We start from the raw sequence: 134,293 nt of genomic DNA on the forward strand, positions 1-134,293 counted from the left end.
AACTGTTGACACCATAGGCGGATCCAGGGAAGGGGTCCTGTCCCTCCTTTCGTTGGAAAAATTTGGTTGATTATTTGGGGGGTCACTGAAACATGACTGGAGCGGTCCCTATCCTATCAGTCAGTGGGGCCCCCGAATGAAAAAAATCTGGATCCGCCCCTGGACACAGATATGTCTTGTCCATCGGCATTACATTCTGAAAGAGACCGTCTGATGGACAGCAACATTGCAACAATTCTTGCTTGACCATAACTTAGGGCACAGTGCCTCAATATAGTGATCTAACTGATTTGTACTTTTAGCAATGCAAATTTATAAAAAATATCATTGATCTGACACACGTTGTTCCTATCAAACTAACCATAGCAGAAAACTTAACGTTGAAAATAGCTTATAATAATTGCTAGTCGCTGGATCTAGACCTGGAAGGTTAACTTAAACTGATTTGGATTGATAGTAAGTTAAACAAAATATCATTGCACCTAAATATCACAAGTAGTTCCTATCAAACTGACTTAAGCAGAAAACTTAGCAATTGCCATCGAAAAAGTAATATCTATGGCCCGCTTTCTGCGACTTTTGTTGCAGGCAAGACAAAAACATTAACGCACTAATGCCAGAGTAAAAATCAAACAAAAAAACTTTCAAACGTGAACTTTTGTACGGACTTTAAAAGACGAAGTAAAGGAATAACGACATATTAACAGCGACCAATTATGGAGTCATAAAAATGTGTTTAAACGTTTATACAACTGCATACCAAATATGATTGTACACCATACACAAAACTATTTTTTACACAACATATAGTGGACTACTTACTTATAAAGAAAACTGACCTAACCATGAAAACGAAGATCAAATAACATGTTAGACCGACATGTACACCTGTACCATGAAAATCTAGAAAAATATGCTGATACTTGTCAGATATGCATGTGCATCTTTCAATTATGATATATTTATAATACAAATAAAAGCCAGCCTTCATATTGTATTATCTGCTTGATCATGAAAATTAAGCATTGATCACTGAACCATGGCAATGAGGTCATGACCCGGGCAGTTGTTCATTATGTGGTGGACATCTTATTTATATATATATACTACTAAAGCAATATAGTTTTGAAGATAATAGACAAAAATCGAGACAAAAAGTGGTAAAATTTGTCATTTGAAGGTAATAACTCCTACTGGGAAAAAATTCAAAGTTAATAGACCATGACTGAGGGGGCAGAGCCAAATAATCTCCATGGAAATGTGATTGCCAACGTTTATATAACTGCATACCAAATATGATTGTCCTACTACTTGTGGTTCACTATAAACTGACCTAATCACAAACAAATACATTGTTGATGCTGGTCGCATCCGCCAACCCTTGAAACAGCATACCTATGTCTCTCTTTTTGACCCTGTCTAGGCTAGACAAAAATTGACTATAAAGGGCAATAACTCCTCAAGGGATCAATTGATCATTTTGGTATTACACAATGTATATTCATTTATCTACATCATCAGGCAGTGTTCAACAAAAATTTGTTCAGCTAAATTTCTAATTCTCGACTGACAACTTTTGTATTACAATGAAGTATGATATTCTTTAAGTAAATAGATTTAAGTTCTCAGAGTGGAAGTTTGAATGGTTTTACCACCAACATTTTGCAAAGGAGGGACACATTTTTGCAACATTGATATTTTGCAACAAGAATAATATTGAGGACCAGGAGATTTTTCTGCAAGGACTACCATGGGAAAAAAGATTTGAAGAACTCTGAACATAATGAACTATTTTCAAAAACATTTCCCAACCATGTTTATTTTTTAAAGATATTTTATGATAGCTTTTTAAAATAGGTTCTGGTTTAAATATAATATATACATAGGGTACCTTTATTCAGCAAGCAAAGTTTAAATCAATTTCCTGTCAAAAAATCCAATAATGCAGTATTGTAACTTTAAATGCTGCATAGACACTTCTGAAATTCATCTTGAAATACATGTGCATGTGGGGAAGGTTTAAATTTTCAGAAATTCATGCAGGCATTCTCGTTCGCAGCACCTGAATTGATTAAGACAGGAGCCATTCAATTTTTCATTTGTTGTATCTAGTGTTGATTTTTAAAATGTTTGGTGGGAAGTTAACATCTAGCTGTAAAAGTGTCAAAAGAAAAGTTGGAACATCAAAGTAATGCTTTATTTTTTATTGACACATAAAATAACTAACATCTGCTCCTTAATTTCATGAAATTGCACAAAAGAAGGATATATATATAGCCCAGGTGGTCGTGTGGTCTAGCGGGACGGCTACAGTGCAGACGATTTGGTGTTACGATATCTCAGTAGCGAGGGTTCGAATCCCGGCGAGGGAAGAACAAAAAATTTCCGAAAGCAAACTTACAGATCTAACATTGTTGGGTTGATGTTTAGACGAGTTGTAAATACATAATGTACACAACCATGTATCACCATCACTGCTGGTGACCCAATGGATAAATCTGTTGTAGAGTTGTCACTGGCTCAGACGTACTTATATATATATATATATATATATATATATATATATATATATATATATATATATATATATATACAAAAAAAGTTTCTTTTCAAGCAGTGTACAGAATTATATATTAAAAATTAAATACACAAAAAGAGTTTTAAAAGCAGCATTGTCTAGCGCTTTCATCCATCTTGGGACTTTTCAAGACTATGAACGTCGTTATGGGGAACACATTAGTATTATGACGTAACGTCATTGTTCGTAACATATTAGTAGTATGACGCGACGTTATTCAGTCGGACAACCGGAAGCCTCTGAGTAGGAATATCTTAATCATAAGTGTCCGTCAGACAAGTTGCAATGGCCGCCAATTTTGGTGTTATTTTTGAAAGACCGTTTTCATTAAATTTCAATGATAAATTTCAAATTTATTTAAGTTTTCAGATGGTATTCAATACAAGTTATTGCTATTCTTTAATTTATTTGATAAAAAAGTGCAGATCGATTGAATAATACGACAATAATCAACTTTTTCAGTGTAAATTTTCAAGCTCAAAAATTGTCATTTTTTCCTTTATGTGAAAAATCGAAGCGAGAGTGTTTCCGCTTTAAAATGTGCCCTCATTTGTGAAAATCGGTAAATGAACATTTTTTTGTACCTATTTTGAAAATTGGTTTTTTTGCTCGGAAACCCGGATTTTTACCCTGAAAGCGTTTTTTGCTTACACATAATTCATCGTTTCCTTTATTATGTCCCTTGTTTTTTCACCGGACAATTCAAGTTTACATAGCATCACTAAGTGGTTTCAACTCCTAAATTCGTCACTAGTAGAAAATATTAATGTTGAACGTGTCGGTGATACTGAACAGAGTAGACTAGAGTATCACCCGAACGTGTTACTATTAATTACTCGCATAATTTGATTTGTAATACATGAATAGCGTCTGTCAAACCATGGGCTTCATATCGGTAGTAAACAACTTCAAGGCAAACAATAACAAGCTTAAACCCTGTGGCTGTGGTCAAACAAATATATGCACTAACTTGACAGATTGTTGGCTTAACACTATCACGCTATCAGTAAGGACCAAGTGTTACTGTGTAAGGTCCCTGCATGGTTATAAACTTTGATGATTTTCAATGAAAAAAAATTGACACAAAATGAAACCAGCAGCCAGATAAACTGATATTTATAAGTCATCATAAATTGACCCATGAGCAAGTAAGATGCTAAAAATACTTAGAACATGTAGAACTAACATATTTAGAAAATGCCACCTCTTCTTTGCTGCTTCTTCTTCATTCATATAAGAGTAGTCATGGGTTCCTGACAAAACAAAACTCGCCTACACATAAATAAGAAGATGTGGTATGAGTGTCAATGAGACAAACCCTCCATCCAAATCACATTGTATAAAAAAGTACGGCCTTCAACACTGAGCATTAGCTCACACCGAACAGTAAGCTATAAATGGCCCCAAAATTACCATTGTAAACATACACAATTTAAACAGGAAAACCAACGGTCTAATCTATTTGCTAAACAAGAAAAATCTATGCAAGAAACCAACAAATGACAACCACTGAACAACAGGCTCAGGTGCATGTAATAAATGCAGTTGGTTTGCTGCTTTAACTGGTGCCAACCTTCACCCAAGCCCGAGACATTGGGGTAACAATACAACATTGTAGTATGATAATATAAAAACCGACCACTTTATATGGACCACTCAAATTAAGCTTGTTGAGAGGGATCTTAAACATGTACAGGAAGTGGTACTCTCTGCAACAGGAGGGTTATATGGGTGTAGAATAAGGCCAAATAAAATAATATGTGTTTCCTACATGTATCAAATCTTTTTTCTTTTACCTTTTTTTTTTACATTGAGTCTATGAGAAAGAAATTCTGACTTTAACAGTGCTGATTGAAAAATGACCAAAAAAAAAACACTTTAAGGTCATGAAGGTAGGCTATTTCTAAGCTATAATGAGGGGAATATAAAACACACATATTTTTTCATTTAGCCTAATCTGTTGATTGTTGCCATATAAATCTGTCGGAAGTCTTTTTTAAGTAAAAAGCTCATTTATAACAGACATTTTACATTTTTCATCAACTCCATAATAAATTCAAATTTAAACCAGTCGGTTTAAGAACTTTTATAGCTGGCTATCTGATATGACTATGTTCCATGTTGAAGGCTGTAATGTAACCTATAATTGCTTAAATGGAGAGCATTATAGCTTGGTTGACTCATTGTAACTCATTTCAAAATATGCAACTGAAATAAATTTACCGAAACTTTGCCTTAAGTAGAGTATGGACAAAATTCTTGTTTATAGTTATATAAATAAGAAGATGTAGTATGAGTGCCAATAAAGTCATAATAGTTATGACCATAAACATGAAGTTTCAACCATTAACAATTAAATTGTTATCAAAAATACATTTGCACATGCATGTATAAAAATAATGAAGCCATGTTGATGCCTGCTTACAAATATTATTGATTTGCCCTTTCCAACTCTTCAATCAACACATGATAAATACCAATCTTTCAAGTTTTAACAAATATTCAACAGGTATCCTGACAGGACTGTTATTTCTCAACTTCAATCTATGTTTGTATTATGTACTTATCTCATTTGTTTTGCTAAACTTGTATACATTAACCAGCACATTTTAATAATGCATTTATCTGATACAGCATGCATGTATGCATTTAATATATTTATTTCTTTGCAGCAATAATTAATAAGCTTGCTTTTCCTAAATCTGTATTCAATTTTTGACATATACACAATAGCTTGCTTTCATTAATCTGTATTCCATTTTTGACATACACAATAGCTTGCTTTCCTAAATCTGCATTCTATTTTGACATATACACATTAACTTACTTTCCTTATTCTGCATTTTATTTTGATATTTACACATTAGCTTGCTTTCCTAAATCTGCATTCTATTCTGATATTTACACATTAGCTTGCTTTACTATATAATTCTGCATTCTATTTTGATGTTTACACATTAGCTTGCTTTCCTAAATCTGCATTCTATTCTGATATTTACACATTATTTGCTTTCCTAAATCTGCATTCTATTTTGACATTTACACAATAGCTTGCTTTACTAATTCTGCATTCTATTTTGATGTTTACACATTAGCTTGCTTTCCTAAATCTGCAATATATTTATTATGCTTTTCTTTAGTATATGCACCTTCTGATCCTTAACCACCCCCTGTAGTATGCTAGTTAGTTTATAACATAACTGCATGGTGGATGTTGTACAGTGCTTTATAACATATGGATCTCTAACCAGTCCCTCCAAGCACTATGGACACTGGGGGTTCTAACTAGTACTACACAAATATGTACAAGTATATTTATTCATATATTTCTGAAGATGTAGGACTCAGGACTGAGAACAGACTGAGCTCAGTACAATTAATAAATCTTTATTTTGTCAAGTGTATCAATATCTGTCAATTTAAAAAAAATAATTTTAAGAATTAAACAACTTATTTATAGGCCTTAAAATATAAGATTTTACTTTTTATTTTATCCATTGGAAGATTTTCACAAATTTTATTAATGATAAAAAATTCTGTTGACTAACAAATAAGAGTTGGTGCGGGGCCACTAGGCAATTTACCCACTTTGGCAACCAGCCGCACAATTTTAAGCCTAGGCAGGGAATCGAACCCTGATACACCAACAACTTATTTATAGGCCGTAAAATTTTATATTGATTTTCTGAATCTAAACAATTTAATTTGATTTTAAAATAAAGTTTGTGATCTTCCAAACAGAAGCTTTACTTTGAGAAGAAATTGTTTGAAAATGTACAAGCCAAAAGTTTGTCCTTCTTATGAACTAAAAAGCATTCTGAATATTAAACTCATCTTGAGAAAAATGTTTTTCTGTGTTGATTTAGAGGAAATAATAATATTTTACAATATTTTACATCAATTATTGTTCGGGTGATTTTTTTTCCTGCTTAAAATTTCAATCAATTTTAATACTTTAATCTAAAAAAAATGCCCAAATTTGTGAGAAAAATATATTTAAAGGAAAATAAATTCTACAGTACAGAAGTAAAATGGATTTGTGCACTTTTACATTTTTAGGTCGAAGAAAAATAGTAAATACATCATAATTATGGCTAGATGGTTTCAGTCTTTTACCTCTCCTTTACATCAACTATTCTAATTTATCATTTAAAGGGCAACAACTCCTATAAAGGGTTTATTAGCATTTCAGTAAAACTTTTGTAAATGCTGTCACTAATATTTTTATATTTTGCATTAAACCTCTTTTTGGGATTTTAAATGAAACACGTCCACCGGTTTTATTGGTGAATTCACTGAACATTCATGTACAGCGCCCTCTAGCGACCCACCACGAGCATATAATTTAAAATTTCATGATCAAATATATTCAATTTATCAAAAGCTCTGTTGTAATTATTTTCCATACTCGTAATGACTCTTGAGCAGAACTCGTGTTACCCAGTGTTAGACCCCCCTCCCCCCCCCAATAAAAGAGGAAGAAAACAAGTTTCTCTTCACAAAAATTCTATTTTAGAAATTTAGCTTGGATATTGGGAAGTTTTTTTATTTATTGGTTCTTAAAATATTAAACCAGTACATTTAAATGTTTTGTTTTTACAAAATATATTACTTAATAAAATAAGTAAATCATGCAACAACCTTATGCTATATCCTGATTTGGCAAATACATGTTACTTTTGAATTTTTTCATACATTGCCATGAAATTATTTACATTTTTTCCCCTTTCAAATAAATTTAGGGGTAATTTATCTTATTTTAGTATTTGTTTGTACATGGAGATATACATACACTGTATAAGCATTTTAAATGTGTGCACTGGACTTTCACAGAGTTTTGCCCCTGGCTTAAAAATAAAAATATAAACAAGCTTCAAAAGTACAATCTACCCAAAAAGCCAGACTAGGAAGAGCACTTAAACTTAAGAAACAAAATCATGCACATTACCTATATAAAGTGAAATTTTAGCTCTTAAAAAGGTACATTGTTTGAAATCTTAATTAGTTCAAAGTTCTTTTTTTTTAAGTGTTAAAAAACTAAAAGTTGACAAATTAAAAATATTAAAATCTTCATATGCGGTTAACCTTATAATATATGCAATAAATGTTTTGAAGACATGTACTTGTTCTTAAACATTACTTTAAAAATGTGTTTTGTAGTATTAAAGGAATTAGGAAAAACTCAATTTCATAAAAGATCATATAACTACTTTCAAAAATGACAAAAATAAATTTCAAAACAGATTATCTTTGTAAATTAAGTTTTAAAATTACAAATCTTCCTGGAGACATCAAATATTTAAAAATTAGTACTTTTAATTTATTTTTTTATTGATCTTTCTAATTAACAATTGCCTGAAAATTTGTGTGTTTGAAATAATTAATTACTTGTCTGTTGCTTAAATGATGCTACAGATATCATGAACAGTCAAATGTCCAACCCTATGGACAACATATCAGGATACTGTGTGCAGATTAATACACGTAGTAAAGAATTTTGAATTTGAAAATAAATTAATAAACTACCAATATCATAGTAGATCACATGACCAACCCTATGGACAACCTATCATGATATTGTTTGTTGGATTTCTTTCTAAAATGAGCCATTTCAATTTTCAACAGTATAACAGCACAAGTACAAAATTGCAAAATAAATAAAATATCGGTTATTTGAAATACTTAAAAATAAAATAATATAAAAATGGTTCATTTGATTCAAATAATACAAAAAAAAATTGAAATCAGAAAAATATTTATGCTAATTGTTGATACTGAAAATTAAATATAATATTTTCGAGATCATCATCGTCTACATTTTGCAACTCAAAGAAAACCGAACCATCCATTGTATCATCACCAAAGTCACTCCCATCAGATTCTGAATTGTAAAGCACTTGAGTAGAGGCAACAGCCTCAGCAGTATTTTCTTCTGTTTCCTCTGTATTGCACACCTGTGAATTAACATTCTTATTTTTACAGGAACTACTACACTTACAACCTGGACCACATGCCATATTAATTTTCTTACAACCACATATTTTGCTATTACAGTCTGATTTTAAACAGTTGCAGCCTGCAGTCCAAAGCTTTATATTATTGATTACTTTTTGCAAATTTTCCGGAGAATCCCAAATGACATCCAACTGTCCATCAATTTCTAATTTCCAACCAAAGTCTGTCAATGATGGATACTGAACATTCTCACGGTATGCTTGGATCCATACCCTACTCACCCAATAAGATCTTTTCCAATGAAGAAATAATGCATCAAAAGATGGCAAATAAAATTCTTCTGATGGAACTCTACTATAAAGGGCCTCTCTTATTTTTGAAATCCAAGCAATATGATTCTCTTCAGGTGATAGTCTGATAGGTTAGAACTATAAACTGTTCTATATAACTGCTCTGGGGTCTCTAATTTTTCTCTTAGAAAAGCTGAAGAACACTTCCTCCAGTATTCACATCCAATTAAACGAATAAATGATAGAAAACTAGAAATGTCATCAGAGTTTGTGAGAGATAATTTGCCTATCACATTATTTTCAACTGAACTTATAATAAATTCTGTGTATTTGAAGAATGTTTTAAAAAATGATGTTTTACCATGATCTTTGAAAAATGAAACATAATCGCAACCAGTTAATATAAATAAATTTTGTATGATGAGAGGAAGGTCATCTTTTTCAATGCTGTGAAGATCTGGATCAGATTCAAGGCACCTTATAAATCTGTTCATGCTAAAAAATATTAAGTCATTTTTATAAGACAACTGAACTGCTATGTTTTTGTCACTGCATTTTTGCATAATGGGTAATCCAATGTGGTATGTATCATTATCTAGAGAATAAATTAAAATATTTTTACATTGTCAATTATAAGCATGAAACCATACTCGACTATCACCTTCAGAAATATTTGTCTGCAAGTTTGTGGCAATCTTTTCAGTATTTTCTTCAACAACTTTTGTTATGGAAGCATTTTCAAAGCCACCACCAATTACAAAGCTCTGACCAGAATTCAAAGCTATTTTTGCAAAATGCAAAAATTTTTCACTGACTAATTGGACAAGCTGCTTCTTGTTTTCTCTGTTATGTAAAAATGCTTGCCAATCTGATGGTATTTTTGTGGTCTCTGAAATTAATATTTTAGCTGATGTTTCTGCTTTTTCATCTCTTCGTTTACGCTCAATGTCTTTCGGTGATAACTGAGGTGATTGATCATCAAATACAATGTGTATTTCTTTTGTGTTGAGTTGGATGTAAGGAATTATCCAGCGATTGAATAATGAAACTAAGAAATGAGCAAATAAGCGATTTGAAGAATTTAGGGGTTTAGAGTTCAGAATAAACATGCCATCTATGATGACACAGTCTGGTTTAAAATGTAGTTTGTTTTCGAATGCCTCAGGGTAACGAGAATGGTATATGCCTAAAGTTTTTGATTTATCACCTTTGTATGGTAAGCCGTCATGGTCAACAATTGCACGTGGCAATGAAATAAATTGTTGCAAATCTGATATTGGTGTGTTTTGTTCTTTAGACCATGCTATTTGTTTTCTTAAAAGTGAATTCTCAGTCCTTTGATCTTTCAGTTCTCTTTTTACTTTTGATATGCTATGTGTTTTTGTAGAGAAAGTTGCTATTTTTCTGGTCTTATTATATCTAAAAATACCATCTGACTGACAAATCTTGATATATTTTCCTAGATGTTCCTGAGCAATTTTCTGCAGATTTAATAAGTCTGATCTCTGAATATCTGTCAATACAACTTTGCTGTTGAATGCATGCTTCAGTTGTCCATTTTCATATCTAAAAAATAATCCAGATTCAATGCTTTCTCTATATGATGTAATATTTTGTATTTCAAAAGATGGACGGTTTACAGAATTATTGAAATCTTTTCGCTTACATTCTAATTGATCTTTTATGTTACCCAACACTTTTGCTCGAAATGGAATGTAATGAACTAACTTTGTCAAAGCAGATAAGGTGAAAAAATTAGACATTGCATTTTTAACTTCTCTGTTAATACAACTTTCATGAGCCTCGTCTAAGCCCTGAGAATGCATGTTTCTACCCAAAATATTAACAACCCATCCACCTGCCTCAAAATGTTCAATTGTTGATTTAGGAAAAGATTTTAAATCTGCAATATGAAATGGTAGAAGTCTTGAATAAAATTTACAATCTGTTATTTGAGTGGTTTTTGCAACATGTTTTAAACAGTAGTTCCTTAAATGCCAGTTACCACTTCTAATGGATAAAAAGTAAGAGACATAAATGAATCCGTGGTAGTGAATGAAGTCATGCCAAAATTTCCAATTTTCATTCTGTTCACTCAATCTGCAACATAAATTTTTAAACTGCAATGAAAAATGTGACATTAAAGCAAGATGCTGCTGAATCTTCTCATCCTGACTTAGTTCTTGATTTTGTAAAATGAAAGAAACCTTTTTAATGTAATTTTCTTCTGATTGATCATTTAAGTCATTTTCTTCTGCATATTTAAGAATAGCACTAATTTGTTGTAAATAAAATGCTTCCCACACCTGCATCAAAAAGTGATGAGTTTTGTCAAAGTTTGTTGCCTGCATCACAGAAGCACCAACTGCACCATGATGAAAGAGTTCAATAAGTTCCTTTAGTCCTGCGTCTAAATATAATTTCATTATCATACGTTGATAATTTTTAAGGATATGCCAATCCCCAGGAAAAGGTAAAAGCCAACTTAAATCATCCTTCAACTCAAGCTTCAATTTAACCAAAAGATCATAAGTCTTCCCATCACCCACCACCACCAAATGCTTTAATTCTCTACCAATTTTAAAGTCCTGGTGTAGTGTATCTAAAATAGTTTTCAATGTTTCTTTACTGTCAGCTTGTTCATTAAGTAAAGAGTGATATTTCACATTGGCTGTTTCTACGGGTATGTTACTATTTTTTTCACTTATAAATGTTTGCAAATTGGTCTTGCCTAAATTGTTTGAACCATTCAAGCTGAGTAAATTGTTATAACAGAATTCAAATAATACTGTACTTACAGAATCAGCAGCACTTTTTTCTTGCACTGTGCTTTCAAAATCAATCAAATCAAAAGATACCTTTTCAACATTCTTTGACAAACATGCAGCGCTGTCTTTTATCATGTCATCAACTAAATCTGTACAAATCTTACTGTTGTGTATAGCATAGTGTGGCAATTTTGTTGTCCTTCTACGGTATTTTACAGATGCCTGACCACTGTTTAATGAGCTGTATATATCTACAATGCTAGAAAGCTTTTGGTTGAAGTTATTAACAGATCTCAATGTTATTGTATCCTTTATATCAATTGATTCTTGAAACAAAACACCATCAAAATAATCTTGGCGAGAAATAAGAGGAAAGTAAAGTCCATTTTTATTTAACAGATTTATCGAATGGTTGCTATCAGGATTTGCTCTTAATTGAACAATAGGTTTTATAGAGTTGTCATGTTCCTCAAAAATATTAACTGCACTTCCAGTGACATAAACCAAAGCAGTCATATCTAAATAATTTACTACACGATTTAAATCATATAAGTAAAGCTCATGGTTGACATGTTCATCAATGTTATAGTCTGTCATTTGTGAAAATCTCTTTTCTTCAAGAAACTGTGAGTCATTTAAAACTGCTGTAAAACATTCATGAATTACATTTTGAGTGAAGTCAGTCTCAAGGCCATCTTTGATCTCATCACAGCACTTTCCAAAGGTATCCCTGGGAGCGTTTAGTAAGTGTAAGTTAGAAGAAATTACAAAAGACTGGAAAAAAGATGTAACTTTTTGTGATGTTTTATGGTTTATACATGTATAGTCAGTATTACCATAAGTAAAAGTCTCACCTGGTAGGACAACAAGTCTTTCGTCTAGATTTAAGGAAATACTTTGTGGTTTCGGCTCTACTAGCTGAACTGATGTCCCATCAAATCCACGGTGCACATCAGTAGACTTTACTGCAGCATAACTAGATCTTTTATTGACATTATCAATTGAAGCAATTGTAAGTGTTGATGGTATTTTGTCAACAGGCTTATTTACCTTATTTTCAACTACCATTGTTTGATTGCGTTCCAAAGTTTGTTTTGAAACACAGATACCAAATTTGTTAAGAATATTAATGCAATCACTGGAAGATGTGGTGAACTTATCAATTATATCTGAAATGATTAATTGGAAAGTATTGCATTTTGTATCAAACTTGAACAGTAATGAAAACAATATGTTAATTAGTTTAAAATCAATATTTTCAAAAGTTTTATCTACTTCTGCAGCAGATTTAAATTTATTAGATGATGTTAGAGATGTAATAAATTCCCAAAGATCAGGAGGACAACTATTTTTCACAATGTCAACCAATTTAGCATCATCTACAGTTTTAAAGTCAAAATTCAAATTTTTTATGCAGTCTTTAATCATTTGTTTAAGAATTACACAGGCTTTTTCAAGTGTATTATCATTTCCCTGTTTAGACTGACAACTGACAACTTCTGACTTTGCATTACATAACTTCTCTTTTTGGTGTCCTTGAAGTGCCAAGACTAAGCATCTGCGGTCCTCAACTCCATGCAGTTTCACCATAGTACCAATTTTATCGATTTTGTCTGTGTCAATGTTTGAACTGAAAATTAACTGTAGTTTGTCAAGTATAAATCTGGTCTGGTTTTGTCTCAGATTTGATGAAAAACAACCTCCAAACTCTTGAAACTTGTCAACAATTTCTGAAAGAAGCAAAGCTTTGTCCTGCATTAATTCAGTACACACAAAAAAAAGTTCAGTTAAAGCAAGTTTATTGATAGCTGGTATATCAATATCTAAAGTACCACTTACTGCTTGCTTCAAAATTAATGATACATACTCTCTAGGACTAACACATTCTACCTTTTTATCATGTTGCTGTTGGCCTGTATATCTGTAAAGAATTGAATGACATTTTTTGCATATTACATCACCTCTTGTCAATATTTTGTCAGTTGTGCCTTGTTGATACATATATTGCTGCAAATAAATTTGGTCAAAATTAGCATAATATTTCTTGAATAATGATAAATTGCACATTTTACATTTAGCTTTACAACTTTTATAATAATTGTATGCTTTTAAGTAATGGCCATCACAAAGAAATATGGATTCAATTTGAGCTTCCTGAAGACTGACTGAAAAGCAAGTGTTTAATTCATCAGTATCTAATGGTGAATTTCTTGTTACAGATGTATTTGTACAGGAGTTGCACAGAGCAAGTGCACATTCCAGTTTTGGTTTTTTGGCAGTCTGTAAGCTTTCCTCTGCCAGAGCTTTATGTGAAAAATTCCTATTAAGTTTTAACATACATGACTTGCATATGCAGTCTTTTTCACTTATTTTGTGTTTAGATTTAACAAAGTCAACAAATTCTAATTGATAAGATTTAGAACCTAGGTGTAAGTAACCATAATTACTGTCCTTTTTGCAGAGAGAACATGGTCCACAATAATCACCAGGATGAACTGGGCTTTCTCTTACACCTCCTAGGCCTGGTTGGTACAATTTCAGGATATCATTATCTGTACATTCTATCACATCATTGGTTGACAAACATGTTCCAGCTCTGGTCTGTAAATACTGCATATTCTGTTTAATACCTGAAACCTTTTCAATAAACTGTTTTAGTTCTTTTACTTTAACCAGCATTGTTTTAGAAATAAAAGTAAATGACTTACCAAAAACATGTATATGAACTTTTAGGAGTGGTAAAATCTCATCATTTTTACATTGTTTACTTATGCATTCTTCTTGTAAACCTTTGTTTGATGGCATAGCTGTGTCTTGCTGTTTATTGTGTTTTTCTCTACAAGATGTCTTGTCCAAGTTAGCCAATACTGAAAACATGTTTGTACTGAGGTGTGCCATGTTATTTGAGACTTGTTTGCCTGTATACACTGATTTCTTGCAGGAGATGCTACCATTATGTACCAAGGGGCTTGTAAGAGGTGTGGAATCCTTTTTGTGTGAACTTTTGTCCTTGTATGTTTTACCCAGGGGTCTGCAATGAACAGACACTTGAGAGGCCTCACTGCTCCTCACTTGCTCAGACATGTCAGATGGCTTTTTCAAACCTGAAATTTGTAGATGTTGTTGAAGCGACGGCCTACTCAACAACTGTTTTATTTCAAGGCCCCCCCTTGGGCTTGATAGCAGTGGAAATTCTTCTTCATACTTGAACACTGACATTATGAATTATTTATAAAGAAGCAGTTATATTTTTCTGGAATCTTCTTCGATCAAAATTTAATACCCGGGGAAATAATCGACAAAATAGCCCTAAAAAGTAGAAGATATTGGAAAATGTGACAAGTTATTCAATGTTTATACAATTCTGTACTATTTAAACTTATATTTCCTTCAAATTTTCTTGATTTCACTGCAGAAATGGGATGTACGTCTGTACGCTGAGCCCGCCCCGGAAGAAAAGAACGCAATGGCTGATGGTCATCGTCTTCAGAAAATATGTTTTTTTGTTATATTTTTTCAAAATATTTTCATAAAACTTTATAAAATCCCAATCTGTATATCAAGATTTAATAGGCATTAAAAATTCACAACAAAAAGTTTTCAAATAAGAAAATAACGAAGGAAATAAAATCGGAAAAGATGCGACTCATCTGCGTAAAATGTCAACACATATTTCACCCCCAATAAAAAACAGGTACACTTTTTTGTTCATGCTAGAGACACATAGAAACATATCTTAAATTATCGCCCAGATTCTGTAGTTTCTATATGTGTATTGTCATAGAGTTTCATAAGATAACATTTTTTTGTACCTATTTCGCGCATTGAACATGGAACCACCTATAGTCACATTTTTATTTCATGTCCTCGGCAAAAAAATGCTCTGGAAAATAATTTATTTTATTTTGTTTATGCTTTTGTGCAACGAGGAGATTATTGAGAATATAAATATTGGTCATTTTAATTTTCTCTGCAAATAACGACATGAGTAGCCTCCAGTCGTAACAAAAAGATAACAGGTTACTTTTCGCGGCTACCTTCTTTTCCTTACAAAGTGCACGAAATAGATCTCAAACGGCGGAAGGTCACTGATTAGAGACGGATCACATTTTGCCCTAAAAGGGACTTCCGGTTGTCCGACTGATTGTTCATGTAACTACTAAGCATTAAGCTTAGCGTCAAACACTTTTATGAATTTTCTCTCTAGTTCTTTACGGTATTCTTCTGTTGGTTCCGTACATTTGAAGAACGGGAAAATTTTGAATTTTCCTCCCGCACAAATGTCTAAATGTTCGCTCAACGGAATTTGTCTGTACTCGGGTTGCCGTATTTGCTGTTTATGGATCCTGACCCGTTCACACACACTATTTCCTGTTTGACCTATGTAATTTTCTTTACAGTTGACACATGTTATACAATAGAGTAAATTTTTTGATTTGCAAGTCATGTTTGCGTTTACTGTAAATTTCTTACCGTTTTTGAAATATGTGTTGAATATCATTGCACAAAGATGGAAAAACTGAACAGATGATATAAATTATACAAATTGCAATCTTTGTGCAATGATATTCAACACTTTTTAGTGTTTTGTTTTCCATCTATTTATCGGTATTGTTACACAATCTTTCAGACTCATATAATTTTTCCTGTTTGTGTAGTATTGTCAATTTTGATGATCCAATACCTATTAAGTTTACTGGTTGGTAGATTCTTATAGACTCTATATATATATATATATATATATATATATATATATATATATATATATATATATATATATATATATATATACTGCGGACTAGAATGACTTTACATAGACAGCAAACCAACCATGGAGATTTAACACTCATCAGGGCAAACGACCATTTCCATCGTTGTTCTAATGGACGATTTAAAATATTTCCATTGTATATGGTCAATCGTCAAAATGATTTTCTCCGGAGGAAGAAGGAAGAATTATTCATAAACATTCTCAACCCGGGATTAAATGATAAATGATATTCTAATTTTAACGTAACATTTTAAAGTCTTAAAATGACATTAGTAGTCTCCCTTGTATTTGTTAACGTCATACTATTGTTAACGTCAATCAATTGTTTTATTTATATACAAGTCACATTACCTGAAGATCTGCGGAAGCAGTGAAAGTACTAGTAAAACAAGTGATGCATTGAAACCGTTATTATCTTTTAATAATTTTCTTATATATATATATATATATATATATATATATATATATATATATATGTATGTATATAGCATCGTCATAAGACCATTATCTGTTAATGTCAGATCATCTTACGTACTCAGTTGGAAAACTTGAATACTTCAACTATCATCATTGACCGATAAGACATTTTCCTTAAACAGCATATTGTATCACCATGTACATTCATATATCGTAAACAGATGATATGTGTTATGTAATTGCTAAAGAAGGCTAAACAGTGCCCCACCGACTAGTGACCCGTATAGGAAAGGCTGCATTCCAGGTGCCTTTACAAATCCACCTGGAACTTTTAGGTAGGCTATACCCTGCTTAGAGGTTAAAGCGGATTACATGTGACATAACATTCCAACATCAAAAACGCGGGACCTCGCCATGCAGTCATTTGGGTTGATTTTAAAAACATACATAAGTAGAAGTGCATGTGGTTATTTGATTTTATATTTCCTTTTTTGTACTTCTTTGTTATATATATGTTTGTTTTGTTCTGATTGAGATTGCGACACCGTATTGATGGCTGTATCCCTATTTTGACAATTTTACATATTATGTCTGTTTTGTTCACGCATCGTTAAAAATATAATGGAATGTGATGCGACTGTCATACAAGTGAGAGATTTAGCGCTATAAAACCAGATTCAATACACCATTTTCTATATGTGAGAATGTCAAGAATATGACAGTTGTTGTCCATTCGTTTGAATTTTTTCATCATTTTGATTTTGCCATTTTATTAGGGACTTTACGTCTTGAATTATTCTCGGAGTGCAGTATTTTTCTTATTTTACGTTTTACATAAACACTAAACAAAAATTTCCGATCCTTGGGTGAAAAAAAACAGAAGACCTTTACATAGACGCAGAATGACGTTGGAAGGCCAAAACCGAAAGGGAGCTACACAACACAGACTTCCTAACTCTAAATCCGTAGCAAAGATTAGATAGATATAGGAAGATGTGGTATGAGTGCCAATGAGACAACTCTCAATCTAAGTAACAATTTATAAAAGTAAACCATTATAGATCAAGGTACGGTCTTCAACACGAAGCCTAGGCTCACACCGAACAGCAAGCTATAAAAGGCCCAAAATAACAAGTGTAAAACTTTTCCAACGAGAAAACCAACGGTCTAATCTGTATAGAAACGAGAAAAGAGAAACATGTATGAACTACATAAACAGACGATAACTACTGTACATTAGATTCCTGCAAAGGCAAATATTTGCAGCGGGATTAAACATTTTTATGGTACCAAACCTTCTCCATGGAAAGTGAGATCTATCATGTATAAAACAAGAAAAGCGCAAATGAAATGAAAGTACATAAAAAAAGGTAAACTAAAAATAGCATCAAGATGAAATGATGCAGGAATTTTCAAACCCAAACAGAAAAATAAATGAACAAATTGCTTTCAAATCGTATTCAAATCTCTTTCAAATCGTGATTCTGCGATTTGTTAGTACCATTTACTTGCGATTCATTAAATAAATCAGAAACAAATTAGAATTTTCCAATTTCCCTAAAACTGCGATTTCTTTCTATTGTATGACTTGTAAGCAATTTGTTTCTGTTTCGGTGTGATTTCTTTGTGATTTGTTTACTTAGAATATCGTATGAAATGATTTGAAAGAGATTTGTTAACTTTGTAAGCTAGAATGGTGTGATTTCGTTATGATTTGTTACTTAGAATATCATATGAAATGATTTGAAAATGATTTGTTTCCTTTATAAGCTATCATGCAGGGTGTGATTCATTGATGTATTTGCTACCTTGAATAAAATGTTAATGTATTCCAATTTTCTTTGTTTATCTATCTCTATAACTTCCGGTTGAGGTCAAATTCAAATTTCAAATACTGTTCTATATTGACTGAACAAAGAAGGTTGCGAAATGAGGAGTTTTATTCAGTCTATGAAAGATGACGGTGGTAAGGAATGTCTATATTTATAATTTCACACTTTCAACTAAAACTATTCAAACGTTAACCTTTAAAATTTAGAAACTGTGCATTTCAGTATCTCATTATAATCATGATAATTTTGTAATGTAAGGTCTGTAAGGATTAATTTTCAAAATAAAAATGTGTAAAAGATGTGTAAACAGATCGAAACATTCATTTAAAGACTGGCTTCCAGAGCCAGCAGACATAATACACCGGCAAGTTTAATTTTTTAATTGTGCATGATGTTTACTGACCAGGTCCCGGGCATAAATGGGCAAAGCTATATTACAATGTAGCAGATTTGGACCAAGACTATAAGAGCCATCACCTATTCGCCATCAGTCTACTAAGTACACGTGGTTGCCCATGTTTTTTTTCAAATTTCGTTATAGTATAATTCGGGAGAGAAGTAAAAGAAACTTACAAAGAGTGAACAATTCGTCCCTCACCGCAACCAAAGATAGTATTCTTTTTTACAATTAGAGGAGTAGCTATTTCAGGTAAAATGAAGACAATTGCGCTTCAAAGTTTAGTGGTTTCAGGGGCAGAACATTTTTTTGATCTGGATGTAAATGATTTAATCTGTGAATTGTTGATTGATGCCAATTTATTTACGATTTGCTTATGATTTGCTTGAGGTAGGAATATATGATTTACTTCTGATTTTGTTAAAGATTTGATAACAATTTGTTTATAATTTCTTAATAATTTGAAAACAATTTGTTTATGATTTGCTTGCGGTAGAAATATGATTTACTTCTGATTTGTTAAAGATTTGATAACAATTTCTTTACAATTTCTTTACGATTTGAAAACAATTTGTTTGTGATTTGCTTGAAGTAGGAAAGCAATTACCTCTGATTTGTTAATGATTTCAAAACAATTTCTTGAGAATTTGTTTATGATTTACTTCTGAATTGTAAGCAATTTGTTCGTGATTTGTTATTGTGATTTGTTAGCTCATTTGCATGTGAAATTTTATCACTTTCAAATCACAGAAAAAAGTTAATTGGATGGGAGCTAATAAGTGCCAGAATCATCATGGTAAAATATAAGACCACACATAAAATGATACCATTAAACATCATCCAATGATATGCTTCTACCAATGGCGCAGAGGACGACACCAATGAAGGATTATATTGAATTCTAGACAAAACCACCAGTAAAAGTAGCTCTAGAGACATTAACATCTTATAGGAAGACTCAAATGCTAAGATTAGCAAGTGATCGGAAGACATAGACAATGAGAAAAAAACAGAGCTCGTTGCCAATCACTGGGCAAATGCCAATCTGATCATTGGTGGAACAGTCTTACAATATAAAAAATGTCATATAGCAACATAGGGATCTCCAGACATCAACACCGAAAATTAAAAAGACTATCTCTTCATCTCCAAGAAGTTTAGGAGAAGTTTACAAGAAGTCAGAGTTAAAAGAGGAGCCGATGCTGCCACTGATCACCACCTTATTGTGGCAAAAGTCAGACTGAAGCTAAAGAAACACCAAAACATTGAATTAACAGGTAAACAAGATAACATATCAGTGATGCCAAACAAAACCAAGTAATCCAAATAGGGTTTACAAAACCGCTTCTCAATATTTCAGAAAGCATCAGAAGAAACAGTTAAAATATAATATCATGGTAAAAATGCCTGTACCAAGTCAGGAATATGACAGTTGTTGTCCATTCGTTTGATGTGTTTGAGATTTGAATTTGGCTATTTGATGAAAGACTTTCCGTTTTTAATTTTCCTCGGAGTTCAGTATTTTTGTGATTTAACTTTTCACTGGCAAGATATTAAAAAGCTTTCACGACAGCTTGCGAAACATCAGTAGGTTTAAAGAATAGGAGAATCAGGAATAAATATCGCCTTTAACACCGTGGAAAATAATTATCCTAAAAAAAAACAGCAAAACTGTTTCAGTGGACTGTAAAAAAACATCTATACGAGAAATAAAAAAGCCATAATGATTCTGAAGAATACAAAGCATATAGCAGAAACAATCAGAGCAGGCATTGCAATATCAACTCAAATGCTATATGAACTGTTAAATCGACATGAAAATGCATAATGAAAAGCTACGTAAGCTGGAATTAGACAAAACAGATCATGTGCAGACCAATTAGTCTAATAGTTACATTATGCATCATCCTTGAACAATCACAAGAGTTCTATTCATCACTCTATTCTGTTTTTGTCGACTTTACCAAAGCCTTTGACAGCTTAGATAGAGATGTGATGTGGCAGTTGATGAGCCACTATCGCATTCATGAAAAATGTATTACCATTATCTGAAAAAGCTATACAGTAATGCAGAGCAAGATTATACATAAATTAATCGAAAGGTCAACTAACAGAGGCCTTCGATACAACAACTGGGATAAAACAAGGGTGTCTCCTTTCATCTATGATATTTCTCCTTGCAGTTGACTGTTTCATGAAACAAACTTAAGACGGCAGACGAACGATATTTAATGGACCATTTTCACCCAGCTGGGTGACCTAGACTTTGCCGATGAACTGGCACACAACAATCAATAAATGCAGGACAAACTAGCACTGGTTGAAAAGAAAGCAGCGAAAACAGGCCTTTCAATCAATCACAAAAAGACCAAAGTTTTAAAGTCAAACACAAGCCCCCTAGCAAGTCTGATGGTTACCGACCAAGCTTTATAAGAAGTGAATTTCTTTACATACATTAGAAGCGTATCGGATAATCTTAGCCGCTGAAATAAAGATGTAAAAATCAGAAATGGCAAAGCTAGAACTGCATTCAATATGATGGGACCAATTTGTAAAGCAAGAAACATCACTCTCAAAACAAAAATACGGTTGTTCAACTCTAATGTAACAAACATTCTCTTATACGAAGATATGACTTGGAAAACAACAAAAACCCCTGCTTCAAAAACGTCAAGTCTTCTTAAACAAATGTCTCAAGAGCATCCTTATCATCAGATGGAGAAAATATTAAACCAAGATCAACCAAGCCCAAGTTGATAGGGTTGAAAAAGCGAAATAACGATGAAAATGGCACACACTGAGGAAGTCAAAGACAAACATTACAGTGAAATCCACAAGAAAAGCGTGGTAGTGGCAGATAAAGTAACATATGGAGAAGGATCGTTGCAGTCGAGATGTAGAAAGAAGGATACAAGTGGCATGATCTGGAGAGGCTAGCAAAATACAGAACAAGGTGGAGAAATATCAATAGTGGAATATGCTCCACCACCAAGAGGCAACAGAATCAAGGAGTGCTAAAGAAGGAGGAAATTAACAATGAGAAAGTTCCACTTGTCCCTTATATAATGGAAGTGATATTAACAGTCCTAAATTGTCAAATTTGAGGATAAAGTTAAAAAAAAATAAGTGCTGCGTAAAGTGTAGTGACCAAATAAACAAAGGGAGCGTTTAGAACACTATTGACAATAAGACAAGAAGATCTAAGGGTTTTCAAGTATCATAGATCCCTGAGTTTTACGTATAAGAGTTCCCGATGAACAGTAGAGTGCTTCGGACTCACGCAATGTATAAAATGTTATTTCTATTTTGCACCGTACAAAAACTACAATATGAAAGTAAGTAAAAGGACAGAATAATGTTTTATTTGAACAAATCTGTCATAGATTGAGTTTCTTTGTATATATATGTAATAGATTATGTTTTTAATTATCATAGTCACGATTCCTATCTTCTTTTATTGTTGAATGTTTGACGTCAAACACTTTAAGTTATGAACTTTCTTTCTAGTTTTTATGGTATTCTTCTAGATCTGTTGGTTCCGTACATTTGAAGAAATTTTCCTTCCGCACAAATGTCTAACTGTTCATTCAACGGATTTCGTCTGTACTCGGGTTGCCGTATTCGCTGTTTATGGGTCCAGACCCGTTCGCACTCATTATTTTTTTCTTGCCCTATGTAATTTTCGGAAAATTCGAGATTATAAACTTGAAGACATTAGGCAATGAGGGATCACGAGTAGTCACAAACGGGAGGACATCACCATCGGTTGTCTGTTCCTTCGGTGTTCAAAGTTGATTTGTAAACATTTCATTTATTCTCTCGATACTGTCATTTATAAGTTTGTATGAATTTTGCTGTTTTAAGAGATGCATCATCAACTCTTTTTACATTCTTTTGTGAAGAGTTTTATGAAACACAATTGCACATACTCGTCTTGACATACAATATGTAATGTTTCGTTTTGTATGTGATGGGTTGTATGTTTCAAAATTTTCATACTGGATGTGTATATGTCGTCTTGTAATAAATATTTGTAATGAGTTTATTGTTGGAGAGTTTAATTAAATTATGTTACGAACAATGATATTGCGTCATAATACTAATGTGTTCCCAATAATGAAGTCCATAGCCGTGAAAAGTCTTAAACTGGATGAAAGTGCTAGAAAATGCTGCTCTTTTTGTGTATTATACTTTTTATATTATATATATACTTACGCAAGTCTTAAATGAAAATAACGTCCAAACCTATGATTGCGTTGTATTAAACCAGCAATTTCCATATGTGTGCAGACATTTTCCAAAATACCCCAAAAGTGAAAAAGTATATTTTAACAAAACACAATTGACTAACAGGTCAAACAATGGATATTCTTAAATCCTTCTGACTGTGATTGCCAAATAAAGGGATCACCAGAGCAATGATAAAATTGATTTAATACCAAATAGAAAACAATGAAATTGCGGAAAAGAGCTCGAGGGTACATGATAACATGACGTGCAAAACTTACCATATCTGGATTTCGACAATTAATGGGTCTTCAGTGATGTTAGGAATTTTTCCTTGCTTGTTTGATTTTGCTTATCTTCTATATTTTGTGTTATGCTAAGTTGTTTTCTAATTCATAATTATCAAATTTGTGTTAGAAAGGCACAGCAATATATGGGAGAGTAGAACAAAATAAAATTTGGCGATTTTTGAATCTATTTATAAGGAAATTTTAACGTATTTTAAATGTTCGTTATGGAAGCAATCTATTATTTTATTGGAGTTCAGTACTTTTGGGATTTTACTTTTTATGTCAATTTAAACTTAACATTTTGTTTGTCAATATTATAAAAGTGCTTATTGTTTTTAATGATTAACTCCATTGCACTATAAATTTTCCTTATTTGCAATTTCCATAGGCTTCTTTTTGCACGTATTAGGACAAACTGTTGATTGTATGGTTTCCACTGCAACAATAATCTAACGGAATTTTATTATAAAACTTAGTTGCATACCATCCCTTCTTTAAAAACAAAATATGAAGAAATTTAAAGAGGTGTCATGAATTGTGAATCAACAGTAACAGTTGATTCTTACAAAAACAGGTTCTTAAGGTGGTACACAACACTTCAGGGAAATAATTCCGTAAAATCAGCTGTACGTTTTAATCTCATTCTACTGTTAGGAAAATATTCAGCTTCTCAATGATCAAAATTAATATTTGTCACACTACTACATATTTAAATATCCTATGAATGTTTTCAATAAAGTGTGTGGTTCAAGTTTTTTTCTCAAAAGGTCAAAATAAATATTTTGTCAACATTTTTATGAAAATTAAACGAGTCAAATTAATTTTAGTCTAGGTGTTTGGTACCACCTTAACTTTGACAGAAACATTAGAACAGATATATAAAGTAATACTTTACCGGTAGGTACAAGCATATTGAAAGAAATACTCAATACAAAGTCGGTTATGTGGGACGTTTTTTTAACCCAGGGTTTCTGACGGACATCCTGTTATTGATTAGCACTCATTCTCAGGAAATCAGGTCCAATACTTAGGAAGCTTACAAAAAATGTTCTTATGTTGCCTTTTTCGATCTATCACCATTTAGCCAAGACATATTATGACATTTTAAGTATTTGTTCGTAAAATAAAACGAACACAGTTTTGAGAATATGTGTCACTATTTCTTTGACAAGATACTTTATCAACTTTTAATTAGACTCTACATTTATCTAAAGGTCAATCGTATAAATAATAATGTTGCATTTGAAGTCCATAGTTATAACCAAATCAAAGTTATTTAATGTGTATTTATAATGGATCTTAAAATTGATAAGCTACTAAACTAGGAATTTTTTTTTACGTTAACATTAAACGGCTACGTTACTATGGAATCATTTGCATAAATATTAACCACTTGCTCGGGATCTATTTAACTGCATTAAAATGTTTTCACATATTTGATCTTCCTTTTCAACAATGAAAAATTCCCTGTTATTGGAAACATATTTGAAATAATAAACCAAAAATAATTTGTTAAACAGATACTCTACCAACGGTGCATTACAATGTTTCGATTAACGATAAAATATTGATATAATTTCGGAATTCAAACATATGAGCTATCTGCCTTAGGTTGTACTTTGTAAACACAGCTGTTTTTCTCAAACTATGCCTCTTTTGGGGAGATATATAATATTCACAGATAATTTGTTTTGTTGACATACTGGTTTCCCAGATATGATCTTTATCTTTCATCTCATAGAGACATTACTTGGGACTGTTATCAGTATAAAAAGATACTATTGCTTTGAAAAATGAATTCGGAAGAAGGTAAACAGTTACGGTTGGAGTAGTACACACTTTTAAGTATACGTTTAAACTCTAACAAGTTCAGGGCATATGCATGTTGAAAATATGCCACACAGCCCTATGTTTTGAACTTTGAATAAAATAGAAGAGCATATCAACTTTTTATTTTAGGATAAAAAAAAATCACGAAACTTCTTAGTAAAAGTGACACAGTTTTAGCCCCAAAGGGAGTTCCTCTGGGAAATTGCATTATCTATGTTTACAGAAATGCAACTGATAATACCTTTATGTTTTGTTTAATGATCAATGAATAATATCATCAGTGCAAGAAGTTATCAGCTGTAATTTGTAAAGTCATATATAAAAGACAACGTCAATTTTAGTAATTGTACTAATTTTAACTTGATATTTCAAAATATTTTTCGCTATTTATCAATTAAGATACTTTAACACAAAAATTAGAATTAGACCTTTAAATTTTGAACCTACAAAATAAATACAATATTTTCAAAGTTCTATTTTGATTCATGAATAAGATTCATTGTATATTCTCATCTTGGATTGAACAATCCGGGTACAAAATCGGTCTAGTTATTTGCCCAAATCTGCAAATTTGGAGACATATTTGCAAGTTATTGATTAGACTGTTATTTTTATAAAGTAAACTCGGTGATTTTTTGTATAACCCAAAATATTTAAACAAATGTCACATTATGTGTTTTTAGAATCATTTTTTTTTCAAATATAGAGGCAATTTCGGGGAGATAACTCTTTCAGTAAATAAATATACTGGTCTGTTAGGATTTATTTTATTTTTACTTGAAGCAAGGAAACAAGTTCGGTAACATCATTTTTTATTTTTATTTTCTTAAAACATATTTTAAACCCATCTTCCCACAATTTATTTCAAATGCTTTTTACATTTTAATAGGTTGTAACTATTGAGCAAATTATTGCCAAATATGATATTTGGGATTAGCACTTGCCTCCAGGACATGCTTGATTGAAAATGACACTTTAAGTTGTGCAATAACATTTGAACCGTTGTTTGTCAATTCTCTGTAGACTTTAATATGCTGATAGGGGACGACAAAAAACGAAAGTCATATTCGACATTGACCTGTTCGGATGTAGAGATTCTTGACTGATTTGGATAATCACATCTCAGGTAATTTCCATGCAATAGATGAAAAACTATTAACCAAATATTTTGTTTTGATTTTTTAATTTTTTCATGTTTTTAATTTTACTTATTTTTTCATATTAAATGCACAATGGTGACACAAATGAAAGTTTCAAAATAACACAGTACATAATTCATCACCAGAATATAAAAGTTCAAACATACACAAGTCTATATCATGTAGTTGTCTAGTTCACGCTTTTCGGTGGCTTTGTCCTGTTTATGATTGCAGCATCCTACTGTATAACTAATGGACATCTAAGACATACAATCATTTTTTTCAAATTAAAGTAAGCTATGTTTATCCTCATACAGAAATAGGTATTTTTAATTTCCTGTACAAGTTTGTATCTCAAGTTTTCATTTTTTGAACATTAAAAATAAAGAAATGTCCTTTGTCGTCTACATTACTTAAAGAATAAGTTCTCTTCTATATTAATTAAAGAATAAGTTCTCCTCTTTCCGTATTTATGTACCACCATTTTCAGTTTCTAAAATAATGTCGCTTATCTTAATTTAGTTTACCTTTTTTTCTGGTTTCAAAGTTACATTTTTTATATAAATATGGCTCAGTTTTATGTTATACTGATGATCAAATTGAGATAAAATTAGATATAAACGAATTTCACTTTTCACAATTCCACTAAATAAGTAATCTAATAACTACATGGTTTGTTGTAATTTTGATATACATGTATACATATATATACTTAGATACATAATAGATAAATTATGATGGGTATGTTTATCTATGCACTATGGTTTTATCTATTTAAGTAAGTACGGTCATATATCCATATATCTTATAATGTATATTTTAACGAAATGTGGTACTAACACCAAACATAGATTTTACAATGTCGGAAAGATTACCTTAGCATACACACAAACAACTGACACAATAAAAACAAATCAAACAAAATATGATTTGTATAGTTGGATTAAAAAACAATTAGATAACGAGGAAAGTATACACTTTGACACTATTTGTACCTTTTCGGATAAGTTGAAAAATACAAAAACTTTGTTAACTAGTTGAAACTATCTGGGACCTTTTTCAAACAATATATTGTACATAAAACTGTTCAAAGAGACATGTTTAAACCTTCATTAACACATCAAACAAGCATTTTCAATTAGTTACTTTGATAACCTATAGATATTTGTTTTGTTCCGGTTGACATCAAAAGGAAGTTGTCTAAGTAATTGTTTTCTGAGATTAAACTAAATAGCAATAAGGTGTGGACTATTATTATTAAAATATCAAATGTGAACAGTGGATGATTTCGACGTAAGCAGTCCTAGTGAAATGATCTATTACAAAAATGATGGGAAGCTTTATATCTGGATTGAATGTTTATGCATTAATTATAGATTCTCGTTTATCATCTCAACGGGATTGGTTTATCTCGCTAGAGCCGGTACGGCGAAAGCGAGAAAAGCAATCAAGTTGAGATTATCTTTGATAATCTGTTTATCGCTATTTTACACATATGACGACGTTGTCAATTTCATGTCAATTTCATTGGCAACGCCACGTGCCTTCTTAGTTTCTAGCGATAATTTTACATCTCCATGATATGAAAATGATCACAAAAAAGATCAAAGGAAAAATGCATAAAATAGCGATAATCCGATATACCATCCTTTACCCAGGGCTCCTGTCCATAAAACATTTCTCAGTACTCGGAGTACATCATTTGTGCTCGAAAAACCATATCCAGTACTTTGATTTGTTGATTTCTGATTCTGATTCTGAGTGAGACAATTGTAATCAGACATTTGATGACCACTCTGCATTGTAGTTTCTAGAATAACGTAGCATTTATTGTGAGGAATATTTCAAACTTGTCACATATGTTTTCTTTCCACACCAACACATGTATCTAAATGAAATGTACCTGCAATTATAAAATTAGGTGCTGCGTAAAGTAAAGTAACCATTTAAAACATTTATTACCACAAAAAGAGCGTTTGAAACATTATTGACAATAAGACAAGAATATTTTTGGATTTTCAAATATTCATACATTCCTGAGTTTCAAGTTTAAGAGTTCCTGGTAAAAACTTAAGCGCTTCGGACTCACGAAATGTATAAAATGATATTTCAAATTTGAACCGTCAACAGCTAAAATATGAAAGTAAGTAAAAGGACAGAATAATATTTTATTTGAACAAATCTGTAATAGATTAAGTTTCTTTATATATATCTGTTTCATTATCATCATCACGATTCCTATCTTCTTTCATTGTTAAGTGCAAGGATTGACATGCATTTTAAGTTTCAAAAAAAAGCAGTTCAAAGGTTGCCACTGGTAAGTAGGAACCGCTTATCCCACTGAAGTACTTTTGGTTATTTCTATTTCTTTAAAGAGGATTGTGCTAGATCCGTTTTTTACGTTTTTCAATATATTTGCTGTTGTTTATGTGACGAACCTGACAAAACATTGTCTATTTTCATTAAAAAATAAAAACATTTATCTAATTCTATTTTTTTATACTGTTGTTGGTTTGTTTTTTGGCATGGCGTATTATGTTTTTTTTCGACTCATAATTTTGAATATTCATTTGAAATCGTTCGCTTCTTTTTTATAAGAGCCAAGGAATTTATATATCTGATGTTCCTCAAAAAGGATGTTCGATCGACACCTTCATAAATGAATTGATACTTGCTTTTGGGGTTTGGCGTGTTGTTTAGTTTTTGGGTAATTGTAAAGTTTTGTGTAGGCTATTGTTGTCTGTTCTGCATTTTATTTTGCTTATCATGAAGTTGTTCCCATTCCTTCTACTTACACTTTGTGGTTGTCAATTTGTTATAATTACTATTTTCAATATGAAAAATATAATCAGCATTAGGTTTTGTGCACATATAGCCTTTGCGAAATTGTAGCAAATATACCTCATCGACCGAGACGCGCTGATAATAAATACTTTGGCAGATAAAGAGGCCAAATAAATTTCTAGGTGTGACAACTATTTCGTGAATATTTTTTAGTACAATATATACATTTCAATTTGCAATGTTTATCTGATTGTCGCTAAATAATGAGTACTCACCATGAGTTCACAATTGTCAACTAATTGAGTTCTCTTCGTTTTCTTCTTCAAAATTCACAGAGGTTTCTATCATTTTCGTACTGCTTTCACTACTTGTAGTTTCTAAAGATAAATGGTATAAGTGTCCAAAGGCCCTGACTCATTCAAAATCAATCGATTACATAACTACACAAATGCAACATCTATAAAGCGTGTATTTTTTTGTCTTGTACAATCCCAGTATATTTTGTGTAATTATAAATGACTGAATCAATCAAAGTTGAAGTGTTTCGTAATTAATTGCCCCATGAATCTAAAGTTTGTAGGTTGTTTAGGTCTTTGACAATATAAGACATTAGAAGGTCTTTAAATTAAACTAAAACAGATGCAAATATTGTTATTTATAGATTTAGGAGTAATCGCTGGATGTAAAAACGATCCACAGGGTCCATTTGACGTGAATATAAGAACTTAAAAGCCACCGTTCTACATCTCGTTCGTAAATTTACACTTGCTTATGATGCAGGTACAGAAAACAGCTCAAATACTTATAAAAGGTACCATGCTTATAATTTAATACGCCAGACGCGCGTTTCGACTACAAAAGACTCATCAGGGACGCTCAGATCAAAATAGTTATAAAACCAAACAAGTCCAAAGTTGAACAGCATTGAGGACCCACAATTCCAATAAAGTTGTGCCAAATACATTGTACGGCTTAGGTAATCTATTCGTGTGATAAACAAATCCTTAATATTTCGAATAATTCATATTTTTGTAAACAGGAAATTTATAAAAATGACCATATAATTGATATCCATGAAGCATGTGAAGTGCTGACTACTGAATTAAAGGTCTTTAACGCAGCGATAAAATCTCGCATCCGGTTTTAATTAACTGACAACATCCTCATATAATTACGACAACTAGATGGTAAAAGGAGCATCCCAAAAGACATAAAAAAAACCATGAAACTGAAATATGATCCACACAGCCGCAGCATGAGCATTTCAATATCTTAAACGTTTATCTATATTTTCAGAACAATATTGCGTAGTTAATAGGCATCTTTTAAATACTAAGTTTAAATATATCATCTCCAAATGAATAAAACATAACTTTCCACGGAAAAAGTTTGTACCAAGAAAATATATGGCAGTTGTATTTTTTACTTGTTCCGTTGTGATTGTAGGGTTTGATTTGGTCAGTTTTGTAGAATTCCCCTTTTTGAATATTTCTTGGAGTTCGTATTTTGATTAACCTTTTTACTATTCGTACATAGGTTGAATACATCAAATGAATAGACATAGACCTGATAATGAAAAAATGGTCAAATGGAATTTTCCCCTTCGATAGTAAAACAAACATCGTATGGTCGGATTGGAGACATAAGTCATAAATCCTGACTTTATGTCTTTATATGGCATGTTGCCTGTTTAAAAAAAAATCCCATTTAGCTCTTTATCATCGTTTTCAGTGCCAGTGTACAATGTCCGGCTCTAAAACGACAAATTTTGCGGAACCTATGGGTAATGTGCTAATATATGTTTGTTACTGTTAAAAGACAATTTATCAATTAATTAGTTTGATGGAAGAGCAGTCGATTCATTTGATAGGATGTTAGAATGGACTATCTAATATTTTAGGAAAGAGTAGCCTAAACTTGTACCAAACCTTTGTGGTTGTTATAATCGTAAGCAGCCGTATATATGAAATGTTGACGACCTCCGCGGTCTGAATTCACGCCATATTTTTGTTTGCTTAGATGTTAGTCATCGTAGTACAATGACAATAAAAATGTTAATTACCATGATGTAATTTTTCATATTTCTTTTTTTTTCATAAAAGTATCTGTTTCTGACTGATAATATACCTGCTATAATTTCTCTATTGAATAATTGTGCCTCGGGTTCATTTGCAGCTATCAAATCTTTTGAAATACCTTTCGTTGATATGATGAAATTATAAGAAAATCAATTAAGAATACACACAATTCAATTAACACATTTAAAAGCAACACGAACTTTATAAACTAATGTTGACATCTCATATTTTTAACAGAAATTGGATCAGTGCGTCGGGCGTAAATATATAATTTAATTCTGGTCTCTATGATAAGTTTATTTACTTATTGTATTCAAAGAGTAATCATATCTATTCAATTGCACACATAGTTGTGTACCAATTGATCGTATGGCAAAAGTGTGGTAAAAATCGCTTATTTCATATAATACTGAAGGCAAAAAAGTTTAACCGAATATTTTTTTTTTTTTTAAAACACACATTTATCTCTGTTGTAAAAAATTGTTAAGGCGACAATAACGTACACATGTTTAAATCTCACTTATCTTTTTCAATTTTTTGACATGGCGTTCTCAGTTTATTTTTGACTTATGAGATTAAATGTCCATTCTGGTATTTTCGCCTTTTTTCTCCAAAAGTAGTAATAATGTGCTTAACTACGGTGAAAATGAAAATGTATGAAAAACAAATTACCTATAAAAAGTAGTCGAATAAAACTGCTAGTAATTCCCATTACTGAACCAAAAGCTATAAACAAACAATAACCTACAAATAAAACAACACGTACAACTTGCGAATCTTTTAAAAATTTTAATAATGTCCAGAGTATTGAAATTTTATCTCTTCGTGGATAGGTTATCCAAAGTTTCATTTCGAATATAATAAGACAATATTTCATGGATGGAGTGTTATAAAAGTTTGTCGTATGAAATGAAGGATATGAAAATTTCTTTTTTGGACAAGGATACTGTTATATTGTTTTATTCTATTGATAACAACACACATATTTCATAAGTTATTATCTGTACTTAACTTATATTTGGAATTTTTTTTTATCTTATCTTATCTTATCTTATAAATTTAAAAGTATAATATGTTACAATAAACATTAAATCAATGATAAATGCAAATTTGAAATCAAATTATGATAAATCATCGGTTTGTTTGGTTTATGAAATACTAGCCTTACAAAATATTTTTAAAGAGAAATATAAAAATGTGAATGCTTCATGAATGTTTTCGAAGGATATGAATTTTTCTATACAGCATTTCACTGTTATACAATACTTTTCAAAACCAATATTCCTCAGAAATCTTTAGAATCGCTCTCTAGGTGATTATGATTCCTAAGGGAAAACAAACCTGGATTAGGAAATATTGTCTTGGAAAGGATTTCAGTTTGCATTATTTTCAGGGACAGATATTATCAGTGAAATATTGTCCGGGTCTGTATTTAACAGTAACATTTTGTGGCAAAAATTCGACAAATGACATAAAAAGGGATAATATTTCATCGTGGAATTGTATCCTGGAGCGTATTTCATTATAAACAAGAAGTTATTACAACGGGATGAGAAGAGTGTGAACTCGGAAGACAGATTTTTGCTTAAGATTTGTTATTTTAAAAAAGTTCTGTCTGTAACTAATGTTGATAAACAAATAGTTCAAGACATTAGTGATTTGGTCATTTTGTGAAAAAAAATCTAAAATGTAAATCAGTCAAAAATGAAATAATCATTCACTGTTCAACGTTAACAAAACAATCATGGAAAAATTAATTTACAAAAATATTTCTTTGACAATATTAAAAAAATTGTTTTGTCTGATGCTTGGTCCGTTTCTGTGTGTGTTACGTTTCGGTGTTATGTCGTTGTTCTCCTCTTATATTTAATGCGTTTCCCTCGGTTTTAGTTTGTTACCTCGATTTTGTTTTTTGTCCCTGGATTTATGAGTTTTGAACAGCGGTATACTACTGTTGCCTTTATTTACCTTTGCATGGCTTTTTTTCGGCTAATCCAACAATAGCAGGAAGTATTACTACTAATATTGCTAGCAAAATTGATATTGTAAACTTGTATGCTGTAAGAAAAGAAAAATAATATCATGACTTGAACAGCTAATGAAAGATATTACAATTATTAAAGAGGGAAATATATAAACAGCTAAATATGAAACTAAGTTTAATTTTGGACCCGTTGGACCTTAATGCAGACCAATTTGAAAACAGGACCAAAAATTAAGAATCTAAATACACGGTTAGATTTGGCATATCAAAGAACCCCAATAATTCATTTTCTGATGAAATCAAACAAAGTTTAATTGTGGACCCTTTTGGACCATAATTCCTAAACTGTTTAGACAAAAACTCCCAAAATCAATCCCAACCTTCCCTTTGTGGTCAAAAACCTAGTGTTAAAATTTCATAAATTTCTGTTCACTCATACTAAAGTTATTGTGTAAAAACTAAGAAAAAAGCTTATTTGGTACCATTTTGGCCCCTAATTCCTAAACTGTTGGGACCAAAACTCCCAACATCAATCCCAACCTTCTTTTTATGGTCATACGACGACGATGACGACGCCAACGTCATACCAATATGCGACCAAAATGTTTTCAATGTTTGCGGTCGTATAAAAAGTTAACGAAATCAAGCAGTGTAGCAACCCTTCGTTGTGGCACCTTATTTGTGGTTCTGGCGTTTAGTTGAATATGTTCAGATTCTTTTTTTATATTGTTATGAAAAATGTTATGTTTTGCGTTTTGTCTTACTGTACTGCCAGCATCCACAAAACAGTTTCCACTATTGTTTTTCTGAGCAGACATGTAAAAGAAAATCGAAAACCTTAACAATGACTATGTATTTTTATTTAATGAGACCACGGGAGCATAATAACATCATCAGTTGTAAATCGACAGACAAAGTTAATGCACAAAAATGACATATCAAAAGAAATAGTCAATACAGCATTCGTGCTCAACCTTCAATGATGATTTAAAATTATCAATGTAACCAAATACTTTCAAATTCTTTATCAAAACTTAATATTCAACCATGTGGTGTATAAAAAAGTTGTGAATCTATGGGATAGTGAATGCTAACCAATGCAAATTCACCGTAGAGTATATTGCTTTGTAATTTTTAAGATATACTCTAAAAAATACTCGGTATACATGTAGGTCATACATTAGCGTGTTTACACAGTAAAATACCATAGTCGGTAAAATTTATTTGCCTCTAATAGTATAAGACACAATACATCAACTAACCCAAATACAGATGTAATGAACATTCTAACATTGGTTATTTTTTTTTTATCGGTGTCAGTTTTTTAATATTATCACAACTTCGTCTTAAGATCCGAGTTGATACCCATATTACGATATCGTCGGGTAAAAACGCTACATCGCGAACTATTTTAGATCGTTTTCGATGCGGGGAGTTTTTTTATTTTGAATAGATCAAGGATAATAAATTTTACATGAGGTACATTGATGGTTTGGGCCTGAATAGTTTTTATTGATATTTTAAAACTGAGAATGATTGCTCTTTGATACCTGTATATCATATTCATAATGCTAAAGATATACCACATAACAATTGACAAAAAACAATCGTCATTTTGGGACATTATATCCGGTGAAATCTCAAATGATAGTTTCAGTCATTTTAACACTTAATGAGTTAATATTGCTTATCATTTTCAGATCATCTAGTCCAATTGGCCCACCTAACATTTGTATAAGATATGCATTTCGTTCGATTGGAAGAAACACCAAATACATGTATAATACATTGTCATGGACAGAGTTTACTGCTTTTTGCACTTGGAAGCACCCTTCAATTACTCTTCAGTGTAGGGACTTCGTCGTTGGTTGCCTTCTTTTGCAAGAGGAAATTTACAAATAAATACAGATTCTTACATTGATACCAGTGGATTATATTATCGGATTTATCCAATCGAGATAGTTAAATTATCAATTAAATTTATGATTTAACTATCGAGATTGGATAAATCCGATAATCCACGAGTAACTATGTAAGAATCTGTTTCTCTAATGATTAAAAAATTAATTTTCTATTTTTGTTAAACGAAAATCCCCTTCGAGTGTCTTTCACATTCCACGAAGTTGTCAAATTCATTAACACCTGTTAGCATATTCTGATTCATTCAGTCAGCTAAACAGGTGATGACCCTTAAAATCATCCAATCATCTTTTGAGATCATCGTCAACCACACGTTGATTAAATTTTTTTATACAATGGGTTCGGAAAGGGATGAATTAACATAGAATAAGAGAAACAGTAATTAACTTTATAATTTCGTGCTGACTATGTAAAAAGCATTTGCCACTTTCAAACGCCCTACTCAAAACAATCGTTGGATGGTGGACTGATTTGTAGATAATAAGATTTTTCAGTACATACAATTTATATACCGCATTGATACGTATCTCCACTCATGAACATCTAAGTTATTACTCCTTGCTAACTTCAGTTTTATAAATTGTCGAAATCCATGTAAACAATGTTGTGCTGAAATAAATTTGAAATATTATTTGAGCCATACTATTCTAGAATGATATAACATTTTTTTAAAGTTTTTGGCAGTCTGTTTTTAACGTCATTTCATTCTTTTGAAACTAAATAATAATAAAAATAAAGCTAAATGATATCAAATCAAACATTATACATGAAGCCTAAAAAATGTTCTAGCTGTTTGTGTTACACACAATTGAAGTAAGCATGATTTGATAAGCCTCTCTTTAACCCGACTAGGGCGGTATAATGATCCAATATGTATATCCTCATATATAATTCTGCAATCATCGGTAGAAATCTTATAAAGGCAACAGAAGTATACCGCTGTTCAATATTCATAAATCAGTTTAGCAAAACCAAATCCGGACCAAAAAACATAACCGAGGGAAACACACAAAATGTAGGAAGAAAAAAAACAGAATAACAGAAACACTGACCATCTTCCCTTATCTGTTTCCGTATCTATAGGTTTCGGGATACATTAATATTCTTAATCTGAATCAAAACAGTCTAAGGAGGGACAATTAAACGTTGCAATTTTAATATATTCTCGGAACTGCAGTCGTTTATAGAATAGAGAAGAGTGATATTCTTTCTTTACCAGTAGCTTAGTACTTTGGTATTTATATAATAAAAACAGATAATTTTATTTAAAGTTGCATGATAAAACTTAAGAACCCATTTACATTATGCATTACTCGATTGTTTGTCAGGGTTTGGTATTTCTTTTGACCCTTGCCGGTTAAATAATCTAAGTGTGTACATTTAAAATTTCAACAATTTTTTGGCTCTATTTTTCTAGGAAAAACACAATATACAAAATTACGAATCAAACAACAAAACGGTTTTATTTCTTTATAAAATTTGGTGTCAATGGTAGAAATTGTAGTCTTTGTTTCACTTATGAACAATTTGAGTTGCATCATATGGATTTAGAGCTTGACATTATGCAGAAACACTTGTTCAAACTGTGAAGTTTGAGGAACCAAGCAAACAGTGATCTATTAATTTGGATGTACAAATTGTTCCCTGATGTTTCCTCAGTAAACCCGAATTTCAAATGTGTAGATTAATCAGTAATCAGTTTCTAAATTCGTTGCTCTCATTATTCAATTGTGATGATAAGTCTCGGTTTTAGTTTTATTTGAAGTCTCTCATAGATTGTCGCTTTTTTATTTTTGAATGTTTTCAACCATGAGTTTGATGGTCTCTCATCGACTTTTTTCTGCTTTTGGATCTTTTTTTTTACCATGTTTTACACGAAAAATTAAGAATATTGTGATTTTATATACCAATTTATAACAATACTGCAAATCATTCAAAACAAAAAAAGTATTACCTGTGTCATCTGTTGAAAAGTATGGAATCAAAAGATAAATCCAGTAAATTATCATAAATGATGTAAAAAATGATAATAAAGTCCAGTGTGACAGAAGGAACCAACACTCTTTCGTTAGATGTGTATTACTTGTATCTGAAAATATAAAATAAAACCCTAAGATATTACGTTGTGATATATCAGACTTGCGTTTAGTCAATGGCGCTAGAATCAAACCATATTATATTTTTATTAGATTTGAATTAAATACTACGGTTATTCTATATTGAATTATGTAAAAGTATCTTCCTGCACCTGTTATATGCATGCGTAGACAATTGTTTTAAAATTTCATTGTTATCAATTAGACGGTAACAAATGCACATTAAAATGAACATAAACAGAAATTGATTTAACGCTACCTTTTATCAGATGATATACTTACTCTCGTTTGTCCAAGTGTTTACAAAATAAATGACTAAAAAGTTGTTGTTTATATTTCATTTTTTGCAGAAATTTCGATTGTTCAAAATAATCATACCACCAACGGATGCATTTATCGATGATACCCTATGATACGAAACATAATCAATGTGCACGTGTAAACTCTGAAAACCAATATATAAAGATGGAATTCAAAACGTATGTATTTAATCCTCTTGCAATCTGCTTGAAATAATGTTTTCTGCTTAACTTTGATTATGAAACTTTGTCGGTAATTCAAGAAAGAAGCTATGTAGAATCAATTATTAAACTGCATCATCCATGTAGCTCAACTGTTAGTTATTAAACTATTATATGTAGCTTAAACTTGAAAATTCATCGACAATCTAATGAAGAAAAAGTATCAAATTTAATATGCATCGTGAAATTTTTTATAATTATCTAAATACGACATGTTTTTTTTTACTATTGTAATGGTTAACCAATGCTGCGTTTATTTCGTTTGATCTGAACAACCAAAGTAAAGTGTTGAATAATATTTTTTTTTCAAATCTGCTTTAACTCATGTAGTTAACTTTATGTACCTTTATATTTAGTTGTTAGTGGCATGACATGGAATTGTTGGTCTTTGGAGACGAACAGAAATAAAATTTAGCGATTTAAAAAAAATTTTATTATCGAATTTTAACATATTTTGAAATGGTTGTTTTGGAAACAAACGGTTAAGCAAATTAAAGAGTATAAGGTTTTTGAATAGTTATGGGTTATGTTTGTCAAAAATGTCAAAACTCTTATTGTGTGGATTTGTCAACTTTATTTCAGTGGTACTTTAAATTTCTTATTTTTCATTTTTTAAAGGCTACTGTTCTCACCTATTCAGACAAAACGTTGTTTTCACTGTTACCATTACAACGCACAGTGAAAATGAAGACATGATTGTACCCATCTACCCGTGTTCTTATGACAAAGGGGGAAACAGTGTTGTTACATGTAATGAATCACCCTCTGCATAATTCTTCCAAAGTTATATACTTAAAAATCAACACAAAGATGACAACAATTATTTGAAAAAAACATTAATTCGATAATGAACGACCATATCTTGATGAAGTCCTCCGCATTGAAGATTTTCAGCACTTTTGAACCCTCTACCAAGGACGTCACAATTTGTACGCTGAAAGCAAGTCTTTTGTCGTAATGTTTTTTTTTTCTCAACCAACTCTCTCTCATTGTCAATTTCGAGACGCAAGTCAATATTTGTTCAGACAGACTTAAGTTTATCAATTATACCCTTCATTTCAAGTTCGATGAAATGGGTGCGTTTAACCAAGTCACGAGAGGACATCATCTATATAGATGCACGTATTGTTAAAGGAAGTTAAAACGACAATTCAGTTTTTTCTATTTGAAAGATGTCGACATTGGACGGACTACTACAACCATTGTGAAGAGTACGACATTGCCCTTGTATTTAAGAATTTTGTTTAGAAGAAAAGTACCACTCTCGAATAGAATGCAAACATTTATCTAATATCTGTGTCACAGTTAACACAGTATGTTCAACATGTAATTGTAGTTCCTTTGACTTTTAGCTTTTTTTTACTTATCGATAACAACAATATCGGACATTATGTAGTTTTCTACGCGAATTGTTGAATTTTAACATTTATATTTTATTTATAACAATATTTGATATGTCATGTTCGTATTACGCAGTGTCATATATATGCATGCTCCATATTATCTACCTGCAAGTACTACAATTGGGTCAGACTGTCAACAATGATTTGAATGTCTAATACGTTTCTAATTTGGATTCAGTGTAAGCTGCAAAGAAAACAGAAAAAAACCTTATCAAATTGATATAAACGATTTGAAATACAGTTAAATCAATAGATTAATCATTATATATTTACCACACTGTGGTTCTGGAATCGTTACTTCGACACTTGCATTCTTGACGAATCTTCCGTGAAAACATGTCCAAAAGCCATTCACACGCTTATCTAACTTTCCGGTTATTTTCAGTACTGTTTCCTTTGAGTTTATATTTTGAGTCAGTGAACCATTTGAAAACATAGCATGACATGATGGGTGTGGATGTGGTAAAAAGCAGTATCCCTGTTCAACACCTTGTGGATCTGTCATCTTTACTCCGAAATTCAGATCGGATATTTTACATGTGATAACTAAAGTGTTGTTGCTTATTTTCCAATTGATACAAATATCGGCACATGCTTTACAACCTACAAATGATATAACATGGTAATCATAATTTTTTTCCCCTTCCAATGAAATAAACTAATGACGAAATTGAACAACTATATTGCTTGGCTCATTGACAGACTGAAACGACAGGAACAATGTTAATTTTATCTTTATTATTAAATAGAAAAATATAAATGGATTGTGTTCTGGGTTCGATGTTTTTGAAAGATGAGAAAAATTATAGATGACTTTTATCTCATACACAATGTGAAATAACCTTACTGTCCGATTACTTTCTATCAATGATCTAATTCTTGTCAACCATGTATATTTCTACACGATCTTAACGCAAGTCAGCCTGTGCAAGCTTACAATTATTTATTTATTGCTACTAGTCGACAATCTGCATCAGTTATACTCATAATTTGTGAAGAATACAGCACCGTTTGTGTTTTTTGCGTACTAAATAAATCAAAGTCGTCTTTTACAGTTTGGTAAACATACAATTAGTATTGATGTGCTACTATAAAACCGGCATATTCATCCTCTTAGAGGCGTTATTTGAAAACTCAAATGGCTTCAAACGTCGCTAACTGGTCTAGATGTATAAACTACTAGAATGGTAATAACTTTGTTGCTTTTAAGAAATCATATGCATTATGCTTGGAATGCGACTTTAAGGCATCCACATCTATGGAATCATGGTCACTATGTGTTTCTAATCTGCTGTTAAATTTTAGAATTTGTTTTTAGAGATGGAAACAAAAAATACTTTCTCTCTGATAGATTTGGTCATTCTTTTTTTAACCATTGGTACATGCTATTGCTTCATATGTCTATCTCGATGGGAAATTTTATATTTTTTGTTATCAATATAAGTCCGATAACTTTCAGTGTCTTCCTTTCTAGTATGACTAACAAAGAACTTTCATTTATTTGCTTCCCTGCACTCTAGAAATTCCTACTGGAAGCCGTCAATCAGTCATATTCTTGTTCTTCTTATAGCGCCGGAAATTGTGAAGATGAAAATACGCGAACCCAATATTATAACTGAAATTTCAAAAATGTGTAGAACCATTCTGTGCTAATCTGGACAACTCGATATTTGATTTATAATAATTAGAGCAATACAAACATTAAAAAAAATGAAACCCTGTCTTATCAAGAAAAGATGCACTTAAAGTTTATACAGTAACTTGCAGTATTTTTATTTGCAAATTGCATTCCTTTGGCAGCAGAACTATCCTTAAACATTTTCAGTTTATTTCCTTATCAATCAATAACTCCTTTTTTTTTAGCATTTCCAAACCGTAGGAAAAAGTGTTTCACACAATAGTGATGTGTATTACGATACAATGGGTGTGATAGCGTTACTAGAGTAAAAAAAAGTAGAGTAGAGACTCGTGAAATTACAGAACACATCCATAATGTCTATTTTTGAATCGCATTTCGATTTTCTTTTAAATTCTGTGGACCAAAGAATTATAAAATCAAGATAAAGTAAAAATATCTGACGTTTTTTATGATTTTCCATACATATTCGTTGTATTTCTGGTGTACATGCTGTTAGTTTCAACAGATTGTATCTGAAAAACGAAAACGGTTACCCAATTTTTTTATTTCATATTCTGATGTATTTTTACAAACAGAATCCCCGTTAAATTAAAGAATAAAAATATGTGGAAGTCAATTACGTACACTTCGCTTTAAGGTATTTAATTTGGTCATATTTTTGTTTTTATTTTAAGTAATACGCATTTGTATTGTTAGAAATTGAAACAAAAAGCCTCAAGGTATACCTTTTTAGTTACAATCATGATCAGGACAAAGCCAAGGCCATGGCTTAATGCACCAAAACATGGAGCAAAATCAAAGAGCTCACCTCTCTTAAAGATTTGCCCGAACCCAAATCCATCCAACACCAAAATACGTTCTTTTCTTAAAAAATTTTCTACAAAGTAAACGTGCAGGCTGCAAACAGACTTACACCGAACGAATTCGCTTACTTACTTTACAGAAATATTTACCACGTCCATATTTACAAAAAACAATAAAGCTTCATGACGACTACAAATCAAGTTTAAACGATTTCAAAACAGCAATTAAAAAAAAGCCGGAAGAACATAATCTGACGATAGGTTTTCTTTCATTCATTAAAATTGTAAGTGAAATCAAATTTCCATTAGACAATATTAATTTATTCTTTTCCCATAAGAAAGTACAAAAATAAACGTGTTGGCATCAATCTGTTTCTGTGGCAATTAAAAATGAAATGTAGCTGCATAGTTTTATACTTATATTATCTGTCATAATTATACATTAAAATTTATAGTATTGATATAATAAAGGCAAAATCTCGAGACTTTATAGCATTGTTTAATATAACACTAAAATGACAACATTACATGACAGGATTACAGTACAAATAAATGCAAGAACATTCAGGACAGAGACATACACAAATAAACAATATAATAGTACATTTCGACATGATAATAATTATCAAAAGTACCAGGCTTATAATTTGTTACGCCAGACGCGCGTTTCGTCTGCATTAGACTCACCGGTGAGGTTCAGATCAAAATAGTGAGAAAGCCAAACAAGGACCAAGTTGAAGAGAAATGATGATCCTAAATTCCAAAAAGTATTTAGAATAATTCATACTTAAGCAAACAGTACATTTATAAAAATGACCATATAATTGATATTCATTTTCACACCGAAGTGCTGACTTACCACAGAATAAAAATTAACACGTAAAACAACATAAGACAGCACATAAAAACAGAACAACAGAACCATGCATTGTCTTTCACACGACTGGATCGACACCACAAAAATTTGATATTATATTTATATATATTCAATAAAGTTCAAGAACAGATTTGTAATTATGGTAATAAATGTATTTTATAACAATTACTGTTTTATTAATATATAATTGTGTTACACTAGTAATTGTATAATCTAGCTATGGCGGTATTTCTTCTACATCAAACTGTAAAACAAATAATTATATATATAATTATATCAATTGTGTACGTTTAGTTGTTTTAAACTAGAATCTTATAAATGAACTGGGTATGAACTGGGTGGTTAATTATCTTTTTTTTTTACACATGAATAAAAAGAAAATGAGAATTGCAACTACATCGTTCAGACATTAAACAATATCCGATCAGAATTACAAATACAATATCATAACTTAATACATGAATGTTGTATAAAAAAATACCATGACACCTCTTATAGCAATGCGAATTCACACTCAGAAAAACAGTCATATTCGGGAAAAGAGTCATGTTCGGTACTAAAAAGACCAGATTAGTTAGTTTAGACAAAGACACTTCGTATGGATCAACCAATTCGTGATGGTGTCCCTTATAGTTACGGAGTGTCATTTTTTTCTAAGTGAGGAGTACACACCGGTATATGAAGTGCGTATATTGTGAACATGCACGAGCATAACCTATCAACTGAGATATGTAAAAACCATGCGATGGGACAGAGGGTTTATTACTGCCGAGAAATGGGAAATTTATAATTGGGGAGTGGAAACCGTCCCGTTTGTCATAGAATTTAGTGTTAAGTCGTCCATCTGTGTCAATTTTAAGGACAACATCAAGGTATGAAGCAGTCCTTATAATATCAGTAGTATACTTAATTTCAAGTTCACTGGGATATATGAGATGTACGTATTAGCCTAAATATGGGATATTCAGTGACGGGACAACATCGATATATCTGAAAGCAAAATTAAAGAATTTTGCAAGGTGCTTTTTATTTTTGTCTTTAAGAAGGTTATGAATAACTTCTGCTTTTTATGAGTATAAACTCATCAAAGATACCAGGACTAAATTTTATATATACGCTTGACGCGCGTTTCGTCCACAAAAGACCCATTAGTGACGCTCGACTCCAAAAAAGTTTAAAATGCCAAATAAAGTACGAAGTTGAAGAGCATTAAACAAAAACAAATCGGTCAGTATGTGTTTCACAATTAGTTGGAATACCAACTGTTTGTTGAAATATCAATCCACCAAACTCAACAAATATATTGATAATTATCAAAACTTGAACCAACAATTATAATGTCTTCTCCATCCCATAAATGATTAGATTAAGAAGTGAATGAACAATGAAAAACAATAAGTTTAAAAATAATATTTTGCAGCTGAAGCGATTTTATAGTTTTACCTTCACCAGGAACGTCTTGAGCCAAATATGTGAAAGACGAGAACACATAAAACATAAATAGTTCAGGAGATATATGACAACAATTTATTAGTACATCTATATTTTCTTATTTGTATAGGAGTTCAAATCATCAAAAGCCTCCTGCCAATTTTTGTTCAATTTGTCATGAGTCTATTAAAGATTGGTTCATAAAACAATCACTAAACATTAAGCAGTATCAAATGAACAAAATAAACGAATTAGTGGTCAGTTAGCTAAAGAATATCGAACACACATTATTAGATACAATGTAAGCAGATACTTTAATTGTATTTTTAATTTCAGAAAGAACAGCATACTATATTGTTTTCTGTCTTTCAATTTTTATATAAATGTTTTATTTCTATCAACACCCTAACTCAAAACAGTGTTATTTGATGTAAAAGGAACATTTTTGAAATAACCAATTACTATGGGGTTACTTTCTTGATTTAAGTACATGAAAAGACTGACTATGCCGCTGCTCAATTATATAATCTGACAATTCAATACGAGATCAGATTTGTATACAGGGTAAGTTTATCCTACTTTACATTTAAACTACATTAATTTGGTGAGTGTTCAATATGCGACTCAAGGTTCATTTATAGCAAGAACGCTCCAGAAAAATACAGTGAACACAGAAAAGGATTACTCTACCTCACTGTTTTATTTAATAGTTATGTAATTGAATGTGATTATCTCCCTTGTCATATGTTGGACTAACAGATAACCTTCCTTTACACACATCATCAGATATTGTTCTCTTACTAAATCATGTTTTACAAAAAATCGGCGAAAGATCCCAGAGAGACAGTCAAACTTAAAGACAAAAAATAAACTGACAATGCCATGGCTAAATATTATTTAATAAATATCCTTCCAGTCGTTTATTAAAACTTGTGCGCTGGAGACACTGAAAGTAAGTTTGAAGGATTTCATCCCTTTAACTTGTAGAACCAATTCAATATTCATTTATGCACATCCACTGGCTGTGATTCACAAAAGTGTATATTTTCACCAATATCCACAGAGCCATTTAAAAGACGTTGTGCTAACAGGCACATGAACAGAAGAAAAGTGGGGCATAAACGGACAAAACGAAAGGATGGTTCATATTTAGACCCCCTGAAAAAGAACAATTTAAGTTTGCGGTTGGCTATACAAAAAATCTATTGAAAATACTATTGCAATTACTTAATACTCACTTGAAATCACTGTAGCCGCAAACCATATACACAGAAATGTGACATTCATTCTTTTAATTAGGATTTCCTAAAAATAAAATATAGACAAATTGTTTAAATATATATATAGTCTACTCTGAATTTAAAGGCAAGAGAAAAGAGGTGTATTTTTAATCTTCATGGTGTTTTATGTTCTTTGATATGTAAACTATTTTTTATCAACAATAGAAGCATGAAGCATAACGTCTTGTGTCAGTAATTACATTGACAAAACCACTTTTCTGCACTAGAAATGCATTTTGACAGTACAGTGATGATCGAGGTCAAATTGTTTCAAACTATTTCCGTTATGTAAAATGATGCATGTGATGAAGGCATGAAGATCCATGAACTGTAAGTGAGGCGTCAGATGTAAAAACTATAACCAAATGTGGGTTACAGAGTGATAAAATATTATCAATATATCTAATAGGGAAATTGAAGAATTTGGTTAAATGGTTGTTCTTTAAGAAGAGTTTTGTATTATTTTGCTTCAAATATCATGACCATTTGTATAAAAGATTGTACTTTACTTTTCTTATGTTACCGTAAAAAAAAAAAAAAAAACTTCTGCATAAAAGATGTCGGTTTATATGCTAGCACCATATTACATGTTTGAAGAATATTCTGTCCCTGTATTTGTCGACGAAAACTGAACTAATACATTATTTTTAGTATAGGAATTTAAGTTTGATGGTCAATGCGGAATTACTTAGACTCAAATATGTAAACATTGTTAGTCTATCAATCAATTGGTATATCCAAATAAAATTAACGGTATCAATTTTCTTGCACCAGATGCGCATTTCGACAACACATGTCTCTCCAGTGATGCTCGTGGCCAAAATATTTGAAATCCAAAGCTTATATAAAAGATGAAGAGCTATAATCCAAAAGGTCCAAAAAGTATAGCCAAATCCATGAAAGGAATCAGAGCTTTGCATGAGGGAGATACATTCCTTAATTTATAATAATTTCTAAATGTCAGAAAGAACAGTTTGAATAATCATTTTGTATTTACAATGTAGATAGCGATTTATTGACATGATTGTAAGCTTCTTTTTTTAACTTTACAGAATAAAGTAGGAATGTCTACCAGAGTACAAAAAAATATATAGTAGAGATGCACAATAAGTTCAGGTTTAAATACTGACTGTTTGTTAAAATATTAATTAATAAAACTCGTTGTAAAAAGATCAATATTGTGATATTATTATTTTCAGTCTATTGACAGTTGAAACTATTGTGGTATTTAACAAATTCAAAGATTTCGTGAAAAGAAAAAAGTAATAAAAACATTTTAAAGACAAAACCTACAGTTGATTACCATGTAGCTAATAGTTTGTTATCAGGAAATACATTTAAACGAAAAAAATACATGCCAAAGGAAAATGTTATCTTTATTCCCTCGACCCAAAATGCGATATAGAATATTTCAATAGTAAATGCTCGGATGCAAAAATATTAAATCTGTTATTTTTTTCACGGTTTCACCAAAATGATAGATTCGAAAACAAACAAGTAAAAAGTCAACCTTTTTCAACAAAGTAAATATAAGGCATAGATGCTTTATGGTATTTCTATATCATTATGAAATATCGGAAATTTGTGGTCAGCTCAAAGAAATCTTTGTAGGACTTTAATGACATTTGGATTTCGCAAGTCGTAACAGACATTTCAGTTATGAAGAATGACACTTTAAATTTATCTTTCAATAGAGCTTGTTAGACAAGTGTTATGTAAATTAATTGTCGATTCATTTAATAATATATCTCATCTGTACCTTCGAAGGAAAGTTGATCAAATAAAACAGATTAACTTTATGAACGAAGTTAAAACAAATTAAATGTTGTATGAAAAACATCTTAAATAAAACATGCCAAGTAGGGGAATACAATGTACCTAAATCGCAAACATAATTGGCCTAGCCTTCTTGTACTTTGTTTGGATCGCGAATCGGTAAGTGATATAATTAGCGTCCAGTTCACTACTCTCTTGGTGTTTTCTAAAATTTTCTATTGATTTAAAATACAAGTTGTTCTCTTGCTGTTGTTTATATAAGATTGAGTCATAAAATCAGCATATCAGCATAGTTCTTCATTTTCTGTTTGTTTAAAGTGTGTCTTTATCGCACCTAATGATCTTTTTAGACATTGGTATCTGTGTTTTCCGAAAGCTTTGTTTTCATTATCCGTTTGTACATCAGTTCGGCTAGACTTACACTTGAATCAGGAAGAGGTGTACTACGATATGATTAAAAAAAGATTAAGTAACTCTGATTTCTAGTCTTTCTCTCGTATGAATTTCAAAAATGTCCCGTTTTGTCTTTTGACACCACCATTTTACTGTGACCAATAAGACGTTACTATGCTGTGTTAAATTCCATTTTCAGCTAAGATGTTCTAAAAATTCAGTTGACGTGAATATTTTTACCATTGTTAGAAGTGATCGCCTTAAATCAAATATGTGCCAAAAAATCTGATGATTGTTCTAGAAATCAACGACAACAAGTAATTTTTTCTTCTCCGGGAAAAGGACCACATAACCAACAGGTCTTGCCACAGACCGTTTGAAAGATCAGTTTGTGTCATGTATTTTGATTTATTCGGTTCACCAACCGACTGACATGAATGACATGATCTGCATAAGTCGTCAACGCTTTTGTCCATTGCAAGCCACCATACTTTTTTCCAGAGTCTTTTTTATCATTCGTTGTTGTCATGCATGCGTTAGTCAGTCAAGCAAGATTCTAAGCTTATTGAGTACAATGATTCTCATCGCTCTAACTTTAAAACATTAAAATCCAAAGTTAAAGGGCCCTTATTACTCACTGTTCTTTCTGAAATAAAAGATCACCATAATAGATGTCTTTCCATTGGCTTATATTTATGCGAACAATAGCAACAAACTTGTTTCAAACTAAGGAATAATACTCGTTACAAAATACACTGTATGTCAAGATATGTATAACGTTTTCCTTATTGAGTCATCCTTAAGTATAGAAAGGCCCACACCTACGAGTTTGGTTACCTTTTTACAAATACAAACATTTAACCTTTGTCTTTTATAGGACATTTTCATACTTCTTCCTCTTTCTCATGTACAACCTGCCTATCTTGGAAGATATTGTGAAAATTATTAAGTCATAAACAAAATTATTAAATGAGAAAATATGGTAAAAACTCACCACTCTAATCCTAAAATTGAACAGTCAACACATCAAAATTACACAACCGGATGTATTAATACGTAAGTTCATACGCGCATTTTAAAAATAGATAAGATATTAACCAGGAAGTGATTATTATTCTGTTTTTTGTGTAATGGCGTATTGACATGATTAAGATACTACTGGTTTTTTGTACAATGTATGTAAAGTGATTTGCGAAAGTTTAATTGCAGAAGTGTACTCCTTTGCTTAAATGATATGCTACTCTTCTGATAATTGAAACCCAAATTTGCATTCAACTAAGGTATGTGGATAATATATTTATTCAAAACGTTTTAGTATGCATGAAGTCTGGCTTGAAATGGACATTGTTTCAATTTGTTTGTTGTCGTTGTGCTTTTACGTGTTTCTATTTTGTAAAAGCATTTATACTAAGTGTTTCTTTTTTGTAAAAGCATTATACATCATTTTACTTGCTTTTATCATCAAATTTCAAAAAATAAAAAAACATGTTTTTTATCATCAACATCGACTACATTATTCATTGTAATGTGTTTGATGTTAGCACCATCAGTTCAAAATGCGTGTTTAATACTTTTTTTGCATCACCTCGATTCTATCATTACTCATTTTCATGTACTAAAACAAATATCATTCAATATTTATTTAAATTACGTCGGTTGTCAAGATCAATATTGTCAACACGAATGAAAATCATTTAATACTAGTTTGAACCGGATTGTCAAATTAAATCTGTTTATTTTCCCTAACGCGAAATGCAATACAGGTAATTTCATATGCATAAGCTTATCAGATTCAAAAATATTAGACAAATTTAATTTGTCAAGATTTTAATCCAACCTGGATCACAGGATGGTGTAAAAAGCCAACCTTAGTTTGGAAATGCAAATGTTTGGTAAACATGGTAAAGGGATAAATTGTTATATTGATATGGTTTTAAAAATATCTGAAACTTGTTGGAGAAAAAGAAAAACAGATTTACAAAAAATGCTGTAGTGTTCAAATAATTGTTCGATTTTGAGGCTGTTTATCTGAATATACTAAAATAGAATTGTAGATATACCATAGAAACTAGTTCAGGTATATGTTGATCTTTTTTTTACAAGACAAAAGTTAAAAAAAAAATGGAATTACACACTTAAGTTGAACAATCTAAGAAACATGTATTATCTTAAAAGGAGAAACATACGAACTCGTAATATTTTATTAAAAGATATACAATTAAAATAGTGTGCATCATTAAAAAGATATATTTTGCGTAATTTATGAAAAAAGTTATTCAACATAATTTTGCAAGTAGAAAAACTTATTAATTGCAGTAGTCAACTCCGAAAAAAAGCTAATTAAAAATATCTATTTGTCTCACAGAATTTGTCAATTTTGTAAAAACAGCCACGAAACACTAGTGCCTCTATTTTTTTCGAATTGTTTACATAAAAGTAAGGATATATATCTTTTGAGAAAGAAAAAAACATTAAGCGAAAGGAGTAACAGCCAAATTATATTCAGAAATTATACAACAATCTTTGAAATCTATTATTTAAGGTATTGTAAATGAATCATAAAACTTGATTTTAACTGTAAATATGGTACATTTAGCATGGAACATAATTTCTTTTACAATACATGATATATATATTAAACAGTACCAAAAGACATACACTCCTTGGTTGGAGCTAATTATACATCCATAGTTTTGTATGAATTCATGAGATACTGACTTTAAATATGCACAGTATGATTACTTTTTGCGTTTTAGCGACTTATTGTTTCGGTTCTTATCTTTCTAATGATTGATAAGCTCGTCGCACTTTGATCTTATTATCTACGAACTGAACTTACACTTGTATATGTCTAATCTTTTTAAAACATAATGCTTTTAAGGTGGTACCTGACACTACAGGAGGAGATAACTCTGTAAAATCAGCTAAACGTTTTAATTACGTTGTGTTGTTACGGGAATATTAAGCTTCTCGATGATCAAATTTAGTGTTTGTCAAACTGCTATAAAACCAGTGTAAATTTTCTGAAAATTGGTTGGTTCAATTTTTTGGAAATTTTTATATACTTGTTAAAGGGGCAAGGTAAATACTTTGTCAAAATTCTATGAAAATTAAACGAGCCAAATTAATTTTAGTGAAAGTGTTAGGTACCACCTTGAGTCGCTCGCAGTTAATTTTTCTTGCGATGCATTTTGCTTTATATATCTAAGGATATGTACAGATTTTAAACACCTATAAGTACACGTTATATAGCGGCAGGTTTATATGTTTCGTCCCGAGGGTATCACCAGCCCAGTAGTCAACACTTCGGTGTTGACATGAATATCAATAATGTGGTCATTTTTATAAATTTCCTGTTTAAAAACTAAGGATTTTCTTATTCCAGGCATAGATTACATTAGCCGTATTTGGCACAACTTTTTGGAATTTTGGATCCAAAATGCTCTTCAACTTTGTACTTGTTTGGCTTTATAAATATTTTGATATGAGCGTCACTCGTGAGTCTTATGTAGACGAAACGCGAGTCTGGCGTACTAAATTATAATCCTGGTACCTTTGATAACTAAATATATATGCTAATTTCGATGTAAATGTGAACAGCTTTGGTACTTTTTAACTTATTGTTAATTGAAACTTAATTAAATACCATTAAACCACATTTGTGCAAGCCGCCAAAATTTTCTTATCATGTCCCATACACCTAATATCAAACTTTAATCTAAACACGGTATTTACTGTTGCAGAACTAGTTATACTAGTTCCCATTTACATAAAAGTTATACAAATAGCAAACAATAAAACCCGTTTATAAACGAAATTCAATATATATCATAGTGAATCAAGTTTGAGTTGATGACTATGATAAGCTTAGCATGCGGTATTTAATTGGATAATGAATTTTGTATATATGTCTAAATGCTTTTGAAAAAGGTGAAATATTGGAGTATTGTAACATTTTCATGTCTTGAATGTTGTTTTCATTGAAATATGTAATTTGTTTCTTCGGATAAAAGTATAATGTATTTACATAGGGCTCCCTACGTATACATTTATTGGATGTTGTATACAAGGGTAAATTTGAATTAAAGGATTAATAAATGAAAACAAAAACATTTTTCGTAGATTGTTTTTGGTTACAATAATTCATATTTTGTGAAGAACCACACTGAAGATGATATTATCAAAACGCTGGACTTTTTGATCGACAACATATTTGTTGAGTTCGGAGGATTCATATTTCAACAAACATTCGGTATTCCAATGGGTACTAATTGTGCACCCCTACTAGCCGATTTGTTTTTGTACTCGTATGAAGCAGAATTCATTCAAAACCTACTGAATGACAAACAGAAAAAGCACCTTGCGAAATTCTTTAATTTTTCTTTCCGATATATTGATGATGTCCTATCATTGAACAACACATATTTCAGCCAATACTTGCATCTCATATATCCCAGTGAACTTGAAATTAAAGATACTACTGATACTAGTAGACTGCTTCATACCTTGATCTTTTCCTCAATATTGACACAGATTGACGACTTCACACGAAAATCTATGATAAACGGGACGATTTCAACTTCCCAATTATCAATTTCCCATTTCTCAGCAGTAACATACCCTCTGTCCCTTCGTATGGTGTTTACATAACTCAATTGATACGTTATAATCTTGCATGTTCTCAATATATGGACTTCATATACAGAAGTGTTCTCTAACGCAGAAACTGCTCCAAAAAATGTTATGAGGAGGACAGATTAAAAATGACACTCCGTAAGTTTTACGGACACCATTACGAATTGGTTGATCCATACGATGTATTTTTGTCCAAATTAACTATGGACATTTTATCCACGTGTTAGATTGTGGTTTGTCATTACGTTCTCTTATATTTTTTTACCGAACGTGACTTATTCCCAAATGTGACTGTTTTGATGAGTGTGAATTCGTATTGCTATTATACGTGGCATGGTACTTTTCCATCCCAAATTCATTTATTTAGTTTTGGTGTTATATTTGTTATTGTCATTGGATTTTGTCGAATGTCTTAACGTTTGTAGTTATACATATTTTTTTCTGTTGTATTCGTGTGTTTTGGTAAAGATAATTGATCAACCAGTTCATTTGATAGATTTTAGTCTGGATCAACGAAATTTACACTATATATTTGGTTTACAGTTTGATTCAGAGGAACACTGGCATAGCTAGAAAATACAATTGGTTGTCTAATTGCTACTACAATTTAATTAGTATTGTAATTTTTGTAATTTTCACTGTTAATAATAAGCGTTAGATAAGTCATACAAATCTAATCTTGACCTTCATCTAAATTCTGTCTTTATTTTTGGGAACTCGTTTTTTAATTCAAATGTGACGTCACTTTGAGCGTAACACTGGTTATGGCTAACAAGACAGTGAATTTTTGTATTTTATCCGTTTTTTTGTTATGTAGCTAGTCACCACTTCAGTTTTATCATTTATATCTATTGTATAATAATTTTATAAAATTTACTGTTTGCAAAGGTATGTTTTATTCTAAATTCTAAATAATATTAAAGGATGTTGTTGTCTTAGGTGGATAACCCTGGCCGTGTTGGTCGGGACTTTTTGATACTTTTGGTCCTCGATGCTTTTCAGCTTTACTTGTTTTTCATCTGGGCGTCGCTGGTTAGTCTTGTATGGACGTGGCGCACGTCTGGCGTATTTATGTTTAAACATAGTACCTTTTGTTGGCTATTAATTGTTTGTTTCTCTGACCTATATTTTCTCCCATTTATTTGTATTGTAGTCCTGTCATGTAATGTTGTCATTTTAATGTTATGCATTGTCATTAAAGCGGGAGGTTTGGCATGCCACAAAACCAGGTTAAACCCATCATTTTTATCTTAAAATGCCCAGTACCAAGTCAGGGAAATGGCCATTGTTATATAATAGTTCGTTTCTGTGTGTGTTACATTTTAATGTTGTGGTTCTGTTGTGTCGTAGTTCTCTTATATTTGATGCGTTTCCCCCAGTTTTAGTTTGTAACTCGGATTTATTTTTTCTCTATCGATTTATGAATTTCGAACAGCGGTATACTACTGTTACCTTTATTTGGCTGAAATTTAACAAAATATAGTGATTTATCAAATAACTGAAATATATTTTTACCGGCACGACTTTGTTGAAAAAGTGTATATCTCACAAACTTTTCACTAAAGGATAACTTTTAACCAACCAGTAGTTATTCATCGTGGTTCTCTCCTTCGATAGCTTGAAATTTTGTTATTAAGGTGGACATGATAGTTATGTTCTCATAACACATTATTTTGGATGAAAATGAAAAATCAATTAAATTATATAGTATGAAAAAGTAAAATTAGAAAAATACCGAATTCCGCGAAAAATTCACAAAACGGAAAGTCCGTAACTAGATGGCATAACCAAAATATCAACCACATCCAACGAATGGTTAATATAACTGTCATATTCCTTCCTGACTTATTACAGACATTTTTTGTGTATAAATGGTGGATTACATCTGGTTATATAGCTTGATTAACCTCTCACTTGTAAGACAGTTTAACTAAATTCCATAACATTCACAACTATGTGTGGACAACACAAACAGCAATAATAGGTAAAAATAGGGGTATAGTAGTCAACATTATATTATAATCATAATAACTATAAAAAAGCAAACATGTAACAAAGAAAAACAATAAAGGTATTACCTAATCATATTAGCAAAAATGTAAGACAGTTACAAAAATACAAAATGATTACCATTGTACAGTTAAAAAATGACGGGATGTATAAGTACATAGCCACGCATAATGGTTATCACCAAAAACGGACGTAAAAGTAATAAGCACAAATAAAAGAAATACTATAACACTAACACAGTATCCAGAATGCATACTTCAAGACTATCGTGTACTATTTGTGAAGTTGATACGGGATATTTATCAACGAGGTCTTGGTACCTTCCGATGAATTTTATTTTAAAAAAGGACGAGACATTATTTGACTATTCTAAAAAACAAACATTCTGCACTGAATATATTGTATATTTTGTACATTGCACATAATTGTGCTACCCAGTAATATTTATCACGTTATCGCATCAAATCCTATTTTCCAAATAGCATCATATATAAGAGTTTTAGGATACCATAATTTCGTAAAATTAGATATATTTCTCTGAACCACTTTTCAGAAAGATCGAGAACTCCTTTATTTGCTGTAATACTTTTAAAGTATCCACAACAAAAACAAAAAAAAACCTTTTTATTTCTGCTTATGAAATAAAGATACGTTGTATGACTGCTGATCAGAAAAAGGATTTCGTGTAGGTCAAATACTTCTTTATATTTTACCAACAACGTTAGCGCAGAAACTAACATCAGTAAGTGTTTGACGTGTTTTCGTTCCAAATAAGAATACTATTTTACTGGACATTGATAATTATTCGAAATCATTCCTTTTTATGTTGTCGACTTGGTTTTCATATACTTTATGGATTCTGAAATGAATTGTGGAGTACACATAAAACGGAAAATCCGATGATACAACCTCACCTCCTTTCAAATTTTGATCATCAATAATTTGCATTTCTTTCTACTACAAGGCTATTGCTAGTAACAATGAACTACCTAAAACATTCTAGTAAATTGTTGTGGTGAAATTCAAATATTTATGTATTGTTGTTTTCTAAACCAACGGAAAGAAATATTGCATATATATTCTTGACGATAACATACTGATCAAAATGCTTCGATCAGGATGAAAAACTAATAAACAAGTTAATCAGATAAAAAAAAATCCAAAATAGAGTTACATAAAAATCTTCTAATGGAGTTGTAAAAGTTCTAACATGCAATGAATTTGCCACAATCCAAAACGATTGTGTAGAAAAAATATTCCCTACTGCCAGATTTTGCTGTGTATGTTTATATCCCGCACAGGGATCTCATCGACTGTTTTGTTTGTAGCACGAAATTAAAAGGAATTATTTCATAGTTATGGCGGTTAAAACTTTTAAATTAAAATTGATAAGTGGGTTTTAGAATTTCATTAACAGTAGACTTAGCTTAAAGATGTTGTATTTTTCCAATCTTTTAGCTTATATAGTGAAAGTCTGGATATCTGTTCTCAAACCCCCTTACTTTTCACATATATGATTGTGTCAGTTTCAGAAAGACAGATTGACAAAAGCATGATTTTTATCATAAATTGTGTAAGCTATATTAGTCTTAAGGGGTTAATTCAGTAAAAGAAATCTCCCATTGACTTTCATGTTAATCTATGTATGGAAATAAATTTATACCTGATTTACCTTTAGAAATAAGAAACTTTCATGAAAGTACAAAGGTAGCCCTATCTTTTGCAACAATAAAAACATAGGGTCATTTTTTGGGCATTCACATTGTCTTGTTTACAAACAATGTAGATTTGCACTGAATTCCTATACTGACCCCATTACTTTTCAACCCTGTAGGAAAAAAAGTAAGTACATTCAGCATTTATTTATTATTTTTTTCAACTCTAGTTTTAGTCCATCTACCAAAAAATATTTATCACAAACATTATCTACCAATCAGAAGAGCATATGCCTTCAGTTTTATACAGAAAGCTGTCCCCCAAATGGGCGGTCCCTGATGACGTATATTTATTTACTGAATTTACCCCTTAATACGTCTACTGTTTTGATGTTATTAAACCTTCTGTATATTCTGTTTTAAAATATGTTCGTCTCGAGTGTATCCGATGATGATATTATCTTCGAAACGGAGTGAAATTAACAACTGGACCGTTGCTATTGACTGTAAACATTGAATTGTTGGCCAGTATACCTATCTTTTAGGATTTTATACCATAAATGTTATTTGAAAATAATTATTGATAAATCATCATTAACTGAAGTTGCAACTCTCTTAGTCAAGCTTTAACAGCGGTATACTACTGTTATCATGATTTATCTTAGATAAGTTTAATGTTATGTTCAGATCATGTATTGTTTAGATGCTCACATATGTTAATCATCAACGTCTAATACAGGGCATACCTGATCTAAGTTATAGAAGAACCTTGAAGATGATTATATAAATGCTAATAAAAAATTGATCAAAACATGTGTTTTTCGATAATACAGAAATGTAAAATAGGAAAGCATGGTCTGAATATTGGATTTTAACTAGCCTTCAGAAGCTGCGATTGCTTTTATATCGATACTTTGTAAGGTTTTTGTCATTTATGTACAATGTAGTTATATTTTGCTCTGATGAGCTGGTGTGAGATAAAGAGCAAATTTACCACGCTGAGATGTTTAATGAAAGGTAAATACAAAACGTTAATTTTTCTCAAACACAGGAAAGTTAACACAAAACTGAAGAGTACTACATTATTTGCAAAAGTGTACGTATCAATGAAAGTTTTGTCAAAACAAAATAGGCGACTACTTGGCTTGTGTGGATGTTTGGTTTTCACAAATTTCTTCTTGTGTAGTTGTCATTTATTGTAATTCTCTTTATTGCTATTTTGTTCTCTGGAAACGTGTATTTACATTTTTATTTAGAATAAAGTACCTATATATCTATCTATCTATAGATTTGCAGTTAAAACTAGTTATTAGTTTATTCATAGTTATTCAAATACAAACCAATAGATTAATACAATATTATAAATTTCAGCTGCAAGCTACCATGTTGAAGTTCTGGTATGTCTGCTTGTGTTATTGTTTACAGCAGTTATTAGTATGTCATGGTAAGTAATAAAATATGATCTTGTTTAGCAGTATTCCGTGCGGAGTTTGATGTCTAAAAGAAAAACCGAAATTCTTGAACTTGTATTCAAATATAACTATATAAATCACCAAAGACTACGTATACGCCTCTGAATTTTCTTACAATTTCCTGTACCAAGTCAGGAAAATGGCAATCACTATCTTATATTTCGTTTCTGTGTGTGTTACAATGTCGTTTGGTTTTTTGTTGCTCTTTAGTGATTCTGTTCTTACGTTGTTTTCCTCTTATATTTGATGTGTTTACCTAAGTTTTAGTTTGTAACCCGGATTTGTTTTCTCTCGATCGATTTATGATGTTATAGGTCGTTTGATGTCATAAACAAAGTAACATGTTTAATGTGTCTCTCTGCTATGTATGTCGTGAACACACATGGTCAATGGCCAAGGTGGATGAATGATACCTATCGTTGACATTATGTTGTTGGAATCGGCATATCAAGCTGTTAATACGATCGCAATTTATTTGCATACGTAAAGTCGTTAAAAGGTCTGACCTTGTCATTATCGTCGTCGTCGTCGTCTTAAAGTGTCTTTTTCATCATCGGATCTTGTCTAATGTTTAGTTTGTTTTTGTGTGTGTTACATTTTAATGTTGTGTCGTTGTCCTCCTCTTATATTTAATTTGCTCTCAGTTTGAGTTTGTAACCCGGATTTTTTTTCTATCGATTTATGAGTTTCAGCGGTATACTGTTGCCTTTATTTTTTATCTTGAAATGCATGCAATTTGAGGATTCGCTTAAAGCGTATACTGCACCGAAGTTTACAATTTTTGGGTAATAGGTTTGGAATGTATGTTGCATGATTTGAAGTCTAATGTAGCAAATATAGATTTTAAAACGACAAACATTTTATCATTATTATCATTATTTAAATATATCGAGACACAATTATTAAAAGGTACACAGGTTAAAAGATCAAAGTCATTGATGATATTTAACTTTAATGTTCTAGATAATAACATAATTATTTGATAAGGTCTGATGAATAATCAAGGTAATGAAGTCGACGAGTTGATGCATAAAGACATTAAGGACCCACGTAACAAAAGTAGATAATGACATGCCTTGTTGACCTATTTTGCAATTAGGTATCAGCTTACATTTCGCTCAAAGCTGTTTTTGTTTTATCGGACTTTTCAAATCGGTCTGACTTAATAATATCAATTCTCTGTTATCATTAAAGTTGGTTTTTTTTTTAAAGCGGCTTTGCATGCATTGCCAGGGATTTGCCCCATATTGTTATTATTTGATAAATATCATCCAATATAAAGAAAAATGCAACTTCCTTAGTTGCTATTACTGGTACCATGGTTACAGTGATTTCTACATATCGGAATAAAACTCACAAAAAAATCCTTGAAAATAATTTATTTTCATGAGTAGGCTATATAAAAAATATATACCACTCCTTATGTTTACCTGCATGTTATAAAAGTATTTAAATGTTCCATTTCGATAAAAAAAAATACATTGAAAAAGTTGTGTCTGCTGTTTATATCTTTTGTTTTGTCTCTTTTAAATTTCTTTTTTTTTAGATTTACCAATCTCATAAATTTCTGAAATTAGTTGTTTTGAGATGACCATGAAAACATTGCACATGCATTTGACCAAAATCTTTACTTCTCTTTTAATATTTAGAGTGTAGGGTTAAAATATTGACAAACATAATGTGTGGAAACTTTACTTTTGAATAAGAATACACTACAAAATTATAATAGGTTGTGATTGTTAATATTGAATAGACATTATCTTATAGAACCTGTTCTTGTACAATATCCTGGAATACTTTGTAAAGGTAAAATTTTATTTAGAGGGGTGTTTCGTGCTTATTCGTCAATCAATGTAATTTCTAAATAAAATCAGAAACATATATGTCTATGATGAAACAGACCTTTGTGCATCTTTTGTGTATAGGATAAAAATCATCACATATATAATAATGAAAGCATCAGCTGTTGTCTTTAAAAATGAATTTAATTGTATAAACCAAAGCTGTATATGTCAATTACCTCAATTTATCTGTAAACCTCAGCACCATATTGTTCTACTTATTGGTCACCACCTAATGCAATTTTCAATGGATTAACATTTCCTGTGTGAACATTACTTTTAAATTGATATTTGTTAGTTTACTTTAATTGATTTTTTTTTCCTTTGAAAAGAGAATTTGAGATATTTCAAGTTAATCCTTCAAAACACCAACACATCTCACTGCAATAACAACCCCTCCTTTTTTCCACATTTTCCCCAATAAAGGACAAATAATAGATAAAAACAAAATAAACAAAAAACTGGATTTTGTCTCAACAGAATGAACAATAAGCAAATTTTGAATATTCTTTAATAACGGTGGAACGTATAATATGCATGGAATAAATTGTTTACATCAGCACAACAAAAAACTGATGTTGCAAGGTATCATTGGCACTCTGGGCTTAGATGAAATAAATAGAACCTCAAATCATGATTTTAGCCTTTAGTTTTAGTATGTTACGTGTAGTGATTGAGAAAGACCGGTTAGCATAAATTATGAACCTGCATTGAGCATACATGTACATAAGCGTATCTGGATCTAACAATATTTTAATTTTACATCGATATTTTGAACTATCTTTGTTGCAATCAAAGTAGCTGGACAGGGTCCTAATCTTAAATTAGAGTGTCTACACTTTGCTTTCAAGGATCTTACATTACACACATATTCTACTCTCTGTTACAAATTATGCTAAAGCTTAAACAAATGCAATCTTTCCCATCTTTTGGTTTGAAATATTGTTTACGTTTCTGAGTTTAAGCGTTTACAAAGTGTCAAGTGCTTGGTTGGTAGATCAAAAAGTGTTATCAAGAAAGCTTACCAGAAGAAAAATTGATATCTAATGAGACGTTAAATTATGTTTAAAGAAAATTGCAACAAATACACATAATAATTATAAGTATAAGATTGGTAATAGAGAGGCGAGATATACGAAAGGGGTATTCAAACAATAATTCAGAAAATGGAACTAAATAGGTCATGACAAACATTACCTGAAAAACGATCAAAAGGACCTACAACAGTATATGTATAAAACACAACATAGAAAAACACTCAAATAACTGAGCAACACGAAATTCACCCAAAGCCGGGGCTTATCTCAGGTCCTCTTGAATGGTTATTTAATCCTGTTCCTCTATATTAGTTTGGTAGTCATAAACCTTTCCATTGTCCCTGCTCGAGATGCGTTTTATACTAGTTTAGAACAAAATTTATATACAGACACAAAGTGTTTATGTAGCCGAAACGGACCAAAATGCGGACAACGATTTGATGCTATGTATGCTCAATTTAAAAAAAAAATCCTTTATCCCTTCATGCCAGTACCAAAGTATTGGCTTCTGGGCTAATAAGTCGATGGTGAATAACAGTATATCAGCTGACGAATCTGCCCAATAGTCCAGTCAATCTAGCATAAATTTGACCCTAACCCGAAAGTAATTGCAACAGAAGATTTTTAAGTTTTAATCTTTAGCATTATACCCCAAATAAACAAAGAAAAAAGTCCCATAAAATCTAACTTGAGGAAGACTAAAAAATCACCATTTAAAATTTCTATGGAGATTTGCATTGAAAAGGGAGATAACTCTTGCAAAAAAGTCAGAAATATCAATAAAATTGATACAAAATTATAACTTTACCGCTTCCATTCATCAGAATGTATTGGTTCTTGATTTTTTAGCGGTCTTTAGCGTATAACAAACAATTCTAAAGGTGTTTTCATATCTATATCAAGCTATAATATATATTTCTTAATTCATTAGTTGACCATTCATTGAATTTTTCAACATGTCGAGGTAAAATTTAATCAAAATAATTAAGCATGTAGTCTTCTTTTTTTAAGTTTAAAGTTTCTTTAGATAAGTAAGTTGCTGATTAAATATAATATACAGATATAAACAATACCAAATGTTCACATTATTTTTTTCAAAATGGTCACAAAGCTTCAAATTTGCAATATCTTTAATAGAAAATGCACGAATAAAACTACCCTTAACACTTCGGTTTTGTACATTTCATGAGCAGAAGATTATATAATATAGTCAAATACAATCTTATAACCCCAAAAAAGTATCACACTTAACATAAATTTCAAGAAAACAACCAGAAATTGATTATTTAAAAAGTATTTAAAAATGCTGATTTTGAGTTTTCCTCAAGTTTGATTTCATGGGACTTTTTTCTGTGTATATAAAGGGCATGATGCTATAGATTAGAACTAAACCATTTTCTGTTGCAATTAGTTTGAGGTTAAATCTTAGTTTGACTGGACTACAATGCCAGTTATAGCCTTAGCTGTAACAACTATCAGTCAAGGAATTTCGAGAGTTTTCGATGAATACACATTATTTTCGAAATGAGTATCTGGTGCAATAAAATTGCCGTCCTCAATTATGACTTATATTCCTAATCGGAAGATTTTATGACGAAGTAGTATACTTAACGACAAAAATTTTTTTTTTCATTTACCTGTGTAGAATATGAAACCGGTTTATTTTCAAAAGTGATGATTTTCTAAAAAGTGTTAAATATTTTACAGTGGTATCTTACGATAGCTTTGTTTAACTTGTTTATTTACTTTTGACCTTAAATATTTATCCCTGATAATTTTATTAAATATGTATTTGCATTCAGGTATCGCAGATCAAATTTATTCGTTCATAGTGTGTTAATTTACGTTTTTTGATTGAGTTAAGCCTTCCAATTGATGTTTTATCGTGTGTTTTTCTATGTTGTGATGTTATACTCTTGTTTCAGAAACAAGGAAAATGTTTGGTACCATTTAAACGTTAAATCCCGCTATAAATGTTTGCACCTGTCCTAAGTCAGGAATCTGATGTACGGTAGTTGTCGTTTTTTATGTAATTTATACGTGTTTATCGTTTTTTTTATAAATTAGACCGTTGGTTTTCCCGTTTGAATGGTTTGCCAAGGCTCCGTGTTGAAGGTCGTTCCTTGACCTGTAATGGTTTACTTTTATAAATTGTTATTTGAATGTAGAGTTGTCACATTGGCACTCATACCACATCTTCCTATATCTATTATAACCGATATCAAAATAATTGATTTTGACTTTATAGAAAAAAACTATTTTTTCTATGTCAAAGAGGATCAAGAAAGCAAAACTTGTTTTCACAGAATTTGTATGAACTAGATTGAAAGTTACAGTTATTTGAAGAAAGTGTGAAAAATATACAGACTTATGGAATTCCACAAGCTCTTCCGTCATAGAGATTCAAACATTTTTTTGTTATACAGGTTAACTTCTTTTCTGAATGAATATGTTTACGCTAACGTGACTTTTCATTGTCAATATGACATAATTGATTTATCCTACAATATGCTGATGCAAGTTAATTATCTTATTCAACACTTTTAGGCAGTAGCAGTTCTCCATGTTTGACTACTACGACAAACAACGACTACTTTAATATAACATGTAAAGTAGATGTGATACATTCAAAGATTACCTTTTTGGATCCAAGTGATAATGTTGCGGCATTTTGTACACTGCCAATCAACACACTATCGTGCAAGTCTAATGTACGAGCGGGAAGGATATTCCAGGACCTTGAGAAAAAAACAACAATTTTCAGATTGCCAACAACTAATTTGGAAGGAATAGATGGCGTGTGGAAATGCATTCATGGAAACGACAGAACCGAGCTGCTTATTAAAACATCTGCAGGTAAGCAAATAATGTAATTTTGCTACACTTATCTTTCAATCTCAATAAAGAAATAGGGATTTGTTGTAAACATTTATAAACAGCTCGTGTATAGAGATTTGCAATGATTGAATAAAATATAAATAAACATATACATATATAACCAGTCTATATATAAGGGTAAATATCACCAAAAATAACAATAAAATGAACAAATATTAGATTTTTGGATAACAGATATCCCTCATCAGTATGATCATGATGTAAAATAATATATATATAATTCATCTAAACATCAACCAAACAATGTTAGATCTGTAAATTTTCTTGTTCTTCCCTCGCCATGATTTGAACTCATGCTACTGAGATATCGTGACACCAAGTCGCCTTACACTGTAACCGACAAGCTAGACCACTCGGCCACCTATACTTCATAATAATAACGCGTTCGGTGCTCGGGTGTTACCTTTCCTATATATATAAGGCATGAAGATAGAATTGTTACAGATCATCTGAATATCTATGGTAAAGGATCCTACAAATGAATGCATGCAAGATACAGTCACAGAAATAATTATAATTATAAGTACGTCTGAGTGACAACTCAACAACAGATTTATCCATCGGATCACCAGCAGTGATGGTGATACATGGCTGTGTACATTCTGTATATATATTTTACCTGAAGATCTGTAAAAGCATTGAAAGTACTAGTAAAAGTGATGAATTGAAACCGTTATTATGTTTTAATAATTTTCTTATATGTTACCAGCATACGGACTTTACTTAACTTTTTCTTATATATACATGGCTGTGTACATTCTGTTTATATAATTCGTCTAAACATCAACCCAACAATGTTAGATCCTATTATATATTAACTATTTTGAATTTTAGTAATTATTGTATATGATGACAATACAATTTCTCTTTTTTAGGAATCGTGAATTATGTGGGTGTGAACATGAAAGCATATGTAGGAAATTTTGTACATGAACAACAGAAAAAATATTTATTAAACATTAAATGTGAGACATGTTGGCCACCAGTAGGGAATACAGCAGCATTTTATATTAACAGCGCTACAAAAGATGAAGTAAAACGTACCAAAGGAAAATGTTATCACAGGGGAGGCGAATGTGCAGCAGACACATGTGAATGTTCAGTTCTAGGATATGAGTATACATGGAAATTCTATATCAAAACCCTAATTAAAGGCACAAACATTTCCTGTAGCATGAGATTTGAAGACACGAGGAATCATTTCATTAAAGAAGCAACAGTGTCTTACGATGGAACAGGCAAGTTAAGATCGAGATTATTTTCATTTGCTGTTAGTGGCTTTGAACTAGGTGTCAGTAACTGCAAGTACTCTTAGATCTATACTCGATGACTTCTTACGTTTTGGCATGTACAAGTACCCGACCACGTCCACTCTGTTAGATGTAATGTATTTCTATTTGTTTCCACCTGATAAGTTAAGCCTTTTTCAACTTATTTTGATAGTTCGTTCTTATATTGTACTGTTACACCCTGTCCTATGTCAATGAAGGGTTGGGATCCCGCTGACATGTTTAACCCCGCCACATTCTCTATGTATGTGCCTGTCCCAGGTCAGGAGCCTGTAATTCAACGATTGTCGTTTGTTGCTGTTACATATTTGTTTTTCGTTCATTTGTTGTACATAAATCATGCCGTTAGATTTCTTGTTTGATTTGTATAACATTTGTCTTTAATAGGCTTTTTATAGCTGACTATGCGGTATTGGCTTTGTTCATTTTAAAGACCGTACGGTTATCTATAGTTGTTAATTTCTGTGTCATTTTGGTCTCTCGATCGTCAATAGTTGTTCTCTTAGGCAATCACACCACATCTTCCTTTTTATAAGTACTACCAATTGAAATCAAGATTTAATGATTATTTTATGGCTCGAATTTGTCTTGTTGAATAATATTTATACAAGTTTGTTGTTTTTTTTAATGATAGACAAATTTAGCTTTTATATGTATTTCTTTTCGTAAATAAAAACAAAAGGTCTCCTTGTTATAATTTTAGAGTGATAGAAAAATTAAAATTAATCTTCTTAGGTCGCTGTGTTTCCTTGCTTACACAGTCAGAACTGTCTTTTTAGAAGTACAGATGTTAATCAACCACGAAGCCATTTTAGGGATGACACCCCGTCATTTTCGTTCTTGGAATAAATTTATAAAAATTATTAGTTAAAATGGTTCTTCTTTATGATAATCAAAAGTAAATGTGCGATTTGTCTCTTTGTCAATTTAAATCCGTTGTCTGTAAAAACAATTCTCAACAGACAACTTATTATACCAACATAACAGTGATATATTAGTATGACTGCGTCCTATACTATCAATTAAATAACACATAGATTTTTCTCAGATTTTGTATCTAAGTTCATAATATCTTAAATTGTTTATAAGAAACGATAACAGGAATTACAAAACATATAGGGATAATTAAATTCAAACACCAATGAATACCACAAGAGCCATAAAGTGTGCGTTGGAAATAACACACAATGTGTTGTATTAAACCAGTTTAAGTTTGGCGCAACCCCTCTTTTAATTTTATAGACCGTATGTCGAAAAGTAAAACGCACATTTATAAAACTGTGCAGTCAAGATACTAATGAAATTATCCACAAACTTGAACAAGGAAGATCAAATCGAAACCTTAAGTTGAAAGTATTGTAAACATGTACTTGCTACTTCTTGAATGTAGCAAATGTAAGTACCGATTGACTTTCCTGCTTATTTTGAACACAAAAAAATTGCACAAACAATGCAGGCAGTTTGTCTAGTGTGCACATTTTTTTTTTATGATGCATGTATTACAAAAGATATATTATGTTCACTGAAGCATATTATATCATAGCAAGATACGAACAAGAGGTCAGTAACAAAACGATGAGCCGAGGAAAACAGACGTAGTTATTGTCTTAAAGAATAAAACGACGACAAAACTCAAATAAACGAAGCTAGTGAACTTTAAAATATAGCAAAGTGCTCTCGACCAATGAAATTGTAGAATTTGGTGTCTCTTAATTGTGAAGAATGAATGTAAATCATGTCCTTAGTAAGGGATTATCCTATTGTACAAACCCACTTACAATTCAAAATGAAGAATTTTTAGAAATGAGTTACAACTGCCCTGAAGCACATTAACCAGATTGAAATGATTTATCACAGCGTTGGATTTGACTTAAAGTTGCATTGTGAAACAAATAAAAAATCAAAATAAGTTGAGGTTTACTGAAGTACTGCAGTAAAATTTGTGCCCATAATGTTATGAAAATAACGATCATATATAAAACAATAGCACACAATTTAACTAAACAAAATATAAAAAGAAGCGGATTATAAAAGATTCGAGTTTAGTTTAGTTGTGATTACATATGCTAAGAACGAAGCCAAAGGATAGAGTCAAAAATAGAATACAACTTAAATATAATAAAATTCCTATAGCAAAAACACATTTTTAAACATCATTTCAATCACCTATATTAGGGTCGATACTGATGTATTTTTGTCAACTTTCTCATCATTGTGCTTTTTTTTATTTAAATTTTATTTTAAGCAAAAAGAAACTACTGTACAATATTATTCAAATGTTTGTATAAAAGTTCATCTTTATAATACTTCAACATAAGCATTTCTGATAAGTGTTCTTCTATTGGCATATATATCTACAAGCCCAAATACTATGTACATATCCATAAATATACGGAAACAAGTCTATATCAATATTAAACAGTATACATGTATTTGTATTCATACTAAAATTTTGACAATTTTTTTCATTTTGTATAATACTACAAACTTAGGTTCTGAAATATGTCAAAGTTACACATTTTGTAAATAAATGCTCTAACGTCTCAACATGTTTATTACAATATCTACATTTATATGTTTGCCTGTAAAATTTTCTCCTTGAGAGCCACGCCCCTGTTGGCAGTATCATATATATAAATAAAATCTCTTATATACAGATTGTTCACCCTTTGTAAGTTAATTCATATATGTTGGAAATTTACATTTGGGTATGATATTTCAATCTTGTTTATAACATTGTTCAATTCTAACAGCTGTAAATAAACGGCTTTAAAACTTTTCTTATTAAGTATAATATTACTTTGATATTTAAGATATATGCATTTTAATCTTTCATAATGCCCTATAGTGACCACAGAATGTCTATACATATTTTCTGCTAATTTTGGAAGTATGGCTCTTGTAGTGATTCCTATGAAATAAATGAATAATGATGTTTATACAGATGAATTTCCAGTTAAAACTTGAGATATTCTGTATAAAAGTAAGGCTTCACATTTCATTTTGATGTCTGGAACTTGTTGTCCACCATCTTTATATTGTTTGGTAATTGCTGTTCTGTTTAACAGCTCAATGTTGTCCCAGAAAAAATCATAAATCACTTTATTTATTTTCTTTATATAAAATTCACTAGGTGGATATATTCTTGCAGTATACAAGAATTTACTAATTATATAAGTGTTTAGAACTAAAACATTATGTTTATACTGTAGTTTTCTTTTTTTTCCCATTTGTCTATCTGTTGTATCAGTCCATAATATTTCTTTTTCCAGTTAATTTCAACTGCATTTTTCCCAAACCATATTCAAAGGACTTTAATTTCGTCTTTGATTAGTTTGTTTATACTGCCAACGTTTTTTGTATTAGGATTTCCAATTTTTAAAATTTCGGTTTTGTTTTCATTAATTTTCGAGCCAGATACCAAACCAAATTGTTTAAATTCGAGTAATTTTTCATAGTCTGTTAGATTCGTCGATATAATAGAACAATCATCTGCGTGTTGAAAAAGTTATACATTTGTGCTATGATTAGGAATTTGTATTCCCTGTATATTATTGTTCCTGTGAACTTTACAGGCTAATGCTTCTATTATGACAGCATAAATACTCATACTTATTGTGCATCCTTGTCTTATGGATCTTGTAATTTCAATCTTGTCACTAAGTGCTCCATTTATAATAACCTTACTTGATATGTTAGTGTAAATGATTTCAATCCATCTTATAAAGTTCGACGGAAAATTTATCGCTCTTAACACTTGTATGATAAATTCATGCTCCACCCGATCAAAAGCCTTTTCCTGGTCAAATGAAATTAATATATCACTTATGCCATTCAAGTCCATATACTCCAATATACTTTCTATAGATAAAAGATTATCTGATATTAATTTTTCTGGTCCTGCACCTGTTTGATTTTTATCTAATAGTTTGTTTAATATTTTTGACAAGTTTTTACTTAAAAATTTGGTAAGAATTTTGTAATCAACACATAGTAGACTAATCGGTCGCCATTGTTTGATGTCTTTTCTATTACCCTTATTTTTATATATTAGTGAGATCAGTCCTGTCTTCATTGTTTCCGTGAGTTCTCCGTTTAAATACACGTTGTTAAAAACTTCCACCAGGTCTTCCCCTATTATGTTCCAGAATTTTAAGTAAAAAGACTTTCCTATTCCATCAACTCCTGGGGATTTGTTATTTTTGAATTCCTTTGATAATTTAAGACATTCATCTTGTGTTATAAAGGTATCAAAGTGTGTTTTATCTTCTTCTGTTAATTTATTTAGATTAAGGTCTTCCAAATAGTTTGTCATTGATTGTCTATCAATGTTTTGGGACTTATATAAATCGGAATAAAAATATGTCACTACTTTAATCACCTCACTTTTAGATGTGCATGATTTTCCATTTCTGTCTAATACACTTTCTACTTCTCGTTTATCTCCTCTTTTTTCCTCTGCTTGTTTTAAGAAATCTATGTTATCTATATCTTCTTCGTAATAATCTTGTATTGAACGTATTATTGTTCCCATTTTTTCCTTATTTTTTAATTTAATTATAATTTCACTTAAGTTATCAATGGTGACTAGGTCAGGCTGAATTTTATTTTCTTCATTCTCAAGATGTATATATGTTTCTGAAAGTTCTTTTCTTTCACGAGCTACTAATTGTTTTGAGAAACGTATTGTCAATTCTTTAATTTGTTTATTTCCGATTTCCCACCAAACTAAAATGTTCCTCTTCCTTTGTTTCCAATTTATCCAAAAGTTATTTATGTATTCGGTATAAAGTTCTTTGTCCAATAAACTATCATTCATTTTCCAATAACCATTTCCCCATTTAGTTTTTTGAAGTTTCAAAGATATATATACGATCTTGTGGTCACTATATTGATCGGGGATATGCTTAAGATCTCTTATCTTATGTTTTAATGCTTCAGATATGCATATTTTGTCTATTATAGTTTTAGCACCTTTATTACCTATAAAAGTATAACTTTTGTTTTAGGATATTTATATCTATAGCTATCTATTGTATTTAACATGGTACACAATTCTTTACATAACAAAATTACAATGTTATCAAGTACAACATTTGGGTTTTTTGTATCAATCTGTTGATCAATACAGTTAAAATCTCCCAACATAATATTTCTATGTGATTCTACATTTACACTTGCACAGTAATCTATCATTTCTCTATAAAAAAAAAACCTTGTTGTCCTGTGGATTTTGTAGGACTATAAATGTTCAATAGATTTATTACTTTGTCATCAGTTTTAAAACAAGTATGTACCAATCTACCTTTCAATATATTGCTGTTAAAGTAATGGTTTGTACATTCAATATCTTTTTTACCAAGGTTACCACACCTTTTGTATGTAACTCTCCTTGCGAAAAATATATTTTAAAGTCTGTATTATTTTCTAAATTGCTAATAACATGTTGCTTAATATAACCACATTCCTGCAAACAAATGATTTCACAATCACCATAATCTCTAATGATACCATATATTTTTGTTTCAAAACTTCTTCTAATATTCACACTTATAATTTTCAAAATACTTAACATTAGTAGTGTGCTATAAAGAAATGTTAGTCCTAATATCACTTAAACTAACCCATAAATGAAATACTGCAAAATGAAGTCATGAATCAATTATAAACATTTAATTTACACCAACAATGACACAAAATCTTGAATATAACCAATCAAGAGATCATTTGCGCCTTGAACACTTTACAATATTTACATATAGTAAGACAGAGACTGAGTAGTGATCAGCAATAAACACCGTATTCCAAAGAAGAAAAACACTTTATTTTATAAAGTGACAATAGATAACGAGATTCCTGGCGTTCGTCAGTCACACGGTGTCTTGTTTGATGTAATGTATGTATCAATTTTTCATCATGTACATAGTAATATGTAAAAGAAAAGAAGATTCTAAAGAGATAGTCAAACTCAAGAGTCGAAAAAGAATTGAGAATGCCATAGAAAATATTGAACATGTTATATTATTAAGCTAAAGAACTAGCCCTCGTAACATTTCTTTAAAACTTGGGAGTCTTCAAATGAAGATTGTCCTGAAACTTGCCCAGATATATCACCACTATGTAAAATTTTCCATCCGCTGTCCTTCGTTTTGAACAAATTCAACAAACGCGGTCTGCGAATTGGAACAGATAGAAACGTATTGATTTTCAAAGTGATTTTACAAACTGAAATGCTATATAGCTGAGAGGGTGATATTATAGCAAAGTTTTCCCTGATAAATTATTGTAAACCATCACAGAAGAAGAAGTATACTTAACAACACAATTATTTTCATTTACCTGTGTATAATATGACGTAATTTCTTTCAAAGTTGATGTTTTTCTGAAATGGTTCAACATTTCACAGCGGTATAATACTTTTACATTAAATATTCATCCCTTATTTTTATTAACTTTGCATTTACATTGTATCATAAATCAAATTTATTCGTTCATTGTGTGTTACTACGGTTTTTTTTTAATTTAAGTTAAGCCATTCCATTTGATATTGCATAGCTTGTTTTTCTATGTGGAAATATTACACTATAGTTTCAGATAAGGGAGAAGGTTTGGTATTATTAAAACGTTTAATCCCGCTGCAATTGTTTGCACCTGTCCTAAGTCAGGAATCTGATGTTCATTTGTTGTCGTTTGATGATGTGGTTCATAGGTGTTTCTCGTTTCTCGTTTTTTAAAAAGATTAGACCGTTAGTTTTTCCGTTTGAATGGTATTAAACAAGTGATATTTTGAGGCCCTTTATAGCTTTCTCTTTGGTGTGAGCTAAGGCTACGTGTTGCAGACCTACCTTGACCTATAATGGTTTACTTTTATAAGGTGGGACTTGCATGGAGAGTTGTCTCATTGGCACTCATACCACATCTCCCTATATCCATATATGTGTAATTCTACTTATTAAACTGAATTAATAGTTCCATTGTGTGCAATTGCCCAATCAAGGGAATTTATCGGGTAAGGCGAAACCGTACCCTGTATGATTTTATTGACCTAATAAATACTGTATTACTATATAGGACAATTGCACCCGGTGTAACGAATTTATCCTGATTTTGTTATCAGACCACTTAGTTATTGTTTTTTTAAGAGATCAAATGATTTTATTTAGTTCAGGAAAGAATGTATATAACTTGATATTATACATGTGATATTATGATAAAAAAAATAACATTAAGTCGATTTATTTTTGTTTGTTTAGTTAATGGTATAAGGAAGATAATTCATATTGACATATTAAGAAATGCACTGAAATTTATATAGACAATATCAGTCAATCAAATTTCGATAAATTACTAAATCAGGATCAATTTTAGATACAAAGTTAAAAAAAAAAGTATGACGTCACATACATACCAACCACTCGTATTTTTAAATAAAGCACAATTGATCAAACGTTAATGAGAATGCTAACGGAACTTAATCACTGGCAGTGGCGGATCCAGAACTTTTCCTAGGGGGGGGGGGGGCGCTGACTGACCTAAGGGGGGCCCGCTCCAGTCATGCTTCAATGATTCCCTATATAATCAACAAAATTTTTCCCACGAAAGGGGGGGCCCGGGCCCCCCAGGCCCCCCCCCCCCCCTGGATCCGCCTATGACTGGAATGATGTCTAATATCTCGATCCCTCGCATTAGGGGCATATACGATACAGTTTTGATCCGAAGTTTATTGTTTTACGAAAATTTGTATACAAGATATTTTTCACCTTGTTAATTCAAATGTATAATTAAAAAAAAAACATACATTCATGGTCTACTTTAAGAGATAAATGGGGTCGAAATTTTAGACTTTCACTTATAGAAATTTCGGGGTTTTTTTTTACACTTCCATCTTTTGGATAAACATACGAAACTTTTTAGGTTCGAAAGATGAAAGACAAACGGATTTTTGTTACAACATTTGGAATATCTTTTCAACATAAATATATCCTAAGAATGTATCACAGTTCTTATGAAATAAATATTTTTTATCAAAGTTTAAGAATTTTAGATAAAAACAAATTTTTTTTGGTGTTTATTTATCTAATTTCAAAAATATTCGTCGCCGACTTTTTCATAGAAATTGCTACAAATAATCTCCATACGTTATCAAACTACTGTAATTTTTAAAAAGAAGTGTCCATAAATCGTTTTCAAATTAAATCAGTCGAAAAATGCATCTTTTATCGACATGTTGCAGCAGTGTTAGACGTCGCGAAAAATAACATTTTACGTTGACAACGTCATTACTTTCCCTGTAAAAGAGGGACGAAAGATACCAGAGGGACAGTCAAACTCATAAATCGAAAATAAACTAACAACGCCATGGCTAAAAATGAAAAGGACAAACAGACAAACAATTATTATAGTACACATGACACAACATAGAAAACTAAAGAATACACAACACGAACCCCACCAAAAACTAGGGGTGATCTCAGGTGCTCCAGAGATAACTGTATCGTATGCCCTTTTGTATTAATTAACCAAATTATAATATTTTTACACTAAGTATAATAATGTAGAATATAAAAGATCCGTTCAAATTGTCATACTTTTGTCATCAATCCTTTTATGTTCATAAACCTGCGGGAATAATACAACATATTCATTTAACCATTTTAAAATGATATTACTGTTTTTATCGGACCAGAGTCTGTAAAATGTCTGTTTTGTTTAACTAAGTAAACGTCATCCTGTCAGACTGTTCTTTATTATTAGTTACATGGTGTGCTAGCAACTTGTTAGCTTTAATTGTGTTTATTTCAACCTTTCATCGTCAATTTCGTCGTCTGTTGAATCCTTTCAGATTTGTCCTCAACACCGTGTTGTTTTTATAAAGGGTTGTGGCATCTTTTTGTTTTGAAAGGGAAGTAACTCCTTACTAACCCGATATGATTGTTTACCCTATGTGGTAACTAACCATGTGACACCCTATATCAAAAATACATAGTCACCACGTGTAGTCCATTAACCAATCATATCCCCATAAATCTATTAGAGGTAAGATAAAGTTTTTTTATAGAATTATTCGACTGCTTCGTCAGTGCTCATGTTGTTGTGTCTTGTGGAAAGTTGTCGCATTGGAAATCACACCACATCTTCTTATTTTTATAGCCCGTTAAAGTCTTATTTGCTTCAAACGTAATGTGAAACAAAATACTACCTTTAAAGTAAATGAGTTACTTACTTTTTTCACAGGTTTTACTAATCAAAGAGAGACAACCAATGTTATAAGAGAGGGTATAAAAAAACAGAACTTGACTACAACCGATAAGAATATTACAGACAATCCAGGTAAATCAGAAAGTAATATCAAATTTCTCATATTTTTTTTTTTCTTATAGTCAGTACAGTAAGTAAATAGTTTATTATAGTGACATGTGTAAATCAACATAGATATATAAATTTGTATAGAATTTAATTACATATATTATACACCCGGCCCAATGGACCAATATTATCCAAAATATTCTTAAAGAATTTGCCTCGGGCAAAAACAAGGGAAAAATGTTCAAGCGCTTGTTTTGAAATTCACATTGGTTGATATTACAATCGAGAATAAAAAAATGATTTTTTAAACATATCAAGCTAAATTTTGTTGAAACGTCGCCCTAGCAAATCTGATTGTAACTGATTGACTGTTTTAGATGACAATTCAACCTCCTGGATCGTTCCGGTCGTCGTTGTGACAGTTTTAGCTGCTGTTGGGATCTGTTCATGTGTAATGTTTATTATTTATCACAGTAAGTATTTGCATTTATTAAATAATACGATTAAAACAGCCCTAATACTACCAAAACGGTATGTGTCATACTGGTGACGTCGTCCTGGTCATATAAATCACGTGATCTATATTACTTTTCGGCCCGGTCCAATATTTCCAATACGGACTGGCAATGACATTGCCAGTCCGTATTGGAAATATTGGCCCTATATTCACATTTCATGAATGTAATACAGCATTCAGAACAAGTCTGTATTGAAAAAGTTGGATTATTTAATAAAAGTGTTATGAATTTTGGGTCTCGAGCACAGGTATTTGGGGCATGGACCCCCCTTTTTTGGACCGCACTAAAAAAAAATTGTATGGTGTTTTTTTTAATTTATTTTCAATTTTCTACACTGTATAAACATATATCAAGTCTCAACAATCCATTGCTAGTCGATTGCAATAACTTTTTTACTATCCATACGAGCCCCAAGTGAAAAAAGAAGAAGGTAATTACCTTCGATGACTGACCTACTTTCACTTTGGAGGATCAGGTCAGGAAATCGATAAAAATTTCATATAAAAACTCACTTACTTTTCATAAAAAGTACATCCTTAGATTCCTGAGATATTTTTCTCGACGTTTAAATAGGTCACATGGTGATCTGCGGAGGTTTTGTGTCTTGTTTTACTGATTTTGTTCTACAATTGTCGTCCGTTTGAACCTCGATTCACGGAAGTGAAAATACAGCGCCATCTGCGTGGTCTTTCGCTATGTTTCTATAACTCCGTTTGACTAAACTGCTTTCCTGTTTTTGGTTACCAGTTTTACAGATGGGTTCCGAATGCAATGTAGCTATAAGAAAAGGTAAGAGATATTCGAAAAAAGTATTTTTGCCGGTCTTTTAAAAATTCAGAAAAACATTTAACAGGAAAGCAGTTTAGTCTTTTTTCACTTGGGGCTCGTATGGATAGTAAAAAAGTTATTGCAATCGACTAGCAATGGATTGTTGAGACTTGATATATGTTTATACATTGTAGAAAATTGAAAATAAATTAAAAAAAACACCATACAATTTTTTTTTTAGTGCGGTCCAAAAAAGGGGGTCCATGCCCCAAATACCTGTGGTCTCGAGGCCAATACAGCAAACCTTGAATCTATACCAATGCCAATACAGAAACAGCCAGTTAATAACACTATATTACAGCCTATTTCGGTTCAATGGAACTGTATGGGAAACGCACATTTCAATTTTCCATATCCTAATATTCAAGTAACAAAGGCACGAAGGCACCATATAATACGGAAAATAAAAAATCCAGCCATCAAAATCAAATAACTATGGACACTGGTATATTAAAACAAAGGTTATAAGTGTAATGTTTATTTGTCGTTAAGGGTACAGTTGAGTAGAATCTTAGTTTAGAAATGCATGGTTTACGCTAGAGAAAGAGTTAGGCAGATTTAGACGTTTGGCGGGAAAGTTAGTGGCCGGGTCGAAAGTTATAGGGGTGATCGTAAGGGAATCTCTATGCTCCGTGAGGATAACATTTAGAGAACACCCCTATCAAGTAAATAGTGGTATCGACCCCGGGTATATAAGAGAGTGAGAAACAGCACTCGGGGCTGTCGGTTGGCTGACGATGAGCCGTCATAAGTCAACAGAGCGTACGTCGGTAATATTAAGGGCTGAAAGAGCTTTAATATTTAGAGGACACTTTGTACCGGGTACCAAGTAAACGTACAAGTTGAACGGATTGACAAGGCGGACTGTCCCACTCGGTGGACAGGCTGTACCAGCCCGCACTGTCTGGTAGTGACAGGTTGTCCCACTCGGAGGACAAGTTGTTCCAGCCCGCACTGTCTGGTAGTGACAGGTTGTCCCACTCGGAGGACAAGTTGTACCAGACCGCTCTTTCTTGTATTGACAGACTGTCCCATTCGGAGGACAAGCTGTACCAGCTATACTGTCTCTAAGTGACACATCGTCCCATCTTGAGGACAGGCTGGGTTATTGTATTATATTTGTATATATATAATTGTCCGTTGTTACTTTATTTCGGCAAAGAGTCAGTGTGTATATTTTAGTTCAATGTGCATAATTTAGATAGTTGTAGTTTTTAGCATTACCGTATTGTTTGTGGACAACTTGGATCCAAGTATTTACTGGAACGGACGTTTGAGATATAAACGCCTGGTTACACGTTACATAAGTTTATAGGTTATATATCTATACTATTAAACGAGAAGACCTCATTTTTGGTGTAGCTTCTTTTCTTTCCACAACAAATTAATCAACACGCCTCTGTGTCCTATGGGTACAGTGCATAGTCGCATTTGTCATCCATTCATATGATTATTCAGATTGAGTTATTTTGGGAGAAAAACGAGAAAAAAGGCATCCGGATATTGTCCCGTCATTGGACGAAATTTTAAGTCTGATTAGACTTCCGGTTTGCGTTTTTCTGTATACTGTATTTTAAGAATTCTATCTGCTATCATTTTCAAGTTTACTATCAACGGCGGTCACATAGTTTATTAAATAGAGAGGGTCTGTATACTATATCAATGACCCCCAGGGTATCCACGGCGGTCACATAGTTTATTAAATAGAGAGGGTCTGTATACTACTGTACATCAATGACCACCATGGATCGATAAGTAAACTTAAAATTGAAAGTAAATACACTATATTTATATAGTAATGAATGTTCATAATATACAGATAAGCCCTAAAATTATTCAAGTGAACTTTTGATACCTTTTCTGAAATTCTCCAGTTATTAAATCTTTTACAAAATTCATTGATTACAAAAAAAAGAAGATGTGGTATGATAGCCATGTTGAGACAACTCTCCACAAGGGACCAAAATGACGCAGAAATTAACAACTATAGGTCAACGTACGACCTTCAACAACGAGCAAAGCCCATACCGCATACTCAACTTTAAAAGGCCCCGAACTGACAAGGTAACACAATCCAAACCAGAAAACTAGCGGCCTTATTCATGTACAAAAAATGAACGAAAAACAAATATGTAACACATAAACAAACGACAACCACTGAATTACAGGCTCCTTACTTAATGTTCAGAACATACTCAATGTATTATGTTCATATTGAAATTGATAGAAAACCAAAAATTGGGAATTTTGGAAATAAAGGAGGAGGGATATAAAAAAATATTTTCCTGTCGCCAATAACCTATGACTTATAATACTTTTGCTGAAATTCCCCACTAAATGTATTATGTTCATATTGAAATTGATAGAAAACAAACGAGGAGGGATAAAAAAAAACACATTTTCCTGTCCCCAATAACCTTTGACTTATGATGCTTTTGCTGAAATTTTTTTACATAATTCTTCCAACAACACTTTACATACTTTCAACTACGCTCTGAATGCCCGCGATTTCGCGGGTGTGTTCTAGTATATATATATAGGTTGGGGGAAGTAAGCTGTACTGGAATGTAGAATAAAGGTCATTTCTGTAATGTCAGACTACAGTCCTTGCTTACATAGAATTCTGTTTGGCTGTTCGAGACGTATACATTCAATGTCTCTAGAAGGGTACACGACCCTGCAATTCAAAGAACCCATGCAACAAATTCCAAATTGTTCGTTAGGCGGTAATTGCACCAATCTACTCTCATGTTTCAGTGACGATCAAATTTTCTCGTCTCCATCTCGTTTTTTTTTTTGTGTGTATCAGTTAAATCAAAATCCAGCATAAAAACAGAGAAACTACAAACACAAAGAGAAATATATTGAAAGTTTTATGTAAAACAGTATGATGACCTATAATTACCAACATTAAATACATTACATTGTAAGAGTTGATTAAGCTTAATTATAAACATTTGACAATATTTTCATTTGTTCTCAGAACTATCGGTTTTGAATTTCTTGCAACTTATTCCTTTCGTGCGCTTCTTTGTTGTTTCGCATTTTGTCTGAAAGATATTTGGTATATAGTATTAGAACAGTTTTTACGCTTTGGAAAATAATATCTTATCTGAATACTTCTATTTGTACGATTTATTTTCTTAAACAATGTACTTTAGCTAACCTGGCCCAATGGGCCAAATGAGCTTTTCCAATCACTTGTCCGTTGTCCATCGTCGTCGTCCGTCGTCGTCCGTGAAGTTTTACAAAAATCTTCTTCTCTGAAACTACTTGACCAAATTTACCCAAACATGACCATAATCATCCTTGGGGCATCTTGTTTAAAAAATGTGTCCGATGACCTGGTCATTAACCAAGATGACCGCCATGGCTAAAAATAGTACATAGGAGTAAAATGTAGATGCCGGTGTTATATAACAATTCTTCCCGCATGCCACCCCCCCCCCCCCCTGTAGTATAGATTTCATTATATTTATAAAAGTCTGAAAATTAATCCCACCAGAGTTAGAATTATATTTTTTAGCTCACAAATATTTTTTTGTCAACTAACATTAACACAAGTCTGTCTATACATGTTCATCATTCTGTCTATGTGTCAACTAGTTTGCTTTTATTTCCACCAGTCTTTTATAATAGTCTGTCTACATTCTCAACAGTCTGGATATGTTTCCACAAGTCTGTCTTTGGTACACAAGTCTGTCTTTGGTACACAAGTCCGTCTACATTTTCATCGGTCTGTCTTTACATGTCTACCAGTCGGTCCATATGTCTACCATATTATACTGTGTCAATGTGTCCATCGTTTGTCTACATGTTCATCAGTCCGTCTGTAATTGCATTTTGTTGTGTTATTTTGTCTAATATTCCATATCTTCAATATGCTGACATTTACATGCATTCTTTTGACCTGAAAACTTACTATAGGTGTATAATCCTTACTAATACCCTTTTTCTTTGAAATGCCAAAATTTTTTCATTTGGGAGTTATGGGTCATTTTCAAAAAATGTCGAATTTTCAGTACACCCATGCTAAATTTTTTATTTCTAATGGAAATTTCAGTTGTAATGGTTTAAATGAAAGCTTGTCGGATTTGTGATTCAGAACATTAATAATAAACACACCTTACAACTATTTTGATAAGATTAAACTGCATTTAAGGCCGATTTTGGGGGTATTTGTGTGCGTACATTGTCAGAAAAACACATTTCAAATGATTTTTTTGCGATTTTCTGATCGCCTTGATATCTGCAAAAGGGACTTTTTAAGAAAGTTAAATATTACACTAACGAAAAATCGTAGCTTCTTTATCATTGTATGTAACATATTATCTACAAACTAAATTGAATCAGCGTACAGGAGGTTCATGTCTTTCCTGTTACCGCTACTTAAATCAGCCATTAAATTATTCTCCCTATGAATATTGAATCAGTCAGTGTTGATCTCAAAAGTGCAAAGTAATCTTTACATTTAAAACGCCTCGTTTCTTGAACGGCATTGTAGAGAAAAGAAATTTCAAGACATTAAGTCAAAAAAATAGAGCGTACTTTTTTTCATGTCTATGCTGTTACCACCAATTTTGATTAATTACACCAACATTATACTTGTAAAAAGTGCAATTACGTGCTGGAAACCAAATTCACAATAAAAAAACATAATCACTTCACCAAAGGGAGTAGTTATTTCACAACAGCAATCAAAAACGAAGAAATTTGTCTATCCTGTTGTGTCTATCCTGTTACTATGGTTGCTATGGTTACAGTAACAGGATAGACAATTGTAGACAAAAACGTCGTTAATTTCTTTATCTTAACATATAGCTGCAAAAAGAATGAAATATTTCGTTGTTTGAACTCTTCTTAAGGTTATAACGTCTTAATCTTCCCAATTAAGCATTCGCAAGTGCAATACTGATATTGGTAACAGGATAGACAAAAAGGTAACAGGATAGACTTTTGTATAGTGATATATCAGAAACGTACGTTCCTGTTACCAATAAAATAAAAAGAAAAGTAAACTAACTTATGAAAGATTTACTTGATGTTGGGTTTATTTGAAAGGGTGAAAAAATGCCGAACAATATAAATTGCTATCTTAGACTTGCATTACTTGTGGTAATTTTTACAACCTTTGAAAACCTATTTTTAGAGTCATTTTTCAGTACAACCTGGAAAATTGGCAAATAATCTATTATATTACAGAATGAATATATATAGAAGTTTATTCTCTTGAAAACCATCTAATAGACTACGTAAAACAAGCTTAACATTTGATCTAAACCTTTTCTTAATAACCCAAAATATCTTTTAAAAATGGTAACAGGATAGACAAAATAATGTACCACCGATCAAAAAATGTTTCAACATATTCTTGTATGACATCATTAAGATTGCATCTTTTAATATGTTGTTCTTAAAGTACTGTTTGTTTTGATTTGCTTATGTAGAGGGTTGTTTGAATAAGTAACTTTTAATATTTTTTTCAATTTCAAAATTCGACATTTTTTGAAAATGACCCATATCATAAGCCAAGAAACATTTTTGATATATATTGCCACAACAAGTTCCTTTACAGGTTTAGTTTTTCTGACAACAGGCTAAATGACAAGTAAAGCTTACAATTAAATAAGACAGATGTATCTACCTTTTGTTGAAAAACCCATACTAAATATACATGGTTTCGCAGTTAATGTCTGTCTTTGCATGCTTTTTCATATGTAGAAATGTCTCATACAAAACAAATCGTTAGTAGTCATTTAGTTATTAAATAACAACCAGTTTTTGAGAACTTGATTTTTATTAGTTGTAATTGGTTTTGACAGAGAGTACTCTTATTCCGGTGCTAAGTGATTATTGTGCACCATACCAACATTTTTAGTGAAGCCAATTGCAACTGATATTTAACATGTTTTATGGTGTGCTGTCCAAGACTGGCTATTGGAGGGGGGGAGGGTGAACGTTTAAAGCCGCCATCTTCTTCAAGTGCCATTCCGAAGCCAGGAGCATGTAATACAATTATGTTGTTGGTTAATATTGGTTAATTATTATATCAAACAGATAAAATATACAATGAAGGTTTCGTACCGCTAAAATAATAAAACAAAATGTTGCTATTTTCTTTTTAGATAAAAATTTGGAACTGACTTCGGCGACGTTACAATTCAAGTAGGAAACATTAGCTTATCGTGCTATTAGGTGGGATTGGCTTGATCCTGGTCCCCCATAGCACTGAGGGGGGAGTTGGATCCTGCCAATTTTCCCGGAAAAATTGGCATGGGGAAGACTGGCTATAGGACACCGGCGTCATACATTGGCGTATAGACTGACGTGTACCAGACGTAGAGACAAAATTGTATAGGATATAACTGTATTGTACTTTAAGCTCCGATGTCATCAATTGGGGATTTGATGGTCGCAAATTAAGTTTACTGGCGACACGTTAACGGAGACAGTAAACGGGTATTTGCGACCATCAAATCCCCAATTGATGCAATCGGAGCTTGAAATACAATATTGTTATCTCCATTCTAATGAAAATGACAGAAAACAACGTTAAAACCTGTATTCAAAATATGTCATATGCCGTCTGCGCTTGCGCGTACGTCCCATAGCATCAATTGACAATTGATGCCATGTAAATAAGTGACGTTATCCAATCAAAATGAACGTTACAAACGTTGTTGCATTAGAATAGTCCGTATACGTTATGTGCACGCAAGATGAACGCTTAAGCAATCGTTAGACGCGCGTTGCATAAGTTTGAAGTACGTCGAAATGCAAAGGTAAACGCTTGATGAACGCTACAACTTTATGAAATTTAAATATTTAACATGTCATCTTGTACTAGTGTTTGTCATACATATACACATATATGACACAAACGTCTCGAATACATTTTTCCTTCGTAGCATGCATTTCATCTATGTTACTTGAACGACAGACACACACCAACATACGTTCATTGAACGCCCGATATACGCTTACGTACGTGTATTGGCAGCGTTATTGGTTTTTCATACACCTACATGTATACTCTGATGTATGACGGCCGTGTTAGGTTTAAACATTGTTTTTATTAGATGTATACCTATTTGTATCCGTCTGGTGAGTTAACCTTTTCAACGTTTTCATAGTTTGTTCTTATGTTACCGTTACACCACTGTCCCAGGTTAGGGGATGTGTGGCGCCTCCAAATTCATCTCATGAGTTTAATTCCGCCATTTAGCTGTATGTGATTATTCCAAGTCAGTGATTGTCGTTTGTTGCTGTGTAATATATTTCTTTTTCGATCATCATTTTGTATATAAATTTAAACCGTTAGTTTTCTCGTCTTTATTGTTTTATAATTGTCATTTCGTGGACTTTTATAGCTGGCTATGCTGTAAAGGCTTTTAATGAAGGCCGTATGGTGACCTAAATATGTTAATTTCTGTGTCATTTATTCTTTTGAAGAGTTGTCTAAAGCCTAAATAAAGTAGAAAATTAAGCGTATTAAGATCCCTGATTTTCAAAAGGATTTACCAAAACAGCTAAGGTAATGTATGCCCATATCAATAATGTCTCATGTCAACACAGAAGCGCAGACTACTGATAAATATCTTTTAAAACAGGAAGTAAAAATATTCTTCTTTGTCTATTTCAATAAAAAGTGAAAATCAAACTTTCTGATTTTGGAATAAGATAGCTACAGTGGAGATCACTTCTTCTCTCATCAAATCTGTCAGAATCTATCAGGAGAACTGTTCTAGGGCAGTATGTAGAACTGTCATCATGACACCTTTTAGATAGTTCTACCTAGAAATGACCAAATCTTTTGTCAGTTCTACGACTAGAACAGTTCAGCGACTAGAACAGATCTACGATTATAGAACCGATTTGGTCAGTTCTACTGCTAGAATTGATTTAGTCAGTTCTATCCATAGAACAGCTTTAAGAACTCTTTGTCTTGAATATAAATACTAGTAAGTCAAAGGAATATGATATAATATAATATTAAAAAAAATATAATCTCAGCACTGTTTTAACATTTCTCGTTACGAAAAATGTCCTGACAGGATTGGTCAGTTCTACGACTAGAACAGTTTTAGACAGTTCTGCTGTCAGTTCTACAGTTAGAACTTATTTAGTCAGTTTTGCTGACAGTTCTACGGTATGAACTGATTTGGTCAGTTCTGTTGATAGTTCTACGGTTAGAACTGATTTGGACATTTCTACCTAGAACAGTTTTAGACAGCTATATTTATAACATGTTTTAACTTAAAGGTAGAACTGTTCTAGGACAGTTTAGGTCAGTTCTATGACAGATAGTTTTGACAGTTCTAATGAAAAGTTAGAAGTGATCTCCACTGTAGGTAAGCCTCACCACCGGAAATACTTTGAGTACACTGGAAGTCCTGTATCTTCCTTGTTTCATGAAAAAAGTACAATAAAAACAATTTTCTATTTGAATCAGTGTAAGATAAGCTATCTCTTCAGGTACCAGTCTTGTATTACAACTCAAGTTTCCGGTGCATGTCAAAACATGGAGGGAAACAAAATAGTCCATTTTTTTCTGAATTTTTTTCTGGACTCAATTTTTTCTGTTTGATTATAGGTTTATGCTGAATAGAAACATATATATAGATTTAAAAAAAATCTTGCATCTTTTTGGGGATATCAATCCAGGAAAGTGGAAGGATTTCATTTTTACTGGAAGTGGTGCGGCCTAGTGAAAACAGCAAACATAAGTAGAAAAAAAATGTTTTGACTTCAGGGTTACGTAACTTTTTATTCTTCGTGGCCTGACCCACTTTTTTTTCGATTAAATCACAATTTCACATTAGGACATACATGATATGAACATGAAATTTTTTTTCTATGTAGCATTTTTTATTTTTTTATTTTCAAAGATCAGCTGTTTAGCATGTAAGCCTATGGAGCAGTTAATAACAAGACTGCAACCTTGACAATCGAAATGGCAATTTTAAGTTTGCCCAATGAACGTGAATTAGAAACTGGTGGAAAGACCTTTAATTGTTTTTGTAGGGTCGGCCAGTAGCTGGTCATTTCCTTTTTATTACTTTGATCACCCTCTGTTTAGATGATAAATGAGAACATTAATACCATTGGAATATTATCATTCACATCACTTTTTTGTTGTTAGGACCAAAATTCAATCCAGTACCAGCTACAGACGATATGGACAAGAAAAGTGAGTAATACTGATAATTATGTAAACTAGAAAACTTCTGGAAAATAGAAAATACAGTTGTTTACTAAGCAGTATTAAATAATAGTTATTGGGAATTTTCTAAATACTTTGACTTTATGTTAATTATATCCATGAGAAGACCGAACTGTTTTTAGTTGGAACACTTTCAGTACGGTTCCAGTTTTTACGTGGCCAACCCAACTAAAAGTTTCTATTAGATTTGTAGAAAAAATGAGAAATTACACCGTATGAATATTTGACGACTGAACACAAAAAAAGATAGTACATATGATGTGCTTTAATGATATATGATTTAGTCGTTTGTTAGGTGGGGTCATTGAAAATTAAATTAAATTAAATTAAATAGTTATTGTCACTCGACTGAAGGATGTACTTATGTGGAACTAAAAAAAAATCTACAATCTTAAATCGATACTATAAGTCGGAAGAGCAATAGTTAAGGAACAAAATAAGCTAAAAATATTATTGGTTATGGAGTTCCTTTACAAGATTTTTTATTGTTTGAAAATGGCTGGAAAAGTCTGATTCTGACTTTTACCTTATACACAATGTATTTGCATTGGCATTATTTGGAACTCAAATTGAAAACAAAAAAGAATCTGCTTATAAATGATCTTTTATGGGCTATTGAAGCCTTTATATGAAAAAAATGGGTGTTATCAGGGAAAATAGTTTACCCTCTAAGGAAAAAAACAAGGAGTCTAAACATCTGAGCCAATATCCTAAACCTCACCAAAGTACATCCTTAAATGCAGCATCATACTCGTTTGGCATATTGAAATCATTTTTTTTAAATGGTTTGATTTGAATATTACTTCCTTTAAAATTGACAATTCAAAACTAGTCTGGCTTAATTTCCTAGTTTTCAAATGGTATTGTTAAATAATTGTAAACCTTATTTTGTTTACAGAAGAAGTTGAACCGCCAATCAGAATACCAGTTAAAAAAAGTAAGTAATTTTATTTCGAATTATGCAATTATCAAACATTGATTGTAATAAAAATAAATATGTCAGTTTTGTATTGTTCCTTAATAAAATAGTCATTTATTTATTATGAAACTAAGATTCCAACTCCCCCAATCACAGTTGATATAAGACGGGCTTTGGCTATTCTTTTTTATGTGACTTTTGGTCATCTTCATGTGATTTCAAATATATGTATTACTGGCATCAAAATGTTTGATAAGATCATGCTTGATAACGGTAAAGTCTTGAAGGCACTTCAAACGCATACAATTTAGTAAGTTTTATTTTAGTTCTTTCCACCTCATTTTGATATAACTTTCAAAATGTACGATCCAGATCAAAAGTTTTGTCGTTTACAAATTTCGATTAGTACGTTACACTCTTGTTCACGCTAATCTTCTTACGTTGTATCTGAGCGTTCGTCAATTGTGTTATATTTTCAATTGTGACATTTTGACAGTGTGTTGATTCTTATTGTCGATGATACACGCATATCAGGAGACTGAGGCTTACCCAATTAGCCCGATGCGCTTTTCTTATTTACCTTCTTTAGGTTCGCTCAAATATTCGCAGTTAACAAATCTAAGCATCTGAAAACCAATGAGCTATTTCATTCAATGGGACCTACTAGAAAAAACAGATTCACCTGAGGTCAACTAGGCAGAAGTCAAAACGTTATTTTTCTTAGTAGTAGAACTTGAAATGTACAACAAATATAGGAATCATGCCTTTATCCGTCTTAATCTCTACTGTATTCAGAAATACGAGATTTAGGAATTAACTTATTGTAATCTTGTTTTTTTTTATCTATCTTAAAAAGGACGATGAAATTATCCCGTCCACTTTTGGAGTTCTTGCAATTTTCTTTGTTTTTCTTTGTTGCTTCGATTTGCCACATTAAGAATCGTATTTTGTTTGCGACCTCCAAACTCATATTGTTTCGGGATGTGTTTTTTAAATTACGGTTTTTAAGGTTTTTTTATTTCATTTCAAATTTTATCGGCTTCACTGGATGAAACATCAAGATTATTCTATAGACGTTTAGCTGATGGTATAAATGATTAATAATTAAATGCGATCTGCAAGGTAGAAGTATTTTACCGTTATATGTCCCATTGCGTAATGAAAAAACAATCCTACTTTGTGACTAGGATGGAGAGTTGTCTCATTGGCACTCATAGCACATCTTCTTATATCTTTTTGAATTGTTGGTGAAAATTTACTTAGTTTAATATTATAAAGCATTTAAAGTCTACCTTCTCAGTGCAGATTTCATTTTTTAGCTTACCTTGTCCAAAGGGTCAAGTGCGTTTTTCTCATCACTTTGCGTCCGTCGACCGTCGTTTTTTGTCGTTGTCGTCGTCGTCCGTTAACTTTGAGGAAAATCTTCTTCTCTGAAATTATTGAACCAAATGAAACTAAACTAAATCACCCTTACGGTATCTAGATTAAAATCCGATGAACCCCCCCCCCCCCCCCCATCAACCAAGATGGCTGCCATGGCTAAATAGAGCATGGGGGTAAAATGCAGTTTTTGACTTATAGCTCTGACTCTAAAGCATTTGATAAAATCTGACATGGGGGTAAAAATGTTCATCAGAACAAGATCTATCTGCCCTGAAAATTTTAGACACATCAGACAATCCATTGTTGGGTTGCTGTCCTTAAATTGGTAATTTTATGGAAATTTTGCAGTTTTTATGCTCCGTTTATAGACATTATGTTTTCTGGTCTGTGCGTCCGTCTGTTCGTTCGTCTGTCCGTCCATCCGTCTTCAGGTTAAAGTTTTTGGTCGAGGTAGTTTATGATGAAGTTGAAGTCCAATTGATTTGAGACTTAGTAAACATGTTTCCTATGACATGATCTTTCTAATTTTAATGCCAAATTAGTAATTTTATCCCATTTCACAGTCCACTGAACATAGAAAATGACAGTATGGATGCCAGGTTAAAGTTTTTGGTCGAGGTAGTTTTTGATGAAGTTGAAGTCCAATCCACTTGAAGCTTAGTAAACATGTTCCCTATGACATGATCTTTTTAATTTTAATGCCAAATTAGTGATTTTACCCCATTTTCACGGTCCACTGAACATAGAAAATGATAGCACGGATGGGACATCCGTGTACTTGGAACACATTCTTGTTGGTTATTATCTTGAATATTTTAATAGAGATAAACTGTAAACAGCAAAAATGTTCAGCAAAGTAAGATTTACAAATAAGTCATTATGACCAAAATGGCCAATCTGGCCCATAAAGAGTTATTGCCCTTTAATGTCAACTTTTCACAACTTTTCGTAAATTTTTATAAGTTTTTACAAAAATCTTCTCCTCTGAAATTACTTGGCCAAATTAAACAAAACTTGGCCTAATCATCCTTAGTGTATCTAGTTTCGAAAAATGCATCCGATGACCCCGTCCATCAACCAAGAATGGCCGCAAAGGCTAAAAAAAGAACATATATAGGGATAAAATGTGGTTTTTGGCTTATATCTTTGAAACTAAAGCAATTATGGTAAATCTGACCAGGGATGAATATGTTCATCAGGTTCACCTATCAACCTTAAAATTTGCAGATACATCAGACAACCTGTTGATGTCTAAGAATTGGTAAAAAAAAGAAATTTTACATTTTTTGGTTATTATTGTGAATATTATATTATAGCTAGAAATAAACTGTAAACAGTAAAATTGTTTAGCAAAGTAAGATCTACAAAAAAGTCAATGAAACATGACCAAATGGTCAATTGACTCCTTTAGGGGTTATTTTCCTCAATAGTCATTTCTTTTGGACAATTTTTGACAATTTTTGTAATTTTTTACAAAAATCTTCTCCTCTGAAACTACTGAGACAAGTTTAACCAAACTTGGCCACAATCGTCATTAAGGTGTCTAGTTAAGAAATGTGTCAGATAACCCTGTCTACGAACTACAAATGTAACAGAGCTGACAAGTAATTTTTTAACCCTAATAAATAGAGAAAATTTGTAAGGAAAAAATATGTTCAGAATAATGAGCTCTACCAATTGTCCATATATACAGACTAAAACAATATCAGTAATACACTACCAAGAATTTACTCACGTTTTTTTATGGGTACATTTCTACCCTCGTATATATCAGTACTGTTCGGCAAGACAGAAAACTTGTAATGTTATACTTTCTGTTTATTCAGTACTGTTTTTGACAGTACTGTTTCAATACTGATTTTAACAGTACTGTTTCAGTGCTGATTTCGTCAGTACTGTTGCAGTACTGATTTCGTCAGTAATGTTTCAGTACTGATTTTGTCAGTAGTGTTTCAGTACTGATTTTGTACTATAAGTATACCAATTTTTTTTAATTCTATTATTGAGTTGATATTCTCGTTCACTGTTTTAGCAATAAACTGACTTTAGTGCGCACCTTATCCATATGAAAAATAGTTGTTTCTTTATGTATATTTGCAGTGTACAAGATTAACAAAATAGAGTTTTTATGCCCCACCTACGATAGTAGAGGGGCATTATGTTTTCTGGTCTGTGCGTCCGTTCGTCCGTCCGTTCGTCCGTCCGTTCGTCCGTCCGTCTGTTCGTTCGTCCGTCTGTCCCGCTTCAGGTTAAAGTTTTTGGTCAAGGTAGTTTTTGATGAAGTTGAAGTCCAATCAACTTGAAACTTAGTACACATGTTCCTTATGATATGATCTTTCTAATTTTAAAACCAAATTAAACTTTTGACCCCAATTTCACGGTCCACTGAACATAGAAAATGAAAGTGCATCTTTCAGGTTAAAGTTTTTGGTCAAGGTAGTTTTTGATGAAGTTGAAGTCCAATCAACTTGAAACTTAGTACACATGTTCCCTATGATATTATCTTTCTAATTTTAATGCCTAATTATATTTTTTATCCAATTTCACGGTCCATTGAACATGGAAAAGGATAGTGCGAGTGGGGCATCCGTGTACTTTGGACACATTCTTGTTTGTTATGTTCTATTCTCATCTTCAATGTTGGAGTAATCCCATATACAAACGTGAGCGACATAAGCTCTTGAGAGCCTCTAGCTTCACAAAAAACAGTAGACAGATAAACATCAGATTAAAAACAATGTAGAATCGTTAAAGTTGTGTTTGAAAGATTTTGTAAAATTGTTTTTAAGTAACTTGTATTATATTATACCTCATTCTTTGATTTTCAGCATTCCAAACAAAAAAGAAAGATGAAGCGATAAACAGAAACGAGTCAACAAATGCAGGTATGTAATAATTCATTTATTTTTCAATCTTTAGAAAAAACAAAGGTTCTATGATAAAATTTATCTACACAAAGACATATTAACATATTTTTTCGTTAGATGATTATATTATCGTTAAGCTGTAATAGAGTGATACAGCGTCACATGTCATTCTTATTTCATTTATTAATTGAAAAGGTCAATCATGTAGTTGTGAACAATACATGTGGGTTATATTTAAGTCAATTTATATAAGTTCATCACATGAAAGACAATTAGTTTCATCTTGCAAATTAAACTAACTGCATTGGAAACCATCCAGACTGACCTAACTTATACCGATAAAGAATAATAACGTTTCACTGTATATGAAAAAAACGCTAATTCGCGAGGTCTAAAACATGAAACAAAAAATGATTCTGATTTCGCGTTTTCGACTTCATTTTTTTCAGTACGTTTTAAATCAAATATGAGAAAACAATCATATATACATTTGTAAATATGTCAAGTCACCGAGTGCTTAGATCATTGTGCCTACCGAACGAGAACCTCATGGGTAGTCAAGGTTGTTAAATACTTGGTAGTGATCATGGTGATTTAAAACGCACGTTTCCACCTTTGGTCAGATTTGTGATACAGAAAACTTTTTTTGGTGTCAAATATGTAATATGAGTCCGATGCTGATGGTCCGAGACCACAATTTATTTATAGTGCATTTTTTTAGAACATAAATGAAAATTAAAAAAGTCAATGAAATTTTTACAGTGTGTTGTACTGCTTTTGGGACAAATGATATCAAAAGTATAGAAAACTTCATCTGCTCTAACTCAAAATACGGACAATTTTATGTTTAGGGCGTCTTGAAAACTTTTGACAGCTTCCGAAGTGCTAATTGTTAACCTTTTTCAGCAACTTTCCTTTAAAACTCGGGACCTAATTTTTTTTACAGTTTAATCCCCCCCTCCCCAAACCTTCTTGCAATTTGAGGCACTAAACATGGAGAAATAAATTTGGAAGGGGTATAAAAATTAATGCCAAGTAACCTAATGCTACAATAATGTTAAATGTATAATAATGATATGAGAGCACTTAAAATGAATAGAGATATAATATTTTCTCTAATTCTTCGTCAATGTATCCTTTTCTGCACCCATTGTATTAAAAAAATTAATTAACGTGTGATCTCAGTTCTTTATTGGTTAAAATCCGATTATGACGTCGAAAATTGTTTTCCTCTAATTTTCATATTGTAAGGGCATGAAAAAGGCGACCATGCCTGATGACGTCACATAGAAAGAACACATCTTTTTGCAGATCAGTCGCAAAGAAAGAATAAGTTTGCCTGCGTATTGTTTGAAAATCATTAGAGAAACAGATTCCACCACCAAATCTTGTGTAATACGATATTTATCCACTCTCGACAGTTAAATCAGTCTTAAATATTTAAAACGCTCGGCGAGCCTTGAAAATTCAACTGTCTCGAGTGGATAAATATCGTATCACACTCGATACAGTGGTAGAATCTATATATATATAGTGCGGTAACTGCAGATCAAGAATTTATCAACACCAAAAAAAGAAAGTTCTGCTTTTATACGTACCCTTGATAAATTATTTAAAGTAATCAAATTTAGATACAACAGATTTGACAGATAATGGTGCGTGAAAAAGGCTAATAATGATCCTATAATCAGCAATCCGACTCACAATTACTAAAAATATCTTTATTTAGAATGAGTAACTCATTTGGATTATACCATTTTACAAAAATGCTCTCTCAATACATTAACAATTACATTAAAATAAATACATATTCAATAATAATGATCAATAAAGATGAAATACAATTTAAATACAATAAACAATTAATATATATCATTACAGTGCAAATATCATGTTATGTTAAAAATAAAAAGATTTGTAGTTAGGTTTAGATTCTAAAACTGTGATTGATTTTTTTATATTGTATTATGCGGTGTTCACACATTGCCGATTATTGCTCCCGTTTGAGATCAGACAGCGATAAGACACGAAAAGTGAAAAAGTCGGATTATTATCCTCAATTATCTGAAATGTCCTATCATTGTTTGAACGCAATCGTTTAAGTTCGTAACAGATTCCTACGGGTCGGGGATACTTCGGCGAAGCACCCCAACAGTTTGGTGCGTCCCGTGGGGGAAACTCAACCGATTTTATCTAGTCTGATTTCAAGCGTGACAATGTCGTGACAGATTCTGATGTATCGGATCAAAATCCTAACAATGTTCAGTGTTTTCTGGACGGTGTCCTGTCGAACGGGAATGATCTGGAGAAATTCATTGCTGTTTTTCTGTCGATTCAGTCCAGATTGCATCCAAATCTTGTCGATTGCGAACCGTCTTTGTCGAAAACGTTCCGGAACAGTCCCGTTATTAATACGAAATTTGAGCTAGGTTCACACTGCCGATCACACCAACTCGATCAATCTCGATCAAGACAAATTAAGCGATCGGGAGACTGGTCTTGATTCAATCGACAAAATTGTTCGGATGATCTACCTTGGTCCTCATCAATCTGACTTTCTACCCGAGAGCTTTTGACAGTAGGAATCGAGAAACCAGTCACTGGAGAAGAGATCGAGAATACATGACTTCTATACGATTCTCTAAAAATGTGTGCAGCTCTGATTAACTCTCATAACTTTGCACCTGCAAAAATATGTTGTCACTATTTATTTTTACACAAATTCCTCAATGTACATTAGGCGTCTGTACTTTTGCAAGGAGGTGTAAAATTTTAAAAGAGAGATTAAAGATACAAAAGATACCAAAGGAACAATCAAACTCAAAGGTCAAAAACAAACCGACACAGCCATAGCGAAAAACGAAAGTCGACGAGAAGACAAACAACAATCTACATAACACACCATAGAACACTAAAAACTTAGCAACACGAAACCCAATAAAACCTGGGATGATCTCAGGTGTTCCAGAAGGGAAGTAGATCCTGATTTTGGCCTCATTAGATTTTTATTATAATATGAAATTTATTGTACATTCAAATTCATCATTAGACAGCTGATGAATTATTTAGCCTTCAAAGCCAGTTTTAAAAAACAACAATATTATTTTACCTGTTTTATGGGATATTTTTGTTTGACTGTCCGTATTTTCCGTATGTCCAGAAATTTTGGTGGTATAAATATAAGAAGGACACCAAATCACACAGAAATTAACAAGTATATGTCACCGTATGATCGAATGTTTACAAAAAATTTTTTTCATACGCTTTTTGACCCAATTTTACCAAAAAAAGGGGACGAAAGACAAATGATTTTTATTTGAATTCGTGAAAGGTTTATGTAAACAGTTTCATAAAAGGTATCTTCCAGGGGATTGGAATTCTATTTTTGGACAAATTTTGAGGAAATATGTGACATCTTTACCCCCTTTTTGCAATATTATTAGTACAATAAAGCAGCTTGTTGCCAAGGATACACCAGAAAGAAATAATTGAACCAATCAACTACTTGTTATCAGATCTATGGAAAATACTGATTATATACATATGCACATATATGACACAAACAGTTGCTTAATTTGTATGAAAGCAAGGAAAAGGGGATGGTAAAATTTATGTATTCTGTTATCTAACAACAGTACTAAATAATCCAGTGACAAAATCTCATTTTGAAGAAAAGAGCAGTAAAACTCCATTAAAAATCAGCGTCCTAGTTTACTTTCAGGTAGTTTTTCTAACCATTGTGGTCCTCTTTGTTCAGCTCCTGTAAATCTCATTGCGATTGAAATTTATACTGCCTACACAATGGTCGCCGTATCAGTCACTGCATCACCTAGATTTCTCTGCACCCTTTGCTGTCTACCCCTTTTTGTTTGTCTTTTAACTCTCTTCAAGCTCCGTCAAAGATATTAACCGGCCTGATTGGAGCTCTGACCACTTTGCAAAATAATCCAACTGCGTTATTTACATGTAAATATTTTAAATGCATAATTTAACTCAGACCTTCTGTGAACGACTGAATATTATTAGTTACATAGTGTGTTAGTAATCTAATAGAATCACTAGCACACTATGTAACGAATTTATCTTATTGACTATCTTTATTTTTTGAATTTAGGCTAGAGTTGTTTTATTTGCTATCATAACACATCTTCTTATTTCTATATTAAAGTGTTCAAGTGTTCAATTTAAGAACCTTCTTCTATTGGTCTGCACTAAAAAAAAAATGCATACAATAACTTTTTATTATCAACAACCTTGATATAACAATATTAAACAGAACTTTCATTACCTTTAAATAATCAAACAGTACCAAAGTCGTTAATCAACTACTAACCGTGCATTGAATTAAGCCCCGCCTCCCTTCTAACCTAATATTGAATATACACGGTCTCCACGCGGACGCTTTAAACCAATCATATTCCTAGAAATTTATAGGAGGGAAGATAAAACCAACTACACGGGGAATGTGTCCATGGGACACAGATAATGCCCCAGCTTGCAAATAACGTTATAAACAGTCATTACCCAAGAACATTCAAATTCGCAATTGATCTGTGTTTATAGTATTAAACATTGTGTATACGTTTCATAAAATATTGTTTAGGCAAACTAAGATTAGAGAACGGAAACGTTTTGTTGGGAGGTACGTATACGTACTAACGGACGGACAAGGGTACCACTTAATGCTCCCTCCGGATGATATAAAAAAAACCGACGTTTTTATGCTGAAATTGTACATACCCGACCAAATTGAATGCCCGACTTTCCCCACGACTCCTTTACAATCAAGTCGATCTGGTCTGGGCAAGATTAGGCTGAGAACGAGTATAAGTGATGTGGTCTAGCTAGTCGAGTAAAGATCGTGTAGAGATCGTGAATTGGTCGGAATTATCGAATATGTATTCCATTTGTGGTCGGGTTGGAGTCATGATGGAGTCATCAAGGAGTCGTTAATGGTCGCGTTAAGTTCGTATACAGTCGTAAAGCAGTCGGGTAGAAGTCGTAAACAGGCTCGATCAAGAATTTGATCACGCTTGGTCGTGGAAATGTGGACAACCGGGATCATCGAGTTGATCTGATCGGCAGTGTAAACATAGCTTTAACTTGAACTGGATCTTTACTCGACCAGTACTTAGCCATTTTAAACGTGTCTGAACCATGCTCGACCTAGTCTGAACCATTCTCGACCTAGTCTGAACAAAACTCGATCTAGTCTGAACCATATTCGACCTAGTCTGAACAATACTCGACCTAGTCTGAGCCATACTCGACCTAGTCAGAATTTGGTAACGAGTAAGAACATATTAATTCCATAGAATTTTAATTATCTTCTTTTCTTTTTTCACAATTGCAGGCTTCCAAATTTGCAAGGCATGCAATCACCTGACACCAAATAAAGGATGTGATGGATGCAATCACTTTTTTTGTGAGATTTGTTCAGAGCATCATCGAAATTGCAAAGGTTTTAAACCGTTAGTGAGTCAGCAGCCAAGGTTTAAAAGAAGTTTTTCCCGCTATGATGGCCCTCGACATGAATTAAAGTTTAAGCGAAAAGTTCACGTAGCAGACCCAACTGTTAGAATTAGGGGAGTAGCTTTACTACCTGATGGAAGGATTGTGATCGCGGATTATGCAAACCGTGAACTTCACGTGTTTAATTTAGAAGGAAAAGTAGACTTCCGAAAAAAATTACAAAAAGAACCGAGAGGACTGGTAAGAATCGATGAAAATAACATAGCTGTAACATTTGCATACGAAAAAGAAATTTGTTTATTTTCTATACATTCCTACAGAGCTGTTAACTATAAAATATTTGATCTAAAAGATATAGGAAAACCATTTAGTATTGCTTATGACAATAAACACTTTTTGGTAGAGGTAGGAGAACGTGAAGACGGAAAACTTGTTATCTTTGACGAAGATGCAAGCGAAACAACTGTCATACCAAATAACAAATATGCCCATTTTACTGGAAACAGTATAGACCTTGGATTAAATATGGACCAAGAAGAAGTTTATTTATCTTCAATTAATAATAAAGCGGTATATTGTTTCTCGATAAATGGCGAAACTAAATGGGTAGCGAGTGTTCCAATCCCACAAGGAATAACGGCTATTCGGAATTCATCATCGGAAAGCAGAATTATTTTAGTGACAAACAAAAATGGGCCACACACATTATATGAAATGTGCTCATCAGATGGACGTACACATATGATGGAATATAAAGACCCCGTTTTGAGTCCAAGGTACATAACATCTACAACTATAGACGAAAGTATGTTTTTATGTGTAGAAGTTGCGAAAAGACATCTGGAAGTATATGAAATAACTGAAATGATCGAAAATGAAAGCAACTTGTAGCTAAGATCATCGGTTGTGACTTGAGGCTTTCTATGCTAACTAATAGCTCTGGTTCCTTGTCCTGTTTGGATTTTTGTTTTGTTTTGTTTTGTTTTGTTTCTTCAGTTCTTCAATATTGGTGTTTGGTTTTGGATGTATAAAAATTTGACCTCGAGAGGTACAAGTCCAAAAAAGTAGCCAACGTTTTAAACAAAATGAGAGATCAGAAGATGATAGGTTTAGATAATAAGACCAGTTTATTTGTCGTATCTGTAATATATCTATTTTTGGGGTAAACTTGATGTCTAATATATAGTTTAAGTCGCTGGATGGTTTACATATTTATTCACATACATATATTTCAAAATCCCAAAAAGAACTGAATAACAACACAAAAACATATATAAAGTACTAATTAAAAGTGTGATCAATATTTGGAATTGAACCAATTAGAATATAAAGTATGCAAATAATAGAAATTCGCGTCGTCTCTAAAATAAAGCAAGGATTACAGATGTAAACATGCATCGTATCTAAAGTTTGTCAAAAGTTTCTTTCGGCAGCAATCACTAAGTACAATTTATCGGCAGTCCTTTTGTGCCATAGCATTTTTGAGATGTAAAATATTATTTTTTTAGAGATACCAACTTAGCAAATAGATGGAATAATGTGCGCAAATTTACATGTACACATGTTTACCTGCACGAAAACCATTATATACCAAATTTAGTGACTTTTTTTTTAATGTTCATGTTTTGTTCATATCGAAAACAGTCTCGTTTATACTTTATCATGAAAGAGATGTTTAATTTCAAAATTTCACATTCGGTTAAGTTTCAGGGTTGGAAAACTGCCCTTGACCGATGGTCTAGAATTTTGTGAAGACTTATGATTATATAAGAGTCAATAACTAATCCTCTATTTCGTGACGTCTAATCACTTGATATAACTTATCAAAGATTTGTTTAGGTGCAACATGTGACACACATGTGGAGAATGAACTGCTTACCGATCCGGAGCAAATGAATCATCCAGGTATATGGCAGGGTTCATGTTGCTCAGTCTTTTTTCTGTTGTATTTTATGTACTGTCTGTCTTTTGGCATTTTTTATTTTTTTTGCCATGGCATTGTTAGTTTGTTTCTATGTTTCTTTCAAATTTTGTGTCTTTCATATCTCTTTCAAGAGAGAGTATATGATTTATGGAATAAATGAACTTTATGGACTTGCAACTAAAATTATATACGTAGACTCAACTATGAACGCTAAGTCTAAAAAAGTATTCACTGAAGGGGAATGTAAACACATCAGTGAGAAAAGACCTGACTGTTTTAACCATCAGTATGAAATTAAACTCCATAAGCCATGAGACACACTAATTAAAGAACAGAGGCATTTCATAAGCAATACCAGGAACTGTTTTATTCATCATATCTATCCAGGATTATATTTTTTGACAATTTAATGAATTTAAATCCACCACTAAAAGCGCTGTTCCCATGCTGCAGCAGCTAAAAACGGGCATATCTCATAAACGAAACATTTGACGTTCAAAGAGTAGAACTGAGCCGCATAGGTCTTATGTTTGTTTTATTCGTGTCAAATTCCAATCTTTATTAAAGTTAAAGGGGTACTTGCTACGAGATATATAAAAAAATAAATGGTTTTTTTTCATTAATTAATGAAACTGAAATTGTTAAATTATTATTCGATTTTAGCACCCCGTATGATTCAATTTTGTAAAACATGCTTAGGAACATGGATAATGAATTATTCACTTGCAAGGAAATAATTCGACATCCGTATTCATTTGAACTTCAAATTTACCCCTTAGCTTGAAATGGATATTGCATGAATTTAGCGTATTGAGTTATGTAAAGGAAAAAAATGTCAACATTGAAAGTTGGACAAAGTTAAATCATTCAATTGACTGATTCGATTCACAAAAAAAATCATTCTTATACAGATAAACGATGATTAACATATATTTTTAATCTATAATATTAAAATTAACCAGACCTAGAAAAAACCCAATTGCACGAATTCGGTATCTATTCATATCTATGTGTATGTTTATATCGCTAAAAAAAACCATCGGAAGGCAACTCGATAGTAAAAAAGATGGCGTCTAGACTAATATACACACGAAACGAAGCTTCATATTATCGAGCCTATGACCTGTAGATAATTGACTTTATAATTTTTCTAATTTGGAGAAATGTTTTTAATTGATATAAATCAAATATTAGAATTTGAGTCAAATCGGTTAACATGAATTTGACAGCTATTGTCCCTTCAAGAACTCTGCTGGTAAATATTCATATGTTTTGAATTTTGCTATTCAATGACTAAAACTCTGCCAGTGTAAAATGCTGGCCCAAAGCCCTGATAAAGGAGATTTTCAAATTGGTGCAACCGAATACTTAATTTTTGGCGCATATGATACTATGTATTTTGAAAAATAGAACCGTAAACACAGCATCTGCCTACATGACTTGTGGCGAAAAAGAACCCTTTTTTTGGCGAAAACGAACTCATTCTAATTCATCTGAATTTTTTGTTGCGAAATGTTTAACATAAAGAGTTAAAATTCCTTGGTAATTGATGGAATTGTATTGGTTCTGATTTAGCAAATAACGAATCGGAATTAAAATTAAAAGGCATGACTACATAAACATACAAATCCGAAATACATAACTTTAGATGAATAATTGTCTGGTTTAAATGATATCAGAAGTAAATCATTGATAATCAACACCCAGACGTTTAACGATCTACTAATACATTACGATGAAAACAGCGGTATTGATACACGATTGTGTAGAAAGTCTAAATAATCATATATGAACAGCATACGGAATTTACAATAACATGAATACGAAATATAAAGTAACATTCCGTAGCTCAGATTTTGAAAACAAATGTGAAAATGTATCAGATTAATGCAGACACGCCTTGGTTCGCTGAGCAATGCAAAACGCTAAACGAAAATTGCACAAATGCACTAGACAGCGTCAATAAATACAATTGATGAACTGGGCTTAACTTTAATCTAGCAAAACTATAAGTGATGCGAAAATAGACTTAAATACTATACAAGAATCAACGTAGAAATATGCTTTCGTCGTAAAGTAAAAAAACTAGTGATTATACAAGAATTTAAAGAAACGTAGAATGCACGTTAAAATTAATATTTCACTAGAACGTTAAACGAATGTTATAAATAATAGTTCATGCTCTTGTTAAAAGAATATTTTCAGTTAAGCGTAGCTTTCTGAAAACATACGAGATATCATCTTGTATTTCTGGTAGTTCGATTTTGTGGTGTGGAAGTAAATTTCAATCTCTTTGGTGATACGTAAATTTTAACTAGAGAATGTTCTTTCGTAGTTAGATTGATTAATTTTGGGTTTGGTTGGTCTTCAATATAACAATGTGGATAGAGACAGAAGGGATTGTTTGTAAGGGCAACAAAAATATCTTTGAAGATGAAAGCCATTTCATTAGAATGTATCAAGTATAGTAATGATAGAAATTCTAATGCAACAACGTTTGTAACGTTTATTTTGATTGGATAACGTCAATTTCTTACATGGCATCAATTGACAATTGATGCTATGGGACGTACGCGCAAGCGCAGACGGCATATGACAGATTTTAAATACATGTTTCAACGTTGTTTTCTGTCAGTTTCATTAGAATGGAGATAACAATATTGTATTTTAAGCTCTGACGGCATCAATTTGGGATTTGATGGTCGCAAATACACGTTTACTGTCTCCGCTAACGCGTCGCCAGTAAACTTAATTTGCGACCATCAAATCCCCAATTGATGCCGTCGGAGCTTAAAATACAATACAGTTATCTCCTAACTAATATATCAAAATGTGTTTGCGAAATCTTTCAATTTTTGAATTCATATAGTTTTATTCAGTTCACAATGACAAAGAACTACTAAATTTAGGTATTTTTTTTTTATCAGTTATCGGGAAAATTCGTCATACATTGTATGTTGTTTTTAGTCCTTATTTTCATATGATTATTGTCATTTCCCGCCGAATGTGTATATTGTTAAATGTTTGTTAGTATTCTGGACACTGTTGCATGAATACTTATTTTAATACTGTATATTGAATAAGCTGTTTTGTTTTTGAATAAAGCATACATTTATAACTGCATGATCTGCTTTAACTAATTTGAGAACTTTCAATGAAACAAAGGAATACAGATCCTTGTAAATGATTAACATTCGATTTCTTCGAATTAGAATTTCGTCAAAGTAGCTGCGCGGAAATTGTCACATAGTTCTGAAGCAAATATTTATTATCTTTCATCTATTATGCAAAAATGAGGAAATTACTAATTACAACAATTTGTAAAATTTTATATATAATTAGCAAATTTGTGTTGCTTATTGAAAAGCTTTATGATATAATTTAAGACAATAAGGACGTTTAATTCTGTAGTTTTATATCTTAGACGGATATCTTCATCATAACATTTTACTACTTCAAAGCGACTGTCATCACTCATAACTAATTTGATTTTTTGATTAAATCTCACTTTTAGTTAGAATACCAAGACAAATAAATGAATACAAGTATATCGAAAGCTTTATTTTATGATGCTGAATGCAACCGTTTTCATCTTCCCATATACTTTAATCTCATTTCGTTATTATATATTTTAGTTCACCTACTATCGACACTCATAAGGTCAAGTTACTGTAAATGGGCTTTGTCACATAATTTTGTAAATGTCTGCAAACTATTTTGTCTAGTTGAACTAAACCCAAGTTAAAAAAATACAAATCTGTTATATTGTCTGAAATATTCCTGATTAGATTCTTTAAAACTAGGTGATTTGTTTGTAAAGAAAGCATAACTAAAACACATAACACTTTTTGTCTGCTTTCTTAAAATCATCTAATCTTAAACTTCAACTAGAAAGATGTTTCTTAAAAAAAATAAACGTTGTACGTACATAAACATAAAAAAGGTCACCAAAATCGTATGTATCATATACAACATTAAAAGTAGTGTTTTATGTTGCAACAGTTCGACTTTTGACGCTTTGCACTACCGACTGGGTTACAGATTGGTTGATAGACTAAAAAAAATCGGTGACCATATTAGCATTAAATACAAACTAATTTGATATTAACACAATTTTAAACCTCTCATATCTTTATCAAATTAATTGACTCTTTGTTAACGCAACAGTCTTTAAATGTTCAGACCATATGAGTATTTGGACCATTTTTGTATGGTCATGACCATATGCATATATACTCATATGGTCCGGAGCTCCTTAAAATGAAATGTGTCAAGATTGGTACATGATTAATGAAATAGAATTATGTTTACTTTGTAAGAAATATAGTAAAATCATTTTACATGGTCATTAATGCTATGTCTTCTCACTAGTAAGAAACGCAATATGTCGACTTATGAAAATAGCTTCAAAACATATCTTAATAGACTATGAAACAAGACATCAATTGCTTAACTCACTTTTTTTGTTTTTTTGTTTGTGTGTTTATTAAATTATTTTTTTTAAATTTCTAATTGTATTAAATCATTTAATGGGTTATTGTGACTATTTATACCATCGTTATTACAATCACAAAAAAAATAGTATGAATAGGAGAATAATTGCATATAAATAATGAAATTTCATGTCAAAACTTTTATTTGAAAAATGTAACTTTTGCATTTTATGATTTAGAATGAAGTACCTTGTTTCTGTCTTTTAAACGTTTTTATGTCATATAGCCAAACAAGTTTAGACTCTGGCTACTTGTATATACACATATGCTCATGGTATATGATTGCCAGTTGTAAAATCAATTGTATTTTCTAATTGAAAAGCTGAATAAGATAATGTCAGACAGTAGGGAAGATTTAATTGTAGTTTTATAGCTTGCACTGATATAAATATTGGCTAATTCATACTGTAAATATTTTATGATGTTTCTGTGTTGATCATCTAACCTAGTTCTACGATTAATTGTTGAAACTTTACACCACTTTTTACACGTTAAGAAATTTCATAAGTTCATAATCACCCCTTCACCCAATGGAAAATCAGTTTTTTCACTTATAATTGTCATTTCTGAATAACTTTTCAATGCCGAATAGTTATGAAATGAATATCCTCAGACGCAATTTACATATGAAAAGTTCCTTATGATCAAAGACGAAAGATATTTATATAAAACATTTTGAATATTCCAAAAGTTTAAATTGGTACATAAATGGCACACAAAATCAAAATAAAAAAGGGGGCAAAGATGTAGGTACAATGGTATTAAATATAATTTTAAAGCCCCCTTAGGGTCAATACTTTAAAAAGAAAACAATAATTGTTGATTTATAAAGCAAAAGAACTATATGAGAGAGAAAAACAATACATTTACATTTATTAATAAACAATCTAGCATCTGATGTTGAATACTCATAATTTTAATATTAATTGTGTTGGTTAACCAAAACGATAAAAAAACACAATACAAATGCTGATTTATAAAACAGTGTGTTTTTTAAAATAAAGGAATTGAAGACGTATAAGTATCAAATTTTAATTAAGAAGAAAAAAAAATAATCAATTTATGTTTTTTTGTCCTCACAAAAAATATGTTCGTAGTATTTCATTCCATTCATTGAAATAACCATAATTATATATGGTTTACATTCCTTTGATTAATTATGTTAACACTTAATCATAAAATATGAATTTGTATTAAGGTTTGAATATATCAGTTGAACAGGATATGTAATGTTACTCGTTGGTGTGAATTTGTTCTTTAAAATTTGTCAGACACTATTTGGTCATGTTGAATGAACACTTTAAATCCTCAGCTGCGCCTAGGGCTTTAAATATTCGTGGCCAATTCTTGTTTAACCTGTTCATATTGACTAGTGCGTGAGTGGATTTCATCTTTCTAATTGGTCTTGCGGGAGCAACACGAGTTCACATGTGTGTGCCATGTGTACGCTTCTTTGTATCGTTAGGTTTTGACTTCATAAATTGTAAATCTAATCAATTATTCAATAAGTGGGAATTTGAAATCCACACCCGTATATCTCGTATATGTCAGAGAATGTACGAGCGTTAGAGAGTATGTATCATGAAATGAGGGATTAACCTTCTCTTACAAACTTAGAATATTGTTAAGTGCTGAAGGCTAAAATGATCTCTTGATTGGTTGTATTCAAGAATTAGTGTTATTGTCAGTGTAAATTATATTTTTATATTAGATGACTATATTTAACATTATTTCATGTATGGTTTTATTTTAAGTGATGTAACGACTTTCTTATAATTTGGGAAATAATTAATTTAAAATGCGTTATAGGCATAAGGTGTAACTTCATATCAAAGAAAATGACGAATTGTAAATGTTTCCTTGTTGTACGTATGAATGTAAATAGTTATCAAAGATACCAGGATTATAATTTTATACGCCAGACGCGCGTTTCGTCTACATGAGACTCATCAGTTACGCTCAGTTTGCATATCCAATATTTTGATTCCGGCATTTTTTAATGAAATTCTATGTCGTTATGTCAAGTAAATGTTCTAATAAAATGCCTTTAATGCGGGGTTCACACATTGCCGATTATTGCTCCCGTTTGAGATCAGGCAGCGATACGACACGAAAAGTGAAAACGTCGGATTAGTATCCTCAATTATCTGGAATGTCCTATTATTGTCTGAACGCAGTTGTTTTAGTTCGTAACAGATTCCTACTGGTCGGGAAGGGTCCGAATAGTTCGGCAAAGCACCCCGACAGTTAGGTGCGTCCCGTAACATTCGGGGAAACTCAGCCGATTTTGTCTAGTCGGATTACAATCGTGCCAATGTCTCGACAGATTCTGCTGTATCGGATCGAATTCCAAACAATGTTCTGTGTATTCGGGACGGTGTCCTATGGCACGGGAATGATCTGGAGAAATTTTTCATAGCTATTTTTCTGCCGATTGAGTTCATATTGCATCCATATCTTGTCGATTGCGAACCGTTTTTGCCGAAACCGTTCCGAAACAGTCCCGTTATTAATTCTAAATTCGTTAATGATACCCACGTTAGAGTCCCGACAATTACAGAATACAATACGACTGAGACCAGACAAAGCCGTTTGCAATGCGATAGGGCGAACCGTGATAGGATTACGTTCCGACAGTACCTGATCATCCCGAGTATGCCGACAGTTTTCGAACGGATAACTTCCGTCATCGTCGGTTCACTGTCTTTTCACTATCTGATCTCTGTCGGATTACATTCGGTAGAATCGGGACGCAGTCGTGACAGACTCGGTCGAATTTTTACCTGGCGAAAGATGCAAATCGGATTAGAAGCGGATTTAGAACGGGATTATCGGGATAAATTCGCTTGGAAACATTTGAATATCGACGCTTCCTGAACAATATCTGATTGTTGTCGTGATTACATTTTTTTTTTACAAATTTTAATTAAAGTTTGAATTTCCATCCACGATTCAAAGGATCTTGATCAGACTTTTGATCAATTTTAATCGGGAATGGTCCTGTCAAGGACGGCAGTAACAATCGTGAATGTGTGACCCCAGCTTAACAGTTTTGAATATGTTCAAATCTTAAATTAAATTTCATTTCTTTTAATTATTAAAACGGAATATTAGAAATAACTGTTCTTCCCAGTTTAGTAAACAGAGTTTGGGATAGCTAAAGATTAATGTTTTTTTTTTTAATTTAAAACTTTTTTTTTTCTTTTTTTTTTGCATTGCTTTTATATTGTTTATTTTGTTTTAGTAATTTAAAGTTATTAATATCCTCATAATTTGGTTTGTTTCACATTTCAACTTTAAGTAAGTTTCATTCACTGTGATTTATCCTTTCAATTTAAAGGGAGACGGATTTATATCAGTTGTTCTTGTTTCCGAATCCCCCTATTTATATTGTATAATTATATTTTGTGCACTTTTTAAAAAATAAAATGTTTTACTAATTTGATAAATGTGCTTCGGGCAGTTGTAACTTATTTATAGACACTCTTTGTTTTGAATTATAAATAGACCAACATATTAATAACATGATTTATATTCATTCTATCAATTAGGAGACATAAGTTCATCGATCGAGAGCACTTTGATATATTTTAACCTTTTTTGTATATTTAGAGGTAGATATGTAAATATTATGTTTTTTTGTGTGGGCGAATTTTTTCTCTTTCTTTTCTATCATTTGTCATTTATTCGATTGATAAGATTTTAGTTGGTGTAATTTCGTAATTATTATTGCATATTAATCATGAACTTTTAAATAAAATCTTATATTTGCAAATTGTATTGTTTTTGCAGTTTATGATTTTGAGTAAATGATTTTTTTCATTCTTGTTTTAAAATATCGTGGGACAATATAAGGCTCAGACTCTGACCTGTTATATACATATAAGTATATATATTTTGTCTTTTAGATTAAAAAATATATATGGGCCATCTGAATATCCGACTACGAGTACGGGATTTTTTTATGTGTTAAAGACCCGTTTGTGATCTTAAGCTGAAATATTCCTTTTTTAAAAGCGGGTCGAAAGATGCAAGCGGGACTGTCAAACTTGTAAATCGAAAATAAACTGACAACGCCATGGCTAAAAATGAAAAGACAAACAAATAAACAATAGTATACATGACACAACATAGAAAACTACAGAATAAGCAACAAGAACCCCACCAAAAACTAGGGGTGATCTCAGGTGCTCCGGAATGGTAAGCAGATCCTCTCCACATGTGGTACCCGTCATGAGGCACATGTTATAGCAAATCCGGTAAATAGTCTAATTCGGTATGTCACATTCATGAAAGGGAAGGGGATTGTAGTTACGACGTAAGGAACATATCCGATATCATCTGTTCTTTGTAGTCATTATCAAGCTGATTTCTTGTTCATTTTGGAATTTCCGGAGCCTTGTAATTTATTTATGTTGTTTATTTGTTTTTGTTGAATTTAACCGAGAAAGTGAATATCATCGTTGGGTTTGTTTGGTTTCCAGGTGTGTTTGATTTGTTTTGCATTCAAGTAAACGGACAGTTCCTCTGTCTTGTTAAAACTGTGGTCTTTTCCATAGGTCTTCATTTCTTACTTATCATTTCATCTTATGTTTATGATTCTCATAAGGCAGTAGTTGATGAACCTTGGAGTCTTTACAAGGTTTGCATTTAATGTTCTCTTTGTTTCTAATTCATACAAGAGCACATATTTTACATTTTAGTTGACAGTTTTTATTTTTGTGCTTCTTTAGATGTTCTTGGTCTTCAATGATTTCCCTATAATGCTAAAGAGTGCTATGATAATACTTTGTAGATATTAAATTACAACTGTAAAAACTGTCAAATGCCTTCTCAAACATGTCAAAATTCGACAAAGTTAATCAGTACAGAAATGTTCCACTTTAAGGATTGTTCTATTATCATGTTTAGTATGGCTATTTGCTCTATGAATTATCTTGAGTTGCCTTTTATAAGTTATTTGTTAAGATCAACCTCGTTCTATTCTTGAGATATTTCGTTTTGCTGTCATACATCATTGAATACCTTATGTGAAGAGTTAGCTGTTAGGTCTTGGCTGGCCTTAAGCACTGCTGGTAAGTGGATGGTCGTAACATAAAGTTACGGTTAGCCAAAAATGGTAAACAACTTTGGAAGTCAGATTTTCTTTTCCGATTTTCATCTTATTAATAAATAGTTCAGAATAAGGCAAGTTAAGAGTTTCAAACGTGTCTTTTATTATGTAAATATAAGAAGTTTTTTTTTTACATGCAACGTACAATAAAGTAATTTCGTTTTTTTTAGAAATTTTTATCAAAGTTTTGAAATATCAAAATTCTAATTTTTGAAATTTATTGAAAGAGCTAGGGCCATTTTTTCCCTGAGTTCTTTTCATTTGATAAGATAGGTAAATCTTGTTTTAAATAGCACGATAGATGCTAATTATAGTACATGAAAGCACGTCACATCATCTATTTTCATACCTTGAACAGGTATTCCTACAAAAAACAAGGCCAATACTATTGATTTGTTTATATTGATTTTGTGTAATTGTTAACACCCTTTATGCGAATAAGGTAACATAACACGTAACTTGTCGAGAAGCCAAATAATATCGAACATATTTAAATGGGATGCAGTTTTTATACGACCGCAAAAAAATGAACATTTTTTGGTCATATATTGGTATTACGTTGGCGTCGTCGTCATCGTCGTCGTCGTCGTCCGAAGACATTTGATTTTCGCACTCTAACTTTAGTAAAAGTAAAAAGAAATCTATGAAATTTAAAAACAAGGTTTATGACCATAAAAGGAAGAATTGGATTGATTTTGGGTGTTTTAGTTCCAACAGTTTATGAATAAGGGGCCAAAAAGGGCCCAAATAAGCTTTTTCTTGTTTTTTGCACAATAACTTTAGTACAAGTTAATAAAAATCTATGAAATTTTAACACAAGTTTTATGACCACAGAAGGAAGGTTGGGATTGATTTTGGGAGTTTTGGTCCCAACGAATTAGGGATCAAAAGGGTCCAAATTAAACTTTGTTTGATTTCATAAAAAAATGAATTATTGGGGTTCTTTGATATGCCAAATCTAACCGTATATTCAGATTCTTATTTTTTTTTGGTCCTGTTTTCAAAATTGGTCTACATTAAGGTCCAAAGGGTCCAAAATGAAACTCAGCTTGATTTTAACAAAAATTGAACTCTTGGGGTTCTTTGATATGCTGAATCTAAAAATGTACTTAGATTTTTGATTATGGGCCCAGTTTTCAAGTTGGTCCAAATCGGGGTCCAAAATTATTATATCAAGTATTGTGCAATAGCAAGAAATTTTCAATTGCACAGTTTTCCGCAATAGCAAAAAATCTTTAATTGCACAGTATTGTGCATAAGCAGGAAATTTTCAATTGCACAGTATTGCGTAATAGCAAGAAATCCTCAATTGCACAGTATTGTGCAATAGCAAGAAATCTTCAATTTCACAGTATTACGCAATAGCAAGAAATATCTAATTGCACAATATTGCGCAATAGCAAGACATTTTCAAATTGGTCTACATTAAGGTCCAAAGGGTCAAAAATTAAACTTTGTTTGATTTCAACAAAAATTGAATGCATGGGATTCTTCAATATGCTGAATCTAACCATGTATTTAGATTTTTAATGTTAAGGCCTAGTTATCAAATTGGTCCACATTGAGGTCTAAAGGATCTAAAATTGAACATTATTTGATTTCATAAAAAATTGAATTCTTGGGGTTCTATAATATGCTGAATCTAACCATGTATTTAGGTTTTGGATATTGGAACATACGAGGTAAATGTCCAATTTAAAATTTTTAAGGTTTTAAGTTTTAGTTCTTAGACCACATTCATTCTGTGTCAGAAACCTATGTTGTGTCAAGTATTTAATCACAATCAAAATTCAGAGCTGTATCAAGCTTAAATGTTGTGTCCATACTTGCCCTAACTGTTCAGGGTTCGACCTCTGCTGTCGTATAAAGCTGCGCCCTGCGGAGCATCTGGTTTTATATTGAATATATGTATATCTGTATCTGTCCTGGTCTTTAAGGTTTTATCGTCTATAAGATAAAGTAAGATAATATATATTTTAACCGGACAATATCTTACATCAGTTGGTCATAGAACACCTTGTGTTACATGAATTATCATTGATATGGTTATTTTTATAAAGTAACTGTTTAAAAAATTTAGAATTTTTGAAATACTAAGGCTTTTCTACCTCAGGCATAGATTACCTTAGCTGGATTTGGCAAAACTTTTAGGAATTTTGGTCCTCAATGCTCTTCAACTTCGTACTTGATTTGGCCTTTTTAATTTTTTGTTGGATTCGAGCGTCACTGATGAGTCTTTTGTAGACGAAACGCGCGTCTGGCGTATATACAAAATTTAGTCCTGGTATCTATGATGAGTTTATTTACAACCACTGGGTCGATGCCACTGTTGGTGGAGATTTTTTCCCACGAGGGTATCACCAGCCCAGTAGTCAGCACTTTTTGTGCTGACATGAATTATCATTGATATGGTTATATCTATAAATTAACTGTTTACAAAATTTAGAATTTTTGAAATAATAAGGCTTTTCTACCTCAGGCATAGATTAACTTAGCTGGATTTGGCAAAACTTTTAGGAATTTTGGTCCTCAATGCTCTTCAACTTCGTACTTTATTTGGCCTTTTAACTTTTTTGGATTCGAGCGTCACTGATGAGTCTTTTGTGGACGAAACGCGCGTCTGGCGTATATACAAAATTTAGTCCTGGTATCTATGATGAGTTTATTTACACACATATGTAATATGGCCTTTTCTGTCATTTTACAAATGGGCCCTTTGTTGTGATAGAGATGTGACAGCTTCTTGGTGTTTTACCTACAATCACGATTTGTAGTATAACTGATTTGTTCTGTGGTGTTGTTTTATTTTCTGATGACTTAGTTACCGGTGCAGGGACGGTGGTAAAATACAGTACGAGTATCTACACAGTTGGTGAATTGGCGACAAAATTGCAGTTGACTGCATTTGTTACATATAATACCATGTTCAAAAAAGGTTTCGAAAAATTGTTTGTGTTGTATTGTAATTTTAATATAATGTCCTTATTTTAGTTATTTGATATTACACACGCAACATTTCGGCTTCATTGCTATATAATCAATTTTCAGGCACCTCCTTCAGTTGGACGGCAATTGTTCCTTGCATATATGTGATAAATGTAAACACATGAATAGAAAGTAAGTCAAGAGTATGGATAGTCATAGGAAGGCAATCAATAAGCGATGCATCATTTTTTTTTCTTTAACTAAATAATGTATAGTCAAAATGATAATGACTTTATGAATTAAGCAAACATCCGAAAAAATATGATAGAAACATTAAAATTTAATATATCAACACAAAAAATGCAAAATGTCTGAGCGAAATTTGAACCCTATCTTCAAAACAACCTTTCATTTGCAGTTCTATTCTCTACTGATGGAGCAACGGCGATGCTTAACCATTAACCATACTTGTCTTACATGTATTAAGGAGCAATATAGGTACAATTTAGCGATGTTACACTTTTTTCTTTAAAAGCTTTTGTTTTATGGTTTAAGGACACACGAAACCAATTTCAATTTTGAGGGATAAAGTAGTATAAATTACAACAAGCACAAAAAACATAACCTTTTTTTGGTTTGAAATGTTCTTCTGGGGGATGATATATAAAAATCGAGATACTGATCAAAAAGCATTTTTATTTTTTGTTTTTAGAGTAAATTTTGTTCTGATAGCACTTTTTGAAATTGGCCCTTCTGTGAAAAAAAAATCAGGGGAAGTTGGCCCTACTTCTTTTTAAGTTTTCACCAAGTTATAAAAACTTAAATGAGTGAAAAAATAGAGGTACTGGTAAGGTGTTAAATGGAAGAAAAGTGGAACGAATCGAATGAAACAAAACAAAAAGAAATGAATAGTTACTGTTACTTTAAAGATAATGTATAAAATAAACCAAGAGGCAAATAGTTGTAAGCGATTAACTTCGATAACAAAATGAATGTTTCTCAATCAAGAAACGGAGCTCTGGTTATAATCATTCTTAGTTAGGAATACAAAAGCACGAAATGTATCAACTCATATTTAGCTACAAAATAAATGATTTTGAAAAAAGTGTTTTTTTTTTAACAAATTCAAATAACAGTCTCCTGAATATTCTTAAGTTTTTTCATCTATTGAAAACACCTTTATTACACTATTTAAGGATAAACTTGAGGGTTAAATTTTAAAAAAAATCTACAATTCAAAATTGGTACTATAAGTCGGAAGAGCTAGGAATCAAAATAAGCAAACATATTGTTATGGAGGTCATCACCGAGACAAGACCTACCCGCGACTTACAGGAAACAAACATAACTTACATAAAGGATACAAAAAAAGGTAACAGTAGGATACCGCTATTCGAAATTCATAAATCGATTAAGAAAAAAGACAAATCCGGGTTACAAACTTAAACTGAGGGAAACATATCAAATATAAGAAAACTACGACACAACAGAAACACAGCACTAAAAAGTAAGACACACAGAAAAAAATATAATATAACAATGGCCATTTTCCTGACTTGGTACTGGACATTTGAAGAAAAAAAATGGTGGGTTGAACCTGGTTTTGTGGCTAGCCAAACCACCCGTTTATGAAAAACACACAAATAATAGCTATCAAAAGGTACCAGGCTTGTATTTTAATACGCCAGACGCGCGTTTTATCCAAATAAGACTAATCATTGACGCTCAAATTAAAAAAGTTCGAAAGCCAAAACAAGTACATAGTTTAAGAGCATTTACAACCCTTAACAAACAGATACAGTGATATAAAAGATCAAAATCATCATTGTCTTGTAACTTTACACGTTTACATGCTGTATGGGTATATTATGGCTGACCGAATTGTGAAACAGACAAATCAAAAGACATCTCAGTGGAAAGAGATGCACAGCTGGTTCCCATTGGGGTATGTCAAGCCGTTTCTATTAAAAACCACGTCCAAAAAGCGCAATAAAAAAAAATATCATCATGTCATTTGCACATTTCTGACCGCTTGTTTGAATCAGATTGTTTTACAAAGTATTGTTTTACTTTTCCTGTAACAAGTAGTTTATGTCTACCTTGGTTCTTATTATGAAACACAGTTGCCACTGCGTATGCAAATGGTAGAAAAATCGAATGTTTGGAACCATCTTCACTCAAGAACGTTATATAACGTATCTCTCTTTGTCTTCTCTAAAAAAAAAATATTTTTGTTTGTCAATAGTTTGTTGATTCAGTTGCCTTATTGCCCCCCAAAAGAAGCAAAGTCTCAGCACATTTTGGTTTATTGATTTGACAGTTTAATGGCAAATGTTTTGTATAAGACAAACACCAAAATGTCTAGTAGCCTCAGCAAAAATTTGTTCACATCTTAAAATGATTTAAATAAAAAGAAATAAATATTCAAGTACTCGTTTGTTATACCGATCGGTACTACAGTACCCGCTCGAAATTACACGAGTACAATATTTAACGATAGTTCGATTGTTTTCTTATGGACAGTAGATCCACTATGGGATAATGTGAAATCAATTAATAGCTTTTTTATTACATGAAGTAATTAATAAAACAATTACGTAATAAAACAAATCAATAAATAAAGAGTGAACAATTATTACAAAGTCAGAATTGAGTAAACAACAGTTATATTCTGTTATTGTAAAGAAAACATATTTACAAATATGGTACGATGATTAGTCCCTTGTGCTTTTAACATTCATTTAGGGTAAGTACGGGTACGAATTTGTTCTTATTTATATCGTTTGGATATCGTCTGAATTGTTTTTTCATTTTTATTTCGGAGCCTTTTATAGCTGACTATGCAGTGTGGACTTTGTTGAAGGCCGTACGGTGACATATAGTTGTTAATTTCTGTGTCATTTTGGTCTCTTGTTGAGAGTTGTCTCATTGGCAATCATACCACATCTTCTTTTTTTATGTCAATTCATTTTGTCAATATTTATGGTAGTCTGTTTTGTTATTTTGTTACTAAAGATTCGTGAAATGGGAAATCAATTACACTTGGTCTACGTTGTCGTTTCGGTTTTTGTTCGTTTTCATTGCCTACCAAAATAAAGTTTTACGATACTGATATTATGTTACACGGAATGTCATCTAGCTTGGACTCCAATGGTACATCCTGGGATGTTTTTAGTTGTTTTCCCCCATAAAGGTTAAGCGTTTATTTAAGGATTCAAAATAGATATCAGATTGGTGTATGATACCGATATCAATGTTGGTGAGTTTTAATCGCCGTTTATTTTTTTTCCTTAACGAACACTTGAATTGTCAGTATCAATGGCATTCAACATTTTCTTCAATATTCCACACTCTTTATGATAGATTATCGAAGTGGAATCGTGTCGTTCAGTAAACATGTAAGTTTGTAAATTAATAAAATTATTCAAAAAGTCGAAACATCCGATATCATATCCATTCATGATCCTTCAATAACATTACTATGCTTTGTACAGGATATGAAATACAAGAGAGAGGTTAACCCATATCAAACCAGCTTCAATCAACCATTTTCTACATTTGAAAATGCCTGTACCAAGTCAGTTATATGACAGTTGTTGCCCATTCATTTGATTTAGCCATTTGAGTAGGGACATTCCGTTTTGAATTTTCCTCGGAATTCAGTATTTTTCAAATATTTTGTACAGGAGGGGTCCAGCACGATATGGTTAAGAACTTTTCTGTAATCAACTAAGCGTTCCATCATAAGTTGAGTTGATTTCTATCTTGATGTCACGTCCTGTATCAATTCGGGTTGTGATGCATGAAACAATTTCTGTCGTTTTTATCATCTCAGCAGTTTACGTTGTGGAATGTTTGAAGTAATCGAAGCTAACGTCATCTTGATACGATTCTTGACACAGAACCTAGCTCAGTTGCAAACTTAATGCGTAATTTTAGGGCATGTCAAAAACAGCCTAATCACCCTATTCAAGACATCTATATCGTCCATATTACGCGCATTATCGTGTACAACAGCATCTATTTTAGTCATAACGTCAAATGAACTATAACTTTTCTGCATTACTTAATCCAGTGTGCCTCTTTGGCATTTCACGGGTACACATCGTCATAGAGTACTCTAATACGCAATTGTCGGTCGGTAGTACGGAGTTTCGAATACCAATATAATACTTGACTAATCGGTGTCCTTTTGAGATATTGTCCCCATGTTTTTATAAATTGATTTTCTTGAGAACATCCCTCGAAGAATTAAATTATAAGCCATGTTTAAAGTGTAAATATGCATGTGTATCTTATAATCAGCCAACTTTTGAACAAATAACAGGTACACAAAAAAGTATTTTCTGTTACCCCTCCCCCTTTTTTTTCAATGTTGAGCAAGCGGTAATGTAGATATTTCTTTTTATTCGAACAGCTTTTCTGGGTCCTCTTTGCGTTCAATTCAAACTATGTCGATATCTTTAAAAAAAATATAGTGACATTGATTTGTATTCGAACAACTAAAGTGTCAAGTGTTGAGTGTAAGTTGTAGGATAAAAACAATATGTGTACATTGTCGGACAATTAAAGTAAAAATTTAGTAGGAATAACTTTACTTTACTCTACTTGACTTTTATAAGACCGTTACTCGGATATTGCTGTAAAGTATGGGAGCACATGGATGTGAGGTATTGTAACATACTAAAGCAGCTGCAGCTTGAGGCAGCCATATGCATAATTGTAACAGGTCTTTCTTTTTTTACTTATATTCGTTTTTTTATGATGAGATTAGATGGGAAATTCTACCTGAACGAAGAGAAAGGATGCAGTTACAATTATTTGTTAATGTTTAACATAATGATGCATGAGCCTATCTTTGCCACTTAAATCCACCAACAATTCACAATACCCCTTACGCAATGAGAATGATATAATATATCCTTTTTGTACTTTCACTACTCAAGAATCCTTCATACCATCAACTATACGATTTTGGAATAATAAAATGAGTAAACAAACACAGTTGACTATTTACGTAAATTTAAAACCGATTTCGAAAATATTTACTGAATTCAAAAGCCAAACATTATGAATTTGGAAATCGTAAACTCAACATAATTTTGACTTAACTTAGATGCTGAGCTTTTATTTTGAATAATGACCTTAACATAGTCAATATCATTTCCGAACCGTCTTGTCTCTGTGGTGCTAACCATCAAGATTCATATAACTTTTTTGTTAATGTCTGAATTGTGCGAATATAATAATCAAACTATCTAATAATCTAAACTGGTTACCAGAGAACTCTCAACCACATTTGAACATCTTAACTTCCTGTGATTCGTCATTAACTAATGATGAAAAGGAAAGCATTTTAACGAATGTATATTTATTTATTTAAGAGTAATCAGGTGTCTGAATGTATAATATAGTACACTTAAGTGTATATGTATTTATATTGTGTACAACCATTCATATCATCACACATCATCTTTTTTACATATCCAATATATATAATGTATTGTTTGCATGCATGCTTTGTAAATAGTCTCTGTATAAATTGTTATTAGGAGAACACTTTATAAGTTAGTTTGATTAAATTATATCTCATCCCTTTTGCATATTTTAGCTAATAAAATATATTCAAACAAGAAAATAAAACCCGTTTTACTAGTTATCAAAAATCTGTTTGCAGTCAAGGAACATAACGTTCATAGCATTCAGCTATATTTCAGTTAAATGTGTCATATGATGAATCCACAATCAATCCACAATGAACATCTGTACATTTTCCACTTGATCATAGAGCCTAATATTTTTTGAAGATTTGATTAGGAGCTTAACTACAAAATATAAAGCAATAATGACACGTTTCGGTTCAGCAACATCAAGCGTTCATATAATATAAAATAATGGCTTTTTCAATTTCACACACCCATCGTATCAACCCTCAACTATTGTAATCTCTAGACCAGAGCTCTTGAGATTATATTGTGATCTCGAGCTAATACGGGCATTGTACTGAAAAAAAGACACAAAGAAATAGCATGAAGTAACGATAATGTCAAAATGTTAATCTAATTCCAAATAATGAGGACTATCTTGAATACTCTGGCATTCAATTTCATCTTTGTCGATTTCTTCATAATCATTTACGACATCAATATAACCTCCACCACTCTCATTATTTATACTGTTTTGTTGAAGATTGTCAGACATTCTTATATTATATACCTGCACCGGTTCATCTGAAGCTGGTGCTGCATAATATCTGAAAAAAGGTTTGTGAAGTTTATTTATATGGCATAAGTATTTCAAATGTTATCTCATTTTCATTGCATATCATGCAATTTTGGTTCTACCAAATACCAAATTTCATTAAGCGCTACTGTCATTTCTAATGACATTATGAATGTTTCTATGGGTGTTATGCATTAATGTTATACATGCACTATTTTCATAATCAACAGATAAAGGAATCACACCTATCCTAATAATAAACTGCTACGTAAAAAAAAAACAACTCATCGACAATTGTTGCTAAATTTTAAATAAGAGTATAACAATGTTGAATTAAATGCAAAATGAACAGTCATGACGATATCATAAATATTAAATACGTCAACGAAACACTCAAAAAATGGTTTAATATCAAAATTCATTTAAACTTACAAAAACATTAGATTAATATACGATTTCAAAAACAGACAACTGCCTTTAAATATAACGACCTTGTTTATGTACAAACAATAACCGAAATACAAAGATGATAAAGAACAACAAACGCCAACCACTGAAGTACAATCTTCTAACATGAGACTAACGCATACATAATATTCTGGAAATAACCATGTTAACAGGCGCCCAGCCAACTCTATAACCAGGGACAATTATGTAACAGCACATTACATCAGTACTGAACTCATTAGATTGATACACTTCAAAACAGCTAGCAAAAACAATAAAAACACTACTAAAAAAGTACATATCTGTGAGTGCTCGAAGTTACTTAACTCTAGTTCAAAGTCAATAACTACTAATAGACAAAATAATGTATCTATGACTTTAATGTCAATAAGTAAAAATCTAGCATCTAATGGATGTAGTGTTAAGACGTCCTTAATCATAACGAAAACATGATTTTATGCAACGCCAAAATTAAGGTATATGTAGGATGTAGGACAATGAATTTGCATCAGCATATCAATTCTATTTTGTTATTTTTTTAATTTCTTTAAACCAGAATCAATGCAAATATACCGAACACATATCTGTACATAGTATCAAAAATAAGGAAATGTGATATTATTGGCATTGAAACAATTATCTACCAAAGTTCAAATGAAGTTGGTGTAAGCAATTATATTAAACCGTACGTATTTCAACGCTGAGAAAACCAGTTACCGTATCGTCGGCTATAAAACGCCCCGACATGAAAAATATGAATAATTTTAGATGAGAATAATAACGGCTAAAATATTAACAAAATAATTCACGAAAGACAAAAATGTCAGATATGAATCAACGACAACCACTGAACTGCAGGCTCCTCACTTGGGATTAGTTTGTTTAAAGAATCTATAAGGTCACCATCTTATCTTAATTTAATGGGCTCGATAAACAATATCACCGTTAAAATTAAGAAAGTACTATCCAGTTTGTAGTTTGTTAATTCGATACAAACAACCTTCTAAACCAAATCTTAGTCATTATGAAAGAATGTAGTAAAGCTTTTATTTGAGGTAATGATATCCTTGACTTAATAATTTACCAGTAATACATATAGTACATTTATTGAAATCCAAAACGTCACTACAGACACAGACGTACCGAACAACCTCGTATATAAATACAAAATATTCGCCCAAAGGAATCGTCGTACAAAAGGAAAACTAACAACAGAGACAAATCGTCCCGTTTTGTCGATAATGTTTGTGTAGAGTTTCCCGTGTGAATCTGAAACATTTATCCAGAAATGCGCTTTGGACGAATAAAATTATTAAACGTGTTGTTTTCAATTTTTAACATCACTTGGTCGATACCTCTGTTGGTGGACTATCAGTCCCTGAGGGTATCATCAGCTAAGTAGTCAGTACTTCGGCTTGTCTAAAATTGTCCGGTCATAAATGTGAAATTATTAAGGAACTAAGGTTTCAACTCCCTCATGCAAAGTTGACTTTAGATGAATTTGGCTATTTATTTTAGGTATTTTAGTCATGTAGCTGTTCAACGGTTTCGGTACTTATACATCTTCGGATTTCAAATGTTTGGCTTTGAGCGTTCCTGATGAAGGTAAATCAAGAAAAGCGCTTCGGACGCATAAATTTATTACACGTGTTGTTTTCAATTTCTTAATCAAGAAAAGCGTTTGGACGCATAAATTTATTACACGTGTTGTTTTCAATTTCTTAATCAAGAAAAGAACAGTTGTTACTATTTACATTTAAATCATTAGATCTTCTTGGAAAATTTTGACAGTATCTTTTTTTTTTAATTTGATTGTTCATCGAAAGTATTACCAAAAAGCGGAAAGTGTTGTTGAATTAATATATGAAATATGTACGCGTATTTACTGCGGTTGGCCATAAATTGTTTATCATAACAAGACAGAAACTTGTGTACTATTATAAAAGAAAATCAATTGGCGCCCATGGGAATACAACATTGATACATATAAAACAATATTTAAAGATCTTGTTGCAATGTTAGAACGGTTGCCTTTAAGAATAAGCTAATTTTTAACGACCAATAAGTGTACTCTGTTTCTATCCAAACTTAAAGGATGGATTAACATTAAAATCAGTGTTCTCCATTAGGATATTGATTTCCGTTGGAAAAAAAATGTGTCACAAATCACACCATATATCTATTGTTGCAGAAATCATATCCTTTTTATATCGCTAATGATATTCACAGGATTAACGTATAATAAAAATTATGTTCAATAGTATTTCGAAGGATATTTCAAAGGTAAATAAAGTGTGAGGAAACGTAAGGAGATATATCTCAAGATTTATGAAGATAAACGAGTATTCTGTAACTAAATTTGTACTCGAGTACTCGGCCTTCCGAGCGAGTACCATAGTACTCGTGTACTAGTTGCCATTTCTAGTGTAAATATAAAAAGATGGTGTGATTGAAAATGAGACAACTATAGTTCACCGTACACTCTTCAACAAAGCCCAAACTCAACCTGACTTTAGACAAGCATATACATACAGAATGCAGGGGATAAACATGGTATCGGGATCCCATTCCTTCTCCCCAACCTGGTACAGTGGTGTAATAGGCCAACATAAGAACGAACCACTAGTATATTAATCATTTGAAAAGGCTTAACTCATAAAATGGATACAAATAGATATACATCTAACTAACACACCGAGTGGACATGGCTTGGTATTTATTCATTCCAACAACAAAACACACTTAAATCTTAGAGTACTCGCAGTCACTGACAGCTAGTTCAAAGCCCTTAGCATAATGAAAAAAATCTAAGGATAAATTATCAATCAGTCCGATGGATTAAGTGTAAAGATGTTATTAACAGGTAGAAAGCAACATGACCTTGTGCAATGCCAAGAGACAGGTATCGCATTTGGTGTGCAACGCATTTGTGACTTCATGGAACATGAAAATGGTAATGTTTTTTTCTCTAATTCTTTTGATTAAAATTAGATTAGTTGGTGTGTCACACTAAATGTGCTATATATACTTTTATATTATGGTTTACTGAATAGTGATATTAAAATTGTTTGATGATTGGTTTACGTCACATTGGCGAAAAAAAGATATAATGCGGGGACAGAAAAGAGACAAACACAAAGTGTCTAACATCCACATATATCAAATTAAGATTAATTTTTATACCAGCTATTATAAATATACATGAGAAAGACCAAATCAATATAGTAAATCATTGTCAAAAAAGTTTTCACAGAATGGTGAATACATCTTATTACAAAAACTATAATTTGAAACTGGAGAATATACTTACATTGATCTAGATGTAGTGCTACACCCATCTGTAGATAAATTGTGAACACACTATTAAAACATGGTAAATGAAAAGTCAGTGATCATTTGAAATGTTTGTAGGTTGTATCTGTACAAGTGAAAAATCACAAAGCTAAATAGTTGATTATTAAAATATAAATGTATGATGCAGGCTTACTGATTAGATGTGGATATTGGGTTGTCGATCAAAATGATTCATTATAGATATCTGTCTTTATAATGCCGCAGAAAAATCGACGGATTAATTTTCGATCCTCCGATACAAAATGAAGGAGCTAAAGATGCTTATCGGGATAGGCTGTTATACTTCTTCCAAACAGACATTTAAAGACTATATTATGTTTTCAATAAATGGTTCACAGATATTAAACCCACCAAACTTTTAAAACGATTTTTGTATATTCGTGAATTTGAAGTTCGTTATATTATATAAGAGTATTATCCATTCATATTTCTAAAAAGATTCGATTTTTGTAGTTCAAATATTTTTTGATTTTAAACACGAGAATTTTCACAAATTTGAATATGAAATTAAACGTGACCGTTTTATATTCAAGTTAATAGCAACCGTCCTAAATATCGGGGAGTGAAATTCAAAAGAAGGTATCATGTACATTAAGTTTGTGTATACTACTGAACCGTTCAAAATGACAGTTTGTATGCAGTTCGAGCCATTCGATTTAGCAGGTTGGTTGACCTTTATGGAATATTCGTTTCACAGATAAAGGCTGATATGTTCCTTATGTCGTAACTATAAAACTGTCCCTTTTTCATGTATGTACGCTTCCGAATTAGATGTGTTACCAGGTTTGTATTAAAATGAGCAGCACAACGGGTGCAACATATGGAGCAGGATCAGCTTACCCTTCCAGAGCACCTGAGATCCCCTCTAGCTTTTTGTTGGGTTTGTATTATTCATTCCTAGTTTCTTTTTGGGGTTTTGTGTACTGTTGTTTGTGTGTTGGTATTTCCCCCCTTTTTTTCACCATGCCGTTGTTAGTATATTTTCGCGTTTGAATGTCGATTTTGTATTACATCTCTTCTTATTGTTGAAACTCTAAGGATTGTTTTACCCCAATAATATAACTTCAGATGCATTTGACAAAATCTTTTTATTCGAGCGTCACTGATGAGTCTTTTGTACAGTAAACAAAATGATTTTTTTTCTACAAATTGTGTGTCATAGTGTAAAGCGTATGCAATAACCTTTGGTTATCTTCAATACGTTTTTGTAAGTTTCAAACATATCTTTAATCAGATTGAACACCGTGTCCAATGCCAATAACAGGGACTGTGATGGGCATCATGCGGTAATACCAACATTTGTTTTTAACAAGATTGGACAGTAAAAGTCTTCAAATATCTGATTAGTTTATTCACGTCTATAAACAGGTATTTTCAAGAAGAAAATTGCATTATACATTATCTGTACAAGAAATGGTTGAAACGTCACGTAATTCGTCAAGGTTTCCGTCAAATTTGGTAATTGCTTTCGATTTCAGTCTTGTTGCGCTAAAGGCAACTCATGTTATTAGAAGAAGGTTAGTTTAAACAATATTTTGTTTTTCAAAAGTGCCCAAAATACAATTATACATTAAAAATACTGTGATTAGGAAACAAGAAAATGTGGGTTGTCCAACTGTTGTTGAGGGCCTACGGTGACCTATAGTTGTTTATGTCTGTGTCATGTTGGTCTCTTGTGGACAGTTGTCTCATTGGCAATTATACCACATCTTCTTTTTAATATGTTCGCTAACAACCAGCATTTTGCAAGGAAAATTGTGTTGTCACCTAAAATTTCTAAATTTTGCAGTCTAAACAAGAATGTGTTCATAGTACAGGGACTCCCCATCTGCACTATCATTTTCTATGTTCAATGGACCGTGAAAATTGGAGAAATCTCTTATCTGGCATTAAAATCAGAAAGAACATATCATAGGGAACATGTATACTAAGTTCCAAGTTGATTGGACTTCAACTTCATCAGAAACTACCTCGGCCAAAAACTTAAACCTGAAGCGAGACAAACAGACGGACGGATAAACGAACGCACAGACCAGAAAACATAATGCCCATAAATGAGGGACGAAAGATACCAGAGGGACAGTCAAACTCATAAATTGAAAATAAACTGACAACGCCATGGCTTAAAATGAAAAGGACAAACAGACAAATAATAGTACACATGACACAACTTAGTAAACTAAAGAATAAACAACACGAACCCAACCAAAACTATAGGTGATTCCGGTGCTCCTCAAGGGTAAGCAGATCCTGCTCCACATGTGGCACCCGTCGTGTTGCTTATCAGATAACAAATCAGGTAAATAGTCTAATTCGGAAGGTCACATAAATAAGACATAAAAACAATTTTAGTAGCTTATTGGGAATGGGAATCCTGTATATCAAGTGGTTGTAATTTTTTTAGATGAATGTCTATTTAATTTATTCAACTTTTGTTATGTAAGCATGATTCAAAATGTAATTCCGAGCCACAAAAAGTTACCTATCAGGAATATGACAGTTCTTATCAATGCCATTGGTGTGCTTGAGCTTTTGATTTTGCCATTTGATAAGGGACTTTCCGTTTTGAATATTTCTTGGAGTTCGGTATTTTTGTTATTTTAACTTTTCAATATCTATCGTTACAGTGATAATTGATTATAAAGGTCAGAAATGTTATCGCAACTTCTGTGCTACACATTTGTTACGTTATGGGACATGCATGATAATGGCACGGATTTTCTACTTTATTCTTTCGATCATATATATATATATATATATATATATAAAAAACGTCTGAATAATAGTCAACGATTTTTCCCACGTGGGAGCTGGATCGTTACACAATAAAATAAATTATATAAACGCCTAAAAAGTGTACATAACAACACCAATGATATAAAAAGGAACTATAAATGTAATTATTTATAAATATTTCGGATAACAGATATCCTTCGTCAGTCAGATTCTGATGTTAAATGAATCATCTTTAAGTCTTCTTAGATTAAAATTTTACTAAATCTTGAAATTTATACAATAAAAAAGGCAAACCGAACATCAGTTAAGACGCTTGCACCATTCTAAAAATTGTTGAATATGACATAGGTTATATGACTAATTACATCAGAGAGTTCACATATATGCTTTAAATAAAAATAATAATGTGCGATGTGAACTAGCACAATTTTAAAGCTTTAACGGTGTCGATATTATGATGTTACAAGAAAGATTGCGTCAATAAGAATTCCAAATAAACAGCACTGAACGGTCTAAATTTCTAAATATTTCAGATAACTGCATATCTTTTAAATCGATTGCAGGGTTTTAATATCGGTAAACTATCGTTACCTTTATGCACACTTGATACACGATCAAATTTCAGATGACAAAACAATGTTTCTTCTGTTTCAATTTTCTGACAGTTTTACAATATATGTTACATAACATGATCTGCCATAAGCTAACACAGGTAAAAATAACAAGTTTCAAATTTGAAGACAATCATGATGCATTGAGGAGTTTTTCTATTTCCTGATAAGATAATATAAGTACGTGTGTATTGATATAGTTTATACCTACTCCTATATCTATTCAAGTAACACATCAGATTGCTTCCAGCAAATATAACGACACAAACAGCTGTGACAATCACGGTCCAAAAGATATGATATAGTTGAAATCCTGCTGATTTGCGGACTATCAATATATATGAAAAACAAAATGAAAAATAATAACAAAACCAATAGCAATAATAACAGAGACAGCCTGCTATAAGTTAAATTATTTGCTACAAACCCCTTAATGATTCATAGAGTGTAAGTCAATCTATAATGGATGAGGTCGAAGGCCGAATTCCCTTTGGACTTTCCTAACCCTATATGGATCCATATGGGTTCAGTAGCGAACGGTAAAACACATTAATGCACACGAGACATTTTTAACTTAGTTAAGATAGATTTGGATATATTTGTTATACCTACTCATATATATAAAGGTTTAATCTAACATGAAATGGATCCATTGGCGTCACCAATTGACGGCGTTGATTCAATTACAATGTCATTATTTATGCAAAAGACAATAAAGTAATATGAAAATATAAATGTAGGAATAGGGAGTAGGGAGTAGGAACATTATATTAATCGGACATTGGTTTTTTCTAGCGTTCACACTAAGGTGGTTAAACTCATTTCCGGATTTGTCAGAGCAAAAATACTGGGATTTAGGAGAAATGGTCCGCTGTCTTTCCCAATAGAATGTGTTTACCTTTTGAGATGATGTATGCCTACAATTGCAACCGAGTGATAAAATAAAAAAGAACAGATAAGACCATTTACGACAAATCAGATCACCAGTAAGCCGGAATATGTAGTGAAAGTATCGAATTTAAAACGTATTCTCGTGGAATACAGATATAAGTTTGAACATCTGATTGGTGAATTAAAAATACTGAATATGTGAAGGCTTCCGAATACAATCTTAAAATGTACGCTAATCCCTTATTGTCTTTTTTTAATTTCATAACGTAAAGGTTTAAGAAGACATTTTTAAAGTTAATAAAAACATTGCTTTTGTTTTCTATTTTTCGAAAAGAGATTTGCACAAGGCAAATAACATCATCCACCTATTCAAACAACATTTTAACCAGCTATCAGTTATAAAGTCTTTAAGATGATTTGATGGTTTTTAACAGAAAGGAGAATAATGAACAAACATGAGAGATTGAGACGAATGGGCTAAGCAAACTAAGCTGTATCAATCAATATATCAACCTACTATTGTTATTAACACATTTAGTTTTTATCGATATAAAATATATATATGCTTCCTATGTGCGTTACTCTGTCTGTTAAAAAGGGCAAATATTACCTTTTCTCAATAATCCTGTAAATTCCTTTGTTGTATTTCCGAATTCGTTTTCAAGTATAACAGTATAAACATTTCCAGATTTTGGAAAGAAGTCATCAGGCATGGACAAGTTTGCAACAAATCCTTCGCATGGTACTATCTTGCCATACACATCTAATAGCACTGTTTTCCGTGATACGGTATGTGTTAGGTGAGTTGTATTATCATCAGGGCTTGTCTGGAAATACCATCTAGTGGAAAGTATGTTTGTCAAAGAATAATATTTGACCGAAAGGATAATATGTGTCTGTCTATAAATCCATGAATCTAAAATGACTGGCGGACCTAAAATAATATTAGATGGAATATTTTTAACAATACCAATCAGTGTCAATAAGTGTAACAGCATTACAACGACATAGCTATTCAATTAAATAGTAGTATGCATTTTAAAAAAAAATCAACTGTATTACTGAATTAGTTAGAAAATGGATTTTTATCATATTATTAGCCCTCTCACTATAGTACCCCATATTTCCTTTTTTATATAAAAAAAAAGAACTATGTCAAATGCAAATACACGGCAAAGTAAAACTCAATATTAATAAGATTTTGGTGGCGTGTTTGGTGAGCTGCAAGAGAAGCACATTTTACAATACATAACCAATAAGGATTTTATTGGTCCTTCACATGGTTTATATTTCTTTGTTCGTCTCCGTAAACAATTTATATCTTGGCTTTGTGACATCAAATAAGTTTACCTGGCCTTTATCTTTTTAATAAGACTTATCATCGACGGCATAATGACGATACGTTTGACTTGAACAAGTTTGCTGGTGAAGGAAAAAAAATAGTATTTCTAATCAATGCCAATTTTCAATTACAATGTATTATTAATATACCTTTGAAAACCAGTGTACTCTGTTTTGTATACCATGTTCGCTCTCCATAGAATTCATTCCAAGCTCGACATAGATAGTCTCCGGCATCCTCAATGTTACATGACTCTATTTGTATCACTGACTTCTGATCATAAAGTGTACCATGCAATACTCGTATAAATACACCATTAACTTGATGAATCCATGGCGCAAATCCAAATCTCAAAAACTGTCCAGATACATTACATGTTATATTAACAGTCGAGTTCATTTCACATTCTTTCTTTGATTGAAGAAGTAGTTCCATATCTTCTGAGAATTTTAAATAAATATGTTATTTTCTTTTAAATGGTTGGATTATCGATTTATCCAGTAGCAAATACTACATATAAGAACAAACATATATTGTGACAAGATTAAAAAACATCATGCTTTTTACTAATCTGACAGGGTTAGCCAGAATTCGATTGCTAATCAACTATGTTTCATATACATGAAGACATTACACCATCAGCGTACACATTACATTGACGCGACCAGTCGAACCCAGGACCTATTGCACAAGGGTCTATCACGCTATGCCGGGAACAGCGAATATCTCGATTATCTTCTGATAATACTGTAAGGTCAATCGCGAACGAGAAGGAATTTGTTTTCCTTTTCCTTTTCTTGTGATATTAAAAGAAAAACCCAAAACCTCATTTATCTGGTAACATGAACAAAGACAAAGTGTGGTATACAATATGTAAGATAAACAGAACGGGAGTTTTTTTAAAGGAACAAAGGAACATCTATACCGCTTCCGAAAACCTAAGAAATTCAAAAGTATAATTTATCAACATTTAGATAAACACAAACACATATTAGATATATAAGATTTCAACCGCTCGAAACAATCCAGAAACAACAAGGGCAACACGTTATAAGATATGAACACTTCAAAAAGGAACAACAACATCCACAGAGGGAATATCAACAATAGTGAAGGAAAACATCGTCACTTTTGTCTAGAGTTCTCCATGTGAAACGGAAAAATCAAATTTAAAAAAGGACAATTATTTTGCTGTCTGTATTATATTTGCTTAACGATAGTACCAGGGGTTATTATCCACAGTAAAAAAAAAACATACGCAGTAAAATAACATACGAAACAAAAACTCTTACATTAAACATGTTGTACTCTATATAATGTTTCGCGTAACACATACGTTCATTTTCTGAAACCTTTTTGAACCAAAAACCGGAAGTCAAAGTCCTGTATCAAGACCAGTAAAAATTCTGTATTTAACCGGCTTTTCTGTATTAAACCTGTATTAATAACCAGCTCTCACAACAACACATGGTATCATATCAAACGGACATTTCATAATGTATTTTAAGCCATTGGTACATTCTATACATGAAGAAAAAAAGATAAGCCCGATTTTACTTCTTTAAGTTGCTTTTACTTGAGGGAGTACCAGGATGTGCAATTCTGTCGAAAAAGTCGATTATATAAAATTATTCTATTACGTATTGACGTTCATTTACGTTTACACAGAGCAATGTGGTGAGCAAGCTTATTTATCCTATTTATGCTGTCTGTTCATGTCTGTGTTTTTCTCCTTAACAGTTTCAGAAAACGATTTTAAGTTTTTCAAGACATGAAAACTAAGCAAGAATGAATCAAAACAAATTTGACATTATCAGGCTTACCACATATTCGTACAAATTTACAATCTGATATCAAACCCACATCAGGTAGGTCCATCTGACAAGAAAATGTAAGTGTCCCTTCGTATGGTAAGCCATTATATTCCACACTGTATGTATGACCATCTGAAGAACATTCACAAGCTGGTTCGGAACACAAAGAATGCTTCGTTGATGACCAACATCCGTTTGATTGACGCTGCAGTTTCGTATACAATAAACCATTCACGAAAATGTGAGCTGTAAAATTGATAGGTGTAATGCTAGACGAACAGTCGAGCACAAATTTCTCGTTAGTCTTCACATACTTCGGTGCAATCAAATTTATAAATGCAGGCGTGTGTTCAGCTGAAAAAGTAAAACATTTCCATTTGATAAGAACTTTCCATATACATATATGCAACACTCCGAAAGGTGTTTTTTTTTTATCACCACGGTCTCATTGAAATTGGACATAAAGGATATCACAGACACATTTAGAGCTTATCTTGGTACTTCATCCGGGAAATGACAGTGAGGGATAATTACGGTCTCGATTTACCGATAAATGAGACTCAACTTCAATTGCCATATTCGTGAGCATTTTCTACGTAGCAATCTTTTTCAGCACCCGAAAATTTCAGAATAAATTTCCTAGTTGCAATGATATCCGTTTCATATCCTGATTTTTCTGGAATAAAGGGTTGCTGTCTCAATGAAGTAATTGACCAAAAAATTGAAGCAGTAGTTTAATGTAGGTCGTAACTGTTTTTTCGATTGTAACGGTATATTTTTATAACATAAGACAATGAATATGTTGAAGTTTATATGGATTAAATCCATGCGTTCTGATTACGAAAAACGACGGGTGTCACTTGTTGAACAGGCAGGAACTACTTTCCAATCTAAACTATGAATTCACAAAAAATGTTTTTTTACGTGCTACACGTTTTGCTGGTACATAAATTTTGTGTAATAGTTTCTTATAATGGTATGTGTACTTGTCTTTCTAGCCTTTGTTCTTTATTCTCGTATTTTCGTATTAAATTTTCCATTCGATATCTTTTAGGTAAGACTTTACACGTACGTTTGTTTGATAAAATTGTACAGGAATATACCATATTATTGTTCGATAAAAGAAAGTACATGCTAAAGTTTGATAGCATACACATTGTACCAACGTGATATGCAATCAAACTTTATCATGCGCTTTCTTTTATTGAATAATGATAGAGGCGAAGCAGTTTTGGGTTTATTGGTGCAGCATATGAACTACAGATTCATTGATAACTATAATCAACAATGATATCATGATAAAAGAAAGCAACAACAAAAAGGTATTTTCTCATAATATAATCTTTCAATGGAATGTAGCACGATTGATACATTTGTTACCCGTTCCTTTATATCTGTACCTTTGAATTCAGTTACATGGACGCTGGACATTTCATTATTAGTTCCATGAAAACATGACCAGGTTCCGTTGACTGTGCTCCTACTGATTTCACCAACAACAATAGTAGTTTCATTTGTTGATAAATCTTGTTTTATTCTGTCATTTTGGGAATGAGAATAACAGTCTGATTCAGGAAAAGGAAGGAGACAGTATGCACGTTCGTTCCCATCAGGATCCGTAAATGATATTCGTAAGTCTAAATTGTCAAGTTTACATTTTAGCTCCAATTTTCCATTCAACGGTTTCCATGTCATACAGATTAAACTTTCATACGTATAGAAACCTGTAATACAAGATATGTTTTTTTTTTTTTTTTTTTTTTTTTTTGCCAGTCATGTTTTATTACTTTATAACTAAAATGTATCAGACAAATAATTGCACTTAATGGACGTCTTGGTTAGCTTTAGACCTCTCTGATTTTTTCAGATCAATAACAGTTTTAACGCGTTCTTTTTTTTTTCTTTAAATGTGGACATATGCTTGACTTAGTACGAAATGTGTGCCATGGATTAGTACTATGTATCCCTTCTATTCCATTAGAATATCAGAAATGTATGTGACTACGAAATTGCTCGTGAATCTGAAATGCGTTTGACAAAAATAAACTGTTAATCACAGTGAGAAACATTTGATTGCTAAGTCACAAAGATTCCAAAATCTATTAGTATGTCATTGCCAGCGTATGACAAGGAGGTATATCCAATTTCAACTGAATTTATGTTACACAAGGGAACATTTCTAAATATTCTTCAATGTTTACTAGAATCGCTGCAATATATGTCCACATAAGTTATTGAAGGTTTCAACAACCAACATTCCGGAGTATTTCCCAAAATGTGAAAAAACAATGAATTTTGTAACGGTAACAGCGTTTTTTTTTATAAACTTCACGTTAAAATGCCATATTTTGATTGGCTAATACGAGGGGGTTAATTTACTCTATCACATAGCTGAGCGGGTGACAATTTTTTTTAATGTTATCCTCTCGTCCAAACCAATCAAAAATCGATAATTAAAAGGACAATGAATTGAATTTCCATTAAGTAATTTAATACAATGCTTAAGTTCTACGTTTTGACTCAGATTTTATTATTTGACTGTTAAAATGAAACAATAAAACACTTTTTTTCTAATACCCGTAACGTTGTTATGTACGTGACGTCATAGGAAATACTTTTAAAATAAATTAAATCTGTAAAAGACATTCAATATAGTAAATTAAATAACACATAGCTGAGAGGGTGATGAAGCAGATTGGTACCTCTCGAAAAAGCATCGTCAACTTTGGCTTCACCCGATTGACAATGTTTTTTCTCGGGGTAACAATCTGCTCTATCACCCTCTAAGCTATGTGTTATTTATATATTGTAAATACTATAGCAAATCAAAGTTCTGTAGGACGTTTTTCCACCATATTTTATTAAATTATCCTGTACCAAGTCTGGAATATGGCAGTTGTTATCAAATAGTTCGTTTCTATGTATGTTGCATTGGCGTTTGCTAGCAGTGTTTCTGTACTTCCGTTGTTTTCCTCTTATAGTTGATGTAAAGTTGAGAATGGAAATGGAGAATATGTGTTTCATCAGTTTTTTAGTTTGTAACCGGGATTTGTTTTCTCTCAATCGATTTATAACTTTTGAACAACTGTATACTACTGCTGCCTTTAATTTTATATGTTTCCTTTCAGAAACACATAAATGCATTTTGGTTAACGACGACATCATTACAAAAATTTTACAAAAACATTAAAAAATTGATGTATTGCCTTCAAAAGCAATATGGTGCACTGCGAATAATGTTAATAGAATGGAAAGTATATAAACTTGTTGGCTTTTTTAATATATGTTAAATAGACTTCGTTATATCAAAATTTCAATAATTTTAAACAACTTCTGACTCTGACTCTTTGAGCAAAACAAATATATGGTAATTGACCCTACTTCTTTATCGGTATATGCACCATTTATTTTAGAATATTTTAAAATTACTTTGCGAAAAATTGTTTAATCAAAGAAAACGAATGAAGGTCAATTACTTGTAAGGGTATATGAAACATCAATTAGCCATAATTCTTTAAATTACATACCAATAAATAACACATACGAAATGACAAACAGTGCAACATCCATAGTTCTTATTGTATATTTAATTTATCAATTAGAAATGGAATAATTTCCTGTTTGAGTGTATTTTAGACAAATCGCAGTGGACATTAATTCAAATATTGAATGAAACATTTAAAACTTCCTTGTTTATTGTTTGTCACTTCCTGAAATCTCTTATGTTTATTTTGAATGGGGTTTAAAGAGGTATCTATTTTAGTGTTTTCCTTATTTTTTTCTAGATAGCGATACTTTAGGTACCTTTGATAATAGTAAATACGATTTTGCCCAAGAGTGACCTCAACAGTTTGCTGAAGAAAAAAATACTAAGACTTCAATGCGTAAAGTACACGTATTTCTTAAATTTCCGTCATAGGTTACGCATTCAGAGCCACAAATATAGATCGTTTGAATGATACGACCTACAATAACATAAATAAAAAAGCAACAACGATGAGTTGCAATGTTAGACTCATGATTCTTTGAATTGGAAATTGACAAGCAAAATGAATGATTTTAATCATCTGATGGATAAGCAAGTTGAACACCCGAGGGCAAATAAAGCACGAAGTTGAAGAGCATTGAGGACCAAAATTCCTAAATGTTTTTTTCTAAATACAGCTCATGTAATCACCTCTGGTATATTCCGAATAGAAAACAAAGAACAAGGATACAACTCAGAAATACGTGAACGTACATCAAAATAACATTTGAACAGAACTGTCGGTTAGTTTCACTAAATTATAATCCTGGTACCTTTGATAACTACTATTCATTCACATGAAGATCCTTTTTTGAACTTTCCTTTACCAACAAAGGTCTCGTTGACATCAACTTGGCCGATATCATTTATCATAAAATAGGTTCACTGTAAAATACCTCATTACTTTAAAGATCAGTATGTACATTTCTTATACCTATACCCAACAAATTGCAACTAAAATTATTTTCTATAACAAAGACGTGTTATAGGATCTAAATATTGACGACTTCAAATCTAAAACCTCCTTATTGCACCTGTGGTAGTTCCGCCTTCATATATAATCTGGCTGGCCACGGTACTACTAGGTGAACTAAACATTGTCAATAATCTTTCTCTGCAAAATGTGTTATCAAAAAAAAAGCCCCGAAATATCGTGAGCCTAAATCCGTCTATTGGAAACAACTTCAAAATACTGATGGATTCAGTCGATGATTATGCCAGGCAATGGGTTAAACGCGAGAAAGAAGGCGTTGATACTTTGTCCAAATGCATTAAGGTTGTAAGGTCGTTGATACAGATCAGAAAAATTGAAAAGGAACAAAATGGTTCTATGAATAAAACGTAAAATCACAAAAATACTGATTTCTGAGGAAAATTCAAAACGGAAAGTCCCTAATCAAATGGCAAAATCAAAAGCTAATAATCTTAATCACTTAAACATCAAAAAAATATGTAACAAAGAAGTACAAAGTGGCATTAATTTGCCATAGTACAATAACGCATGCTATATCAATGCTACATCAATCTTTAAACATCCGAATGTTGCAGAACACCAACCCTTCCTCCATGACAAATATAGTATTGTACCTGCAGATAAAGCCCCACACAAAATCGCTTCTGTGTCTAATTCAAATTACATAAACTAGTTGATGAAATAATAAGGTATTAAACATTCACTTGGAAACTCAACTTATACCCCTATAACATTTACCAATGAGAGAATCCTGGATAATCATAGATCCATTCTATGTTCCTTTGGAGTTTCAACCAGAGATGAATAACTGGATCTCCCTTCGCTGTATTGTAAACATAACCTCCATAAGTGTCCTTACGAACAAAGTTATATTGCAGGGTCTACCAAGTGCTCCACGAAACCTCTGCAAAAGAATATCACAAAGCTTTTTTTTCATGCTACAGGTTTTGTAAAATCCACAATTACAACTAAGTAAGAAAAATCGTTTTTATGTGAATAGAAAGAAATCAATTGATTAAATTTTGAATTAAATATGAAAAGATACGCTTTCAAAAAATGAAAGGAAAAATTGGGGTGTCGTTCTCGTTTTCTTGCATCAGGATATGATATGGATTTTCTATACAGTCTGTAATAGTTATACACCGAGGAAAAGGGGTGTGAGGATAAGAAACACCGTCGGCCGGAGGCCGACGGGGTTTCTTATCTAGACACGCCATATCGCGAGGTTTATAACTAACTTATATTCCTTTCTAAACTTAATATTGTTAACATTGATTATTAAATGAAAAAAAATCAATATCAAACCATGATTTAAAAGATTTTTATTTTTTATTACATGAATCCCCACTAGAAACCTTTTTTGGTTATCTTCGTTCAAACATTGACAAGTGAGTATATTTTACCAAGGTCAAGGTTGTTTTGCATATTCCAATTAAATCCATGGTTTAATATGGATCAACAGGTCAAGGTTGACCGTATCGTGTTTTCCTTTTACAAACAAAAAAATACGTCATGCTCCTTGTATGCAGTTGTCAATATGGAAGGGTATGAGACGGAGGACATTTTTCGGCAAGCTTTGGATTTGGTAGAAGAAACTGAGATAAATGCAATATTATAACCCAAATTGATTACGTGTATCAGTTTTATAAAGGTAATCATAAATATATTATTATCTTGCGTTTTTTGTAGAAAAAAGCCCCCCTCTTCTCGAGAATAGATAAACCTTCATATTCGGATCTACAAAGGGATAAATGTGCCTGCCATAGAAACTCGACCACCATACACGCTCAGTATACAAAGATACAAATTTAATATTTCGTCAGACTCTCTTTTTGGGGCAGGGGCTGATCCAGCCAGGGGTTCCCAACTCAACAGAAAGGGGAAGGGGTTCCAATACATTTATCTTTTAAATCGGATCAAACCCGCGGTACCCCTACCCCGGATCGGTCATTGGATAACGAGATTTAGAATTCCCCCTTTTTGAAATAAAAAGATCAATGCTTTAGAATAGAGACAAATGACTTGGATAAAAAATATTACTTTCAGCAAAGAAGTAATTAAATATTTGTTTTTGTCTTCAAAAGAGATGCTTAATTTTTTTTTTTCGCTATTGAAATTTCCTAAAATGTTTTTTTTTAATATCTTGAAACACTATAAGTAATTTCTTATGTTCATGTTATTAAAAGAATAATACATTTTTTATTGTTACGAATAACAATAGACTTTGCTTGCGGGATGTAGAAGCAGGGGTTTCCAGAAAGCCCGCTCGTCACACCCTGTGGTCAAAATCTATTGTTATTCGTAACAACAGATCTATTCAATTTACACTTGTTTCAAAAATAGAAACTATGAAGTATAACAATAGAACTGGGCGTAATTATATTTAAACAATTCTGGTGACGTAATCCGATTCATTTACCGTGGATTCTTTTTCTAGAATCAACGCTTCCTAAATCCGTCGCTGAAATTAACTCACCAAATTATATTCAATTGTTTTCTTTGTATGTCTAATTTCATTTAGTCTGAATTGACCAATTTACTGATTTCTGTTCACTAATGAAATTATTTTAAAAGCTGACCTTTAATTTTTGTAATTTCTATATGCCTTCACTGGGAATCGAACCCGTCCATGAATTGTGCTACGTGCAACTAACATCAAATATTGACGAAACTTCTCGGCTACCAATAGGTTACGATTTAATTGTGTAATCTATACATATATATTAATATATGATAGGTACAACGGACACACAAGGATTGTAACTTATATATACAATTATAGGCAGTCTTTTAGTATGAGTTGGTAGCCGCGATGTTTCATGGTTAAGATAAATGAGGTAGAACTTGTCAGTTTAGGTTCGAATCCTTGTATTTTTGTTGTTGTCCCTATTCTCTATGTTTTCCTGTTTTTGTTTTTCAAGAATCAACGATTATCCATTGTATCTATACCACATCTCTATTAATATGAAGTAATATATCTTTTTGTGGAATCAAATACAAAGTATTTTATATAGGTCGTTATCAAAAGATAAATAACATAATATATAACTAAAAATTAAATCTCAAACTTTTCTTTTTTCATTGCATTTG

The 134,293-nt window shown here is 31.9% G+C and overlaps 3 protein-coding genes across 6 annotated transcripts; 1 reads left to right on the forward strand and 2 right to left on the reverse strand.

Annotated features, from left to right (window-relative positions):
- Positions 1-26,521: 26,521 nt before the first annotated feature.
- LOC143047868 (uncharacterized) lies at positions 26,522-48,530 on the reverse strand. Of its 4 annotated transcripts, none has more exons than XM_076221183.1 (10): positions 48,474-48,530; positions 45,269-45,335; positions 39,554-39,883; positions 37,215-37,349; positions 35,762-35,869; positions 33,325-33,414; positions 32,029-32,100; positions 31,406-31,474; positions 29,554-29,655; positions 26,522-28,397 (listed from the first exon to the last, which is right to left on the reverse strand). In XM_076221183.1, the coding sequence occupies exons 2-9, from the start codon at positions 45,315-45,317 to the stop codon at positions 29,570-29,572; spliced, it is 939 nt and encodes a 312-aa protein (XP_076077298.1). In that variant the 5' UTR covers positions 45,318-45,335; positions 48,474-48,530; the 3' UTR covers positions 26,522-28,397; positions 29,554-29,569. The 4 variants fall into 4 exon arrangements, with proteins under 4 accessions (XP_076077298.1, XP_076077299.1, XP_076077300.1 ...); XM_076221184.1 differs by lacking the exon at positions 48,474-48,530 and adding an exon at positions 48,118-48,247; XM_076221185.1 differs by lacking the exon at positions 48,474-48,530 and adding an exon at positions 47,189-47,255.
- Positions 48,531-48,591: 61 nt separating this feature from the next.
- On the forward strand, positions 48,592-95,849 carry LOC143047870 (uncharacterized). The gene is made up of 10 exons (XM_076221187.1): positions 48,592-48,759; positions 57,151-57,223; positions 62,677-62,985; positions 63,903-64,265; positions 73,551-73,646; positions 74,000-74,095; positions 84,111-84,158; positions 85,090-85,128; positions 89,322-89,378; positions 94,714-95,849. Exons 2-10 carry the CDS (start codon positions 57,163-57,165, stop codon positions 95,721-95,723), a joined length of 2,079 nt encoding a protein of 692 aa, XP_076077302.1. The 5' UTR covers positions 48,592-48,759; positions 57,151-57,162; the 3' UTR covers positions 95,724-95,849.
- An 18,817-nt stretch (positions 95,850-114,666) lies between these two features.
- Positions 114,667-128,404, reverse strand: LOC143049239 (uncharacterized). Its single transcript, XM_076222945.1, has 7 exons — positions 128,105-128,404; positions 126,714-127,058; positions 125,040-125,330; positions 124,159-124,482; positions 122,869-122,985; positions 119,267-119,294; positions 114,667-115,540 (listed from the first exon to the last, which is right to left on the reverse strand). Exons 1-7 carry the CDS (start codon positions 128,397-128,399, stop codon positions 115,342-115,344), a joined length of 1,599 nt encoding a protein of 532 aa, XP_076079060.1. The 5' UTR covers positions 128,400-128,404; the 3' UTR covers positions 114,667-115,341.
- Between the last annotated feature and the right edge of the window lie 5,889 nt (positions 128,405-134,293).

The sequence above is a fragment of the Mytilus galloprovincialis genome, chromosome 10, assembly GCF_965363235.1.
Source record: "Mytilus galloprovincialis chromosome 10, xbMytGall1.hap1.1, whole genome shotgun sequence".
Taxonomy (NCBI): Eukaryota; Metazoa; Mollusca; class Bivalvia; order Mytilida; family Mytilidae; genus Mytilus; species Mytilus galloprovincialis.

Coding starts and splice junctions, on each gene's coding strand:
- LOC143047868 (XM_076221183.1), bottom strand. CDS start 45,317: ATGAATGTCACATTTCTGTGTATATGGTTTGCGGCTACAGTGATTTCA. Junction 39,884..45,268: donor TGCGGCTACAGTGATTTCAA/GTGAGTATTAAG, acceptor TATCATTTGTAG/GTTGTAAAGCATGTGCCGAT. Junction 35,870..37,214: donor CTTTTCAACAGATGACACAG/GTAATACTTTTT, acceptor AATTTATTTCAG/CACAACATTGTTTACATGGA.
- LOC143047870 (XM_076221187.1), top strand. CDS start 57,163: ATGTTGAAGTTCTGGTATGTCTGCTTGTGTTATTGTTTACAGCAGTTA. Junction 62,986..63,902: donor GCTTATTAAAACATCTGCAG/GTAAGCAAATAA, acceptor TCTCTTTTTTAG/GAATCGTGAATTATGTGGGT. Junction 89,379..94,713: donor AAACGAGTCAACAAATGCAG/GTATGTAATAAT, acceptor TCACAATTGCAG/GCTTCCAAATTTGCAAGGCA.
- LOC143049239 (XM_076222945.1), bottom strand. CDS start 128,399: ATGACATGGAAACCGTTGAATGGAAAATTGGAGCTAAAATGTAAACTT. Junction 124,483..125,039: donor GAGTACACTGGTTTTCAAAG/GTATATTAATAA, acceptor ATATTATTTTAG/GTCCGCCAGTCATTTTAGAT. Junction 115,541..119,266: donor AGCACTACATCTAGATCAAT/GTAAGTATATTC, acceptor ACCTTTTTTCAG/ATATTATGCAGCACCAGCTT.